Consider the following 103148-nt stretch of genomic DNA (forward strand, 5'->3'; position numbering starts at 1 on the left):
CGTGGAGCGTCTCCAGGCTCGGGCGAAGACCATCTGGCCCCTGGTACGAGAACATATGGAGAAAGCCCAGCGAGACCAGGCCCGGACCTACAATCGAGGCGCCACGCTCCGCGAGTTCCAGGTGGGAGAGAAGGTCCTGGTGTTGGTTCCCAGCTCGGAATGCAAGTTCCTCGCAAAATGGCAAGGACCATACGAGGTCGTGGAGAAGGTGGGCCCCGTGGACTATCGGGTGAGCCAGCCCGGCAGACGGAAAGGCCATCAGATCTACCATGTGAACATATTGAAAAAGTGGATCTCAGCCCCCCGACTACCGCTGCCAGCGCTCATGACCGCCGTGCCCGCGCAGACGCTGCCCCCGGTGCCCATCGGAGAAGACCTCGTCCCAGCCCAGACCCAGGACATCAAGGACCTGCTGGGGCGGAACCGGGACATATTCTCCGAACTCCCCGGCCGAACCACGCTGATCCGGCACGACATCCGCACGGACCCGGGGAAGGTAGTGCGCCAACGGCCATATCGCATCCCAGAAGCCAGACGAATCGCCATCAAAGAGGAGGTGGCCAAGATGATCGAGTTAGGAGTAATCGAGGAGTCGTACAGTCCATGGTCCAGCCCGATCGTGATTGTACCGAAGCCAGACGGGACGCTGCGCTTCTGCAACGATTTCCGAAAATTGAATGACGTCTCCGCCTTTGACGCATACCCGATGCCCCGAGTGGATGAACTGATCGAGCGCCTGGGTCCAGCCCGGTTCGTCAGCACGCTGGACCTGACCAAGGGCTACTGGCAGGTGCCGCTGACGGACCGGGCCAAGGCGAAGACGGCCTTCTCCACGCCCGACGGGCTGTTCCAATACACGGTGCTGCCGTTTGGAGTCCATGGCGCGCCCGCCACATTCCAACGGCTGATGGACCGTGTACTCCGCCCCCACCGAGACTACGCTGCCGCGTACCTAGACGACATCGTGATCCACAGCCCGAGCTGGAGCCTCCATCTGCAGCACCTCCACGCCATCCTTGGGGCGCTCAGACGAGCCGGGCTGACAGCGAATGCAAAAAAGTGCCGCATCGGCCTGACGGAGACCGACTACTTGGGGTTTACGATCGGACGAGGATGCGTGCGGCCCCAGACGCGTAAAGTGGAGCGGATTCGGGAATGGCCCCAACCTGTCACGAAAAAGCAGGTAAAATCATTCCTTGGCCTTATGGCTTATTATCAAAAATTTGTGAAAAACTATTCTACCATTGCAGCCCCACTGTATGAGCTGACGTGTCAAAAACGCCCCAACCACATTGTCTGGACGGCCGAGACGGAGGCCGCGTTCCAGACCTTGAAGAGCGCGCTCTGTGAGGAGCCAGTATTGAAAGCCCCCGACTTCAGCCGGCCCTTCGTCCTCCACACAGACGCGTCGGGCACCGGGTTGGGGGCGGTCCTCGCACAGGTATTTGATGGGGAGGAACATCCAATTACCTACGTGAGCAGAAAATTACTAGACCATGAGAAAAATTACGCAACAGTAGAAAAAGAGTGTTTAGCGGTGAAATGGGCAATTCACCACCTGCGCTATTACCTGTGGGGCCGTACCTTTACCCTCATTACAGATCATGCACCCCTAAAATGGATGGCCACCAATAAAGACCGGAACGCCAGAGTGACGCGGTGGTTCCTGGAGCTGCAGGACTACTGTTTTAAGGTGGAGCACCGGCCCGGGAAGGAGATTCCACACGCAGATGCACTGTCCCGAATGTATGAAGTAGAGGAGCTGGAAGCCCCCGGACCAAGCGGCGGGCTTAGGGGGGGGATATGTGGAGTATCGCCACAATACCGCCTGTCAGGTAAGCACCACACCATGGAGAGGCCATGGGACAGAGACAGAGTGAGACCGCGCAGGCAGCGCACCAGCCTGGGCAGCGTCATAGAAGGGCGTTACCTGCCACTCACCATCATGAATCAGCCCCAACTCAGCGCAGCTGCGGCGACAGGTTAGGTGTGGCACCTGGCTACAAGTATGGCTACTCTGTCTCAGTCTGGCATTGGCTCTCCTGGTGACTGGACGGGTGCTACAGGCGGTAAGGCAATATTCTCCACTATTCCCGCACATTGATAAATGCTTGTGAATTGCAGTAGTAAAGGATACTCTCTGTTTACTCCTAGGCAACCTGTGGGAGTTAATCACATACCCGACACAATGCATGGATAAAATGACGATGACGCTGAGGCGCATGGATTCCAAACAAAGAGACATTGTGATGCATGAAAATACCCCGACGCGGGGCGAACTTTGAGTTTGAACTTTATTATTCGAAGTTATCTGAAAAGTATTACCAAGGACCTGCGGGTCCCATATACGAAAGGTGTGAATAAATACCCTTAATTGGGCTTGTACCCTGCATTTTGTGTTTGGCTTTGATCAGTTCCCCACAGTGTCGACTTAGAACAGAATCCAGTTTCATCCACACTACAAGCTGTTATAGGAATTAAATAAGTCCACTAGGGGGTTGTTATTACACAGGATAAAACAAACAGAATGAAGCTTCTATTGCAGCTGCTGATAAGTTGGTTCTTTCCATCAAAACCAGTAGAAAATCCAACTGTTGATACCATTGATAACGGTCTGGATGTAAACACACTGACACACTGCAGGTGTAGATATAGACAGTGCAGACTAATGCTGTCACACATATATAGAGACGTTAGATCTGGACATCCACACTTCCAATTAAAACAATTATATATATAGTACATATTTAATATAATCTCTGTCGTTGTGTTGGTTTATACATGGGTTGAATTAAATGAATTTTCAAAGATGAAAACATCAATGTTACATAATGAGTCTCTCCTGTAACCGTTCAAAAAATAACTGATAAACTCGATGACATCAAAACCAGAGCACTCTGAAATCAGCAAATTCTCAAAGTATATTTCTGAACGCACACAGGATAAATCAGTCATCTCCCCCCCCACACACACACACACACACACACACACACACACACACACACACACACACACACACACACACACACACACACACACACACACACACACTCAAGAGAAATCTCTGTCATGACATCATGTCCATCAGCTTTGGTTTGTAACATAAGTATTTCCCTCTCTGCAATAAATGTGTTTGAACCATCTAACTGACTGTGTCCCTGCAGCAAAGTCACAGAGACAGTGGTTGGCAAATGACTTGCTACAATCATGTTTTTACAACTGTATAAGAGCAGTAGAGCTGAATTTATTTCTCTGTGTTGTTATCCATGTCCACATTGTATTGTCTGATTCACCGCCTTTTGTGATTATTTTAATGTTGTTTTATGCTTCTGCTTTTCTTTTTTTGCTTTATTGTTAAATTAGTTTTGACATTGTAATGTGATTCAAATGTGTGTTATCAGGGCGTCCTTGAAAAAGAGAGCTTGCTCTCAATGGGTTTCCCTGAATTAATAAAGGAGAAAGAAAGAAACATTTCACTACACAGGTACTGTAGATAGATATATTAAGGCCCCCACAGACCAAACAGACTCCTTATGACTATTTCAGACTACTTCAGACTGCAACAGACTGGTATTTGGTTGGCAAAAGTTGGCATTTAGTCTGTTGGCCGACTCGCCCTTTGATATGCTAATTCGAATAACTTCCAGCCCAATCTAGAAACCCATCACCAAAGAAAAAGGAAAAACAGCGCCCTCTACAATTCTTGAGAGATTACTTTCAGCCTAGTTGCCAAGTCTGCTTATTATAAGCGACTTTGGGCTTGTTTCCCTGCAAAGTCACTTGGATGTTCCCAGCGTTTTTTCTTTTTTTCTTCACTGATGTGCAGTGGTGTAAAGTAACTAGTACATTTACTCAAGTACTGTACTTAAGTACAATTTTGAGGTACTTTTACTTTATTGGAGTATTTCCAATTGTCTATACTTTTACTCCACAACAATTATTTGAAATGTTTAGTTACTAGTTACTTTGCAGATATAAGTCATTATGAAACATACATTAACCACTTAAGGCCTATTGTATACCTATAAGCTATTTGAAAATAGCAGATCTACAAGCTCACAACGTGTTGTGATGCACGCGTTCTGAGCTTGTAGATCTGCTATTTTTGAACTTGCACTAATAATGACTTTAGTTGATTTTTCACTCTTTAAAATATAGTATTTCTTAATTATTAATAATTACAGCTTGTAGATTGGCTATTTTCACGATTTTAAATTGTTTTTAAATAATAATAAAAAAGGAACATACAAGATTTCCACCCGACAGCCAGTCACATTCTAGCTGCTGAAATAAACTTCCCATTTAGATCATTGTTGACAAACGAACAGGGGACTGTCTGGTGTCTAAAAAAAATAACTTTTGTCTGGAAAATTGACAGGAAAATCGTGCATTGATACTTTTACTCAACATTTGAGTACTTTTTCCACCACTGCTGACATGTACACAACATTTTTGAAAACGGTTATTCGAATAATCAAAATTAAATACATTAATTAATTTATTGAAATTAGCACCCAGAAAATAGCCAAAACTGAGCACATTTCGATCTATAAGGCCAAATCTAATTTGAAAAAAAAAAAATATTAAGAGTATATGAAAGCCAATTAAAATGTTTATACTATTGGAATCTTACACACCTGCTCCCAATTAATTACATCACCACAGCGCAAAAGTAGGTCAAATCAATCGATCTCTCTCTCTGGGAGTGACAATGAGAAACAGTGAATGTAGGTTTTCATATAATTGGTCGCTTGTTTCTCTCACATAATCTGGTGTAACAAGGTTACAATTATAGTTTTATTTTCATGGTTGAAAGTCCACCAACTAACTATTGAATGGTCTTTCGTTTACTACTTTCAGTCAATGTTTATTTTTCTTTACAACTGTTGATACCTGTACAGAGTACTGTCTCTTTAAGATTTCACTGCAGTCGAGAGTCAATGACGTCACAGCTGCGCGCCTCTCTCAGTTCATGCTGGATTCATTGAGAGGAGGTATGCTGTTTGTTTACTCCGTCAGAGTTGACGTTTTTATTTCGTTTTGTAAGCAGTGTTACACAACAGAATGCAACTAGAAATTATGCTAGTATGCTTGTGAATATGCAGAAGTGTCTTATGTTTGAATATAAAGTCTGTAAATACACTTTTGCAACGTTTATAGGAGACATGTGTTTCTCAATGTTACAGGGTTCCTTGTGTGCTGCTGAACCCTGTGTACAGTATATGGAGGACTGCATACTCACAGTGTTGTGTGTTTGTTTTATGATTGTACAGGTATGTTCATTCTGTTTTTGTTATGTAATTGTATTTTGTATTTGGTATGCTGGAACTGGTGTGTGGTTAATTGTATTAAGAATGCACTTTTTCTGTTAACAATAATGAGCTATTGTATACAGTGTATTAGATGCAAAGTGTATATTAAGCAGTTCATGCTGGATTCATTGAGAGGAGGGTTCCTTGTGTGCTGCTGAACCCTGTGTACAGTATATGGAGGACTGCATACTCACAGTGTTGTGTGTTTGTTTTATGATTGTACAGGACTGTACAATGCCACTACACTTCTACCAGTAAAACAGCAACCAGCAACACGTGTGTCCGAGTCCCTTCTTCTCCGCAAACCACAGAACACAACGCAGAGGCTATCAGGGGTTAACGGATGTGCAGCCAGCCAGTTAGACTGACAGAGCCAGACACACCCGTTACAATGGTGCCGTGACCTTTCTAGGATTGGTCTAAGGATCGACGTCAGCTCGTTCACCGTGGGAGGCTGCTTTCATTTACCTGTTACGGTGTTAAGGTATTTTTTTTGTGTTTATGGACTGAGCCAGTCTCTCGGCAGACTATTGTTTTTTTTCCATGGAAAAAAAAAAAAAGAACACACACAAAGGTCTTAATACCAGGAGGTGAACTCCATGGACTGTTTGGATTATTTATTTGGAAAGAATGATGGGGTATGTTACAGTATATGTGTTCTTATGATTTTGCCAGTTTGATTTTATTTTGCTTGTTTTTTTTCCTGAGAACATTTTCTGTGTGTGTAAAGCAAAGAGACAATGGCAGAAGGTAAAACATATGTGGTTGAAGATGGGGATGTGGATGAAATGAGTGTTCCTTTTTTCCTCCAGTTTGGTAGAGGGAGGGGTTTCAGTCAACCCTCAGAGCCCAGCACACCAGGGCCTAGATACACTGTATTAGGCACTCCACTGTTTGCTTCAACCCGTAATGTCGAACATGCCATGCCAAGCCAAGTCGGGCAGAACCCGGACTTAGGCTCACTCATCACACAGTTGGCTGACAAGATTGGTGAATCAATTGCAGCTAAGCTACAAGCAGAAAGGAGCACACACAGCTCTAGAGCTCCAGCTCCAGTACAGTCTTCAGAGACGACACAATCCAGCATAAATGTTGTCATGCACTCAGATGCAAGGGAGCCCCCTATATTCAGCCCTATGGCTCAGACAAATTCACGGTTCAGGAATGGGAGAACCTAATGTCCCTGTACTTAAGGAAGCGAGCCATTCCAGTCGATGAGCATTCACAAGAAATCCTGGCGAGGCTTATGGGCAAAGCAGGGGATGTGGTGAGAATTAAGCTTCGTAACAACACATCTCTCAATCATACTGCTGATCCTCATGTCATTTACGACATCCTGAAACAACACTTTAGCGAAATGACTTACTCAAGCATGCCCTTGGCAGATTTCTACAATACAGTGCCCATGCAAGGTGAGGATTCTATGGAGTATTGGATCAGGCTGAATAAGACAATGGATGTTGCAGATGAATGTCTGAAGAGGCAAGGCCGTAGCATTGATGACCCTAGCCGTGAGGTCAGTATGATGTTTATCAAACACTGCCCTGACCAGTCTCTCGCAAGTGTTTTCAAGTTTAAGTCTGCAAATAAATGGTCAGCCTGTGATATTCAAGAGAGGCTTGATGAGCACATGCAGGAGACAAGAAACAGAGCCATTAAGTCATCTAAGCCTAGCACAGCGGTGCAGAAAGTCCCCTCTCAGTGTCAAGTGCCTATGGTTGACAATGTCAATACACCTGCCTTGAACAATGCACCTGTCTTGGGCACTGCTGTGTCATCGGTGCCGCCTCCAGCACCTCCTGCTACCGCTGGTGTTGACAATGACTGCATGAGAACCTTAGTGAGCCTGTTAGGCCAATTGGTCACACAGCATACACAAGTGCCAGCTAGCTTCAGCAACCAAGCTGCGGGGCCCAACGCTTTCCAAAAGGTGTGCAGGGTTTGTGGGTCTCCTGGTCACTCCACAGTGGCTCACTGCAGACGGGAGAACAGATGTCTTAAGTGTTTATGTCCTGGCCACTGGAAGAAGGACTGTCCTCAGCAGACAAACCAGCATCGCTTTCAAACCACTGATGGCGCTGGTGGACAGAACCAGCAGTCAAACTAGAGCGCCCACACCCGGGGAGGGGCGGTGTGGGAGACATGGATGAATCCCTCTCTAAAACATGTGACCTGGCTCAACTGTATAAAGACAGCTGCGCCACCGCACCTCAAGGATCCCGAATAGTTGTTCAAGCCACTCAGAGGATTCAAGCTTTTGGGGAGCTATTCTATGCTCCAGTCCTTGTCAATCACTGCGTGCAGCTCAAAGGCATGCTAGACTCTGGCTCCATGGCGTGTAGTATCAGCGAACATGCAGTAGAGGAACTCAGATCTGCTGGTGTTTTGCCTGAAAAGCAGCACCCCAAAGAAAGAATTATCTTGGTTGGTTGCGGTGGTCTGCAGACCCCAGCTGAGGGCTTTTATGACTTGGTGATGCTGGTCTATGGGGTTCGCTGTGTCGTGTCCACTTTAGTTGTGCCTGGTCAGCATGACGATCTCATCTTGGGTTCTAACCTTATCAAACACGTGACTCATGTCCTGAAGGGCGGTGATGACTACTGGGACATTGCGTCTAGACATGAACGTCAGTCTGACCCTGAAGTTGAGCGCTTTCTGTCAATGTTCACCAATGTCGAGCGCTGGAAAGGGGAGTCCCTCCCTGACAAGATAGGCACTGTCAAGCTCACCCAAGCAGTGACCCTCTTACCCAGACATGAACACTTGGTTTGGGGCAGACTCCCTGCTAACGTGCCTATGTCACCAGGCAGTACCGTTGTTGTGGAGCCGACTAACTCCAGAGCCATGCCACGAGGTGTTCTAGTGGGTCGTCTTATCACACCATTTTGGGGCGATAGGTGGGTGCCAATGACAGTTGTGAACCCATCAGACAAACCTATCACGCTGAAAAGGAATAGCAAATTGGCTGATGTGTCTCCGTGCTTGGCGGTTGAAGATTTCGATGCTTTCCAAGGGCTACAGGTGGTTGCTGGAGATCGACATCCTGACACAAAGACACAGCGACATGACGCCTCATCCATTACCTGTCCTACCGCTCAACCGGCTAAAGGTCTGTCGGAGTTGGGTCTAGGTGACATTGATATAGACTCATGTCAGGTTAGCAAAGCCTGTAAGTCTCAGCTGATACAGCTGCTAACGGAGTATCAAGACATCTTCTCCAAGGATCCACTGGACTGTGGTGAAGTCGAGGGGTATGCACACCGCATTCGTCTCACGGACGATCGCCCTTTTCGCTTGCCATACAGAAGAGTTCCCCCAGCCCATTATCAAAAGTTGAGGCAGGTTCTCACGGACATGGAGGAAAAAGGAATTATCAGGAAGTCCTCGAGTGAGTACGCTTCGCCTTTGGTGATGGTGTGGAAGAAAGACGGTGGGCTACGGATTTGCACTGACTTCAGGTGGTTGAATGCCCGAACCTTGAAGGATGCCCACCCCCTGCCTCACCAATCTGACTGCTTGGCTGCCCTTGGTGGCAACGTCCTCTTTAGTACAATGGATCTCACTTCTGGCTTCTTCAACGTCCCAATGCATGAAGACGACAAGAAGTACACAGCATTCACAACTCCACTTGGACTGCATGAGTACAATCGCATGCCGCAGGGTCTGTGTAATAGCCCAGCGTCCTTCATGAGGATGATGCTCGGGATCTTTGGAGACATGAATTTTACAAAACTTCTGTGTTATCTTGACGATCTTCTTGTCTTTGCGCCATCAGAAGATGAGGCCATGTCCAGACTCAGTGTTTCAGAGGTTGCGGGAGAACAATTTGAAACTGGCTCCCAAGAAGTGCCATTTGCTACAAGAGCAAGTTGGATTTATGGGTCATGTCATCAATAGTCAGGGTGTGTCCGTTGATTCTGCCAAGGTAGAGGTGATCTCCAACATGAAAGTTCAAGACCTCATGGAGGATGATGGGTGCACGCCCTCTGTTCGCAGGATAAAATCGTTCCTTGGCATGGTCCAATATTATCAACATTTCTTGCCAAACTGTTCTTCCATCGCAAAGTCCTTGTTCGCACTTACAGCGGGGCAGAAGAGGCGGGGAAAGTCAGCTAAAGACAGGAAGTCCCAAGGCGTCTATCGTAAACTTACCCCTGCGGATTGGACAATGGACTGTGGGAGTGCTTTTGACCAGTTGAAGACCATGCTGTTGGAATGTGTCGTGCTTGCCCATCCTGACTTCGATGAGCCATTTATCTTGGCAGTAGATGCATCATTGGATGGACTGGGGGCAGTGCTCTCTCAGGTGCCCAAAGGCGAATCCAAGGCCAGACCTGTTGCTTTTGCGAGTAAGACTCTCAGTGGGCCGCAGCGGAAATATCCAGCCTACAGACTCGAGTTCATGGCTCTGAAATGGAGCGTATGTGAAAAATTCAGCCATTGGCTAAAGGGACGTAGCTTCACGATCTGGACGGATAACAATCCACTTACTTACCTTCTGACAAAACCAAAGCTCGATGCGTGTGAAATTCGCTGGGTGTCAAAACTTGCGTCCTACTCCTTTGACCTGAAACACCTGCCTGGGAAAAAGAATGTGGTGGCAGATGCCTTGAGTCGAGACCCTTTTGTGAAACCCATTGGCCAGAGGTTGTGTCACAGTGTTGTGTGTTTGTTTTATGATTGTACAGGTATGTTCATTCTGTTTTTGTTATGTAATTGTATTTTGTATTTGGTATGCTGGAACTGGTGTGTGGTTAATTGTATTAAGAATGCACTTTTTCTGTTAACAATAATGAGCTATTGTATACAGTGTATTAGATGCAAAGTGTATATTAAGCAGTTCATGCTGGATTCATTGAGAGGAGGGTTCCTTGTGTGCTGCTGAACCCTGTGTACAGTATATGGAGGACTGCATACTCACAGTGTTGTGTGTTTGTTTTATGATTGTACAGGACTGTACAATGCCACTACACTTCTACCAGTAAAACAGCAACCAGCAACACGTGTGTCCGAGTCCCTTCTTCTCCGCAAACCACAGAACACAACGCAGAGGCTATCAGGGGTTAACGGATGTGCAGCCAGCCAGTTAGACTGACAGAGCCAACACTGATAGATAGCACGTTGCATGTTTGTTGACACTACTTCTCTGCCACATGGCTACTCCAGTCGGCCAGCCCGTTGGCTAGCCCGACCGAACAAGTCCGGTCGGCTCTGGGTCGGCCGAAAAGGTCCCGACGGACCCCTAACAGACTGGACGACTATATACGACGCTTCCCGACACCGATTCGGCCCCGAATCGGTGCGGTCTGCGAGTGCCTTTATACACCTGATCTGAGAAAGTTGGAACATTCCAATCATAGAAAAAAAGAGTCGAAACAATCACAGAGCCATGGTGTTGCTTCATCATTACAATGGACAACAACATGCTCTGTGCATAACTGTGGTCCTGAGTTGCTCAGCTGATTTGAACTGGAAACACATACTGTATGACACATGAAGTGATGATGATTGATTATTTCAGTGTGAACAAGACAATGAGCAAGTTCAGGGTCTGAGATGGAAAAAGAACATGAGACCAAATATTATTTATAAACAGGAAAAATACACTTTCTGGTTTTGGGCTTTTTTAGGTATGCTGACAAAAAGAGATAACAGCCAAGACATTACTACATTGGATATTCTACAGGCCTAAATGAGCCATTTCTCCTCCTTGTGGTCTGTAAATGTACTGCAATCAATGTTGGAATTTGTTATGACAGAGTTCTGAACTGTTCTCCCACCCAACAACAGAAACAATCGTCTTTTTTTGTGGACAACAAAAATATCCTTAATTGGTATTTTCACTGACTTTTGATTGAGTTACAGTCACTGTGATTGTTGTGTGTTTGGATTAATCAAGGCCCCTAAACTTTATTCCTTTCTTTAATAATGTAACAATCAAACACATCTTTGTGACATACTGTACACAGTCATATAGAGTTCAGTCTTCTCAGCACAACCTTACTAGTAGAACGATAGATATGTCCATATTATCACATATGATTATGTGTCAAGGTGGCCCCTGAGCAAGACACTTAACCCCTAACTGCCCTCCCTGGTTTTAGAACCACTGCTTTACATATAGCCTTGTCTGACATGGAAGCACAGCACTGAATGGAACCATACATTCTATAGGGTGTCTCCATATGTATACAACTGCTCAACTTGAATTGTGTTTCCTGATGAAGACCTAATCAATATCAATAGCATGTTTCTTCTTGACATCAAACCATCTTTATGTCCAGCTGTTCCAACTGTCATTTGTCTCCTGATGGTTTTAGTGACCTCAGCAGGGGTTGAAAGTAACTAAGTACAGTACATTTACTCAAGTACTGCACTTCAGTAAAAGTTTTAGGTATTTTTAAGGGAGTATTTACCATTTTCAATCCTTTTACTTCCACCACATTTCAGAGGCAAATATTGAGCTTTTTCCTTCTCTATACAATAATTTGAAAACTTACTATATAGCTCCCTTGTATATTTTGATTATTACAAAACATACATTAACCACTTCAGCCCTGTATATCCTTTGGCTATTTGAAAATAGCCGATCTACAAGCTCACAACGTACGCAATGTGCCGCGTTGTGAGCTTGTAGATCTGCTATTTTTAAAAGATTTTAATACATTTTATACATTCTAAATACATTTGAAATACCTCACTTTTACTTAAGAGAAGTAAGTATTTCTGCATTGTGGTATTGATACTTTTAAGTAAAAAAATTGGAGTACTTCTTCCACCACTGGACCTCAGTGTGCAACAGCACTGTCTCTCAGATCTATTATAATGAAATCATTGTTGTATGGATCTAAGTCCTTATTGAAACTCTATAAACTTGATGCAGTGATGACTCACTATAGAGATATTCAGCTGTATTATGTTCAAATGATGTACCAGACCACCGTGAACATAAATATGCTGATCCCAGCATGTTTATTCTTGGGGGAGCATTTGCCAAAAATAGCAGATCCACAAGGGTAACCGGTCAGGTGGGCACAAAAACGAACTGGGCACACCGGACAACTGGGCACACAGCCGTCTGGGCACACAGGTCAACTGGGCACACAGTCAAATGGGCACACAAGACAGCTGGGCACATAGTCAACTGGGCACACTGTCAACTGGGCACACAAGCCAACTGGGCACACAGTCAAGTGGGCACACAAGACAGCTGGGCACTCTGCTTTGATGTGCCCCCCCCCCCCCTTTCTATGAAATCCAGGGATTAGTGAACCCCTGCTGTGAATTGTCTGCTCCTGAGTTCCTGAGCAGACGCTCCTGAGTTCCCCCCCTCAGACAGCCGCATAATCACCCCCCTAGGGTTAGGATGAGAGTCAGGTATAGGCCTAGGATGTGACAGTTTCCACTGATTCAACCTAGTGGTCCCTCCCCACTGCTTACACCTAATGGCCCTCCTCCACTGAGTTCACCCGCATAATCACCCTCCACCCAGGTTAGGGTTAGGGTTAGGGTTTAGGGTTAGAGTTAGAATGTAAGAGTCTCCACCGATTCAACCTACACACACACACACACACACACACACACACACACACACACACACACACACACACACACACACACACACACGGGAGAGGCAATACACAGCTCACAACAAATGGATGAGGATAGTCATACGGTGTGCCCAGATGTCCATGTGCCCAGTCATCTTGTGTGCCCAGTCATCTCGTGTGCCCATATGTCCATGTGCCCATTCATCTCGTGTGCCCAGATGTCCGTATGCCCACTTATCCGGTGTGCCCAGTTGTCTAGAAACTCGTGTGCCCAGATGTCCAGTGTGCCCACCTGACCGGTATTCATCTACAAGCTCCCAACGCGCCACAACGTGACGCGTTGGGAGCTTGTAGATCTGCTATTTTTGGGCGAAAAGATTTGGCGTTGACAGAAAAAACGGAAAAAGTACAGTTGCAACTCAGCTTTGTTTTACTAAGAATTGAGAGTTCAAGTGGTTAATTCTCCATAAAGTCATTAGTCTCACCATAGAGATGATCACAGATGTCCTCCTACTGATATGCCTGGTGTTACATTCAATGTAGGGGATAGAACTGTGTGGAAACAATTCAGAGAATGAATCAATGACATCTATAACATTATCCTTGTGTGTCAGGTTTTATTTCATTTTAAATATTTTTTATTTGTCAAAGTGGTATGTTCAATCACAAAGATGTAAAAAACTAATGTAATCCAAGCCTGATAAAAACAAAAACAAATTGTCTCCACTGTTCAAACCTCCTGTAATGTACAACATAATATACAAAACCACACAATCCAAGAATATTACAAATTAGTACAACAAAGGACATAATATTCTCACCTCCTGAATCTGATTTACAATATTGATTTGTAGTATTTTATATTACTTTTAATAATTTCATAAATAAAAATTTCCATTGAATGTAAATATTTCATTTTGAACACAAAGCTGGACAAGATGAACAATCTAGAATCTAGGATTACCTTATATTAAAATATATATAAACCATAAGACAAATCAAAGTGTATCAGTGGTTGATATTAAACGTATATAAAAATAAGACAAATCAAAATGTATCACTAGTTGATATTAAATGTATTTAAACATAAGATGAATCAAAGTGTATCAGTAGTTGTCCAGCAGTAAATGTTGACTAAACAAAACATAAACAGCTACTTATTCAATCTGCATTAAAACTCTTCATATGGATTTGATCCATTTCCCTCCAGAAACATGCAGGAAAGACAATTACACTAACTTCTGTCACAACATGTTTCTGAAACAAGAACATCTGAAAACCCTAAAAGCCTGATTTTCAAACACGAGGAAAATAGCTGATCTACAAGTTCACAATGCGACACATCGTGACCCGTTGTGAGCTTGTAGATTGTCTATTTTATTTATGTATTCATTTGAAAGGTTTAAAACCTTGAACTGTTCTCTTTTATTTTTCTTATTTGGTTGGGATGCCAGTCAGGTTTCTCTCTTGGCATGTAAGATTGGTCAGTTTGTTTTGTTTTGTTTTTTATTCTAAATGTTTAAATCAAACCCTATAAAATAATGCACCTGTTAAAATGCACTCTACACACTGAATAACCACATCCAATCCAATAAGAACCATACAAGCACAACAATCTGAACCAAAATAATCTTATATCCTATTTAAAGATGTTTACCAAACAATTACCACAGTCCTAAAGTCAATAGAACAAAAAATAATCTAACTCTAAATTCAACTATGGGGTTTTTGCTTTGCTTTTTTTAGTCCTGGTTTCTCACCAAAAAAACAACAAATCATGGTGAATTCTTTTCAGTTCATTTGGTGAATGCAAGCAAATCCAAACATATTTTAAACCACAACAAACAAACAGTTTAGTCAATCAATCAGTCAGTCAGTCAGTGCTGGTAAATAGAGAGCAGAGTGGATATGAAGATGATTTGATCATAGACGACTGTCACTGATGATGAATGAACACTTTGATAAAGTATTGTCTTACTTTGTCTCCCAGAGGTCTGTATGATATCCCCTCCTTTTGTCCATCTACACCAAATAGCTGAGCAAGCGTGGCTATTTCGGCTGAATGTTCATCCCCAGACTAATAGGTTTCATGTGGTTAAAGTGTTGTGTAAGTGTTGTGTATCACTGTACACAACGCTTCCTCCCAGATGGCTCTGCTTGGCAGACTTTGATATCAGTAGTTGTGTTATCACCAGCCTTTCCAACATCTATACATGGATAGAGTTTCTCAGTGAAAGTGTCTTTATAAGTGTAGATGTGAGTCATGTCTTCAGGGTCATAGAAGGACAACTCCCCCCTGTCATAGTCCAGCTGAACTCTGATCCTCTGAGGATTCCTCTTCAACAGGAAGGTTTTTGCATGGCCATTCATGTACTTCCCACTTTTCTGACATAAACACCAGAATCCATTTTCTGGTGAGACAAATGTCTCTCCCTTCCTGTCAACAGACTCTATAGCCAAACCTAAATTCCAGTCAGAATGATCTCCAACCTCTACCTCCCAGCTGTGTTTTCCTGAACTGAAACCCTCTGAACCCAGAACTCTGGCATACTTAGTGAACCTCTCTGGGTTGTCAGGAAGCTGCTGCTCTGTGTCTGCACGTCTCACACTGGTCAGGTCTTCAGACAGACAGAGCCAGCGGGATGCTGTGTTTGGATCCAGAATGATAGGAGTGAACTTGACCCTCTCCTTCATCTTCTCCGACACTCTGAAAGTCAGGTTTTCCAGGTGTTTGGCCACGTCTAACAGAGCTCCAGAGACAAGCTGTGGTTCTGACAGTTTACACTGGACTCTGGCGCTGGTCTGAGTGTGTTTATAACTGCTGAGAAATGACACACTGGGTTTCTGCAGTTCTTGTTCTACAGCAGAGATGCTGTCTGCGAGAGAGGAGATCTGCTCCTGAATGATCTTCATCTCTCTGCTGACAACGTTCCCCTTCTGCTCCTCTTCCTCCCTCAGAGCTGCCAGTCTGTCCTTCTCTTCCTCTCTCAGGAACTGGTGGATCTTTTCAAACTCTACTTTGATCTGTTTCTCTGTGGTCACCACCTGCTTCTTGTTGTGTTGAACCACTTCATTGTATGTTTTTTCAACCTTTTTGTATTTGTTCCTCTTGTCCTGTAGAGACTTGAGGTCAGGCGTCAGTTGGTCCTTCAGGTTATTGACTGCTTGTCCAATAGGAAGCAGTGTGTGACCACTGGGGTGAGGGAAGTCACAGAAATGACACACAGCTCTCTGTTCTTCCTCACAGAAAAGTTTAGGCTCCTCTGTATGTTTACTACACAACACCTTGACTTCCTCCTCACATGACTCAGCTTTCTGTCTCTCAACATAAAAGTCAGCTAGTTCTTTAAGTTTAAAGTCAATAACTGAACCCTTTGATGCTTTTCTCTTACAAATAGGACAGTTCTTGTTCTCAGTTTGTTCCCAGAATTTCTTCAAGCAGTTGGAGCAGAAGCTGTGATGACAGCTCAGAGATACCGGGTCTCTGAAAGTCTCTGAACACACATAGCAGTTCAGGTAACGTTCAAGGAAAGTTTTCTCTGCCATTTCCTTTGGTTTGCAAAGTGTCTTTAAATAACACGACTCACCAGTTCACATCCACATCAACTCACTGATCAGAGAGTCTCCAAACAGTGCTGTAGAGAAAACAAAAGTTATGTTGTTCAATAAGTGTGATTTTCTCCAGTATTTGCTTCAGTATAAAAGTATCCTTCAATGAATGACCAGATTAAACACTTTACATTCCCCTAACAGTTTTATAAACCTGTATCGTTGTGTATACATCTTACAGCTTAAAATTGCATCACAGCAAAGTGTAGCAATGATAACATTTACCTCATCGGTAAGTTATCTTACCGTGTTTACCACGTATAACCTATATTTAGTTGAACGTTTTTCCCAGGGTCTACACTAAATATCTTTGCTGAAAATAGCTGATCTACAAGCTCATGCATCGCAACGCAATGCTTTGCGAGCTTGTAGATCGTCTGTTTTCGGCAAGGTTCCCTCCTGAATAGGGATAGGGTCAAAGTGGTTAATGGGTTAATTGTAAAAAAAGAATCATTACTGTTTGATACATCAACATTGTAATGATGGTACCTTACAGAACTTTTTATATCGTATTGTGTTTCTTATAAACCCTTAGTATTCTATACCTACCCTAAAAGTATTCATTTATACAATTATGAAAGCATATATTTTTTATACTTTATTGATAAATAAAGTAAATATATAAAGAATGGTGATCCTGCAATAACATGTTAACAGTAGAATAGGATGTGCAACAGTTCTACACAGTTGACTGAAAGACATTGAGAGTTCATTGTGTGTGTGTGTGTGTGTGTGTGTGTGTGTGTGTGTGTGTGTGTGTGTGTGTGTGTGTGTGTGTGTGTGTGTGTGTGTGTGTGTGTGTGCAAATAATAAGCTGACACCTGTCATGTACTTGGTCAGAAAAAACTGTAAGAGTTAAGATCTATGGAATGTTAGTATTTAAAAGTTCTATAAATCATAAATATTACACCTAATGTCAGACAGTTGGAACATCTCATATACAGAGCATCAAAACAATCCATAATGTTGCTTTAGTTTTCATAATTAATAATTTCAATGAACATGACTTTTTTCAGGAAGTTTTTGAAGTGATGGTGATTGATTATATACTGTATATAATTTGTAAGCCTATACTGAACTTTGAATGTACACAAAACTACACAAAGCTAAATGGCTACAGTCTCTCTACTTGGTATTTCAACAGCTCAACACTGTCCTTCAGTTAGCTTGATTTGATCATTCTGCTGTCCCACCATGTGATTTGTTCTTTACAGTAGTTTAATGTTGAGATATTCCAATAGATGGTGATCATGTATCACCTGACAGAAAGAGAGTACACAGGAACATTCAAGAAGTTGTTCTCTGCCATTTCCTTTGTTTTATAAAGTGTATAAATACTCACCAATTCACATCCAACTTCAACTCAGTGATCAGTAAGTCTCCAAACAGTGCTGTAGAGAAAACATGTTCTGTGCTCAGGGTTTCTGCTCAAGTTTTCAAGTGTGATTTTCTCCATCAGTATAAAAACTATCCTTCAATGACATGATTTAACCATTCATAATCTCTTCAATGTCCTGTACACATGTATTGTTGTGTATAAATTGTACAGCTTGCAATGGCATCATCAAAGTTCAACAATGATAACACTTACTTCCAATTATCTTACCCACTTAAATCCTATACTTAGTTTACCGAATTCTCATGGGCTGCACTCAATATCTTCCCATACAATAGCCGATCTATAGGCTGTGTGTGTCACAACGCATGTGCATGTGTTTGTCACAAATAATAATCTGATACCGTCATGTACTCGGTCAGAAGAATATGAAACTAGATTTCAATGTCTTGCGTAGGCCTATATGTGCATGTGTGATATGATTTATATTTAATTTATTCAGTTTAATGTTCAGAAATAATTGATGTTCCAGGTGAAAAAAGGGAATAAAAAACTGATGAGGCAGAGCAAGGGAAAAACTATTCTACTGTATGTGTAAAAAGTTGACATAGCTCAATCTTTACAACATATAAATTAGATCAGATATCATTCATTTAATTTTGTGTTAGACTGATGGTCATGTTTTTAGTAAAGTTCTATAGACTATTCTGTTCTAATTTTGTTTGGCCTCATCCCCTCCAGACCCCCCACCCACTAGGCTCTGTACCTCACTCAAAAAGTACTAAATATCTCCAGTCTTTCTACTTACAGTGAATATCTACAGTGTATTTCAACACACTCAACACTGTCCATCAGTTAGCTTGGTTTGATCATTCTGCTGTCATAAACATACCATGTGATGTGTTCGCTACAGTAGTTTTAATGTTGAGAGATTCCACTAGATGGCGGTCATCATCAGCCTCCTGAGACAGAGAGAGAGAAAGACACATAGAATGGATGAAGACACAAGACACTGTGTGAGAAATACAAAGTTAAACACAATATGAATGTAATGCATTCTCATCTGAGAAAAACATTAGAACTCTGTATACAATATAAATCGATGTGGTTTCTGGTTCAGGCCTTACTTGTCAGAACCACCCAGGACCCCAATAAAAACATGTGTGTTATTATTTTAACAATCATTTTAACATCGTACCACTGTACTGTTTACAAACTGTTAATAAAGTATTCAATCAATCAATCGAAAGGAGTCCTGTGTGTTCATGGTCCTTGTCTGTAGACTAAAGGGCCATTCACACTGAGCACTATCGTCATTAAAAAAAATCGTTCTAGTCAACCGGTCAAGTCAAGTGGATGGCATAGTTCACACCAACTATAAAATAAAATACAATGGTGAACAATTTATAATTCAGGCATTTAGCAGACGCTCTTAATCCAGAGCAATTTACAGTAAGCAAGGACAACACAAGGTAATACATCAAATGCATAGAAATTGTAATCTAGGATCAGTAAACCAAGAACCTATCATCAGTCTAACAGTAGAATGTCCGAAACAAATCTGTAATCTGAACGATATAATTATAGTTATCGTTACTTACAGTGCTCAGTGGAACAGCCTTACTAACAGCTTAAAGGGTTAGTTCAGATTTTTTTAGTAATTTTTGACTAATGTTTGTGTCCTGAATCACTGCACTGCGGCAGCCTACTCACGCACAAAATATATGACACAAAAAATAGTACCATGTGACAGAGGGGTCGAAATTGAACAAAACCTGCTCTATATGGTAGAAATAGGTCAACAATACAAATGACGCTAGTTTTTTAAATTAATTTATTTTTAATGAGTGGCCCCCACCAAATCTACTAATCTACCGGAACTACTTCATATTCATCAGAACCGGACCATAACTCTGACCACGGGACTCGGGCAATCAATTAATACCTTTGCAACCACTACATTAATGGTAAGTATTTCCTACAGAAAATACTCAAAAAATCTGAACTAACCCTTTAAGGACATGCATACCCTGCACTCTTTAAGACTAAAAACCTTTTTACACAGAAAGGCTTTTTTTGTGGAAAGGTGTCAACTCCTCCTACTGGCTATAACAAGTCTTAACATGTAGAGGCTCATTGTTTTAAGTTATATTAAATCAAATAGATGAATAATGGAATGATGGCTGGAGCTCAAATGTTGAAGAAAGACTCATGGTGTAAAGTCTTCTGTACTGTTTAGTGACTATATTTGTCTCATTATGTTTTCATTCTGCTTGACTGAACATTGTCCTTTCTCAGAGTAAACTGAGATCATAGTCTGGTCAGGAAAGACAGGAGAACGTGAGTGCATGACCCAGGATCAGCTGAGACAAGTACTTATTGTTGTGGTATGTGGTCAGTAATCCACCAGGGCCCCATAAGTATTTTTTAAGTTATGTAACAGTATGGCACTGTAGTAAGTTGCACAGTAGCTGTTAACTGGGGAAACAAATACTTAATGTTTAAATAAAAAGACAGTAATATAGTCTCTGTCTGATCACAGTAGTTACACCATGGCTGATGACAAACACTGTAGAGCACCCATGATTTATAAACTACCACACTAGTACTAATGCCCCTTCCTCTATAAACTATACCACCAACACACATTCTATGCCCTTTCCTCTATAAACTACCACCCTAACATACGGTACATTCTAATGCCCCTTCCTCTATCAGTTGTTCAATCCTGTTACTTTCAGTTGAGGAACATTGCAAAAATCAAGCCATTCCTGTCAGCCCCCGATCTCGAAAAGGTCATTCATACTCTCATATCATCACGCCTTGACTACTGCAACTCCCTCTACTCTGGCCTTAGCAAGAAAGTCACATCCCGCCTGCAAATGATACAGAACTCTGCTGCTAGATTACTTACGAATACGAGAAAACAAGACCTATCACACCCATACTAGCCCTTCATTGGCTGCCTGTGAGCTCCAGGAGTGATTTTAAAATGTTACCTATTACTTATAAAGCCCTGCGTGGGCTGGCCCCTATTTATATCTTTGATATGCTGTCCCCTCCTAAGTCTGAGCGGCCCTCAGACTTAGGAGGTACCTCCTCCTGGAGGTACCAAATACTAACCTAGTAACCCGGGGTGATCGGGCCTTCACCGCCCGGACACCTAGGCTGTGGAACAAAATGCCGGTGCAGCTGAGGTCAGCACCACCCGTGCCTCTGTATAAGTCACTACTGAAAACCTACCCTCTACACCAGGGGTGGCAAACTCATTTTGGGGTGAGGGCCGGATTGGTCAAATGGTGACTTGATGGGGGCCGGAACCAGTTGCGGGCGCACATGCGCGCTCTCACGCACTCAGACACTGCTACTAACTATGCATATCACTTTTTTATATTGTTTTAATAAATGTATTAAGAAGAATAGCTACTTTAATTATTGACATTAAAAACAAACAATGCAATTTGTAATAATAATAATAATAATAATAATAAACCATTTTAAGTAGAATAATTCAATTTGAAGTGGGTGGTTAAATAATTAGATTAGAAATGCTCTGTTATATCCACAAAAAATGCAACACTTATCATAACTATAATCCATAGATCAGTTATTTAAAGAATATTTTTAGAATTATTTATTTAATATTGTGTAGTAATAATACAATATGTCTCAAACCCTTAGCATGCCATACAGTTGCAAATTAAATAAATATGATTTCAAGAAATTAAAACTAACATTGAATAGCCTAACAAAAGGCAATATAATGTCTGCAGTTCAGGCCTGGAATTTCGTCATTTTAGGGGCAAGGCCACTTGGCCTTTGGTGTTGTAATTTTGGCTATTTAAATAATAATAGAAAAGGAACATACAAGATTTCCAACGATAATATATAGCCAATATATGGTTCTGTATCAGTATATGAGTCAGTTTTTGCAGATTTCATTCTAATTGGCTACTATGCCTGCATATGAATTTCATGGGCCTGTTGGTCACCCTGGCTTGGCGGAGATATGCCCTGTTGCGCACTTTCCGCACAGCAACAGCAGGTGAAAGCAATTGACTTAAACTGGGCTGTGTTGCGCGCGCGCGCACACACACACACACACACACACACACACACACACACACACACACACACACACACACACACACACACACCGACACACACACACCGACACACACACACACACACAGTCAAGCGTTCACAGCTGGTGTTAATTATTACCCCGGGGTGTGGGGAGGAATGCAGCCACTCTCTACTCCTCCAAATGAGAGACGCAACTGGTATATACTTCTCCAAACAACGGTGTTTTACCGGATTTGTGATGCTGTTGAACAAGCGCTCTCTCCAGTACAGGTAGAGTTGAATGGTGATGGTCCTCTATATGTTAATGACCTTGGCTGTGGCTTCACGGCTTGTCCATTGCTCTCACATAACAAGTTTGTCCAGTATTCAACCCCCAGGCAGCCTCAGTAAGGAACTGGCGGGTGCTGGCGTTTTTTTCTGCCTTTTTTTTTTCTCTCGTTTTTTTTCCCATTAGAGGTAGTATTAAATGCCGTTTTTTTAAATCACCTCGCGGGCCAGATTTGACGACGTCGCGGGCCGGAATTGGCCCGCGAAACACCAGTTTGCCACCCCTGCTCTACACTAAGTGTTTTTCTTAACAGTTTTTATATGACTGTACACACCCTAATGTTGTTATTTGTTTAATCAAACTGTTTTTCTATTTTTTGTTTTGCTTTGTTGTTTTTTTAAACCTTGCTCTGTTCAGCACTTTGTAACTTTGTTTGGAAAGGTGCTATAGGCCTACAAATACAATTCATTATCATTATCATTATATAAACTACCACACTAACACACATTCTAATGCCCCTTCCTCTATAAACTACCACACCAGCACACATTCTAATGCCCCTTCTTGAGGTGAGTCAAATAGTCAAATCATTTGGTGGGTAGACTAGTGTTACAAAGAGAGTTCAGTAAAATGGAATCCATCCTATCGTGACAAAGAAAAGTATTTTTGAAGACGATATCTTGACAACATCTATCTATCTATCTATCTACCATCTTGGTTTGATCTTTAAAAAAAAACATGGCCGCAGTGGGTTTACACTTAATCTAGGGTTTACATTTAAACTAATCTATGATGATAGACAATGGTGAGGAAAAAGCTGTTAAAACAGTTACATGGAATAACACAAAACACACTCACTGAGTGCAAAGGGGACACTGGTTCTTAATTTTTCTATAACCATTTTACAAGAAATTCGATTTTTGTTCTGGGACAAAAATCACAAAAATGCTTTTGTAAAAGTCAATTCCAATTGAAAATCTAATTATACTAAGATCCCCAGACCGTCCTTTGTTTTGTAAAGTATCTTTAAATAACAAGACTCACCAGTTCAACATCCAACTTCAACTCAGTGATCAGTGAGTCTCCCAACAGTTCTGTAGAAAACACGAGCGATTCTGTCAGAATTTCGTTTTCAAATTTTCATTTGCTTGATTATAGAACATATGAATGAGGATTAAATCGTTTATATTTAGCTTAATATCCTGAAATTGTATTGTATTGTAGAGATCTTACAGCTTGCAAAGGCATCAAAGCTCAGTTCATCAGTGATATGATTTACTTTGTACCTTGTACGGTAAATTAGTTAATTATTATCCATGCCAGCCTTACAGGCGGTGAGGTGGAGATTATATTTAATTCTACAGTATGTTGTTATATTGAGTAGTCAATCATTAATGTCAATCATTAATATTTAATACTAACATACATACATATCATTGTAATTATGGTACATTATAGAAGTTATATGTTGTATTGTGATTCTTATTTATTCATCTTATTTATAAACACTGTATAATGTATTCAGAAGTATTTTTTTCTGTTAAATCTGCTTTCCCTGGAATTAAAGCAGAAAAAGTAATGATAGAAAGAGATCTGGAATAATACGAAAACAGTAGAAGGTGTCAAAGTCTGCAGTTCCACAGAGCTGTAAAGACGTCAGATTTCAGAGTTTGTGTGTGTGTGTGTGTGTGTGTGTGTGTGTGTGTGTGTGTCCACTTGCATGGGTTTGTCACAAATAATTAGCTGACACCTGTCATGTTTGATCTTCTAATATTGGTGATATGATTTATATTTCATTTATTTAATTCCAGGAGTAAAAAAAAGCCAAAGCAAGCAAGAGAAAAACTATACTGTTTGTGTAAAAAGGTAATAGAGCTCAATACAAAATATAAATCGTATCACATAATATTCGGTAGAGCAGCATTTCATTTTGTGTTCGCCTGATGATCATGTTTGTAAAACTGTCTAAGAGCCTAAAAGTCTAAAAGTGGCATTTCTTCATTGGCCCAATCTGAAATACCCGTTTTGTTTAATGACTCTAGAGATACTGTGTATTGATTTGCGGGATTTTTGGACAAAATCTGTAGGAGTACTGTCAAAAAATGTGTTTTGCACAAATCGGCCTCCTGGTAGCGCCCATTTGAAAAATGTTGGGCAGAGGTTCTGCTGTGGCATCCAGGGAGTGTGTGTGTACAGTTTTGCTGCGATCAAGCCAATGGTGCCAGAGATTAGGGGCGCTATTCCATGGTGAATTCGATTAAACCGCTAATTACTGATTTAGGACTAGGCAAGAGGCGTTCCCCCGCAAATTCTGGTATTCTCTGGTACCCCCCTCACCCGCCAAACACCTGTGCTACCCCTTACATTATGCATAGGTGTGGTTTGGTCGTTACATTGATAAAACCAATCACCGTGCCAGAAGCCATTGCCTTTAACACATTGGGTGCCAGAGGTTTTTTAAAATGATGTACACTGAGTGCCAGCATTTTCAAGCTTTCTGGCTCATCTTTCAAGGACCACAGAATACTCTGTGCTATTGCTATATAAACACCAAATATCTCAAAATAAAGATTGGACTCTCTACTTTTTACCAGAAAAAAAAGTGAGTCGATAGCATGTTCCGTTCTTGAGATATTGGCTGTTGAATAAAGCTTGATTTCACCAAAATCAGCACCTTTTCTTTAGAAACAGAGTTATGGCCGTTTTAGTAAAACTTTTTTTTTCTCTTTTCATTTTTTTTTGGAAAAATAATTTGACATTTATTTTTGCCTTCAGTGACAGTAGTCATCTCAATAGTAGTTGCTTTAGAGAAAAGAAAAAAAAACGCTTTTGAAAATACTTTTGTGGTTCGTTTTCACTCCTATGGGTAATAACAATAGAATAATGATAGGAAACATAAAGGCTCGTTGTCACTCCAATCTCTTTGAAGTGCATCTTAGTTCAGCTTATTTCAAAGTTCTCAAATAATACATCAACTTTGGTTTCATACAAGACAGCAGCAGCATAGTAATAATAATAGAATAATTACAGAAAACATAAGAGGTTCGTTTTCACTCCAATGTATTTCAAGTGCACCTAGTTCAGCTAATTTCAATTTCAAAGTTATCAAATAACAATAAATACTACAATAACAATAAATCAAATTTCAAAGGTTCAAGATTGTACTTTATTGTTCTTTCTTGTGTACAGGTCGGATTCCAACCAGACAGCAGCAGCAGCATATGTAATAACAATATAATGACTGAAAAAAAGTTTCACTACAAGCAGCACACTTCACACTATATACAGCAGATAGTTTAGTGCAAATTCAGGCATTAGGCCACACTATATACACAGCAGATAGTTTAGTGGAAAGTAATAGTGCAAATTTAGGCATTAGGCCACACTATATACACACACACACCAGATAGTTTAGTGGAAAGTAATTGTGCAAATTTAGGCATTAGGCCACACTATATACACACACCCCAGATAGTTTAGTGGAAAGTAATTGTGCAAATTTAGGCATTAGGCCACACTATATACACACACACCAGATAGTTTAGTGGAAAGTAATTGTGCAAATTTAGGCATTAGGCCACACTATATACACACACAGCAGATAGTTTAGTGGAAAGTAATTGTGCAAATTTAGGCATTAGGCCACACTATATACACAGCAGATGAAAAGTAAAACAATTAGGCATTAGGCTCAAAATAATAACCTTCATATGATTAGTAGAAAAAATTTGCATTATGCTAAAAGTAGGCATTAGGCCAATCAATACAAAATAATAAGCAAAAATATGCATTAGGCAACAAAAAAAAAGACATTCTGTGATTCTACCACTTAGTGAGGTCCTTTTTCGAGTGGTACGATGTTGTACATTCAACATGCAAGGGGACCTTACAGCCTTTACACATCCACCTTGTGTCTCTCTTTGGGTCTCTTTTCTTGTTCTGTGATTCAGATTTTCGCATGCAAACCCTGCATGCCCTCTGAGGGGTTTTTTTCCCTTTGGTTGGAGGGTATTTGACCAGTTCATGGTCGGTCACGATCCTGTTCAGCCTGCTCTCGGGGTCTTCTTTTGGTGCCCTCCACCGTGGGTCGTGTACAGGTGGTTCAGGTGCAGGTGCCCCCCCCTCCTCCTCCTCCTCTTGGGGAGGAGGGGGGGGGGGGCTCCTCCCCAAGGCATCCGAGGTAGCCCCAGGATTTGATGACGAGGTAGATGAAGGACTTCAGGTTTTTACAGCTGGCAGTGCCCTGAGGATGTTTTGCCTTGAACAGGACAAAGGCATTGAACATGCTGATCTGAAACAGATAATTGACAAACTTTTTTGGCCACTTGCATGTCTTCCTGACAAATAGATAGTAGGCGAGATTTTGGTCCAACTTGTCGACGCCATTCATGTACTTGTTGTACTGGGCGACGCATGTTGGCTTCTGTATTTCAACCAACCGGCTGGGGGCCCTTTGTTGACCCTTCTTCTTCTTCTCCCTCCTCCACTGGGAAGCAGGGACCGTCTCATGCTGGTGGAGTGTGGTGACCATCTTCACGATCCGTTTGTCGTGCCATGCCACCACCATGACGTCGTCCGTGTGACGCATCAGGGTTGACCCAACGGGAAGCTTGGAGGTGGTCAGCTCCCTGATGGCTGGTGGCTCCCCTCTGTTCGTGCGTAGGGTCCCGCACACATGGGTCTGAAGACCAAGGAGGAGTTTACACAGCTTCACTGAATTGTAATAGTTGTCCATGAAGAGATGAAAACCATAACCTTTTAGGTCACCAAGGAGGGAAGTGATGGTGGTTGGCAGGGGCACCTTCTCCCCACAGAACGGTTTCATGTTGTACATGTACCCAGTGACAGAATCACACAAGATATAAGATTTAATGCCGTATTTGATGGGCTTAGCTGGGTTGTAAACCCTCCAAGAAAGCCGCCCTCGCCAACACAGCATTCCCTCGTCTATGCTAATGTTCTTGCCTGGCAGGAACATCTCTTGAAAGTTAGACAGCAAGGTGTTCAAGACTGTGCGGACTTTGCACAGCGGGTCCTCAGTGTGCATGGTCTCATTGTTGTCGAAATGGAGGTTACTGAGGATGAGTTGGAACCGGTTCCTGGACATGGTTTTGTGGAAGAAGGGAGTGGTTCGGATCTCATCAGTGAGCCAATAGTCTGCAATCTTTGGCTTCCCTATCAGTGCGGTGAGGAACAACAGCGCCAGGAACTGCTTCAGCTCCCCAAGAGTCAGCTCCTTCTTTCCCCATGCGTGCTGTCTGGAATGTGGCAGGGCGCTTGTAACACGTTGTTTTGCATAAATATTTGTCTGCTCCACGATGTGCTCAAGCAGCTCATCTGTGATGAGCAGCTCCAGGAAGTCCACAGGTTCTTCAGACTGCAGGTCAGCGGCCCTGCTCCGAGGACCTGGAGTCCCAGCACTGAAAGGGATGTCCTTCGGCTGCCAAGAGTCTGCTGACTCATACCACACAAGCTCATCAATTGCACCGCTACGAGGCCTGCCACCACCTGGAAATAAGAAATGCATAAGTTACCATAACATCAGGTGTCATCGCCATGCTGGCTTGTGGTGGACATTTTTGACAAAATTCTATTTTTGCCATGGACATACAATATAGACAAACACAAAGAGCTAGCCCTAAATGACCATTACAGGTCTGTAACTCTGAGTGTGTACAAATGGAACCAAATGGACCCGTAACTCGAGTTATGGGGGTCCTTGAAAATAAAATGTTCAATACATGGTGTCATAGTAAATCAGTGTCATACATATTCTGTAGAAAACCTGGAGAGTGACATTCAAGTAATTGGGTGTTATGATCAAAATAAGAACACTATAAAATGGTGTGTAAAAATGAAAAACATTTGGCACAGACAAGGCAAAGTCTTGTACGGACATATTGATGACCCCTGCATAAAATACATATTTTGTCATTTGTGTGGTAAAAGAGAGCTCAGTGTGACAACAGAAAATGTTCTTACCTCGATTACGGCTGACAGGTGGCATTACAGGTGTGTGCTCCTCCTCCTCCTCCTCCTCCTCCTCCTCCTCCTCCTCCTCCTCCTCCTCCGACTGTGTGTCTGTAATCACAGTAAAATATGAAATAGTTTGGTAAATATGATTTACAGAAAATGAAATCAACTAATTTCACCCCTGTGGACGATGGAGGATTGTACAACCCTTCTGCCAAGAGCACAAGTAATCAGAACATGGCTATACTGTCATGTTACAAGGACAAGCTGTACTATAAACAATAGCCATCAGGCCTAGCAGAGACATCTTGGCTCTACATCATGTAAACTAAAATGTATCATAGAGTAGAAAAATGAATAGAATAAGATAAACAACATAATGTACTGACAACAAGGTAACATAAGCAATCATGATAACATAATCTGATTTCGTCCACACCTTAGAATGAATACTTTTTATTCCTGTTGTAATGTCTTTACTTACCACGCTGATGATACACAGACGCCCCAACAGACGCCCCAACAGACGCCCCAACAGACGCCCCAACAGCTTCCAGCTCCTCCTCCGTGTCGGAGCCTAAGATAAAATATACTTGGTCAATATAAGTACATCAAATACATTTAGGCATAATAAACGATGTTACTATGAGATGCCTGACAGAACACATGCATTTCATTAGCTAACTAATTGTGCTTATTGGAAGTCCCTCTGGATAAGAGTGTTTATGGCTAAATAGATTTGATGTACTACACTACACATTCTATGATCCTATAGCATACTGAGACACTACACTGTCTCTGTATTCTATGATCCTATAGTTTACTGAGAAACTACACTGTCTCTGTATTCTATGATCCTATAGTTTACTGAGACACTAAGAACATATGCATCTGTCATCCCTCTGGATAAGAGTGTTTATGGCTAAATAGATTTGATGTACTACACTACACATTCTATGATCCTATAGCATACTGAGACACTACACTGTCTCTGTATTCTATGATCCTATAGTTTACTGAGAAACTACACTGTCTCTGTATTCTATGATCCTATAGTTTACTGAGACACTAAGAACATATGCATCTGTCATCCCTCTGGATAAGAGTGTTTATGGCTAAATAGATTTGATGTACTACACTACACATTCTATGATCCTATAGCATACTGAGACACTACACTGTCTCTGTATTCAGAATAGAATGTGTAGTGTAGTACATCAAATCTATTTAGCCATAAACACTCTTATCCAGAGGGATGACAGATGCATATGTTCTTAGTGTCTCAGTAAACTATAGGATCATAGAATACAGAGACAGTGTAGTTTCTCAGTAAACTATAGGATCATAGAATACAGAGACAGTGTAGTGTCTCAGTATGCTATAGGATCATAGAATGTGTAGTGTAGTACATCAAATCTATTTAGCCATAAACACTCTTATCCAGAGGGATGACAGATGCATATGTTCTTAGGTCAAGGCACCCCATAGTAAGATTACATCAAAGGAAGAAGAGCATCAAAGCTGTATTGTTTTTTTTTGTTTAGACAATTTGACCTTCTAGCTCTTTGAAGCTAGTTAGAAGGGGGGCTCGCTCACCCCCCCAAAAAAAGCAGAATATGCCATTTTGTTTACATGAACTTGTGACCGGGGAACAGGTTCAAAGGTGTTGTTGTGTTTTGTTTATCTGACATGACATTATCTCTTTGAAGCTGTCTTAGAGGGGGGGTCACCCCCCCAAAAAAAAGCAGAATAGGCCATTTTGTTTACATGAACTTGTGACCGGGGAACAGGATCAAAGGTGTTGTTGTGTTTTGTTTACATGACCTGACATTATCTCTTTGAGGGAGCTTTGCACCTGCTAAAACAAAAAAAAGCAGATCTACAAGCTCACAACTAGATTCTGGTAGTCACTAGTAGATCTGCTATTTTTTATGATTGCCACAAACAATACATAGTTTAGCCTACTGCATCTGTCATTCTGTCATTGTACATAGGCTAAATTGTCAAAATTGTCATAATCACAGATCAGAAGCATATGTATACTACAGTATACAGAATACATCATTTTCATCTCATCAGTACCAGGCTATAGTAAAGTAAATGAACCTATAACTTAGAGTTAGAATGGGAGGGTCTAGTACACAGTGAGTGTAACGGTAAGAATAGACACACTTTTCTTGCCAGGCAGACACCTCCTTTCGTATAACAGTGGCCTCTTATTCGGGCCATGGCTGCTGATTCGGGTTGCCAGGTCTTGGGATAGGAATAAGCAACCAGGTCTATGAAAACAAGCTCAAAAGCAGCCACTACATGCCAAAAGCAGAGACTATATAATATTGTCACGGCTATTTTCAACTAGGTTTCAAGTGCCACCTGGCCTATAGTTATTTGGCCACATGAAGGCTTCAAAACTGGACAATAGCCGTGAAAATCACATTCACAATAATACAATTCAAGCTGCAGATCGTCGGATTTCCCGACGTTCTCTTTCTAAACTCCAACCATGGATTGCCTTTCAATAAAACTATATTTGATAGACATACGATTCACCTACATTGTAGCCTAACAACAAGCTCACAATCGCAAGTTCGCAACCATTTTACAAGCAGCTTTACAGAAAAAAACAAGCCTATAGTGGCTTACAATAAGCAGACCTGGCAACTATTACCGTAGTCCACGATTCCATGGAAACTTTATGATAAGTTTTCTCCGTAATATCAACTAGATAACCCATCAAATACGACACAAACACGATAAAATGTATGTATTCTTACCATTGGTAGCTGGTTCCCACTCATCAGAGCCGTCATCTGAAAGGTTAGACGATGATGAGTCTTCATCGCTCCCTGAAGCAACAGGTAGATGCACATACACCGGCTTCGTTGCAAGCTCAGACACCCGGTCAGACACCCGACGAGGACGGGGCACCATGCCCGGGTCGCGGTGATCGTGGTCCTGGACCACAGACCTGGCTCCACCAGGACCCACTGGAGGTGGAATACATGGAGGCTCTGGTGGTGGTACTGTTCCACTCGTAAGGGGAGCGAAGAAGTCCCGCATTGTCCTCTGCTGTTGCGACGGACCCCCGGACGGTTGGCGCCCGCCGCGCCGCTTAGAGCCAACTAATCCTGACATATTCTACACTATAAACTACACTATAAAATAAATCTATATCTCTCACCTATAGATCTACAGTATCGCCCCTCTAAACCTACTATATAAATACTCCTTTTCTCCTCTCTATATCTTTTCGCCACTCTCCCTCACTATATCTCTCTCCACTTCTCTCCGCTAAATCTATAATAACCTCCTCGCCCTTTCTAACCAAAAAAAAAATAGCTCACTAGGCTTACAATACAATAAAAATACAATATAAACTCAACACTCAACCTCAATCTCACAATAAACTCAACACTCAACCTCACAATACAATCTCACTCTACAACTATAACTATAACCTATCTATCTATATATCTATCACTCACTCTCTCAATCAAATGTATCTATCTAATATCTATCACTCTCTCAATCAATCAATCTATCTATATATCTAAACTATAACACTATCACTATCACTAACTCAAACTCACGCTCACACTCACTCACTTGCTCTCACTCTGTCTCTCTCTCTGTCGGTCTCGGTCTCTCTCAGTCACAATGGCTCTTTACAAACAAAAGTTTGGAATGCACAGGAGGACAGCAGCCTGCAGTTCCTCCTTTTAAAGCCCAAGATTTGGTCATATGACTTCGATCACGTGTTTTTTTGCGGTTCTCCTTCATGTAGCCGCACCAAATTCAGTGAGAGGCTGCATCAAGTATCAATTTACAGTAATCCAATGAAAAGACCAAAAACCGTATATATACGGTTTTGGCACTCCACGTGAGTTTTTGAAAAACCGTATATATACGGTTTTGGCACCCAATGTGTTAAGAGAAGACTGCGCTAGCCGTCATCCCTGATCCAATATATGCTCTAGCCTATCTCCCTGTCTGCACTGTTGCCTGGTCTGATTATTATAAGCCACATTGGGCTGGCTTTCCATCATTTTTTTAAATTTTATCCAAATACGTTTTTATATTAATTTGTAGCCTATTGTGTTAACAATAAGCAACTTGATCCGGAATAGTATATGAAAGCCATTTAAAATATTTATACTATTGGTACACACCGGCTGCTCCCAAATAATTAACTACATCATGTTGCAACAACGCTCCTACAGGCAGCCATGGACCTCCCGATGGTCGACCACAGGGCTGGGCGGTGGTACACAGACATACAGTAGCATATGGCTCTAATAAATTGGCCAGTTTTAGGAAAGGTCAATATGTACTCACGTTGGCTGTTATTGTTCTATTTCCACCATTCTAATGGATTCCAGGGGTGTGTAAAGTAGCTCCATAGTTTCCTCTGAAGTGACGCAGTTAAAGTTAACTTACGTATTGTCCCCGTTATCTTTCATCATCCACCTTTGTTCAGTAATCCCGAACAGAGCTACACTTTAAGTTTACATCAATCATAGCCTCTCAAACCCAGATACATTGCTGCGATGCGTATGTGCGTCGCCTACCTACCCAAAATAACAGACATATAAGATATCAACGCGCTGCGTCATGTCGTGTCGACAGCTTACAGATCTGTTATTTTGGGCAGCATAAACAATGAGTCGCGATCCAGCAGCGCATGAATGAAACACTAAACCAAAAACATTACATTACGTGGTCAACAACATACTAGACATGTAACTTATTGGAGCTTTTAATGCAGTGGTTCTCAACCTGTGGGTCGAGACCACAATGGAGCTCCCAACGCCTGGCGAGCTTGTAGATCTGCTATTTTCACAATATTTATCTGTGGAACCGAGTCAAACAAAATGGGGGGAGGTCCCCAGTTCAAATATGGTTATTTGGGGGGGGCGATGGCCTGAAAAGATTTACGTGGGGAATATAATAGTAATATAATATATAATATATAATATAATATTCACCGCAGCTGAGTTTAACGAGACAGCAGCCAAAATGAAAATCACAGATGATCGATCATCTTATAAAAAAATTAAGTGCTTAAGATTTTAGCCCAAACCCAACGGGACCTGACCCGGCCCGTCTGTACCAAGAGTATATGAAAGCCATTAAAAATATTTAATACTATTCTTACACAGCTGCTAAGCAGCTAGTAATCACCATAGCGCAAAAGTAGGTAAAATCAATCAATCAGCCAGCTGTTTTCTGTCACTGCGCAGCACTCTTTAAAGTTTAAACCAACATGACAGAATGGATCTTCAGACAAATTGGATTATTTCTTCAAATGACAACAGCAGGCAGCGGGCAGTACGAGGTAACATTGGATGTGATTTCTCCATGCAACTCTTTCCCATCAAACAAAGTAATCCAAACTTATCTTACTTAACCATATTTTGTACTGCTTATTTTGCTTGTTAAAAGCATGATTTTATTAAGACATGACAGCAATATGGAAAAAACGAAAATATCTCAATTTAAAATATATTTCATAGAATAACCGAATATAATGTTTTAAATGGTTATAGGGCCAGTGTATATATTTATATAGCCTATTTGCTCCATGCTGTTTTTTAAATAAAACGTAGACTGTTGGAATAGGGTAGAATGACTCCTGTTAACGAATTACCAAGATTTAATGAGAAAAAAGCCTTCTTTAGAAAATTGACTGACGGGCTGGTCTGGCCCTAATTTGTCAATTATTAGTCGAGCCAGGCTGAAAAAATATTTAGGGGCTATGAAAGCTAGTTTGAAGTGCTCATGTGGCCTTATAGTCGCTTCTTTTTGTTTTCATAGACCTGTGGTTGCTTATTTCTAGCCAAGGCTGGCAACACGGCTCATGGTCCAACGCACAAAGCCATTGCAGTGTCTGCGTGCACTTGGCGGGTGGTTTTAGAAACCGGCGGGTGCTTTTATAATCCACTACCCCCCCCCCCAAAGCCGTACCCATGTGTGTCTGCAGAATGGCAACTTGGGGTATATAGCAACAACACGCCCACAGGCACGCCTCCACGCGCAAATAACGGAGTCGGCATAATGGGGGATGGGTAGAGCAGGTGCTAGAATAACGTATTGGGGCAGCGCAGCTCCATTACCCGTATTTAACAGGTTTAGGGTAACGTTTAGGGGTTTAGCGGGCTGCAGAATAGGGCGGTAGCTGTCCACAGACGGAGGGGGGCGACGGTCACACACACGGACACACACACACACACACACACACACACACACACACACACACACACACACACACACACACACACACACACACATAACAAATACTCACCAATTCACATCCAACTTCAACTCAGTGATCAGTGAGTTTCCAAACAGTGCTGTAGAGAAAACACATGTTCTATGCTCAGGGTTTCTTCTCAAGTTTTCAAGTGTGATTTTCTCCATCAGTATAAAAACTATCCTTCAATGACAAGATTAAAACATTTATATTCTTTTCAATAAATGGTAAATGGTGCATTTATATAGCGCTTTTATCCAAAGCGCTTTACAAAGATTGTGCATTACATACACCCATTCACAGTTCATACACACACACATGCACACACCAATGGCAGAGGAAACCATGCAAGGCACCTGCAACCTGCTCATCGGGAGCAATTAGGTCAATGTCTTGCTCAAGGACACTTCGACACTAACTCTGAGGGAGCCCGGGATCGAACTGGGAACCTTGTGGTTTCCAGTTCACTCTACCCTGAGCCACTGTCGCCCTTAATGTCCTGTACACATGTATTTGTTCTGTATAAATCGTACAGCTTGCAATGGCATCACATCAAAGTTCAACAATGATAACATTTACTTCCAATTATCTTAACCACTTAAATCCTATACTTAGTTGATCGAATTCCCATGGGCTGCACTAAATATCTTGTCAAAAATAGCCGATCTATAGGCTGTGTGTGTCACAACGCATGTGTTTGTCACAAATAATAAGCTGATATGTTATGTACTCGGTCAGAATAATATGAAACGAGATTTCAATGTCTTGTGTATGTGCATGTGTGATATGATTTACATTTAATTTATTCAGTTTAATGTTCAGAAACAATTGATGTCCAAGTGAAAAAATGGAAGAAATATTCTACTGTTTGTGTAAAAAGTTAACATAGCTCAATCTTTACAAAATATAAATTTGATCAGATCATTCTATCGTAGAGCAGCATTTAATTTTGTGTTAGCTTGATGGTCATGTTTTTACAACTGTCTAAGAGTAAAGTTCTGTAGACAATTATATTACAATTCAAATAAATGTAACAATAAATGTTCTGGTTTTGTTTGGCCTCATCCCCTCCAGACCCCCCACCCACTAGGATCTGTACCTACAGTATACACTGAACTATTTGATTTCACTCACAACTTAGTAAATGGCTACAACAAATATCTACAGTGTATTTTGCTTTGATCATCATTATTCTGCTTTCATAAACATACCATTTGATGTGTTCTTTACAGTAGTTTTATGTTGACAGATTCCACTAGATGGCGATCATTAGCCACCTGAGAGAAGGAGAGAGAATGACACAGAGATAGAAGGATGGATGAAGACAAAATGTGAGACATACAAACTTAAACAAACATATTAATATAATGTATTCCCATTGGAGACAATCCTGAAACATTAGAACCATGTACACAATATAAATCTTTGTGGTTTCTGGTTCAGTCCTTACTTAATGAATTGAATAATGAATGAATACTTGAATTGAATACACAGGACCACAATGGAAACAAGCCCCTAGGGCTTTTCGTGTGTGTGTGTGTGTGTGTGTGTGTGTGTGTGTGTGTGTGTGTAAACCGTACCTATAATGCATCATTCAGAAATCAGAAGGACAAAACATTCTGTATGGCTGGATTTTTTAGTGCATTATTATAAATCTGGTGTCCTATAACTTGCCAAACAAAACCTGGGTCAGACTTGACACATGATGTGAATAATCCAATGAGCATTACACATAACAAGCCTACAAGATGTGTAGTTTTTATAAAGTGCTTCAGTTCAACTACAATCATTCTGGAAAAAGGCTCCCTCAACACATGGCAGAATGTGGGAACAGAAAAATGTAGACTATAACAAAATAACATTTCAAATAGCCTATTAATATTGTTCAAATCAAAACAGAATCCTGTATTTGACTTTTATATCCATTTGACCAATATATCAACGGTCCATGGTCCTTGTCTGTAGACTTTAATTGTAGAATATTTTGCAGTAGAAATGTCACACAGTGTCAGATACAAGTTGATACTGTATCATGAGAGTTTATATTGCCTGGTTAGACTTAGTGGTGAGCTGGGCGGGCAGAGAGAGAGAGGGGGAGAACTGATAACACATGCCATTGCCACAACTTCATTAGAAAAGAATGTAGGTACATGAAAAAGTAATATGTTACATTCAGTGTCTTATGAAAGCAGACTGATTCATTCCACCAAAGCAAAGGCTGCACATCAGATCTGAATGTGTGTCCTGCATGCCAGGGCCGGCCCTTCCTGCATGTCCACAACTAAAGACTGTCAATACTCTTAAAGTCATAACTGTGACTTTAACTTTCTTCAGGTTATTGATTGTTTGTTCTAGGAAGCAGCTTGTGACACACAAGCTGTAAACTGTTCATCAGTTTACGCTACTCTGGATATTTAGGCCTACAATACAACATGCTGTGTAGTAGCCCTGAAACATGACTGTCATACCATGACAGTCATGGACCCACTTGGTCCTGGTTTTCGATTTGTTTTTACATTTACTGTACAACTCTCACATGTACATACTACATAAACGTTCAGATTTCAAATATAAAGTGCTTACCCCAAAGCCACGGATGTAAAAAGTTGAGGCGGACCACGATAGGTACCCGTATCTTCCGTATTGTTCAATAAAAAGCATTTTAATCCGATCGGCGGTCATTTTCTTAATTTCTTTGTAATGTATCAGAGTGCAATACACCTCCCAACCGGTAGTGTCGCATAGTTGAAAGCATCGGAGAAAATTCGGAGAAAATGGCCGGCGGTCGGATTAAAAAGCTTTTATTGAACAATACGGAATATACAGGTACTTAGACCTTTTGCGGTTCAACTTGTTACATCCGTGGCTTGGGGGTAAGCACTTTATATTTGAAATCTGAACGTTTATGTAGATGTAGCAGTTGTGAATGTAAAAAAAAAAATCGAAAACCAGAAACAAGTGGTTCCATGACGCTTGTGACAGACGAGCGTCATGTGAACCATGGTTAGTTGTGTAGTAAACATCCTCCTTTTTGGTTCAGCCATTATCTCAGTATATTAAGTTAATTGTTAAAGGCTATTCGATATTTGAGTATTTCCCCCTAAAATGGGGCAGTTCTTTTAGTTTGTTCCCAGGATGTTTTCAGGCCTTTACAACAGACACAGGAGTTCTGAAAGTCTATGAACAGATGTGGCAATTCATATAAATAAGAACATCTGAATGATTTGCAAATATCTTTAAATAATAAGACTCACCAATGAATTCACATTCTACTTCAACTCAAGGTTTATGAGTCTCCAAACGTGTAATTGTTCCACTGAGATGTAACACACCTTGTAATGGCGTCAGTTCTGTATGACATTTACTTTCGATTTTAATACTAACTCCTGCAAAGCTCCTGGGAACAAGAAGTTGTCTACTACTCCTCCTACTGGCCATAGACATCTTAACAACCCTTATTGTAAGTTATATTAAATCAAATAATGGAAGCTTGAAACAGGACTGATGGCTGGAGCTCAAATAGAAGACAGACTCAGTGTAAAGTCTTCTGTACTGTTTAGTGACTATATTTGTCTCATTATGTTTCCATTCTGCTTGACTGAACATTCTCCTTTCTCAGAGTAAATTGAGATCATAGGTCTGGTCAGGAAAGACAACAGTATTGAGGGTGGATGAACCAGGTTCAGCTGGTAGAAGGGCTATAGCCTTATTTATTATGTGCTCTACTCAGTGATCCACCTGGACACCAGGGGCCTCCATTGCTCCAATCATTACCCACATATTAAACCTCTCCACCACACAGGGACAGGTCCCCAACGACTTCAAAAAAGCAAGGGTGACCCCTCTGTTCAAAAAAGGAAACCAATTAGACCCTGGCAACTACCGCCCTATTTCTATTCTAAGCTCCATCTCGAAAGTCATGGAAAAAATAGTCTATGAACAGGTCGACAAGTATCTTGCCGAGAAAAATCTAATCTACAAATTCCAATCTGGCTTCAGAACAAACCACTCCACTGACACATGCCTTCTCTATTTGAACGACTCTATCAAACAAGAGATTGAAAAGGGCAAATATTGCGGCATGGTCATGCTGGACCTCCAGAAGGCTTTTGACACCGTTGATCACCCAATTATGATCAATAAGCTCAAAGCAATAGGTTTTGATGACACGTCAGTGAACTGGATGAGATCCTACCTGGAAGGGAGGGAGCAAGTGGTGGAAGTAAACGGCACCCAGTCCCCCCCCCCCCTCCCAGTGACTTGTGGTGTTCCCCAAGGAAGTATACTAGGACCCTTACTGTTCCTGATATATGTGAATGACATGTCGTCAGCCTGCGACTGCAACCTGTTCCTGTTCGCAGATGACTCGGCCCTGCTAGTCTCGGACAGGGACAGGCTGCAGGTTGAGAAAACTCTCAGCTCTGAACTCAACAAGATCTGCATCTGGCTCTCCGACAACAAGCTCTCATTACACCTGGGCAAAACGGAATGCATCCTCTTTGGGTCCACTCCTAACCTCAGAAAGGCAGAGAGCTTCACGATCAAAGCGGGTGATGATATCATCAAAAGAAAAAACGAAATTACCTACCTGGGCTCTATCTTGGAGGCTGACCTCTCTGGTGACAAAAATGCTGAAAAAATGATCAAAACGGTCCACAAAAAAACACGCTATTTGCGGAGTATTGATCGTTAAGTCAGTAAGAAGACTCTGAAGACTCTTGCAGTGGCCCTCATACAAGGTCATTACGATTATGCATGTACTTCATGGTATCACAACACCTCCAAGGCCTTAAAAACAAGGCTCCAAACATCCCAAAACAAACTTGTAAGGCTACTTCTTGGCCTCAACTACAAAACCCATCTAACCCCTGATCATTTTGATAGGATTGGATGGCTTAGGGTTGCGGACAGAGTACAGCAACTTGCTATGGGCCTGGTCTTCAAGATATATCACAACATTGGGATCCCCCTGTATTTGTCAAAATACTTCCAAAATGTTAATGATGTCCATGATCACAATACCAGAGGCAGCTCCACAAACCTTGTCCAACCCTTTTTTGGCTCAACAAAGGGAAGTAACTCGTTCTCATGCTATTCATCAAAAATGTGGAACGCCCTACCAAAAGGAGTAAAGGAGTGTAAAACCCTACTCTCTTTCAAAACAGCCCTAAAGATACACCTTCAGGAGGCTGCAATTGGAAAATGGCCCCTGTCTAAGTCCTAACCTAACCTACCCCCCCCCCTCTCTCCTTCTCCTTTTGTACATATTTCTCACTCTTCATACCAGTAACCTGTAAACTGATTGTATGACATTCTATAGTAGTTGTGTATATCTGTCTGTCTCTTATATGTCATCATGATTTGTGTGCATGGGGAACTCATTTGAAACAAGCTCAGTGCTTTTATGAGTCTTCCAGTTTAGTAGACCTTGTATTGTGAATTTGTACTTCCATGTACTGTTGTTCTCATGTCTTACTAAATAAAGTACATCAATCAATCAATCAATCAAAGGGCAGGAGAGTAAGTTGCACAGTAGCGGGGGGAAAATGCAATGGGTTTACCATTTTATGATTCAAAATATTATCTTGAAGTGCCTGACTGTTAATTGGGAAAACACATGAAGTTTAAATCATAAAATGAAAAGACAGTAATATAGTCTCTGTCTGATCACAGCATTTACATATATGAATGAGTTTGGAATATTGTATGCTTTTAAGTTTAACCATTTAAACCCCATACGTTGTTGAGCCGAGTCCCTCAGGGCTCTACACTAGTGACTGTTTTGTTTTCATTAAATCTACATTAAATATCTTTTGTGAAAACAGCCGATCGACAAGCTCACAATGTCAAAAGTGGTCCCAGAGTACGGATGCTGCGGACTAAGTCGTTAAACAAAATACATTAAAAAAACGAATTTACTGTAGGCTACATGTCCACCATACAATCATGCTCAGGTTTGCTGTTTTGAATGTGAACACCAACGAATAACAGGGGAGTGGCCCAGTGTGAATTAACCATGGAATGAACACAGGAATGACCCTGGCAGCATATCAATGATCCAGGTGTTACATGTTTAGTACTAGACTAGTAAGACTACTACTACTTCTAAACCACAACTATCCAGACAGCAGTAGAATGAGTTTGGGAACAAACACCTGACATGAGACAAAAGACATGGTGACAATGAAAATTTTTTTCATCATGTGGAATGGGACATGTATTTGTCTCCTGAGCAACAACTTGACAGCAATGGTGAAGACAGGGAACTTGGAAAGACACTTACTGACAAACAACAAACCATTTGACTTCTCCAGCCGAGAAAAAAAAAGCAGCAAGTGAAATCTCAGCTACAGTATTATGCATTTGTGTACCGTACATGCAACTGGATAAAGAGCTGTCATCACATCTGCAGCACAGTTGATGAAGAAAGAGAACTTCCAGACAAACCACAAATAATTTCACAACATTTTCCGAAAAGACACAGAGGTGAGAATAAGACAGAAGGAAATGAAACCTCAACCATGTGTACCGTGCAGGAAACTTGATGAAGTTCTGTCATCACTGTTTTAAAAAATGATTTTTGTACAGTTACATCTGCATTGTTGTGTAATGTGAATAACACTTATGTTCATAATGTATCTTGCCTTAATTATTCATTTTAAGGTATTGACTTATTCATGTCGTTTGCCCACCCCTGTTCGCTGAATAGCCTCTAGGTGAACCCCAGTGCGGACTTAAACACTGGGGCAAGAATTAATTCAAAAATGGAGTTGTATTGCCAGCCAAGCAGAACAAAAGCGGGAAAACAAAGGATTAGGTAAACATTTTAGGCTGGTTGGGCAGGCGAAGGGAGGTCCAGGGAAGCCACAAAAGCAGAGCAGTCAACAGGACAGGAATCAGAGAGCTTCTGCAACAAAAAAAAACACACACATTACAAGGACCTGACAAGGAATGAAGAGCAGAGCAGAGCCTAGAGGCTACTAGATTGCCAAAGAACTGTAGCTGATGAGGCTCCAGACTACTCTCCACACACACTCTAGTCATACACACTCACGCACGCACGCAAGGAGATGAGAGGTAGATATAGCATGGGAGCTGATGTAACACTTCTAGAGTATACACAACTGAATATGTTGCTTTCTGTGAGAAGAGGTGATTTAGAGAATGTTTAGAGTGAGACCCTTAGCAGACAATGACCATCTTGAAAGAGCCTTCAGGGGCCTTTATTGATCTGGGCCCCAGGCAGTTGACTACTTTGCCTCTTTATAAAATGTATCTCTGTATGTGGGGTGATTTTGGTTCAGCTTCTGAAACTCAGCGTCAGGGCCAGTTTTCTAGAGAGGGCCTCACTGACCTTTAGGCCCCCGGGCCTGGGATCCCTGAAGGGGCCTGACAGGCCCGTTCAGGGATCCAGCTCTACAGTCCACTAGGGGATGCAATCACTCAGAAAAACAAACAACACAGACAGCTCCTGGTAAATTGACTCTGTCCTACTATTTATATGATGATATGCCTGTACAGTCATATCAGCTGTGCCTGATGTTGGATAACCTGGGAGATAATCCTGGGTTATTCATTATGTTTCAAACATAAAATCTTTATCAAGAGAACAGATGTAGCCACTTGACTTGTCAAGGTTAATATAACAAAACTATTTCTAGACATACAGTAGCCAAAATGTGACATCTACCTCTTGAATGGGAATGAACCTACTGTATATCTGTGTTAACTATGTGAATTATGTCTGTCTACCCATTACAATGAATTAAATTGAAAAAACATTATAGGTTGTACCAGTGATTGTGATGTTGATGGACCGGCTGAGTTCTCCTGACTCGGACTGACACCAATAAAGTCCACTGTCGAAAAGGTACACTTCCATGAAACAGGATCCTCCTACACAGAATCACAATGAAAAGAAAGATATATAACATACCTTCTGTGGATCCCCATTCATTGCAGGTTTCATTCCTACTCTCAATGGTCTCTCTTTGCACAGACCACCCCAGCACAGGGTTCCCTTCTTCTTCCTCACAGCTCAGTGACATGGTCTCGGATCTGAAGAACTGTGATCGTTCAGGGCTGACTCTCAGAGACACTGAAAGAAAGAAAGACAGACAGACAGACAGACAGACAGACAGACAGACAGACAGACAGACAGACAGACAGACAGACAGACAGACAGACAGACAGACAGAAAGAAAGAAAGAACAGAGGGGTGAGAGGGAGAGATACGCCCTACCTGTAGACATAATCTGGTCTGAGCAGTACTAAGCTGCTATGTGTCACTACAACTAACGTTAACAATAGATAAAAGAACACCACAATGCATCTGACCAACTGTAATGTCTTCATCTGTAGTCTGTTGTATACTAGGCTGCACTAGCCTTCCTGCTTTCGTGTATAGAGGGGCGGGTTTAAAATCAGCGCGGAGAGAATGCTCCTGATCCCATTGGTTCACCGATCTGTCCGTCAGCTCCCGCCCCGTCAACACAACATTACGAGCGACGCCCACTGCACTCTGGTTGGTTGGGGAAATGAAACACTTCCTATACCGGGTACACCGACGCACTGGTCCAGGCTTTTATTTTTTAGCAACACTAAACAATAAAAGCCTGGAGATCGAGGCTAGTTGTATACAGATCATCAAGAGAGAGAGATGTACAGCAGAGACAAGTTAAAAGCTTTGTGTGGTGAAAGGTGAATTAAAGGATACCACCACTGCTTTCTAAACACATATCTGTGATGGAGCTGTCAGTCTGTCTCTGTCTCTCCAGTCAATCCCACATTCCGTCTCTCTCTCCCTCTCTCAGCCACTCACATCCACTTCACCTCAGTTCTATCTACTCATTATGTTCCCACTCCCTTCATCAGCCCTGCAGTTCTCTATTGGAAATAAAATAGAGGGGCGGGGCATTGTTATCAACAGACATATTGGACCATAAGGGCATAACACAGAGGGCATTTCTATGTTCCAGGCGGATACACATTTCTGTGTTTCAGAGTACTGTCTGGGAAGAGCAGAGGTGGGGATGTGTGTTTTATGATTTGGAGTGAACTTTCCTTCAGTTAACCATACCGTCAAGTCATATTGCATGGCATGGCCTGTTAACGACATCCAACTGTCGAGTGATAATGCAACTCATTTGCCCATGTTATGATGTGTGTGTGTGTGTGTGTGTGTACCTGTGCAGCCTGGCTCAGTGTGCGTTGCGTGTCGGTAGTGTGCGCGTTGAGTTGAGCGGACTGCTCCTTTAACAGAGCCTGGGCCTCCTGCTCTCTGTTCAGCGCCTGGCGGAGCTCCGCACACACACTCTCATAACGCTCCACCGGCACCTACACACACACACACACACACACACACACACACACACACACACACACACACACACACACACACACACACACACACACACACACACACACACACACACACACACACACACACACACACACACACACACACACACACACACACAATCAAAATATACTTAAAGTGCCACAATGAGTACCTCAAGTAAAAGTACTCATTGTGCAGAATGTCCCATTTCACATGTTCAAAATGTGTAAAAAATCTTTTGAAAATAGCAGATCTACAAGCTCACAATGCGTCGCGATGCGACGCATTGTGAGCTTGTAGATCTGCTATTTTCAAATGGCCGAAATATATATACGGCTGATGTGCTTAATGTATGTTTTGTAATAATAATGTGTTCATATAATTTGAGTGGAGTAAAATATTTTATATTTATATAAAATCACACCCTGTGTGAAGGAAGCGGTGCCTTTGGGGCGGGGCTTAACTAATTTCAGTTCGTCCCTATTGGTGGTCTGAGTCCACTTACCAAATTTGTACTTGGTAGCATGTTGCAAACTGGAATAATGGCTGTTTAAAGCCCAGCCAATGGGCAGACAGAGGGGGTGGGGCTTAAGTAATTACAGTTCGTCCCTATTGGTGGTTTTAGTCCATGTGCAAAATGTGTACTCCGTAGCATGCTGCGAACTTGAGTTATGGCTGTTTAAAGGCCAGCCAATGGGAAGACAGAGGGGGCGGGGCTTCAGCAATTCATGCTCGTCCCTATTGGTGGTCTAAGTCCACATACCAAATTTGGACTTGGTGGCATGCTGCAAACTGGAGTAATAGCTGTTTAAAATCCCGTGCTCATCCCGTGCTCATACGGGCGGACGGACATAACATACGCTGGGGGTCCCTGGACAGAGGGGGCGGGGCTTCAGCAATTCATGCTCGTCCCTATTGGTGGTCTAAGTCCACACACTAAATTGGGACGGACGGACATAACATACGCTGGTGGTCCCTGGACCCCTCTTTGATAACCAGTGGCACGTGTGGCCAATGAGAGGAGAGATGGCATAGGCAATCTCCAAGTCCGTGTGTGTGTGTGTGTGTGTGTGTGTGTGTGTGTGCGCGTGTGTTTGTATGTGTTTCTTCTTTGCCGTGCTCTTCCCGTGCTCATCCGGACGGACGGACGGACGGACATACGGACAAAGTCAAGTGTAGAGCAGTTGGCACTGCTAAAAACCTCAAAATTGTACTTAATTACAGTACTTGAGTACATGTACTTCGTTACTTTACACCATACTATATTAGCTCTCATTCAACATAAAAATATATATATAATTTCAGGCAGTGCGGTGGGCAGCCTCACCACGTCACAGGGGTCCTTGTGGCGGTGGTTTCCGCGGCTACCCTTGGGCGCTCGTTTCAGATTGGCCAACTCCAGCCTGAGGGACCGCCTCTCTACCTCAGCGGAGTGCAGCCGTTGGCTGAAAAGCAGGAAGTGTTGCTGCAGGGAGGAGACCAGAGTCTGGAAGGAAAACGACACGTTTACCACTTTGTTGCGTCGACATTCTTTTCAGGTGAAAAATACGCCGCCATCGTTTTGTCTGAACCACTTATGTAGGTGGGGTGGGGGGGGGGGTTAGCTGTGTGGGTAGAGCCTGGCAATAGGCTCTATGCACAGCAGCCATATTGGGAATGAATTGGGCCCCTTCCTTACTTCCTTCACAGGTGATACCAATGATACTAATTAAGGCTCTGTTCCATTTAGTGTGGCATAGCGGTTGTCTTATTTTCAAGGACCCCCATAACTCTGAGAGTGTACAAATGAACACTCTCAGAGTTACACACCCACCATAAGGGGCCATTTGGGAACCAAACTGGAGTGTTTCTAGTGAGCCAACATGCACGATATCAGCACCCTGACCAGAATGGAACAGAGCCTTCATTATTGTCATTGGTAACACCTGTGAAGGAAGTAAGAAGAGGCCCAATTTCTTTCCAATATGGCTGCTGTGCAGAGCCCAGAAGGCAACAACCCCCCCCCCCCCCCCACAGTATAAAGTTCAAGTTGCATGTCCGTCTGTCTGTGGCGGGCGCGCAGATATGCCTATACTGCATAATATGGACTGGACATGTGTGATACGCTGTTAAACACAATAATCCCAGCAAGGACTGCGTTATCAGCCCACTAATCTCTCAAGAACAGATTCTGCACTGCGTTGGAATCTGTCTTGAAGGTTCGTCAGAACGTGTACACACTGTGTGGCAGTGGGCGTGGCTTCAGAGGCCGCGCTTTATCCAATCAAATGTAGTGGGCGGGATTCACGTGTCCGTCATCCTTCCCGACTCGAAACTTAAACCGAAACTAATTTAACAATAGCGTCCGTGGAGCAGACAACCACGGAAAGATATTCACATTTGAACTTACTCTTTCATCATAGAAACAAGTGGGCTTATAACCAAAACCATCGATGTTCTCTGGGAGAAGCGGTGTTAGTGTTCCGTGTAGAAATGTTATCTAGTCGGAATGAAAACGCAAGCTCACCACCGGAAGTGGAGCGGTGAAGGCAGACTTAAACCCCGTTTCCTTGCGCACATGTGCTGCTTCGCCGTTGTCCCAGAGTCACACTCAGGAGGAAGAACAGCAGAGGTCGCTGTTTTTCCTTTTCAGTGTGTCTCTGGGTTCCGAGATTGTCAGCCCACAAATGGACATGCCCCATGTCAGTGCAAATAGGCATGTACAGTAAAATGCCCATATATGGACATAAATCCCTGCCATCAGTACCTGGCACTCAATGTGCAAAGTGACTGGGATTATGCCCAAATATGAACATATATATATAATATGGATGGTCTCAATACTGACATCATCCAATGCTGAGTACCGAATGCTTGTATCTAAATATGAAAGGCTTACCTTCCTATTGGGCGGTGGAGCTGTCAGTCGAGCCAGTCCCCGCCCCAGCCTAACCACCAGTGGACACTGGTTTCCTCTGTAGGGGGCGGGACCAGAGACCACATCTGATTGGCTGAGAAGATGTTCCAAGAGGTGGGACAAACCTTCCCGAGCTGCTGACTTCACTTCTGGAGGGGTGGAGTCTAAAGAAGACGAGATAGGAGGAATAGTGTGTGTGTGGTGAGAGCACTCTTCTATCTTTGTGAGGACATTTGGTCATTTTAGTAGAAAGATGAACGTTTTGGAAATTTTACTGTCCTCATTTTACTGTCCTCACTGTCCTCACATGCAGTAGAACTGCATATTCACTCCCAATTAACCTCACAGAAACTATGCCTAACCTTAACCCTACCTAACGTCACAGAAACTATGCCTAACCTTAACCCTAACCTCACAGAAACTATGCCTAACCTTAACCCTGACCTCACAGAAACTATGCCTAACCTTAACCATAACCTCACAGAAACTATGCCTAACCTTAACCATAACCTCACAGAAACTATGCCTAACCTTAACCCTAACCTCACAGAAACTATGCCTAAACCTAACCTTAACTCATTCAGTGCCACTGGACGTCTAAGACGTCCGGTGATATAAGCCCTGGGTGCCACTGGACGTCTAAGACGTAAAAAAAAAAAGAAGAAATCAACCTTTTTTTGGGGGGGAAAACATGTTCAGAACTCAAGATATGATGATTTGAAGATTTGCTGCTCCATTCACTCTTTGTTTAACTTCTTACTGAAAAAGGCTGTATCTCGGATCCTAAGCACTTTTTTTTTAACAATGAATTTTGGCTGTGGCACTCAGAGCCAAAATTCCATTCCATAGGGGAACCTGACCCACAGGTTAAGAACCAATGATCTACTAAACCAGTGATTCTCTGCATTTTCTTTTCTTTATCAAGGCCTCCAGTTTGATATGGATTAAGACTACGGACCCCGATTTGATACAATGTTTATCTCTGAGCCCCCCATCTATCTACACTGTGAGACAGTATTCATTTAACTCTGAGTGTGTAAAACATGGAACCAAATGGACTTGTATATAGACCCATAAGGGTCCATTCTAACCCCAGAGAGAAGTTCATGGTTAAGAGTTGAGTACAATGTAGTTTTTACCACAATCTAGAAATACTCTGCCATTACAAGTAAAAGTCTTGTAGAGCCTATCAGTGATACATTCATGTGTTCATCACTTTGGCAGCTGGTAAAGGTGGGGCTGACTTTAACCCATGAAGACCTGAGACCGATTCTACGAATGCCTTCTAAAGCAGTAGTTCTCACACTTTCAAAAATGTCAAAAAATAGCAAATGTAAAAGCTCAAAGCGCAGCACGAAGTGACCAGCTTTGAGCTTGTATATCAGTATAAATAGTGTGCTACTATTTAAACCGTGACAGTTCCAGAAACTGTTTTATCCACTGTCCTGGCTCTTAATGTGCTAAACAAAAATAAGTTCTTATTATTGGGTTATCGACATCTGTCAGTTAAGAGTAGTAGACGTCCGAATAAAGAATTCAAGTCTTCCTCTGAAACTGTTATTCACCTCTATTGTGGGGGGGGGGGGGGGGGGGTCAGAGAGAGAGGGAGATTAAGACACATTTCACCTTATCTGGTATTAAACCACTGACTCATTTTCAACAGGGTGAATGGTTCTCTCGCCCACGCGGCGCGCAGACACACACGCACGCGCGCACACGCACGCGCGCGCACACACACACACACACACACACACACACACACACACACACACACACACACACACACACACACACACACACACACACACACACACACACACACACACACACACACACACACACACACACACACACACACACACACACACACACACACACACACACACACGTGATCTCTGAGGATTGAGGAAAAGAAGCCAAACTGCCCTCTACCCGTTTTCCAGACAGTACGCAGTACAATTGCACAGCAGCAGCAGCACTAAGTAGAACTACTGGACCAGGCAAAGTTTATCTGTTCTATCTGTCTGGCTCTACTGTTCCCTGTGGACACAACTACTGCAGTAGGTGTATTGAGGGATACTGGCCAAAGAGGATCATTCAGCTGTCCACAGTGCAGCCAGACGTTCGTCCCGAGACCCGTTCTGCAGAAAAACACCACGTTGGCTGACATGATGGATGTAAAGAAGACAACTGTAGCTGCTTCTCCTGATCTCTGCTACGATGGACCTGGAGATGTGGCCTGTGATTTCTGCACCCGGAGAAAACAGAAAGCTGTGAAGACGTGTCTTCAGTGTCGGGTCTCTTACTGTGACGCCCACCTCCTGCTTCACTATCGATCCCCCGCCTTACAGGCACACAAGCTGGTCAAAGCCTCCGGCGAGCTTTGGGAGAACATCTGCTCTCGTCACGACGAGGTGAGGAAGCTTTTCTGTCGTACTGATCAGCAGTGTATCTGTTCTCTGTGCTCCATGGAGGAACACAGAGGGCATGATATAATCTCAGCTGCAGCAGAACGGGCTGAGAGACAGAAAAAGTTTGATATGAGCCAGCAGAACCTCCAGCAGAGAATCCAGGAGAGAGAGAAAGAGGCAAAGGTGCTTCACAAGGAGATAAAGAACATCAATCACTCGGCTGATAGAGCAGTGGAGTACGCTGACACTGTCTTTAATAAGCTCACCACTTCCACTAAGAGAAGACGATCTGAGGTGAGGGAGCTGATCAGAGACCAGCAGAAACGTGAAGCGAGTCGTGCTGAAGAACAGAGGAAGTGCGTGGAGCAGGAGGTCACTGAACTGGACGGGAGACATGCTGAACTGGAGCAGATCTCACACATAGAGGATGACATCCATTTTCTACACCGCTACACCTCCCTCTCACGGATCAGCGAAGCTACACACCCAGTGAGCAGCAATGTCCGTCCTCAGAGATCCTTTGAAGACGTGACTGTGGCGGTGTCAAAGATCAGGGACGAACTAGAGGACAGTCTTAGAGAGGCAGGGACAAACGTCTCAGAGGCGGTGAAAAGAGTGGATGTTTTACTGTCAACGCCGCCAGAACCAAAGACCGGAGCCCAGTTCTTACAAACAAACCAAATAGAGGACGTTATTAAACTAAAAAAAATAATGAGGGCATTTGTAGTGATCCTTTTCTTTGTAATTACTTTGACACATTCTCTTAGGAGCAGTGTTCAGCCCCAGTCGACACACGGGGAGCAGTTAGGGGTTCAAGACCACCACGACACGGCTCCTGGTTGGCTTGAACCCAATACAAGAGCTGAGTTCTGACAATATGCAGTTCCAATCACACTGGATGCAAACACAGCAAACTACTATCTGTCTCTGTCTAAAGGGAACAGAAAAGTAACAATGATGACTGAAAAACAATCATATCCTCATCATCCAGAGAGATTCACCACGATGCAGGTTCTGAGTAGAGAGGGTCTGACTGGACGCTGTTACTGGGAAGTAGAGTGGAGTGGAAACGTCGGCATAGCAGTCTCATACAAGGATATCGGCATAGCAGTCTCATACAAGGATATCAGCAGAACAGGATCCCAATATGAAGTTGTCAACGGATTTCGATTTGATCTAAGTATATTTGCATTCAGTGATAAAGCCTGGTTATTATGGTGTGGGCCAGGTGGTTATAGTTTCAACCACAACAAATCTTTAAATGTGATCCCAGGTCCTGTGTCCACCAGAGTAGGAGTGTACCTGGATCACAGTGCAGGTACTCTGTCCTTGTACAAAGTCTCCGACACCATGACTCTCCTCCACAGAGTCCAGACCACGTTCACCCAGCCCCTCTATGCTGGATTTGGGTTTTGGTTTGATGAAGGAGACAGTGCTGAGTTGTGTGACCTTGAGTAGATCAAACCCTGGGGGTCGTCTCTCATGACTCCAGAATCATATTCATAATTGTTTTGTTGTTTTAATCTACAAGGTCAACATTCTCAACATTCAAAAAGTAAACTGTTCTGTTGATGCAAATACTATAACCTAGTCTAGTGGTTCTCAAAGTGGGGTCCAGGGACCCTCAGGGTTCCTTGAGGAGGATTCATTTGGACGCCTATATGTCTGAAACTCTGGAGGTATGTGGCTCCTTGAATTTAAAGTTTGAGAGCCATCAGAAGCCAGTAGTGTTGTTCCTAAGCTTTGTCATTGTCACTCGAATCATATGTTTATCTTGTCTATTGAGAAGATGTCATTGAATCGGCTGTTTTACTTTTACGATTAATTGTCACTCAAATAATTGCGATTAACGATTTAATTGTGTTTCTGTCGTTGAACATGGATACAGTATATATATATATAAAAATGTAATTTCTGTTTGGCTTTTAGGCTTTGTAAAGGTGCACAGGGCAGATATGACAAATAACTTAAATCATTTATACTTTATATGAATAGTGGAAATAGCTGATCTACAAGCCCAAAACGTGACATGTTTTGAGCTTGTAGATCAGCTATTTCCACTATTTTTGAAAATATATGAAAATGTTTCAACATGGAAATGATTATGACGATTATGATGATTATGCCAATTATCTCAATTAATTGCAATTAGTATTTACTATTATGTTCTCTTCATACAATTCATTTCATGGGACAAATGAGGATTATTAATGAGTTTTTTTGTATTATTTTGTCTTGTTATGAAGTAATGATTATTATGTGGGTTTTGATATTCCATGTTAAATAACATTCACTGATGTTGATTCTTTTTGTCATGTTCAAACATTATCTGAATAAATTACAAATTAATTCACACTCTTTGGCATTAAATGATACATGTGATGAATAGTAAACAACAATGGTAAATATGTGTAAATACTATTGTTTGAGTAAATGTTGGTGTATGACTGCATGTGTATTGTGGCTAGAACCAGGTTTAATGTCCTGGCAGAGACAATAACATGAACAATAGTACTAGGCCACAACGCAATGGAACTGAAGTTGTACACAGAATATTTAGATAGGGGGTGTCCTAGCTTTATTCAAAGGGGGCCATATTGGAAAATATGAACCTATTAAAACCTCTGCTATTTTTGAAAAATCTTGAAAATGTGTGCAAATCCTTTAATAAGAAAAGGAACCGGAGTGTTTTTATTTTTCTTACGATTTTTTACAAAAGATCTGTGCAGGGAGAGTATGAGAGCAAGAGTGTGTTGTTGTTCTGTTTTTTGTTTGTACCTGTATAACTGTTTGTTGTTGTTTTTTATGTTGTATATTTTATTTGAATTCATACCAAATTATTTGTCATTGTCTTTTCTCGTTTTATATTTTATAGTTGTTTATACTCGGATGTATTTATCATGTCACAAAAAAGTCGAATTAAAAAAAGTATTTAAAAAAAAATACCTGGGGTCCGACTGTATCTCTTGTCATACTGTACCTTTGGACCATAACAAAGTCACATACAAATGCAGCGCACTACATTTGATTTAACTACAGTGCAATTTCAATAGATGTCTGTTGGTAGAGTAGCAAAATGTAAGCCACTTACAGTATCTCTGCTGGGAACAAGAGAACAACTATCTAGCCTTTTCTCAGGCTTTTCCACCCACATGCATGAATGCACTGCATTCCAAAAAGTTGTCTTTTGATTAAATGGCGCTGTAGCCAAATGTAACCAGATGTGAAAAGGTCTTTATAAACATTTTTAATATAATAAAAAAAAGCCTTTCTTTCACACCTTGAGAATTAAACAACACAAGGAACAAGCAGTTCCTGAGAGACAGCCCATACGCCCAGTTTAGCTTCAAAATTCGGTACAATAGCGCCTCAAGTTAGCCGTTCTTTAACACTGCATAGGGAGCGACCGTGACCTGGTACCACCCACATTTAGAACAAACATGGGGACATTCTCATTCTAATACTCCCTGACACCATCCATTAAAGGATGTGAATCACTGGTTTCTTTCAAAATTGTCCTGAAAAAACATCAGGAGGCCACAAGGGGAGGTAAATGTAAATTCCCATCGAAAGGAGGTGTCTTACACTACCGTCGTTTTTCCTTTTAATCCTTTGTACATAGTGTTTGTATTTGTTGAAGAAATGTATTATTGTGTACATTTTATGCTATGTTCATGAATTGAATGCAAACACTATGCCTAACCTTAATCCTAACCTCACAAACACTATTTCTAACCTTAACCCTAACCTCACAAACACTATTTCTAACCTTAACCTTAACCTCACAAACACTATGTCTAACCTTAACCCTAACCTCACAAACACTATGTCTAACCTTAACCCTAACCTCACAAACACTATGCATAACCTTAACCCTAACCTCACAAACACTATGTCTAACCTTAACCCTAACCTCACAAACACTATGCCTAACCTTAACCCTAACCTCACAAACACTATGCCTAACCTTAACCCTAACCTGTCTAACCTTAACCCTAACCTCACAAACACTATGCGTAACCTTAACCCTAACCTGTCTAACCTTAACCCTAACCTCACAAACACTATGCCTAACCTTAACCCTAACCTGTCTAACTTTAACCCTAACCTCACAAACACTATGCCTAACCTTAACCCTAACCTCACAAATACTATGTCTAACCTTAACCCTAACCTCACAAACACTATGCCTAACCTTAACCCTAATATAACCTCACAAACACTATGTCTAACCTTAACCCTAACCTCACAAACACTATATTCTAACCTTAACCCTAACCTCAAACACTATACCTAACCCTCACCTCACAAACACTATGCCTAACCTTAACCTCACAAACACTATGCCTAACCTTAACCCTAACCTCACAGAAATTATGCCTAAACTGAACCTCAAAACCCTGTCCACCTGGGCAAAATACAGGGAAAAGAGACTCTCCCGAATCCAGGTATAGGTGACAGCGACACAGCAACAAATTGTGCTATTTTCACTATAGGGCTTAAGTGGTTAAATATCCATCTATTCGACATCGGAGCATAGCCAACACCTAGCTTATAGATCTGCTATTTTTGCTGTTTTTTAGAAATCTTTTCTAGTAAAGAACAGGGCTTAAATGACAGCGACACCTAGTGTGTGTTTGGATAGTTAGTTACCTGTGCGTGTTTGTGTGTGTGTGTGTGTGTGTGTGTGTGTGTGTGTGTGTGTGTGTGTGTGTGTGTGTGGTTACTTACCAGTGTGCGTTTGCACCTCCTGCAGTTGTGTCATGGAGGAGAGGATGAGAGAGGAGAAATGTTTAGACCGCAGCCAACGCACAAACCCTGCTCCACCACCTTCCTCCTTTTCTTCATCATCATCATCATCATCCTTATCTGGAACACACACACACACACACACACATGAACTTACATTTTGAAAACACACTGAAATGTCCTATACTCTTCTCTCTGTGCGCGCCATGCGTGCGTGCGTGCGTGTGTGTATAACATTTTACTTGACGATTAATTGCTATACAAATAATTGTGATTAAGGATTCAATTGTGTTTTTGGCAATAAACATTGGAACATATATTATAATCATAATCATATGAATAATGCGTTCTTATAACTGTGTGTGTGTGTGTGTGTGTGTGTGTGTGTGTGTGTGTGTGTGTGTGTGTGTGTGTGTGTGTGCGCGCACGTGCGTGCGTGCCTACCTGTTGTGGGTGTGAGTTCCCTCTTGGCTGCTGTCTGCCCACAGACGCACACACACACCGCCTGCCTCCCACCATCCTCTTCCCCTCCTCTCCTCCCTCCCTCATCCTCTCCTCTCCTCATCCCTCCATCCTCTCCTCCTCCTCCTCTCCTCTCCACACGGAGCGCCACGCTGGAGCACCTGGCTAACGCTAGCAGCCTGTTAGCCGCCAGCACGGCGCACACCCCCTTCCTCCACCTCCGCAGTCCTCTCCCCGTCCTCTGCTCTCCTCCTGCTAGGGGCGGAACAGTTCATTGAATTAATCATAAGATAATTTAACCCATTTAGACTTGTTTTAACCTTATACCTTTCATTACGGGAACACAACCACAGCATGTAATAGGCTCTATGCACAGCAGCCATATTGTGAAGACATTCACAGGTGTTGCCAATGATACTAATGAAGGCTCTGTTCCATTCTTGGTCAAACAGAGTCAGGGTGCTGATATTGTGCATGTTGGCTCACTGGAAACACTCTGCTACACCAGTGGGTCTACAGTTGGGCTTCCAAATGCCTCTTTACGGGTGTGTAACTCTCAGAGTTATGGGGGTCGTGGAAACCACTGTGCTACACTAAATGGAACAGAGCCTTCATTAGTAGCATTGGTAACACCTGTGAAGGAAGTGATAATATGGCTGCTGTGCATAGAGCCTATTTTAGATGATGACTATATGCAGACTTTTGGGTTATGAGCTCGGTATGCATAGGTCATTGACCATTAGCACATGCAGGTGACAGTCAGGTGTGGTGAGTGTGTGATAACCCGGTCATTTACGACCCTAAGTGTGCTAATAACACAGTTATTACGCAGTGTGTGTGTGTGTGTGTGTGTGTGTGTGTGTGTGTGTGTGTGTATGTGTGCGCGTGTATAAGCCAAGTCTAGCCAGTGGCTAGAGATCCCATAGCCTGCTGGGCTGTAACCATGACAACAGAACCCATAGCCCAAACGCAAAATGCCTATTCCCATATTGTTTATGCAAGGGGGCGGGCCTGGCGGGGCTGGGAGAGAGTCAGTGCACTGAAGTCAAGGCACAGACTACTGTGTTGTTGACGGACAAGGATGCACGCTTATGAGAAACAACACAAATAAAACCTGGCAAAACAGTTGCGTGCATTAGCGCAAGATGAGGATAAAGGAAACATTCAGTCTAAATGTACAGCTTGCAAATTCTCGCCTACTACTACTACTACTACTTTTGTATTAGAAACTTTAAATTTCTCTAAATATTATCAGTGCATCAGTGAAGTCATTATTCAGTCCGACTTCACTGTAGCCTATAGTAGCCTTTTCATAAATGATATTCGTACTTAGGGTGTCCTGAAAGTTTATAATATTTAGAGAAATTTTAAGTTTCAAATACAAAAGTAGTAGCAGTAGGTGAGAATTAGCAAGCTGGACATTTAGACTGAATGTTTCCTTTATCCTCATCTTGCGCTAATGCACGCAACTGTTTTGCCAGGTTTTATTTGTGTTGTTTCTCATAAGCGTGCATCCGTTGTCCGTCAACAACACAGTAGTCTGTGCCTTGACTTCAGTGCGCTGACTCTCTCCCAGCCCCGCCCCCTTGCATAAACAATATGGGAATAGGCAGTTCGCAGCCCAAACGCCGAACGCTAATAAACATCTTAAATTTCGGGTAAGTGAAAAACGTGCCACGTCACTGTGTGCAAATGCTAATGGTCAATGCCCGTGTGCACGTTCAGATCAATTAGTCAACCCACTGAGCTGAAACATGCAGAACCTCTGCTATAGAGGCTGAGAAAGGTTGTTTTTTTTAGTGAACATTGACAATTCTGTAAAGTTGTTCAGAAAACTCGCTCACAACGCGTCATTTCGTGACACCTTGTAAGCTTGTAGATCAGCTATTTCTGCTATTTTTACATGCATACAATTATTAAATATGTCAATAATTTCTTTGCATATTTCAGTTATTTGTCATATCTGCCCTGTGCAATTTTTGATTACGACGCCTAAAAGGCCTCATAGTGCTCCAATGTTCAACGCCAAACACACAATTAAAATCATTAATCGCAATTATTTGAGTGACAATTAATCGTCAATTTAAATTTGTAATCGTGACAGCCCTATTAGTGAGGCCCTTTTTTTTATTACACAAAAAGCGTGCCTCTCCATTATTCAATGAATCGAAAAAGCAATCAGTAGCATAACCGCTAAGAAACATAATGAATACAGTAGTTGCAGCCATACTTCCTGTGTCTCCTCCTCCCGTCTCCTCCTCTCCACCCAGGGCCTCCACCAGTCTCCTGACCTCCATCTCCACTCCCTCTCTCTCCTCCAGGAGGCGATAGAACAGGGTGCGCTGTGCGGAGAGGGCGCCCGCGCGTCGGTAGGTGTGCACGAGCGCGCCGGCCAGGAGCGCGCACGCGGCGAGGAGCGTGGCGCGTGCCCCTCGGCTCCGGGTCAGGAGACCCCGCAGGCGCGAGAGGTCGGAGGTCGCGGCGGAACGCTCGCGCTCCACAGAGGAGACGCGCAGGCGGAGAGACTCCACCTGAGAGTGATACAGCTGAGAGAGACACACAGAGAGAGAGAGAGAGAGAGAGAGAGAGAGAGAGAGACACACAGAGAGAGAGAGAGAGTTGTGTATGTAAGATGACTGTCACCTGCTGTGCACATGCCAGCTGTGTCCCATGTCTTTTTCTGATTGAGGTTTTCTAATCAAGCTTCCAATGTCATTTATGATGTCATCATTTTTATTAAAAGAAAAAATTAAAATAAAATCCCTGATTTGAATAATAAACTGATTAATCAGATTACATTTTTATTTATTTATTATTTTTTTCTTAATGTATATATAATAATATGCAATGTTTATCTACAACTGTGCAGAAAAACTCCATTGCATGTTGAAATGTGTATTTCATCAATCTTCTTCTGTCGTATGTCCTCTTAGACCTTCAGCTCCTTTGCAGCAAGCCAGTCCAGTGTGTCATTGTCTAGGTCAATTAAACCACGATCACCATTAGGTGGCCGGAATTTGGGGCAGCTGGTCATAACGTGTTCCACAGTCTGTTCTGGATCCCCACATTCGCAATGGGCATTGTCTGTGAGACCCCACTTGTGCATTGATGCATTGAAACGTCCAACACCTGTCCTCAGGCGATTGAGGGTTGTCCACTCCTTGCGTGGGAGGTGCTGGCCAGGAACATCTGCTGGGTCCTCGATGTATTTGTGGAGCCTGGATGGTTCTGCTGCCTTCCACTGGTCCCTCCATCTTGCCTTCACCCAGGAAGCCTTGGAGGTGTCCGCTGGTGTTGTGCGGAGCAGTTCCTGGGCCTGTGTGGCAAAGGGGCGCCGGGACTTGAGGCGCACGCGATGTGGTGTCTCCGTGACGACCTTGTGGAGGAGGTGGGATTCACTCATCTGTGCCTTCCGAGCGAGGGCCAGCGTGGCGGCTTCTCGTCTGACCTCTGCTGGAGCGATTCCAGCGAGGACAGGTAGTTGGTATGATGGGGTGGCTCGTAGACATCCGGAGACGGTCCGTAGGGCGGTGTTGAGGGCAGCATCCAGCTTTTTCACATGAGGGCTACGGCTCCAGACTGGGGCACAGTCATCAATCTAAATCAGTGGTTCTCAAACTTTTTCTCATCAAGGACCCCCAAATTGATAAATATTTGTCCGCGAACCCCCATCTGAAAATATGTTGTGCAGAAGCAAAGGTGTGTGTAAAAATGTGCACCAATGTTCAAGATTTTTGATAGATAGCAGATCTACAAGCTCAGAGCCGACACTCGGTGCCGTGCTATGAGCTTGTAGAGTATAAAAGGTTAAAGTGGTTAAAATGATTGTGATGCTATGTTCAACTACTTTAGCTGGAGATCCCCTGGAACCCCCCCCCCCACAAGAACCCCTGGGGGTCCCCGGACTCCACTTTGAAAACCACAGATCTAAATCACGCAAAGGAATCAAACTTGAATCATGCAGATCTCGGGATCCACATAAGAACGGAGTTGCTCCAATGTGGATCTCTTACCAGCCTGTGAAAATAGTCATCTAAACCGCTCACAAAATGTAAGGAAACTTGAATTTGGGCCATTATATCTCCCCTTTACTAATACCAATCAGTAAAGTGTTATATATCATTTTTATCGGTGATTAGTCACCTTTACAACGAGGTACAGCTTGTAAGCATCGGGCATTCATGGAATGAGCAACCCAGGCAAACGTGTGGGTAGCGCCGAGCAAAAATGTGCCAAAATGGCCTGTTAGACTTTTCTGCTGACATTCAATGTTGTGACATTCATGACATTCAATGGGCTTCAGGTGTGTGCCAATCACAGGTATGTGACTGCCTCACAGGTGAGTGACTGGCACCTGAACATGGGTTCTGCAACTTTGTTGAGTTTGTGTATGCCCCAAGCAGCAACACTGCCCCCATGGAAAGATGCCACTTTTGTCAGGATAAGGCCCGTGCAACAGGGCAAGTGAAGCTGGTGTTCCGTTATGCAGAGTGACAGCATTATTTGGTGTTATCCCTGGTACCATTTCCAAACTTAGGACTAACTTCTGTGAGACTGGTGAAGTCAACAAGGAAGACAACAACCCAGACCCCTTGCTTCACTGAGGAACCATAGATTTACAGGCAAGATATGCACAACGGTACCAAAGACAGATGTCAAAGTTGTAGGGCCCATGCTCAGGTGCCAGTCACACACCTTTGACTGGCACACACCTGCCTGCAAATGGTACCAGGGCTAAGACCAAATAATGCGTAATCTGCGTAACGGAACACCAGCTTCACTTGCCCTATTGCACGGGCCTTATCCTGAAGGGACAAATGTGGCATCTTTCTATGGGGGCAGTGTTGCTGCTTGGAGCATACACAAACTCAACAAAGTTGCAGAACCCATGTTGCAGAACGCAAAGTTGCAGAACCCACCTCTCAGCAGGTGTGCGCTGGCAGGTCGCTCAAAACAAGAGCGATTACCAGCAAAAGCATAATGGGTGATTGTGGCACATTTTTGCTCGGCGCTACCCACACGTTTGCCTGTGTTGCTCATTCCATGAATGCCCGATGCTTACAAGCTGTACCTCGTTGTAAAGGTGACTAATCACCGATAAAAATGATATGTAACACTTTACTGATTGGTATTAGTAAAGGGGAGATATAATGGCCCAAATTCAAGTTTCCTTACATTTTGTGAGCGGTTTATTATGTCAGTTGTCTATTACTTGTGTCTATGATGTAGTCCATATTTGGCCAAGGTTTCAATGCAATCAGAGCTCCGATAACTTCCATCATGAAATTAAAGTTAATGCATACGATCGATCTCCCGAAAAAACAGAATTTCTGCGTCTTTCTCAGACCCGCGGGCCGACAGATACAGTATAGTTTGTTTTGTTTTTAGCAGTGCCAACCGCTCTACATTTGACTCTGTCCGTGTGAGTGTCCGTCCGTCCGTCCGTCCGTCCGTATGTTGTGTCCGTCCGTATGTTTGAACACGGCAAGGTAGCAACACATGCGCCACTTCAACACACACACACACACACACACGAACACACGCACACACACACACACACACTTGACGTCCGTATGAGCACGGCGTATGAGCACGGCATTTAAACAGCTATAACTCCAGTTCGCAGCATGCTACGGAGTACAAATTTTGTACATGGACTAAAACCACCAATAGGGACGAACTGAAATTAATTAAGCCCCGCCCCCTCTGTCTTCCTATTGGCTGGGCTTTAAACAGCCCTACGCCCAGTTTGCAGCATGCCACCAAGTCCAAATTTGGTATGTGGACTTAGACCACCAATAGGGACGAACTGTAATTACTTAAGCCCCGCCCCCTCTGTCTGCCCATTGGCTGGGCTTTAAACAGCCATTATTCCAGTTTGCAGCACGCTACCAAGTACAAATTTGGTGAGTGGACTCAGACCACCAATAGGGACGAACTGAAATTAGTTAAGCCCCGCCCCAAAGGCACCGCTTCCTTCACACAGGGTGTGATTTTTTATTTCTAGTGACATTCTGCACCGCACACCTCGGGGTCATATGAGACACAAGTTTTAGACCGAACGGTCGGACACTTTCCGAGTTACGGCCGGCACAGATTTCTGCGTGACAGTCACACAGAGATTCTGTGAATTATAGTAAAGTCTATCGTCTCTGTCGGGTGGAAACCTCATATGTCCCAAACAGTTACTTTTCAGGATTACAATTTAAAAACAGCAGAAGTAGCAAATCTACAAGCTCAAAATGCACTCTTTGCGCTGCGGTTCGTGCTTGTAGATCTGCTACTTTTGACGCTTTTTTTGTGACGCTGTAGTATGATCAAGTAGGGCGTTAATTTCCGAAAAAACACAAAAAGATAATATGTGGATCTTTATATCTTTATTATATAAAAGAAACTGTGAAAAAAGTGTTGTGGTGGTACTTGTGTGTCGTAGTAGCAGTGTGCATACAACGTTTGGCACCGATAGGTCCAGTGATGATTAGCTGTGTGTGTGTGTGTGTGTGTGTGTGTGTGTGTGTGTGTGTGTGTGTGTGTGTGTGTGTGTGTGTGTTACCTGTGCTTTGTTGTGTAGTTGTGTGACAGTGTGCGTGTGCTGCTGGTCCATCTCTTTCCTGTGCGTGTCCCAGGCCTGCTCCCTGTGTCGCACGCTCTCCTCCAGACGAGACAACACGCACTGCTGACTCCTCTGCAGCTCACGCACACACACACTCTTACTGTCACACACACTCTGCAGCTGCACCATCTACAGAGACAGAGAGAGAGAGAGAGAGAGAGAGAGAGAGAGAGAGAGAGAGACAGAGAGAGAGAGAGAGAGAGAGAGAGAGAGAGAGAGAGACAGAGCAAGAGAGAAAAGATGAATGTTAAAGAATTTCATATAATCACAGTTTTTTTTATGAACAGTTTGGAACTATGGATAGGCAATGCGGATTTGATCACACTTTCAAATTTCATCAATTTATCCTTTTCATCATGCAAACACATTTGCGTTTGTTAAACAAAGTTTTAAAACGCTCTAAATTCTCATACTAAGTGAGAGGGTCTTGAGTGGCTCATTGTCGGTATTCGCGCGAGAACGAGGGAGTCTAACCAGTGTTGATTTCGTCGACTAAGACTATGTAAAAAAGAATTTGTCGACTACCTTTTTTCACTAACGAAAACTAAATAAAAACGAAATAAAAACGAAGCTATAGACCACCGAAGTCCTGACGTCACTCGTTCATCCCCTGGTTCGTAAGGTAATTTCTCTATGGAGAATAACATTGGGTCATCTTAGAATCGTCTCATATAAGTGTGGTCCAAAAATAAACAAACTGTCTCGGCGATATTGTCAGGGAGGAGGTTCTGTACCGTTTATGATAGTCAGTCACTTATATTTGATACAGTCTGTTTCAGGCGAAAATGTAACTAATTCGGCGGAAGTAACATTATCGTTTTCTCACCGTCAGTTGATGCATCATATCCATACGAGTCAAACCGCTGGGGTCATTTGTTTATTTTTGGAACACAGTTCTTATTTGACGCGATATTAAATACGTCTATGGGGATTCAGAATGGGGGTGGAAAACTGCGAACCAGGTAGACAAACAAAGGATGTGTAAATTACGTCAGACTTCGGTGGTCTATGATGACTAAGACTTAATATATTGACAATTTTGTCAACAAATTAAACTAGATTAAAATGTTAGTGAGGGACTAGTGGAAGTCATTTTATGCTTTGTTGCGCTCGACGCCATCAAGGCACCGCCAAAACACATTTTAGTAGACTAAATCAACTGTAGATTTAGTTAACTAATTCTTATGACAATTCTTATGATATTTAGACTAAACTAGACTAACAGTAAAACATTTCAGATGACTAAAATATGACTAAAACTAATGGAATTTGATTCAAAAGACTATGACTAAAACTGAATCAAAAGTTCCAATTCCAATTGTGTGTTCCATTTTATTTTGTGTCATCACTTCCTATTCCACTTATTTATCCTGTATGAGCTCTCTTTGATTGGATCAAATTGATATCCTGACCTGAAAATGTATTTTTGAACTGATCTGAACAAACACTTCATAGCAATGATTACTGTCAGAATATAGAGCTATATTAACATTTATTTTAACAAAAATATGTCACTTACACATTGTTTTTAAATGCTGTTATTAATGTTGCTGCTTTTATACTGTTGTTTTTTAATTGCACAGTTTTAGTTTTGTTGTGTTTAGCTGTATTTTATTTATTCTGCCATGACCAAGACCTAGGTAACACATTTTGTTCTATAACGGAATGTCAATAGAGCTCCTTGAACTCTGGTTAATGGTAAAATTAGATATTTTTCTGACCCAAAGAGTTCAGATATAATCATAATCACACTCATACAGTAAAATCCTCAGTGTTCATTTATCCATTATTAACTCTGAGTTAAAAGGTAGGTTAAGTGATTTACTTTGGTTAAAATAAGTGTTAAATAGCTCTATATTCAGATATTAATCATTGCTATAGAGTGTTTGTTCAGTAAAAGGAGTCTCCATGTCTCTCCAGCTCTTTAATAAACAGAAAATGCCTTTTCAGTGCTCTCTCCTGATTGGCTTACATTTTGTCACCTACCTCAACATGTACTAAAGGCCTATTCTGTTTGCGCTCGACGCCATCAAGGCACCGCCAAAACACATTTTAGTAGACTAAATCAACTGTAGATTTAGTTAACTAATTCTTATGATAATTCTTATGATATTTAGACTAAACTAAACTAACAGTAAAACATTTCAGATGACTAAAATATGACTAAAACTAATGGAATTTGATTCAAAAGACTATGACTAAAACTGAATCAAAAGTTCCAATTCCAATTGTGTGTTCCATTTTATTTTGTGTCATCACTTCCTATTCCACTTATTTATCCTGTATGAGCTCTCTTTGATTGGATCAAATTGATATCCTGACCTGAAAATGTATTTTTGAACTGATCTGAACAAACACTTCATAGCAATGATTACTGTCAGAATATAGAGGGCTGAACGATTTTGGGAAAAAATCTAATTGCGATTTTTCTGACCGATATTGCGATTGCGATTTGATTGCGATTTTTTAATAAAAAAAAAAAAAAAATCTAAAACATTTTTTTAAAGTCAAGCTTCAGTTTAGTATTCACTGTGTACGTTTAAAAAGTAATTGGAAGTAATGGAACATTACCAAATGGCATACCATTTATTTACTGTTCTAGATTCTAATAAATAAGGATGACAACTAAAAGATATGAATTGCTTCATTGCTTCCAACATGTATCTTCCAAGTACTTTTTTTTCCCATGTATATATTTAAACATTTAGCTGGAATAGAAATAGCTTATTTTTGTAAACTACCCAACATTGAACTTGTTAAGTCATTAACTTAGGGCTCAAGAACAGAAGCTTTTTCTGAAATGAAGTTCAATAAATAAAAATAAAATTAAACAAATAATTACCATTTTGTGTAAACAATTCACAGCAGTGAAATAAGTAGGTCTTTCACTTATGGCTCCAGAAGCATATTTACTGATATCCAGTATTTAGCTTATGTAGATTAACATTCAACTAAAATGTAACACTTTTTTGTCTTACAAGGCAAAGTCCTCTCCTACTGTACATCGTATTACTACTACTCCTTGGAAGTGAAAAACTCAGAATACATAACGCAGTGGTGGAAAGTAACTAAGTACATTTACTTAAGTACTGTACTTAAGTACAATTTTGAGGTATTTGTACTTCACTTGACACTTAACTCCTACTCCACTACATCTCAGAGGCAAATATTGTACTTTTACTCCACTACAATTATTTGAGAACTTTAGTGACTAGTTACTTTGCAGATATATATTATAATATTATAAAACCTACATTAACCACTTTAGTCCTATTTTATACCTAGGTAATTTGAAAATAGCCAATCTACAAGCTCACAACTTGCCGTGATGCGACGCGTTGTGAGCTTGTAGATCTGCTATTTTCAAACATTAGTACTTTTGGTACTTTAAGTACATTTTGATACCAATACTTTTGTAGGCCTACTTTTATTCAAGTCAATTTTGAATTTGGGATTTTTACTTGTAACAGAGTACTTCTACATTGCAGTATTGATAATTTTATTTTAAGTACAACATTTGAGAACTTTTTCCACCACTGTACATAAGTGACAAAGATACAGTTCATCGCTTCTTTTGTTTTGGGCTTGTTTTCATAGACAGAGTTGCTTATTTCTCTCTCAAACCCTGGCAACACTGACCAGGAAGTGCTTTTGTTTACATTGGATCACAGCATCCAACAGTAATCGTTTAATAATGATGGGAAAAGTTACACTTACAGAAACAAACATAGATAGGAGCAACACTACTACACTTACTTGTGTCGCACCGAAAATAATGTTTTACCGCTACACGCGGCATCGGGGCAACACGGCCGTTCGACAAACTTTAAATACTCGCAGCAGACGTTGAGGGACCTAACTCTATGAGAGGGACTGAGCGAGAGAGAGAGAGAGAGAGAGGGGGGGGGCGCTGCCCTCTCGCTCCCTGTAGAGAGAGGCAGCCACTCTGGATAGAAGGAGACAAGTCCCGCGGGTGCTCTGAGATTAATATTAATATAAAAAATATTTATTATGATAAAATAAAAAATAAAAAAATCGCGGCCTTTGCGATTAGCTAATCGCATGGTTTCAAATCGCGATTTCGGTTTGAAAACGATTAATCGTTCAGCCTTAAGCTATATTAACATTTATTTTAACAAAAATGTCACTTACACATTGTTTTTAAATGCTGTTTTTAATGTTGCTGCTTTTATACTGTTGTTTTTTAATTGCACAGTTTTAGTTTTGTTGTGTTTAGCTGTATTTTATTTATTCTGCCATGACCAAGACCTTAACACATTTTGTTCTATAATGGAATGTCAATAGAGCTCCTTGAACTCTGGTTAATGGTAAAATTAGATATTTTTCTGACCCAAAGAGTTCAGATATAATCATAATCACACTCATAGAGTAAAATCCTCAGTGTTCATTTATCCATTATTAACTCTGAGTTAAAAGGTAGGTTAAGTGATTTACTTTGGTTAAAATAAGTGTTAAATAGCTCTATATTCAGATATTAATCATTGCTATAGAGTAGGCATGTGACGATTCACTCAACTCACGATACGATTAGAATCACGATTCGAGGTTCACGATACGATTCTTCACGATTTTTTTAGCACATTTATTTTCCAGACAAATTACTGAAAACCTTGATTATCATTTTTTTTAAAATCATGTATTTTAAAAAAACTATATTTTCTCTTATCCTCTTTTTAATACATGAAATTAAATAAAGCCTTTTTATTCACGAGGTACATGCATTAACTGTCACATTAAGACATATACTTTTTTATTTGTAAAATAATAACTTTAAATATATAAGTCTTATGAAATAAATGTATTTTAAAACATATATCCCAGATGAAATAAATTATAAAGAAAACCTTCTAATAAACAAACTAAGGCTTAGCCTTGGGATTTACAAGTTATTTTTTATCTATGCTACATTCTCAGCATTCTGTATAAAACAACACATTTATGTACAGTAATAAGGGAAACTGTTTTAAACTGCTCCAAATGAGATCAGATAAGAATTAATTGATTAATATCAATGAAATTCGCTATATATCTGAAAGACAGTGTTGAAAGGAGTTAGGCGTTGTCAACGGTCTGATACAATTGTTAAATTATTAAATTAGATTATTATTCATTGTACTCTGCAGCCGCACCGAGGAGCTCCAGAATTAGCCGTTTTCATTAAGCCTTATCAGTTGTATGTTTCCTACAGAGTTTAAATCAGACAGCTAACAACGTCGTCAGACGGGGGAGGGGGTAAACGGTATAGTTTGGGCAATTCATCAATCAAATAAACATGTTTACATGCGACGCACATTTCCCTCTTTATGCAGTGCCTAGTAGTTTAGATTTCATAGCCTGAGAGGACGTGAACCCACTCTGCCGTTCATAGCCTGCCGTTCAGTGAGTGAAGAAGAGACGGCAGAAGAAACGCAGGCAGCTATGGTGGCACTGAGGGGACAAAATAGTAGGCGGAGAACAAGGTAGGGAGTCTGACTCGACTGGTTGCGATGTCATATTTTATTGCATCGATTTAAATCGTCACCACTTTGAATCGATTTAAATCGATATATGATAAATCGTTACATGCCTACTATAGAGTGTTTGTTCAGTAAAAAGGAGTCTCCATGTCTCTCCAGCTCTTTAATAAACAGAAAATGCATTTTCAGTGCTCTCTCCTGATTGGCTTACATTTTGTCACCTACCTGAACATGTACTAAAGGCCTATTCTGTTTACTAAAGAGCTGGAGAGACCCCTGTGACCGAACAAACGCTCTGTAGCAATGATTACTATCAGAATATAGAACTTTAACCTTTTTAACAAAAACAAATATTTTACCCCAAAAGATATCACGTACCCTACCTTTAAATGAACACTGAGGAGTGTACAGTGTAAACTCACCGTGTCATTGGCTCTGCTGAGGTCAGAGGTCAGGGTGTTGACCTGTTCTACGATGACGTCACACAGCTCCGAGCACGAGAAGTTACCCAGCATGCACTGGGAGGCGTCCAGCAGCACACAGCCCGCCACCAGACGCTGGTACAGAGAGTACAGGAACGACACACGCTCCTACACACACACACACACACACACACACACACACACACACACACACACACACACACACACACACACACACACACACACACACACACACACACACACACACACACACACACACACACACACACACACACACACACACCATGTTTAGTTCTTCAGTATTGAAGCGGTTGCTTGGGTAGCACAGGGATAAAGTTCCTCTCCACCACCCAGGGTTTCCGCTAGGCAACTTTGGGGCCGGCCCCCTTGGCCGACAGGCCATAGTATAATTAACGTCACATGCATGTTTGCAGATACAATGCAGATACATGCATTTTGATACCAATACTTTTGTACTTTTACTCAAGTACATTTTGAATTCCGGACTTTTACTTGTAACAGAGTATTTCATTTTCGTCTTTTCATTACAGTATTGATCCTTTTACTTAACACATTGGGTGCCAAAACCGTATATATACTGTTTTTGAAAACAGTATATATATATATTTTTTTAATTCCTTCACAGCACCAGGAGATATCATTTTTCGAAGATTTAGACTTTAATCCACTTCCTGGTTAACTTATGACTTCAAAAGCCTGTATCTCGGCTCCTGTGTACTTTTTTTTTTACAATGTATTTTTGACTATTTTTGACTATTTTCAACTGGCTGCAACTATGGAACGGATTTTTTTTATTATTTTACATGTTTTTCCCCCGATTGTACAAGACCTCTATGTATAATGAATGGATGCTTTTTTTTTACATGGATTTGCTCGTCGTGGAGTCTAGAGCTTTAAACAGTAAAGCGCAGTCAATGGGGAGAATGCTGGCACCCAACGTAAGTTGTTATGAAAAAATGCTGGCACCTAATGTGTTAAGTAAAGAATTTGAGTACTTTTTCCACCACTGATACAGATAAACCTGTGGGTACCTTGGATTCTTTCTGGAAGACTTCTGCGACACGTTGGAGCTCCGCCTTGCCCTCCTCCCTCTCTCTCTCCCTGTCCTCCCTCTCTCTCTCCCGCTCCTCCCTTTCTCTCTCCCTCTGTTCGCTCTCTCTCTCCCTCTCCTCCCTGTCTCTCCTTCTCTCCTCCTCCCTGCCCTGTCGCTCTGTCTCCAGGGTGAGCTGGGCGCTCTCCACTTCCACCCGGAGCCTGTGTGTCAGCGCCGACGAATCAGAGCTCTCCTGGCGTAGGTGCGTCACTTCCTCCCTCGTGTTGGCCAATAGCAGGTCAGACTCCTGGGGACATGTGACAGATGAGTCCAACGAGTGGGAGGAGTCACAAGGACAAGTCCTTTAAAGTCACTTTAGCAGTCACTTGATGCTTAGCTGTATGTTGACGTTTTCCCTCCCTCGTCTGATTGGAGCCAATCGGTTTGTTTTAATCACATTTATAACCCATTAATAAACTTAGTTTTTCTTATTCTTTTTATAAAAGTAGAAAGAGCTCCAACTTGTTGTGAGCTTGTAGATCTGATATTTTTGCTCTTTGCTGTACGACAAAGTTTGGAATCATTTATGTATTTTTTTGGGGTCATTTTCTTTTTTTCATGTCAGGAATTTTGTTAAAAACTGAGTTTTTCCTGAATTCTGGGAATGTCAGCAATTTGGGGATTTTTGTTCTTTTATACTTCTTTAAAAGACAAGGTTAAGTTATACAGAAATAAAGAAAAACATGGATTGGAGGTAGAAAAGGTCTACAAAGACTTGATCCAGTGGACTGGGCGGCTCAAACTGTGACACATTTGGTGAAGTGGATGAGAGGATGTACCTCAGAGTGTGTGTGTGTGTGTGTGTGTGTGTGTGTGTGTGTGTGTGTGTGTGTGTGTGTGTGTGTGTGTGTGTGTGTGTGTGTGTGTGTGTGTGTGTGTGTTGTACCTCAATGTGTTTGAGTTGCTGTGAGTTGATGTGTCTGTGAGTCTGGTTGTCCTGCTCCAGTCTCTCTGAGGCACACAGCAACTCCTGGAGCTGACGCACACAATCACACACACACACACACACACACACACACACACACACACACACACACACACACACACACACACACAAGCACACACACACCATAGTTAGAGCAAGAAACAGCTAAACACTAAGATGCAGTAAGACAGCTACAAATGTACAGTAACAAACCGTTACACAGTGATATCAAAAGAAGCTATGGGAAAATGAACCGGAACAGGAAACCTGGGAGTACATTTATGCACACAACTTATTGATTAATACTACTAGTCCATACCCGTCGGGGGATATGGGCACCCAAAGTATATGCACGTCCCGTCGCCGCGTAAGCACGTCCTCTGTGTGTGCTTGTGGCAGACGGCAACAGTGTAACACAGTGGGTCTATGGATTCGACGCATGCGCAGTTTGATCATTCATCCCATAGGTCGGGAGGCCATCCCACAGCTGGGGTGTCGTAACCATGGCGACATTCTTTTACATTAAAAAAACGCTAATAAACAGCTGACATTTGGGGAAAGCGAAAAACGGGCTTCGGTGTTCCGTGCACATGGTAATGGTCAATGGCTGTGTGCAAATGCATATCAATTGGAGGACAAATGGGCGATTTGGGGGCTGTTAGTGACACGATACTTCACTTTGTGATACAAGCGCCAAATTTTCCACAAAGTTTCTTCTGGACCTACTTTTTCACAAAAGCCCGTTAGCCACCCAAAAAAAAACAATATGGCTGCCATTTTCCAAAATGGCTGCCGGCGAAAGACATGCTATGTGGTTTTTGACCTGGATTGTGATTGGATAATCCAATTTTGATTATTTTGGCATCAGAATATAGTTTTGACTCCCCCCTACCCCCTCCCCCCGTTAGCCACACCCAAAAAAACAATATGGCTGCCATTTTCCAAAATGGCTGCCTGCTAAAGACATTTTATGTGTTTTTTTTACCTGGATTAAAATTATTTTGGCATCAGAAAATAGTTTTGACTCCCCCCATTAGCCAAGCAAAAATATATATATGACTGCCATTTTTTTAAATGGCTGCCGGCGAAAGACATTTCATGTGGTTTTTGACCTGGATCGGGATTCGATAATCCAAATGTTTTCTGAGGGTGTACTGTAAAAAGGTTGTGCAGAATGCGCACCACTGAGTTAAGGGACTAACGGGACACAGGTGGAGAAATAAAACTAATCACAAGGTAATGAGACAAGACAGGAAACGTTACGACAAAATAAAACAAACACAACAGTAAAGTAAAAACTAAGTAACCACTTAAAACAGGACAAACTAACACATTCCAAAACAGTATTGTACTGTTATTATACAGCACTGTACTTTACTCTACTGTACTGTTCTGTTATTGTACAGCACAGTACTGTACTGTTTTGTTATTGTATAGCACAGTACTGTACTGTGCTCTACTGTATTGTTATTGAACAGCACTGTACTGTACTGTACTGTACTGTACTGTACTGTACTGTATTGTTGTTGGTTACCAGTTCACGATTTAGTGAAGAATCTAGGCCCTGAAAAATCCATTGGCATCCTTTTCTTTCACACTTTCACTGGATGTGATGTTGTGTCAGCCTTTCGTGGGAAAAGGCAAAAAGACAGCATGGCAAACCCGGCAAGTGTGGCCTGAAGTGTCTCATGTCTTCCAGAAGCTCAGTCAATACCCACCAGTAACAGTGCATGACAAGAACAGCACTGGTGATGGGGTTGATGATGCAAGATTTTACCTGTTTGCATGGAAGCAGAGGTCCTATGATGCCATTCCACCTACAAGGGCATCTCTTGCACATCATGTGAAGCATACCACTTATCAAGTTGCCCCTGTCTGAAGCCAGGTAACTGTATGGCAAATGTCATACAGAGAGCCCTGCCAGCTGGGGATGGCGAGCAGAAGATGACATTTGGCAAGTAGCGTGGATGACACTCTACCAATTGCCCATATTTGTGAACAACTGACAAAAGCCGGTGCAAGACTGAACGTCGTGGTAGATGCAAGTGCTACCGCTTTGGCGTTCAGTGCACACAGCTGAGTGCCTGCAAATGTGACGATTACAACAATTTGTGATCCAGACATGGTGGGGGGGGGGGGGGGGGACGGACTCATATGTTGATACTAAAATAATCAAAATCCAATCACAATCCAGGTCAAAATACACATAAAACGTATTTCCCCAGCAGCCATTTTGGAAAGTGGCAGCCATATTGTTTTTTTTTGCATGGCTAACTGGGGGAGGGGGAGTCAAAACTATATTCTGATGCCAAAATAATCAAAATTGGATAATCCAATCACAATCCAGGTCAAAATACACATAAAATGCCTTTTGCCTGAAGCCATTTTGGAAAATGGCAGCCATATTGGTTTTTTTTTCGCGTAGCTAACGGGGGGAGTCAAAACTATATGTTAATACCAAAATAATCTAAATCCAATCACAATCCAGGTCAAAATACACATAAAATGTCTTTCGCCAGCAGCCATTTTGGAAAATGGCAGCCATATTGGTTTTTTTTGCGTGGCTAACGGGCTTTTCTGCAAAAGTAGGTCCTTGGCATTGTTCATGCCAAATTTGGCGCTTGTATCACAAAGTGAACTATTGTAACATAAAAATGGACTTAGTGGCCCGCACTAAGACAGCTACAGAGCTACAGAGCCACAGAGCTTTGGTTAGTTATTGGAGGATGTCAATGATCTATTGCTTGTAGATTGTTATTTTCGCTACTTTTAACACGTAAGAAAGAAAGATATTGTCACAATATGTGTGTACAGGCACTTGTGTGTATCTGTTTGTTAGTGTTGTGTGTATTGGCAGTAGTAGTTGCATGCGCGTGGGTGCGTGCGTGCGTGCGTGCCTTGACGACCTTGCAGGCTTATGCATAGGCTAAAAAGATTTAGATAGAATGTTATGCAGACAGATACCAGGTCATTCATTTGTAGACCTGGCATTTTAGACCTATACATTTGATATTATACTGTTTAGACTGATGATAGGTTCTATGATCCTAGATGAACATTTCTTTTTAGTTTTTTCCCCCACGATTTTGTAACCCCTTTTCACCCGGTGCCAATGTTCTTTGCGTACCTGTGTGTTAGTGTTGTCCAGTGTGTGTTGGTAGTAGCTCAGTGTGTTCTTCAGTAGTAGTAGAACAGCATCGGTGTGCGTGTGTGTGTCCTGTCTATCTGCAGCCTCTGGAAACAAACAAGTCAACATCACAGCAATCTGGGAACCTGAACAATGTACTGTATTGTAGTGCTTCGAAAACACCAGGTTAACACAGCTAAAAACTATATTATATTTTATACTTTATACTTTGGCCATTAAAAAAATAGCCGATATACAAGCTCATAGCGTGTCACTTTTTGCCGCGCTATGAGCTTGTATATTTGCTACTTTAAAAAAAAAAACGTGGAAATTTGTGCACATCTTTGAATCTATATTTTTAACCCACTAAGACCTGAGGCCGTATCTGTGTCACTTTTAGATTTGAGCTAAAAAGCATTATTTTACACTTTGGGCTATTCAAAAATAGCAGATATACAAGCTCATAGCGCGGCACCGAGTGCCGCGCTACGAGCTTGTAGATCTGCTATTTTTGAAAAATCGTGAAAATATGTGCAAATCTTTGAATATACATATTTTTAAAGCGAACATTTTAACCCAAATCTTTGCTTCTGGGGGTCCCTGGAACAAAATAATTTTAGATGGGGTCGGCGGCCACATACATATCATTTTGGGGGTCCCTGACATGAAAAAGTTTGACAACCACTGGTCTAAACAACATGCTATCTAAATCTCATTCTGTACATTGGTGGTCAAGGAAAAAAAAGAGAAAAAAAACACTTACCTGCGTTGTGTGTTGTTGCAATGTTGTGTTGCTGTAGTGTGTGTTGGATCTGGTTTATACAGTTCATATACGTCTCTTCTATAGAGGACTGTGTCTTCCCAGCCTATACACACACACACACACACACACACACACACACACACACACACACACACACACACACACACACAACTTAGTGATGGAGAATACATTAATGTCTTTAAAAACAAACAGCTCTTGCATATGAATGAGTGTGTGTGTGTGTGTGTGTGTGTGTGTGTGTGTGTGTGTGTGTGTGTGTGTGTGTGTGTGTGTGTGTGTGTGTGTGTGTGTGTGTGTGTGTGTACCTGTTGTAACAGTGACAGACAGTGTGTGTGTTGTCTCTCCTCTTCCTCCAGTCTGTCCATCAGCTCAGAGCTCCTCTTCCTCTCTGTCTCCACGGCGACGCTCAGCTCACATCTACACTGCTCGTACTCCTTCTGCAACCTACACACACACACACACACACACACACACACACACACACACACACACACACACACACACACACACACACACACACACACACACACACACACACACACACACACACACACACACACACACACACACACACACTTTAAAGTCCTTCCATTTCCAACCGGCATCCAACATTTTCTAAACTTTTGACTAAACTTTTGAATGTTAAATAAAGTTCCGTTCATGTGTTTATTTTTTATCTACATCAAAGGGTTAGAATTGTATTGCCTTCTTCTTCTCTTATAAGAAATATGTTATCACATAGAAACTACATCAAATAAAAGCCTAGTTTCAGATTGATTAGAAAATGTTGCACATTTTGACAACATCTTGGTCCAAACATTGGTAATCGGTGGTCTATAGGACAGTGGTTCTCAAAGTGGGGTCCGGGGACGACCAGGGGTCCTTGAGGGGGTTCCGATGATCAAACCGATAGATATCGGTTTAGCTGTAGTTTGCATGGATTCAAGCTAAATAAAATCTCACGACTGAAAATGTTTGTTATGACCAAGTCCTGATGTGGGAATTGTGAAACAGTGTGAAAGGAGACCCCCCCCCCCCCCCCCCCCCACACACACACACACACACACACACACACACACCACACAATATGTAAAACTATGAGGGTTTTAGTAATATTGTTCCTGCTATTCTACACACTGCGAACCAGGTGAACACATCACAGATTGAGGCTTTAACCCATTAAGACCTGAGGCCGATTCAAGAATGTTTTCTAAATCCTAACAGGTTTTTGAAAAAAATAGAAAATATATTTTTGTTCACGATTTTCAAAAATAGCAGATCTACAAGCTCATAGCGCGGCACTCGGAACCGCGCTATGAGCTTGTAGATCTGCTATTTTTGAACAGCCCAAAGACGTCTAAAGTGACACAGATGCGTTCCAAGTCTAAATGGGTTAAGATTTTATGGACGATGCTTCTGAACATATTGCTAATTTGACCACTTCAAATGCTCTAATGTTAAAATTATAACCCAAAATAGCCGATCTAGGGGGCACGGTGGCGCAGTCGGTAGCGCTGTCGCCTCACAGCTAGAAGGTCCTGGGTTCGATTCCCGCCGGGGGCGCTGTGGGCGTGTCTCCTCCTCCGCGTCATCAGCGCCCATACCCTAGGTGGGGTTGGCGAAAGGGCCCACTCTGTGTGGAGTTTGCATGTTCTCCCCGTGTCTCCTAGGGTAGTTAATACCCTCACAAAAACATGTAGTAATCCTGGTCACTATACTGCCTCCCCCTAGTCAGCCGGGGCGCCTGATGGAGGGGAAGGGAACTGGTTGGAATAACGTGTTCCTTCCACGCGCTACGTCCTACCAGGGAAACTCTCCCCTGTCAGGTGATAAGAAGGTCAGTTGGCTCTCATGCATTGAAGGAGGCATGAGCTCGGCCCTGGCCTCCCTAGGCTGGTGGGGGGAGTGTAGTGCCCAGGATCACCTAGCAAATTGGCACCGGGTGAAAAAAGGGTTACAAAATCGTGGGACAAAAATTATATAAAAAAAAAAAAAAAAATAGCCGATCTACAAGCTGTAGATCGTCTATTGTCGCTGCGCAACATGCTTCCAAATCCAAATGACTGAGAACTTGAAATCTATGAGTTTGGATGCAAACTACAGTTTCCATCATGTGTGTTTTGGATGGAAGGAACGTGTCTTACTTGTGGTGTGCATCTCTGTCCAGACCGGCAGCTCTCTCCAGCTCTATGAACTGACTCCTCAACATCTCCAGGCTGGAGAGCGCCTCCTGGTGGCCACACCGCTCTACTGACACGGCCGCCTCTAGGTCTCTGATACGCAGCTGCACACACACACACACACACACACACACACACACCATAATTTAGTTTCATAACAACACCAGAGTAAGGATGAAGTCTCACATAAGGTTAGAGAGCAAATGGAAGACCCGATACCACATGGATGCAATGCTCTGCATTCTTTTCTTTCTCTCTTTCTTTAACAGGGGCCATGCCCAACAAACTAGGTCAGAGTCACGCTGGGCAAGACCTGGGATGTTGGTTGTCTAGGAAGTTGGCAACCGGAAATGGTTGCATTTGGCGGAAAGTACCGCCCAAGGAAATGACGTTGATGCTTTACAAATCTGTTAAAATTCTCCGTGAATGAAACGAGTGTTGTGATTGGTCAAATAAATATTGTTTCCGGGGGAAACGGAAATCCTGTCAGCTCAGGACTTCCTAGACACTCGCTGCTTTAGGTCGTGACCAGGCTCTTCTTTTCGCAGAGGAGTGAGGCTGGGACAGAGGTTAAGGTCAGAGTTAGCTATAGGCAGGGGCGGACTGGCCATTTGGCGTACCGGGCATATGCCCGGTGGGCCACTGGGCCAGTGGGCCGGTGGGCCACCCCAAAAAAAAAAAAAAAACTGACCCCTCCGTTGACAAAACGGTGTGGGGGCTGGTTCGGACCAAAAGGCCAGGGCTGAATTTTGGTCCCAGTCCGGCCCTGGCTATAGCTAATTTGCATCTCTGGTCTCTTACTCAGCGAGTCTGATTGGATTTGATTCCCCGCAGGCTGGATCATTTGCTGAATGTCATTAATAGATAACTAGCACTTTATTATTTGTATTATAAATGACTCGCAGATTGATTGAATAATGAAAGTCATTAAATAGTGTCAATAATAGAGACAACAGTGTGCAGCCCAGCACACTATGTCCTGCTACTGTATGTATCCACATTATTCCACACAGTTAAGTCCTCAGTGTTCACTCATCCATGTGTAACTCTGTACATTTGTAGGCCATCAGAGGTAAATTAACACTGAGGATTTTACTGTGTAACTCTGCACTGATTTGTGTAGAATCAGTGGTTCTCAAACCTTTTAGCTTGAAATCCAAAAGAGACATTTTCACTACTTCTTAAAAAAGGGTTTTATTTTTGGAATCCCTTTCATTATTATTATTTTTTATTAAAAGAAGGAAAAGAAAAAAGGGATTTTTATTCCCGACCCACTGTTTGGGAACCAGTGGTCTATATGGACTTCTAAAATCAGTGAACTATAGTACTATGGTGTTGTACTGCCACCTACTGGTGATTTGACTTCGTTCACGGTCACATCTCGCCTCACTGAAGCGTTTTGTAGTGTGTGTGTGTGTGTGTGTGTGTGTGTGTGTGTGTGTGTGTGTGTGTGTGTGTGTGTGTGTGTGTGTGTGTGTGTGTGTGTGTGTGTGTGTGTGTGTGTGTGTGTGTGTGTGTGTGTCACCTGTATGATCTCAGAGTTGAACTTGGTCTCCAGGTGAGCGGATCTCTCTGCTTCCACGTTGGATTGTAAACTCTTCACCTTCTGACCTGACAACTACAAACAACATTCACATCACACAGCTGAGTTGGATGGGACAGACAGACCTCCCTCACAAATGAAATCAATTTCAATACATTTTTACGCTACATCCAGTCCGGATCTTCTATCTAATTCGTCCAAACAGTAAAATCAGCAGGGTCAAGACATGCTATTTTCAAAGGCAGACAATTAATGTCAACGAGGTCGCGATAATGGAGATAAATATTCTGTACCTACTTGAAAAAAGTAAGAAAATCGATAAAATCACTGGCAGTGGGCAAACGCAACCAGAAATAAGTCTGGCAGTGAATGATTCAATCAAACAAACTTATATTTCTTATTGACATAATGATTGCTGAGATATTTCTAAGATCACAGATCGGAAAACAAAGCGATTCCAATCCTATTTATTGGTTTTGAACTATCCAAAATCCAATTCTGATCCAGGCGGGTAGGGATTCAAAGTGTTTAACTCTTGGGCCCAGGGAATTTACATTTTCACTTTTAAATGCTGTGTCGGGTTTCATAATCTTATGCATTGGCAGAATCTGCTTTGGTTGTGTTCATTTATGTACTAAAATGGTGTATTTGAGAGCTGATTCACTGCAATGTAAGTCAATGAGGAGAATCATTTGTGAATGATCAGTTTCTAATCAATGGAGTAACCTTTGAAGATATGTCACTAATACAGTACTGTATTTGGAGTTACATCATGGCAAGGTGACACAACCCAACCTCTACCAAAGTGTCATTATGCTTTAAGGCTACACTATGTAACTTTTCCTCTTCTACCCCGGATTTGAACCTGGTTTCCAGTGCAAATGCTGATTTTTTTTTTACCATTGAGCTAATAGAGCCTGGCTGCTTGCTCAGGGGATAAATTGAATCTTGACCATCAGCTCAGAATTTGTGTCGGATCCTGTGTCTAGGTGAGACATGACCTTTGACACAATCTAAATGTCTCAATAGAAGAGCAGGGAGACTAAATACAACCACCCCAATTGTATGCGTTATATTGTATTAACATTCTCTACCATACAGATTGGACAAAATTACATTGTAATCATAAACAAACTAAGTTACATGCCGCTTTAACTATTTGCATTTGATGTTTAAACATTATATTTTTGCTATTTTTGTAAGTTTGGGTCGTGGAAAGACACCAAATGTCATATTTGACTCTGAGCTGAAAGCGTTTGGGAACATGTGGCCTAGAGAGGCTTCATCAGAGCATTCTAATAAAACATGGTGGAACTAAATAAAACTCATGCATTTGTATCTTTTGGTGGAGCTCCATTAGGCCAGCAGCCATATACCAAATCAGCCTCTCTCTCTCTCTCTCTCTCTCTCTCTCTCTCTCTCTCTCTCTCTCTCTCTCTCTCTCTCTCTCTCTCTCTCTCTCTCTCTCTCTCTCTCTCTCTCTCTCTCTCTCTCTCTCTCTCTCTCTCTCTCTCTCTCTCTCTCTCTCTCTCTCTCTCTCTCTCTCTCTCTCTCTCTCTCTCTCTCTCTCTCTCTCTCTCTCTCTCTCTCTCTCTCTCTCTCTCTGTACCTCCAGTTCCTTCCTGCTCTTCTCTTTCCTCTCCATCAGGTATTTCAGTTCGTTGGTTTGTCGTCTGAGGGCCTCGCTGTCTCTCTCTCTCTCCCTCTCCACCTCCTCCAACCTCCTCTTCAATCCCTCCATCACTTCTTCCTGCTCCTGAGAACGAAGGAGAGAGAGAGATGAGAGAGAAAGCATGTGTACAAAAACGCAGAAAGATCGGATGTGCGCGTGCGTGTGTGTGTGTGTGTGTGTGTGTGTGTGTGTGTGTGTGTGTGTGTGTGTGTGTGTGTGTGTGTGTTACCTGCAGCAGGGTGTGTAGTTTGTCGTTCTCTGTGTTGACGCTGAACAGGAGTCTGTCTCTCTCCTCTACTTCCTGTTGCAGTGCATGCTGGTCCTGCTGTCGGGACTGTCTGGTGACCTCCAGAGCTGTCTGAAGGTCACACACCGTCTGCTGCAGCTCTGCACAGCGCACTGCTCACACACACACACACACACACACACACACACACACACACACACAAGTTGTGTACCACTGACATAATGAGTGTTTCCCATTAATTAACCACTTAAACCCCAGAATCCATATTGTAGGGGAAGCTTTCACAGAAAATAGAAGATTGACAAACTCAGCTTGTGAGCTTGTCGAGAAAACAGAAAGTACACTGGTGTTGAGCCCTGAGGGACTCCGATCAACCATATGGGGTTTAAGTGGTTAACTAGTCCGTGGGGTGGTCCGCCACAGTGTAATGTGTCCCTCCACGGTCTCATAATGAACCGTTTGTTTTTTAGTTTTTTTTTGGTTTGTTTTTCTGTTTTTTTCACACAATTCTGTGTGTGTCGATTTCCATTAAATTGTAGCACATGTATGAGTGCACTGCAGAGTTTAAATGACTTGAATTTTGACTTAATTTACGGCGACCACTTTGGTTGCATGTCCACAGTATCCTGAGCAGCAGAAAAAATCTTAAAAAGTATACAGAGTCTATCTTAAATTAACTTGAGAGGGATTTTTTATTATATGTTGCAATAATTTGGGGATTCAAATTGTCCCAAGACCGAAACAAAATGCAAATTATACTCCTGATATAACTGTGTACAGCACAATAAAGACTTTGCTTGTAGTATTACTAGAGGTGCGGGTCGCTACGCGACCCTTCCGTCTAGTCGCTGGCGCGAGGCTCTCGTGTAGTAGGCTGTAGACGTTTTCGACACGCAAACCAAAAGCGAGAGCAACAGCAGTGTTTGTTTCGAGACGCAAACCGAAAACGAAAGCAAACTGAGAGACGGACACATTTCACCCGTTCATCTATCTATCTATTCACACAGGCTCTTGCAGGACCAGAATGTGCGGCACAGATTGATGAAGCAGCCCGCTCAGCCCAGTGAGACGGCGTTCGCTGCGTTCAACCCTCCCAAAGAGTCAGACAGACAGTATTTGGATGGGGGGCGGGGTTGCCGGGGTTGCCATGTCCAGGAGTTGTAAGCGTGAAGTGGCGTGTAATTGGTTAGGGAAAGTGCGTCCACGCATGCGCAGTGCGCAGCGCGGTGTTTTTGCATGAAGCTGGTTGCTTGTTGCTCGCGCGCAATCTGGCAACACTGATGCAATGACGAACGTACAAACATTCTGGCGCATGACTGTAGATTCCAATTGTAAGGTAGATGGGAACAATATTACTTTTTAGGGATGTTCAGTAGGCATAGATAGATGACAAGGATGTAGGATCAGGTCTATTTGGGGAGTTGGCAACGGTTTGTAGAGGTGAGATGATAAAGCAGGATTAGAAAGTGTGAAAAGGATTATGTATCCTAATCCTGGTGACACACTGACATGAATCTATAAGACAGATTGTATCGTCTCGGTCGGGTGGAAACCTCAGGATGTCCAAAACTGTTACTTTTCAGGATTCAAATTCAAAAGCATCAAAAGTAGCAGATCTACAAGCTCGAAACGCGGCGCGAAGCATCGCGTTTCGAGCTTGTAGATCTGCTAGTTTTGATGCTTTTGTGTGACGCCTCACAGCTAGAAGGTCCTGGGTTCGATTCCCGCCGGGGACGCTGTGGGCACTGGGGGCGTGTCTTCTCCTCCGCGTCATCAGCGCCCATACCCTAGGTGGGGGTTGGCGAAAGGGCCTACTCTGTGTGGAGTTTGCATGTTCTCCCCGTGTCTCCTAGGGTAGTTAATACCCTCACAAAAACATGTAGTAATCCTGGTCACTATACTGCCTCCCCCTGGTCAGCCGGGGCGCCTGATGGAGGGGAAGGGAACTGGTTGGAATAACGTGTTCCTTCCACGCGCTACGTCCAACCAGGGAAACTCCCCCCTGTCAGGTGACAAGAAGGTCAGTTGGCTCTCATGCATTGAAGGAGGCATGAGCTCGGCCCTGGCCTCCCTAGGCTGGTGGGGGGAGTGTAGTGCCCAGGATCACTTAGCAAATTGGCACCGGGTGAAAAAAAAAGGGTTACAAAATCGCGGGACAAAAATTATAGTTAAAAAAAAGAAAAAGAAAAAACACAACAAGTTAGAATATGGAGATAAGAGGTTTCTGCCAACAGCAACGACATGTATGGTTCATTTGTTATCAGGGTTTTTTGAGACCGGCATGTCGTCACACAATAAATAATAAATATACCAGTAAATATCCAGCATTTCAAGCAAGTGGAGAAGGGGTGTTTCTAGTAGAATTACCAGTGAGTGCGTCAGTGTGTTCGGTCAGATCAGACAGTTTAGCAGCGTGTCTCTTCTCTACAGTCAGTTGATATTCCAGGGTTTGTCTCACAGCTTCTCCTCTCTCCACCTCACACCTCAGCTTAGCGAGCTGGGACTGGAGACTGGACGTCTGAAACACACACACACACACACACACACACACACACACACACACACACACACACACACACACACACACACACACACACAAACTTTTGGAATGACAATTTGGAAATAGACACATAAAACAACATTTTAGATGTTCTTGCTACATTGCACTATTTGATTTACAGTTCATAAATTATTTTACTAGGTGTGTTAGTATGAAGTTGTGTCCCACTCTGGAGAAGGACAACAGACACTACATGAAAACATTATCAGGATTATGATGGAGATTTCAATACATAGCTTGGTGGAGGTTTAACAATAAAATAAGAAGATTAAACATCCGTATTCTGGGAAAAATAGCAGATCTGCAAGCTCACAATGTGTCATTACAATGCATTGTGAGCTTGTAGATCAGACATTTTTGGTGAAGAAGTTTTGTGTCAATGGAAAAAAGCAGAAAGACAACTCTGGTCCAGTTTACTACGTTTTGAGGGTTTAAGAGGAGGAGAAGGAGATGGAGAAGGAGAGGAGAAGGAGAAGGAGAAGGAGAAGGAGAAGTAGTGTGTACCTCCTGGTTATGTAGGGAGATCAGCTGTAGTTTGTCTTTCTCCAGCTGGTGAACTCTCCACCTCAGACCATCCTCGTTTCCCTCAACACCTCCCGTGGTCCTCCCCGTCTCCTGCTGCTCCTCCTGAATCCCGCCTCCTCTCCCCTCTCTCTCCTCCTCCTCTGAATGTCTCCTCCTCTCCCCCCCACCTCCTCTGCTTCTATCTCTCGCCTCCATCTTCATGCCAGAGCGAGAGCGAGATAAAGAGAGCGAGATAAAGCAGGGACCCCCATTATATATTGTATAGAATATTTATTTTTTTCATAGATTTCATAGGCAGCTTCATAGACTTGTTTCTCAGCACTATCATGTTGGATTCATGTTGATGGGTGTTTCCAGACATGTAACCATGCACTTAAACAATACTTAGTATACCTGACCTTTCACTCTGTACTTAGCCTGCTCTTTTTCCCCCCTATACTAAACCACTTTGCCGAAAATAGCCGATTTACAAGTGCACAACGCCTCGCAGCGCGAGGCGTTGTGCGCTTGTAGATCTGCTATTTTTGGCCAAAGTTCTCCTCAGAATTGGGATGGTTGGTTGAAGTGGTTAATGTAAAAATCACACAAAGATTTGGCAGCCCCCTGTAGTAACTCTGAGGACCCCCTAGGGGTCCCGGACCCCCTGTTGAAGACCTCTGGGCTAGAGTTTCATTAACACTAATACATGTTACCATATCTACATGATATAGGGCTGGGTCATATAGATACAATCATGCCACACTCACAATACTGCAGTTAGAATATTTTGTGAAATCGCCAATAGTCATCCCCACAATATTTTCACAATATCGATATTGAGTTATATATTATAAGTAATTTACACATATATAATAATATAATAACTAAGACAAATAATAGAACAGCTAGAACAGTCAGGTAAGTTCATAAAATGGTATCACTTTACTGTAAAAAAAAAAAAAAAAGCAGGAAAAGGCAAAACTTCACATCTCATATCACAAATATCACATATCGAAAATGCCACACATCGGGCAGAAACCAGCTATGTCCAAAATATTCACTTTTCAGGAAATGAAAAAAGAAACATGTTTTTAGAACAACACAATACTGGTTCATCAAAGTTGGTATGACGACTTTATACATTGTCTTACTTGAATGTGTCCTTATATTATTATCACTTTACCCAGATAAAGCACAAGTGGAGTTAGGAGGTTTTTGACCATTAAATTGGGGATTGGTTCTTTTTCCGTCTGACTTCGTCATTCTAATCAATGATGAAAAACAACTATCTCCAAAATTGGAGTTAGGGCGCGCTCCCACCAAAACATGGTCGGCTAGCGTTAAACGCAGGTTGCGCGCGCCCACCGTTTTTGCAGCCGGTGGATTCTAAAAAACGGGAGTGACGCACCTGTCACTCACTTTCAGGACCCTGCCCGTAGCCCGCACCGCCTTCTGCCTTGAGCACCATGGTGCTTCCTGAGTCTTGGGACGGTCCGCCTTCGACTCACCCGATTGGACAGAGGGGGAAAAGCAGCTCCTGCCTCCAGCAGTTTTATGCTTCAAATGGACAAGTCGCGTAGAGCGGATAAACGCAAGGTCTGCGCGACAAGCGGTAAGATCCGCTCTTCCGTGAATCCACACATTTGCATTGACAAAGCATTGGCAGATTCCGCCGCAGAGGTAAAATAAAAGTGCGGTGGGAGCGCGCCCTTAGGTGGTTTGACCGACAGTTTTGAGGATTCAATGGAGTTAGGTTAGTCATTTGTGCTTTTTTACTTTTCATTGGTTCAATATTTGTAAAACCCACACACAGACGTAAAGGGTGTTCAATAGCACTGATTTGTTCAAAATAAAATAAAAAGTAGAAAAATGGAGTTAGCTGGTTTCTGCCCGACAGCAACGATATGTAATCTCATATCACAATATTGATAGATGTCCAGCCTTACATGATAATAAACCAAATGTTTTATGGTCATGGATTCACCAGGACCCTGGATGGCTTGATTCTAGGCTTAAAATAATTGATATCAATATTTTTGGAAATCTCTATGGGAAAAAAATGCATTGGCTTTCTCTTAGTGGAACCAGAAAATGGCCGCCACTGCTATGCCCTATAAGGCTATGGGGTTTAAGGGGATGAACAAACCCTGATAACGATGAATGTCCAGGTGATTGTCTATGTTATAACATAATCATGGAGTGTTTATAGTTGATGCTGTAAACTGTTGATGATTATTAAGTTAAAGGACGACTTCACCCCTTTTCAACCTGTCTTCATATAATTGGTCCTCACTAATACTCATGATAAAATGGTAAAAAAAAAATCTACTCAGTCTGTGTCTCAGAGGAGGGCTGTGGACAGTTCAGAGTCCCGTCTACCAGTGACATCATCAATGGGGAATCCAAGCTAATAGAAACTGCAGGCTTTCTATTCCTGGAAAGTTGCAATGCAATAAAAGAAGCCTTTGTTCTCGTGTTAATAAAAATCTAAATAAAAAAATTGAAATCTTGTTGGAAAAAAAAATCATGCCTAACGATGATGTCACTGGTAGACGGGTTTCTGGACTGTCCACAGCCCTCCTATGAGACACAGACCAAGTAGAAAAAAATGGTATCATTTTATCATGAGCATTAGTGAGGACCTATTATATGAAGATAGGTTGAAAAGGGGTGAAGTCGTCCTTTAATCCATTAAGACCTACCTGGAACGCATCTGTGTCATCTTAGATTCGAGCTATAACCATTATTTTGTACTTTGGCTATTCAAAAATAGCAGATCTACAAGATCATTGAAGATCTACAAGCTCATAGTGCGGCACCAAGTGTCGCACTATGAGCTTGTAGATCTGCTATTTTTTGAAAATCTTTGAATATCAATTTTTCAAAGCGAACATTTGTAACTGTCAAACTTCTCAACAAATGTCTGAAAAACTATTGTTGCTATATCTTCTTCCATGTAAAGGACCCCCATCTCAAAATATGTTGTTCCAGGGACCCCCAGAAGCAAAGATTTGAGTTAAACATTTTCGCTTTGAAAAAATAATATATACATATTCAAAGATTTGCACAAATTTTCTCGATTTTTCAAAAATAGCCAAAGCATAAAATAATGGTTAAAGTGGTTAAACAGATGCGTTCCCAGTCTTAAAGGGTTAATATTCCTCGTCCTCACCTTGCTGTGTGTTCCTCAGAGTGTTTGTCAGTAGAGACGTTCTGTCCAGCATCGTGAGCCCTTTCTCGCTCAAACCGTCTCCTCCGACTCGATGCTTCAGACATTATTCCATTGGTCAGGAAATCTATACTCCCACTGATGGAATGAAATGTAATGTAATTACAGTAAATACAGACATGGAACAGTGAATTATAGGATCCTAAAAATGAAACAGCTTAGCCATTTTACCACAACAGTGAAGTCTGTAACACTTTACTTATAGGTTGGGTCTATTAATGCATTATAACAATGCATTATAATGCACTTATATGGCTTCATAACACTCGTTATAAATGTTTATAATTAGCGGTGGTGGAATGTAACTAAGTACATTTACTTAAGTACTGTAATTAAGTACAATTTTGAGGTATTTCTACTTTACTTGAGTATTTCCAATCTCCAGTACTTTTACTTCTACTCCACTCTCGGATCTCGGATCCAAATATTGTACTTTTACTCCACTACAATTATTTGAAAACTTTAGTTACTAGTTACTGTGCAGATATAAATTATTATATTTCAAAACATACATTAACCACTTTAGCCCTATTTTATACCTAGGCTATTTGAAAATAGCCGATCTACAAGCTCACAACGCATGCGACGCGTTGTGGGCTTGTAGATCTGCTATTTTCAAACATTTTAGTACTTTTACTTTTGGTAATTTAAAGGTAGGGTAAGTGATTTGCGTTGGTTAAAATAATTGTTAAATAGCTCTATATTCTGATAGTACTCATTGCTATAGAGTGTTTGTTCAGTATTAGGAGTCTCCTTGTCTCTCCACCTCTTTATTAAACAGAAAATGCATTTTCGTTTCAGTTTCATTTCCAATTTTATCCAAACCAGGACAGAGAACTCAATCAGGATACAGATTAAACAAGTGAAATTGGAAGTGATGACACTAAGAAATGAGCAGACAAAATTGGAACTGGAACACTATACAAATTAAGCTTAAAAATGGGTACTTTCACCTGATTGGCTGAGATTTTGACACCTACCGAAAAATGTATTTTCTGTTTATTAAAGAGCTGGAGAGACAGGGAGACATCTGTTACTGAAAAAACACTCTATAGCAATGATTACTATCAGAATATAGTATTTTAACCTTTTAACAAAATACTTTTTGTTTTAACCAAAAAATATCACTTACCCTACCTTTAAGTACATGTTGATACCAATACTTTTGTACTTTTACTCAAGTACATTTTGAATCCTGGACTTTTACTCGTATCAGAGTATTTTTATTTTGCAGTATTAGTACTTTTACTTAAGTAAAACATTTGATTACTTTTTCCTCCACTGATAATTAGGCATAACAACTTATAACAAGGTTTATGATGTATTATAAGTGCTGGGTCATCATGCATTATTAAGCTCAGGCTCGGCGGAAAAACACATCATAATAACTACCATACTTAGTCACTTATAAAGTGTCTTTGTTATACGTTGTTACGCATAATAATTATAAACATTTATAACTAGTGTTATGAAGCCTTATAAGTGCATTAATGCATTAGTAATGTGATTATAATGCACTACTATAGACACAACCTTTATGTAAAGTTTTACCGTGAATTATTTAACAGCAGATTGACTTGCATTCCAGTTAACGCACCTGCAATGACTATTAAGAGAGTAACTGGTTTAATGTTATGCTTCATGTCCAGTAAACTCGCTAATAACAATGAGATTGTTGACATGTTGAAATGTTTTACTTAAGTAAAAGTATCAATACCGCAATGCAAAAATACTACTTGTTACTGTTACAAGTAAAAGTCCGGTATTGAAAATGTACTTGAGGAAAAGTACAAAAGTATTGGCATCAAAAATCAAAATATACTTAAAGTACCAAAAGTAAAAGTACTCATTATGCAGAAGGGTTTCTTTCAAATGTATAGAAATCTTTTGAAAATAGCAGATCTACAAGCTCACAATGTGTTGCATCGCAACGTGCTGTGAGCTTGTAGATCTGCTATTTTCAAATAGCCAAAGTAAAAGTGGAGTAAAAAAATAATAGTTGCCTCTGAGATGTAGGGGAGTAGAAGTAAAAGTATTGAAAATTGGAAATACCTAAAGTAACAGTACCTAAGTAGTAAAGTAAATTAAAATTGTACTACTTCAGTAAATGTACTTCGTTACTTTCCACCACTGGTCATTGTTGATCAAACAACAACAGGTGGTTGGTATCAGGGGAAGCTGTTGCTGGGCTCCCGTACACTTGTTGCCAGGTGTTACACCCACGCTAGTGACCTATCGAATAACCGCACACTGTGTAGGCTGGTGTTTGAGGTTGTTTGGTTTAACAACACTTTTTAATATTTAGTTTTATTTTAAATAAAAACTACAGTATCACCAACCAGTACTAGGGTTAAGTTAAGTGTAGAGGGGGAATAGAAAATAATAATAATAAATAATAATAATAATAATAATGGTAATAATAACCAGAGCAGCAGTTTATCTAGGATTTAATTCAAGTTGTTGATAGGCTGTCGTGATAAACAATTAAATCACATCTCTTGGGGAATGTATTTCTTCTGCAATTTAAAGAATTCATCTTTTAACGTAGAAGAGAATAACGCGCCCGGAGTCACTGAATTCGATAGGTCACACATTTCACCATGACACCGCCATCTATGAAGTAAACCAAAACAGAGACGCAACGGATACAAAACACAACGTTTATCTCATTAGTTCGTTCAAAACAGCCGCTTATTCAACTCATACAGTTGTATGGTTCAACTCTACATACTTGTGAGGACATTCTAACACAATCATTTTGAGAAAGATTCTTGAAAAACACTTACAGAAAAAATCTCCTCACGAGCCGTTTGAATGTGACGCCATCTTTAGCGTCCTAAGTGACGCTGTGGCCTCACGTCACCTGGTTCTGTTTCCATTCTGAATGAATTCATGAGTTCCGGTATAGAGCCCGCCTACTGTATCCGGTTTGTTTCATGCTCAATAGCATGTTGATTGATTGATTGATGTACTTTATTTAGTAAGACATGAGAACAACAGTACATGGAAGTACAAATTCAGAATACAAGGTCTACTAAACTGGAAGACTCATAAAAGCACTGTCTGGATGCGCTAGGGGGGCGCGACTTGAGTGACGGACCCACACAAGTAAATGGGTCCGTCACTCAAGTCGGCCCCCCTAGCGCATCCAGACAGTCGTCCGTGTACAGCTCGTGGAAAAGTGGAGATATTTGACTAAACACACGTTTTCTGGCAGAACTTTCAAATGGATATGAAACTAGAGGACAAAATATGACTCCAAGTCTTAGGAATTTATTATTGGGTGAGTACAGACGGAGTTTAGAGCACTTTTACGGCCGCGCAGATCGTCACTACACAGCGCGCCAACGAGGGTGATCTATGACTGTGTATTTGACGTACTTGAAATGTATGTAAGATCACAGACATTCTAGGGCTATAACCACTTCAGCCCTGCAGCCTACTTGGCTATTTGAAAATAGCCGATCTACAAGCTCACAACGCACGCAATGTGCCACGTCGTGAGCTTGTAGATCTGCTATTTTTAAAAGATTTTAATTACATTTTATACATTCTAAATACATTTGAAATACCTCACTTTTACTTAACAGAAGTATAAGTATTTCTGCATTGGTATTGATACTTTTAAGTAAAACAATTGGAGCACTTCTTCCACCACTGGACCTCAGTGTGCAACAGCACTGTCTCTCAGATCTATTATAATGAAATCATTGTTGTATGGATCTAATTCCTTATTGAAATAGCCTGGGACCAGACGAATCTGCGAGTGCAAAAAAAAATGCACTCTGCGATTTGGGTCTGGCACCGCTCCATAGAGAATCCATTTCCTGCTCCAGAAGACGGGGGTAACCAATCAGGGCCCAGTATTCGAATATGGGAGACTGTAATTGGTATGTTGGTTTGTAGGTCTAACCAATTGCGTCGAGAGTCATTGTTTTGATCCCGCCCCCTTGGAAAAAAAACGTCCTCATAGAAGCACCAGACTCATATCCACGCAGTGATATAGTATGTCTACGCCAGGCTATTATTGAAACTCTATAAACTTGATGCAGTGATAACTCACTATAGAGATATTCAGCTGTATTATGTTCAAATGGTGTACCAGACCACCGTGAACATAAATATGCTGACCCCAGCATGTCTATTCTTGGGGGAGCATTTGCCAAAAATAGCAGATCTACAATCTCCCAACGCGTCACAACGTGACGGGTCGTGACGCGTTGGGAGATTGTATATCTGCTATTTTGGGCGAAAAGATTTGCCTTTGACAGAAAAAAAGAAAAAAGTACAGTTGCAACTCAGCTTTGTTTTACTAAGAATTGAGAGTTCAAGTGGTTAATTCTCCATAAAGTCATTTGTCTCACCATAGAGATGATAACAGATGTCATCCTACTGATATGCCTGGTGTTACATTCAATGTAGGGGATAGAACTGTGTGGAAACAATTCAGAGAATGAATCAATGACATCTATAATATTATCCTTGTGTCAGGCTTTATTTCATTTTAGATATTTTTTAGATCAAGTTATTTTGTCAAAGTGGTCTATTCAATCACAAAGATGTAAAAAACGAATGTAATCCAAGCCTGATAAAAAAAAATCATAATTGTCTCCACTGTACAAACCTCCTGTAATGTAAAACATAATATACAAAACCACACAATCCAAGAATATTACAAATTAGTGCAACAAAGGACATAATATTCTCACCTCCTGAATCTGATTTACAATATTGATTTGTAATATTTGATATTACTTTTAATAATTATATAAATACAAATTTCCATTGAATGTAAATATTTCATTTTGAACACAAAGCTGGACAAGATGAACAATCTAGAATCTAGGATTACCTTATATTAAAATGTATAAACCATAAAACAAATCAAAGTGTATCAGTAGTTGATATTAAATGTATTTAAACATAAGATGAATCAAAGTGTATCAGTAGTTGATATTAAATGTATTTAAACATAAGATGAATCAAAGTGTATCAGTAGTTGATATTAAATGTATTTAAACATAAGATGAATCAAAGTGTATCAGTAGTTGTCCAGCAGTAAATGTTGACTAAACAAAACATAAACAGTGACTTATTGAATCTGCATTAAAACTCTTCATATGGATTTGATCCATTTCCCTCCAGAAACATGCAGGAAAGACAATTACACTAACTTCTGTCACAACATGTTTCTGAAACAAGAACATCTGAAAAACCTAAGCCTGATTTTCAAACACGACGAAAATAGCTGATCTACAAGTTCACAATGCGACACATCGTGACCCGTTGTGAGCTTGTAGATCGGCTATTTTATGTATGTATTTATTTGAGAGGTTTAAAACATTCAAATGTTATCTTTTATATTTCTTATTTGGTTGGGATGCCAGTCAGGTTTCTCTCTTGGCATGTAAGATTGGTCAGTTTGTTTTGTTTATATTTTTGTATTTTAAATGTTTAAAGGGGCTACACCATGAATTTAAAAAATATATATTATATATAAATATTGCCCCCTAATACGTTTTAAACAGGTTGTAAGCCTAAAAAACATCCAGATATTTTTTCTCACAATCTGACTGTCTGTCATTCCAAGCTTTTTCAGCTGCAATACCAAAACGTCCTATTGGGCAGGGGGGAGCTACTGAGCAATTCTGTCTGGCCATCATCAATGCAAAATCAGGGCAAGTGATGCCATTCTGAAATGGCCTGTTCAGACACACCCATTCAGGAAATCCATGAAATGAGCATGAATGACTGAATGTTAAAAAAAAAAAATGTTTTGGGTACAAGAGACACTGGGGAGCCCAAAAAATACTAAAAACCTAAAAAAAAATGAAATTCATGGTGTATCCCCTTTAAATCAAACCCTACAAAATAATGCACCTGTTAAAATGCACTCTACACACTGAATGACCACATCCAATCCAATAAGAACCATACAAGCGCACAATATGAACCAAAATAATCCTATATCCTATTTAAAGACGTTTACAGAAACATATTCACATAGTTAAATACCTTCGCAAAACAATTACCACAGTGCTAAAGTCAATAGAACAAAAATAACCCAACTCTAAATTCAACTATGGGGTTTTTGTTTTGCTTTTTTTAGTCCAGGTTTCTCATAGAAAAACAGAAAATCATGGTAAATTAGTTTCAGTTCATTTGGTGTAAATAAACATGAACAGTGAGCAGAGTGGATATGAAGATGATTTGATCATAGACGACTGTCACTGATGATGAATGAACACTTTGATAAAGTATTGTCTTACTTTATACAACATAATAACCTGCCACTGCTCTCCTGAAAATGAGAGTGTGTCATTAGTCTCCTGCACTAATGAGAGCGTTGCTCCACTGATCCTCTCTACATAATATCTATATTCTTAGTTGACTGGAGTCTCCCAGGGATCTGTATGTCATCCCCTCCTTTTGTCCATCTACACCAAATAGCCGATCTACAAGCAAGCTTGGCTATTTTTGCTGAATGTTCATCCCCAGAATAGGGACACTAAGGTTTCATGTGGTTAAAGTGTTGTGTACGTATGTACGCACGCACGCACGCACGCACAAACACGCACACACACGCACACACACACACACACACACACACACACACACACACACAAATCACTGTACACAACGCTTCCTCCCAGATGGCTCTGCTTGGCAGACTTTGATATCAGTAGTTATGTTATCACCTGTATTTCCGTTACAGAAATAAGGATAGAGTTTTTCAGTGAAAGTGTCTTTATGAGTGTAGATGTGAGTCATGTCTTCAGGATCGTAGAAGGACACCTCCCCCCTGTCATAGTCCAACTCCATGCGACAATCCCATATCATATGCATATATGTGCCAACCTCTTCATTACATTTCCAACATGTATTGTTATCTGCTATTCCCATTTTAAGTAATCTAGTCGGTGTAAAATAATATCTATGAATTATTTTATACTGAATAAATTTCCCTCTTGCTTCTCTGATCCCACTTCCTACATTTGCTATAATTCTCTTCCAATTATCGTCTTCAATATCAATACCCAAATCCTTCTGCCAAATCAGTTTGAGACCGTCACATGTATCACCCAGCAGTTGTTTTGACATTTTATAAAAAACAGATGCAGTATGACATTCATGTGGCAATTCTAAATATCTAGCAAATGAATTTTCACCAGCATCGAATGGATAAATGTTAAAACCTATGCCTACAGTGTACCTTGGCTAGATGGCTCAAATAAACAAAACAAAAAGAGTAAATTAACAGTGGAAAACAGTGGCCGGTGTGGTCCCTTTAAGGAGACAAACAAAACGCATTAGTTGCCAGCCCTAGTGTCACACTAAATAAAACACTATATTCAAATCATTAAAAGAACAAACAGCTTAAAACCTACTTTGTGTTGCAGTAACTGTGCACACAATGCAAGGCCAAGGCGAGGCGAGCAACCTCGGTTACATGTCGCCTTTCCGACATGTCGCCTTTCCGGTTACATGGCGGCTTTCCGACATGTCGCCTTTCCGACGTTAACGAACCCTATACCTAACCCTCACCCTAACCCTAACCGCACGCGGAAGCCACTAGTCGGAGTGGCGAGATGTCGGCGTGGAAGACTGTTACCGCCTTTCCGACGTTAACGAACCCTATACCTAACCCTAACCTTAACCGCACGCGGAAGCCACTAGTCGGAGTGGCGAGATGTCGGAATGGAAGGCGGTTACCGGCAACCTCAACACCAGAGCTGCTGTATAAAAGAAGACAGTGATGTTACAAACTAAAATACATTAAAATCCACAAAGGCAATGCATAAAATGTAAACTGCTTTACCCGTGTCTCCAGATAGGGCAGACAGAACAGACACCACAGGAGGTCACTTCATTTGTAAAACTGAAATAATAAATAAATGCATTAAAATAAGATAATAAAACACAATGATGTTGGCTAAATTAAAGTGCTAAAGAGCATGGGAAGCCTCCATGTGCTCAACAGAAAATAGGCAACCAAACAAACAAAAGCCAGCAGTAACATGTGCTCAAACAATAAGCTTACCTTAGCATTAGCTGCAACAAACAAAAGGGTTGCACAAAGTGACTTAGTCATGTGACTAAGTCAGGTGCAGTGGGTGCACCAGTCACCTAGATTCCCACACTTCCATTATTTATCTATTCTATTTAATATAACTTAAATGAATGAGCCTCTACATGTTAAGATGTTTATAACCAGCAGGAGGAGTAGACACCTTGTTGTTCCCAGGAGAGAGTTCATTGGAAATAGAAAGTAAATGTCATGTTTGAACAGAACACAGAACTGCAACGCCATTACAAGGTGTGTTACATCTCAATGGAACAGTACATGTTTGGAGACTCATAATCAGGGAGTTGAAGTGCATGTGAATTGGTGAGTATTATTATTTAAAGGTAACTGCAAATCAAAGGTAATGGCAGAGAATTCAGATTGTCTTATAGTTATGAATTGCCACCTCTGTTCATAGACTTTCAGAGCTCATGTCTCTGGACCGTCATCACAGCTTCTGTTCAAATCTGATAAAATCATCAAAACCGAATATAATAATTAACTTAAACAGAGATGCTCGTAGGCCTGCGTCCTGCGTCGCTGACGCACCATATTGCGAAAGGACGCATTCATGACAACTCTAGTGCGTCCATGGGACGCAGCTCCGATTAGCTCCGATAATATATAATATTTGTCAGCTGTGATCTACATGGACTCTCTCGGTTAGGCACCGTTGGTGGAGAAGTATAACTCTCCGGTTAGACACCGTTGTACTGGAGAAGTATAACTCGGTTAAACGGCGTTGTGTGGCAGAAGCAGCAGCACAGCCCCTTGCTGTTAGTCTACGCTACACACACAGAGAGAGAGAGAGAGACGGCATGAGGACCTGCTCTTAAACGTGTTAAAACGTCTTGGATAGACCACTGTCTGGAATAATAACTGATCATCATACATACAGGTCTACTACTAATCTTTGTTGCTGTTGTCATCTTAAATTGACCAGCCAAAGTAAAATCCCCGATTTTAGAGTGTTCTCCCAGTTGCTTGGAGATCAGAGTGAGTGGTGGATTAACGCATGTTGCCAATCAGCTGTGTAACATTAGCAGGTTAACGATGGCTCGTTGATCCTATGCATTTGACCCTGATTTGACCACAAAGGCAAACAAAAACACTAATTAATGGCAGCTGTAAGTAACCGGTTGTCTATCGTCTGTGTCTTGTGTATGTTTAATAGGCAACTGGATGTTTTCTGTAGCTTAGAGATATCATAACAATTAATTCCCTGAAGAGGGTAGACCCTCTCCCTCATGCTAAACTTAAAGTGACTTATAAGGTTCCACTTCTCCTCAAAAAGACAACTTTATTTTCCTTTCTCAATGACAAGCCTAATAGTATTATTGCATGTTGACTATGTGCAATAACTGCAAGCCAATGTTCATAGGCATTGTCAGTATTTGTCTTCATTATTTCTTGAATTCCTATTTCTTTATTTGCCAATATTGATTGATTGATTGAAATTTTTATTAGGCAAAAAGAATGTAAAACAACACAGTTACATTTATAATGCTTTTGACTAAAAGGTCCGGCCAAAAAAGTCCTTGCGGGCTTGTTTCCATTGGGGTCCTTGAATTAATTTTATAGACATATATAGTAGCAACCAAACAGTTCAAAAAACAACATAAGAATACAGAGGGGAAAAAAAATATATACCATTATGTACAAAAAAGGTCATGGGAAAATAAAGAAATATATACAAAACAAAACATGATCAAAGTAAAAAAAAAAAAAAAAAAAAAAAATGTGTACAAAAAAGGGGGTGCAGTACGTTAGTCCGACAGCGCATTCCTCCGACAGCGCAGCGCTCCGACGTTTCCAATACTAAACCCGAACCAAACCCGCACCCTAACCCTAACCGCACGCGGATGCCACATAGTCGGAGAAAAGGTCTGTCGGATTAACGCATGCCTCCCCAAAAAAGGGGGAGGGGGGGGGTCGTCTGTCTACAGGGAAACTGGTACTAGCTCCTCTTTAGGCCTCCAGAAAGATGAGTTTTTAGGGCTGTTTTGAATGAGCCCAGCGAACTGCATTTTTTGAGGGATGGGGTTAGACTATTCCATTCCTTGGTGGCAGTGCTATAGAAGGAGAATTTGCCCATGTTTGTTTTATGGGTGGGTGTTACCAGATTGTTGTTTACGCTCCCTCTAGTTTTGTGACTGTGGGTGTCACTAACTTTTTCGAGGTACTTATACAGATATGCAGGTATAGGGGGCATTTCGGGCAAATCTGCATTTACAATTTTGAAGACCAGTCCCATTTTTAATTGTATAACCCTGTCTTCCACCCTGAGCCAGCCTAGGCTGGCAAAGTGAGTGGGAGAGAGGTGGGTCATGGGCCCCAGTCCGAGAAGTAGTCGAATCAGTTTGTTTTGGGAGGTTTGAAGCTTAGTCTTCAGTGACACTGAGGTGTTGGAGTACCAAGAGGAGCTAGCATAGTCAAAAAGGGGCTGAATCAGGGCCCCTGAGAGGGTCCTGAGTGCCTGAGGGTTGACAAAGGAGGAAACTCTGCCCATAAATCTGGTTCTCTGGTTTACTCCTTTGAACACCTTTGTTGCCATGCTTTCACCTGTCAGGTGTTTGCAAGCCAGTGTTTTCAGTCTACACAATAAATAGTAAAAATAAATTCTACATTCATAAATAATACAAAATAAAATAATAATAATGATTAAAAGGTTCTATGATTAAATGTATTCTATTGGTCAAAGGTATGTTAAATCCACCTGTTGCCCACTACTAGTATTTCTTACCATAAGGTGTGCTAATACTACAGAATCATATACATTTGAAAAAATATATTTATGATTTTTTAATATATGTATATATATATCGGTATCGGTCTTGAAAAGCAGGAACGGGTCGCACTGATCTAGATCTGCTATTTTCACAATATGTATCTGTGGAACTGAATCAAACTAAATTAAGTGCCTCAACTCCTAATTCCTCAGGGTGGGGGGTCCCCAGTTAAAATATGATTATTTTGGGGGGTCGCTGCCTGAAAAGGTTGAGATCCACTGCATCAGGATATAATGTACACAGTCACACACGCATAGAAGATATGGAGATTGGAGATCAAAGAAAACGATAGGGGGGGGGACGTGTAATTGGGGACCCATAAAATGTCCCTGGGACCCATCTAAAAGACCACCCTTGCATCCCAGGACCCATTACATTGAAAACCTAGCAACATCACTGCTTAAAGGACAACTTTGTTTTTTTACAACCAAGGTTTATGTTTTAGATTGTAATTAAAGTAAATAAAAGATGAGTGTTAAAACATTTAAATTTACTGCTTTCTATAGTTTTAGCAATTTTCACAATCTTTTTTACAGTGTTTTCACAGTGGGCGGGGGCATTCTGTCCGGTGGCTAAATATGTATTTTTTTAACACATTAACCCGGCGTTTTCTTTATTATTATTTACAGTAGCTCTTCTAGCCCCCAATAACTCACATCTGGCCATCTCAGACAGCCGGACCTTTTTTATTGTGTAAAAAAGGCATATTTAGCCACCGGACAGAATGCCCCCGCCCACTGTAAAAAATATCGCAAAAAATGCTAAAACTATAGAAAGCAGTAAATGAAAAAAAAATTACACTCATCATTTATTTACTTTAATTACAAGCTAAAATATAAACCTTGGTTGTAAAAAACCAAAGTTGTCCTTTAACACACAGTCAATATCCTGAAGAATCAACTAATAGTTTGTGTTAGTCAGTGGTGGAAAAAAGTACTAAAATATTTTACTTGAGTAAAAGTTCCAATACTGCAATGTAGAAATACTCTGTTACAAGTAGATGTTCGCAAGATAGAACAAAAGTATTTATATCAAAATGTAGTTTTCAAATGTATAAAAGTTTATAAAAAATCTTTTGAAAATAGCAGATATACAAGCTCACAATGAGTTGCGCATTGTGTGCTTGTAGATCAGCTAGCTTTCAAATGGCCGAAATGTACAGTATATAGGGCTGAAGTGGTTATGTTTTGTAATATTAATCCAAATCTGCAAAGTAACTAGTAACTAAAGTTTTCAAATAATTGTAGTGGAGTAGAAGTACAATATTTGCCTCTGAAATGTAGTGGATTGGAATTAAAAGTATTGAAAATTGGAAGTACTCAAGTAAAGTAAAAAATATGTCAAAATTGTACTCAAATACAATACTTGAGTAAATGTACTTAGTTGCTTTACACCACTGGATATAGTACAATAAAGTCTAGTTTTTAGACTTTTTCCAGACTCATTTAGCATAATAATAATAATAATAATAATAATAATAATAATAATAATAATAATAATAATAATAATAAATGTAATAATAATAATAATAGTACTTTTATTTGTATTGCACTTTTTGTTCACAGGGAAGCTCAGAGTGCTACAGAGTTATAAACAAGACTCACAAAGGGTTTAAAGAATATTGCTGACAATAATTACATACAATTTGACAAAAAAAGGCCTTCCTGGATAAAATGATTTTAGGCCTGTCTTGAAAGAGTGCTGGGTGTGTCTGCAGTGTCTGTAAGCTGTTAGGAGGGCTGTTCCACTGGTGTGGTGCAGCCGAGCAGAAGGCCTGGTCAGCCATGACAGGAGGAAGCTGTTCACAGATGTGAGGGTGTGGGTGGATTTTTAACCCATTAAGACCGGGAAAGCATCTGTCATTTTAGATTTTAACCGCTTTAACCATTATCTTATACTTTGTCTTTTAGAAAATAGCAGATCTACAAGCTCATAGCGCGGCACCGAGTGCCGCGCTATGAGCTTGTAGATCTGCTTTTTTTTTTTTAAATCCAGAAAATGTGTGCAAATCTTTTAATATATATATTTTTGAAGCAAACATTTGTAACTCAAATCTTTACTTCTGGGGATTCTACAAATGTCTTCTAAATCCTAACCGTTTTTTTTTTTTTGTATGTTTATGCATGTGTGTGTGAGTAGCAGGACTATTCAAATCTGAATGAGACAGGGAGACACTTAGTCTTTCCTCATCGTTTGGTTCCACTAGTAAATTTGACATTATTTATGAATCAAAGCAGTATGGAAATAATAAACCATGTAAATCCATTTTTATTATGCTTGATGACTCTTATGTATTACTACAATGGCAAAATGGTTCATAAGCAATATTGTGTCACATGCACGCATGCACACACACACACACACACACACACACACACACACACACACACACACACACACACACACACACACACATTCTTTTGTAATGATGATGTGGTATGTTGACATGATAAGTTGTTCGTGAAGGTATGAATCCAGTTTGACAACCTCTCTCTCTGTCTCTCTGTCTTCCTGCCCACTATAACCAGGAAATATACAATTATAATTACTGATTATCAACTTGTATCTGACGCTGTGTGACTACATTTCTACTACAAGATACTCAACAATTAAAGCTCAAAGTCTACAGACAAGAACCATGAACAGACAGGACCACAAACCAGAAACCACATAGATTCATATTGTGTACAGAGTAAGGACTGTACCAGAAACCACATAGATTCATATTGTGTACAGAGTAAGGACTGTACCAGAAACCACATAGATTCATATTGTGTACAGAGTTCTAATGTTTCAGGATTTTTCTCCATGAGAATACATTACATAATAAAATAAATTTAAAAAAAAAATAAAGTAACCAAAACACTGTTAAAAACTAACAAAATCCGCCCCAAAACCGCCCCTGACCAGAACCATCTCCACCAATCATTTAACTAATTGACTTCATCCTATTGGTTCTAAAATAATCTGCCAAAGTCTTAATCCTTTTGGTTTTGAAATTCAGCCAAAATCACCTCAAGAATGTGTGGTGTAGTAGACTCATGGTGTAAAGTCTTCTGTACCGTGTACACACACACACACACACACACACACACACACACACACACACACACACACACACACACACACACACACACACACACACACACACACACACACACACACACACACACACACACACACTCTGACTGACTGACTGACTGACTGACTGACTGACTGACTGTGAGGTTCAATTCATAAAGGTCTCACAGGCAATTTTATTACCTGTGTAGGTCCTATAAAGAGAAGAATGCATTCGCCATCTGTTTTGGATAAGGGGTGTCATGTTTTGCAATGAATTAAGCTTATCTAGACTATTTCTGTTATTAAGGTTATGTGATTTCTCTCAGACTGTGCAGGGCAGAGGCGTCTAATCTCTGAGTTAAGGTAACCGCATACCCTCGGATTAAAACTATTTCTTAATTCCATTTAAAGATGTGTTTACACTATAATTTAAAATTATAAAGCCGATAAAGTATAGTTTTGGACCATGACGGAGGCGCGCCGACTCAGCAGACCTTGAGGCTGAGGAGTCGCGCCCGAGCGCCTCCAGGCGCGAGTGCCCGCGACGACCAGCCGATGGTCTGCTAGTCGAATCAGCGCCGTCCGAGTTATGTACCGATAGGGATAGAATCGTAAATATTTTTGGTGCGGACTGCGTTTGTCCCACTGACTGCGTTTGTCCCAACTGTCACTCAAAGTGACTATTGGCCAACTGCCTGGATGAGGCAGACTATTTCTGTTATTAAAGGGTCTACACCATGAATTTTAACTTTTTCTTCATTTTTGTGTGTTTTTGGTCTCCCCCACCACTCTTCTGTTCCAACAAATACCCGACTTCGAGCATGCAGGCTTTCATAGGCTATCTGTGGTTTTTACGTAAATTGGTCTGAAAACAGTCCGTCAGATTTGTTCCCCCACCCTACGTCACGTCTGGGAACAATTCCTCCCGTTTTTCAGTTCTAAACAAAAAAAAAATCCAAACAAAAAAATAATAATCTTTTTTTCATTTTTTTTTTTTTTTCATTTTTTTTTTTTTTTTTTTACTTTTTCCACACAGAACCAGGACATAACATGCATTCAAACTGGCTCAATAGCGCCCCGTGCCAAACAGGACAATGTGGTATTGCAGGTGAAAGTGCTTTATAAGCCAGAGAGAAGTTAGTTGGAATGAGTATATCTGAGGCTTGATTTAGGCTCAAACCTTTTGAAAAACGTTTGAGGGACATAAACAATATGATATCAAATATTATTATTATTTTTTAAATTCATGGTGTAGCTCCTTTAAGGCTTTGTGCTTTCTATTAGACTGTGTAGGGCAGAGGCGTCTATTTTCTGAGTTAGGGTAATCGCATACCCTCGGATTAGAATTATTTCTTAATTACATTTAAAGATGTGTTTACACTATATTTTATAACCCAGGGATAGATGCTAAAAAGATACAGTCTTTGAACCCAGTTAGCCTATCCACAGTTCTGGTGTTCACCCCTCCAATTTGGAAGACAATTAGCTCCCTGTTGATGGTCCAATTGTTGATGGCTCTTGGTATCAACGTGTCCCCTTTAATATTCTCATTAACTCAACAATGAGATCTCCCACTCAACTCTGTGGTTGATGTAGGTGATCCACTCCATTGTTTAGGTTAGTAAGAATATGTGGATAGTTTCAGTTCAGTTGCAGTTTAGAAGTTTAGACCCCCTGGATATTTTGTGCTAAGTCTTGTAATCCATTCTTTTTCATGGAATCTTCTCTGCCCAATTGTCCAGCGATCATTGTATTCCAGGCCGCATACTTTTATAGCATCAACCCCATGTGTCATAAAGAACAATTAATAAATGGGTATCTTTTTCATTATTAATGGTGTACCTGTGTTGGCTTATTCTAATTGCTATGGAGTTGCTTGTCTCTCCTACATACTGTAATCCACACACTTGGCAAGTAATCAGATAAACACAATTTCTGGTGTTGTATGTGGTAACCGTCTTCCATCCCGACATCTCGCCACTCCGACTAGTGGCTTCCGCGTGCGGTTAGGGTTAGGGTGAGGGTTAGGTATAGGGTTCGTTAACGTCGGAAAGGCGACATGTCGGAAAGGCGCCATGTAACCGTTGTATGTGATGTTCTGTCTTAGGCTAATAATGTTTTTGTTTGTCCTGTTTTTAACCGTTTGTTTCGGGCTAAAGTAGTTAGGCCTTGCCCGTGCTACTTGGTTCCATGGCTTCAATTTGCTGTGGATCAAGTAGTCTTTCAGATTTTTGTTTTTCCTATAGGCCGAAATTATCTTAAAGTTCTGTTGGAGGTTTCCTCCCCTGTTTTCAAAATGTATTTTGATGGCTCTGTTTGCCAATAAACTTTGGCTAGAAAATGTGGTTACTAAGGCTAGTGTGGGTTTCTCATTCCTTACTTTCACTTCCTGGAATGTGTTGTGTGATTTCCTGAGGAATGTTCTTGTATATCCACGTTTCCTTAATGCTGTGAATAGAGTTTTGCAGGCATTTTCAAAATCTGCTTTTTGTGTGCAGATTCTCTTGAAACATAGGAGTTGTGACTTGACTATTCCTGCGAAACAATGGGTTGGATGGAAGGATGTCTTGTGGAGCAGTGCATGTGTATCAGTCTCCTTAAAGAACACCTTTAAATCCAGTTTGCCGGTGGTGTTGAAATCTTTCCCTTTGAAGACTGTGACATCCAAGAAGTCAATTTGTTCTTTGTTTGTGACATATTTCACTGTTATTGAGGCATGATGTGTGTTTAAGACTTGTATGAATTGCTCAAATTCCTCTGTGGAGTGCTCAAATACTCCAAAAATATCATCTAGAAACCTAAAATAATGTGTGGGTTTGAATCTGCACTTTTTAAGTGCTGTTTCTTCCCATAAAGCCAAATAAATATTTGCGTAGGATGGTGCGAATTTCTTTCCCATGGCTGTTCCACTGATTTGAAGGTAAGTTTTCCCATCAAATGAAAAATCGTTTTTGGTCAAATTTAATTCTAGTAATTCCAATAATTCTGCGTCTGGTCTTTGTCTGTCAGGATACTTTTTAAAGATATCTCTGATTGCTTTCAGTCCCGCTACTGTGTTTATATTGGACAGCAGGGCCGGACTGGGACCAAAATTCAGCCCTGGCATTTTGGATCCGAACCGGCCCACCACCCCCGGTCCGTTTTGTCAACGGGGGGGGGGGGGGGGTTCACTGCTTCAGCCCAGCCCTGCACATGAACTCTGCAGCCGCACTGAGGCCCCTGCTGGAAAGCATCCCAGCCCAAACATTAACGTAACTAATAATTGGGCCGCGCGACCCAGAAATTACCGTAATAATTCTAAAACGGGAGCAAATTTTTTATTTTCTTTTTGGGGGCCCAGCGGCCCACCGGGCAAATGCCCGGTACGCCAAATGGCCAGTCCGCCGCTGCGCATGGTGTATCCATTCTGGTGTAAAGTTTTAAAATATTTGGAGAAATGGGTGGGACTCACCCTATCCCCACAACCGCGGCTCTGTCTATTAGGTGACAGGGCAGCGGTTCGTGGTATAAATAACAACAAATTCACTATTGTAAAAGTTGGACTTGTTACAGCTGCCAGAATACTGCTACGGAATTGGAAGATCCCTATAGGACACCTGGGCTTAAAGAATGGAATGAGGAAACGATTAAGATTACATCATACGAATATATGTTGGGTAGAGTGAATGGAGAAGGAAAGATGAAGGACACATGGGACAGATTTTGGATATATATGAACCTTCTCTGATATTGGGACAGCATTTATCCTGTATTTTGTTTTTATTTTTTATTTCTTGGAATGGCTGTATTGTTGTTTTATGCTGTATGCTGATTTGTACCAATGGAGTTACATTTTGTATCATATTAAAAAACAAATAAACATTTGAATAACATTTATCCATATTGGCATATTTGAGCTGTTTCTCTCCTCTGTTCTGTTACAGTTTAATTCGTGTAACCCTGTTCAAGGCCGGGTCCGCCCTGCTGCACACGGCTTTCCTCTCAGCTTGGGACTGCACTGGGGACCCCTTTGGGTTTTATTGGTGTGTATTGATATCATCTGGCACTGCATGTTTTGTATTTGAATTTTGTATTTATATTGCATGATTTCTTTGAGGCCAGGCCTGTCCCCTTTTCTTTTCCCCTATTTATTTTGGTATTCACTGTGTGCACGGGCCGACCCGCCCTTCCTTAGAATGCGAGAGGTAACTGTTAGATTGCCATTTTAATACTATGGGCTCTATTCTGCCTGAAATTTGAACAAACCGCTAATTACGGATTGCGGACTAGGCAAGAGGCGTTGCCCCACAAAATTTGGTATTCTGTGGTATTCTGTGGTACTCCCCCCCCCCCCCCGCAAAACACCTGCGCTACCCGTTACATTATGCATAGGTGTGGTTTGGGCGTTACAATGATAAAACCAATCACCGTGCCAGAAGCCATTGCCTTTAAGAGAAGACTGCGCTAGCCGTCACCCCCGATCCAATATATGCTCTAGCCTATCTCCCTGTCTGCACTGTTGCCTGGTCTGATTTAAAGCCACATTGGGCTTGTTTTCCTTCTTTTTTATTTTATTTATCCAAATACATTTT

General features: G+C 41.5%; 3 protein-coding genes across 3 annotated transcripts; all 3 read right to left on the reverse strand.

The window, feature by feature from the left end:
* Positions 1-14983: 14983 nt before the first annotated feature.
* On the reverse strand, positions 14984-34485 carry LOC311055802 (zinc-binding protein A33-like; the record flags this gene model as incomplete). The annotated part of the gene is made up of 5 exons (XM_084072071.1): positions 34436-34485; positions 23206-23255; positions 18700-18769; positions 17814-17862; positions 14984-16497 (listed from the first exon to the last, which is right to left on the reverse strand). The coding sequence occupies exon 5, from the start codon at positions 16406-16408 to the stop codon at positions 14984-14986; it is 1425 nt and encodes a 474-aa protein (XP_083928197.1). The 5' UTR covers positions 16409-16497; positions 17814-17862; positions 18700-18769; positions 23206-23255; positions 34436-34485.
* LOC311055803 (piggyBac transposable element-derived protein 4-like) lies at positions 16454-31194 on the reverse strand (the record flags this gene model as incomplete). Its single annotated transcript, XM_084072072.1, has 5 exons — positions 16454-16497; positions 18700-18769; positions 26363-27669; positions 28144-28242; positions 30909-31194. 5 exons carry the CDS (start codon positions 31192-31194, stop codon positions 16454-16456), a joined length of 1806 nt encoding a protein of 601 aa, XP_083928198.1.
* Positions 34486-42223: 7738 nt separating the features above from the next.
* LOC311055804 (coiled-coil domain-containing protein 171-like) lies at positions 42224-84707 on the reverse strand (the record flags this gene model as incomplete). The annotated part of the gene is made up of 23 exons (XM_084072073.1): positions 42224-42243; positions 42321-42482; positions 43571-43720; positions 45052-45210; positions 46603-46784; positions 53763-53873; positions 54384-54494; positions 56473-56773; positions 57178-57792; positions 60823-60984; positions 66755-66889; positions 67927-68136; positions 68776-68865; positions 71942-72048; positions 72705-72807; positions 73031-73169; positions 74870-75009; positions 76431-76523; positions 78058-78204; positions 78350-78519; positions 80735-80885; positions 81432-81558; positions 84604-84707. The coding sequence occupies 22 exons, from the start codon at positions 84705-84707 to the stop codon at positions 42474-42476; spliced, it is 3516 nt and encodes a 1171-aa protein (XP_083928199.1). The 3' UTR covers positions 42224-42243; positions 42321-42473.
* Between the last annotated feature and the right edge of the window lie 18441 nt (positions 84708-103148).

The sequence above is a fragment of the Gymnoscopelus microlampas genome, assembly GCF_963454915.1.
Source record: "Gymnoscopelus microlampas genome assembly, chromosome: 11".
Classification (NCBI taxonomy): domain Eukaryota; kingdom Metazoa; phylum Chordata; class Actinopteri; order Myctophiformes; family Myctophidae; genus Gymnoscopelus; species Gymnoscopelus microlampas.